This window comes from Sinohyriopsis cumingii, chromosome 10 (genome assembly GCF_028554795.1).
Source record: "Sinohyriopsis cumingii isolate HCF-2022 chromosome 10, ASM2855479v2, whole genome shotgun sequence".
In the NCBI taxonomy this organism is placed as follows: domain Eukaryota; kingdom Metazoa; phylum Mollusca; class Bivalvia; order Unionida; family Unionidae; genus Sinohyriopsis; species Sinohyriopsis cumingii.
This window is the reverse complement of record NC_142970.1, coordinates 123,552,593-123,696,771: the sequence shown is the minus strand read 5'-3', so window position 1 is coordinate 123,696,771 and position 144,179 is coordinate 123,552,593. Positions and strand designations below refer to the sequence as shown.

The 144,179-nt window shown below is 39.0% G+C and overlaps 2 protein-coding genes and 1 pseudogene across 2 annotated transcripts; 1 reads left to right on the top strand and 2 right to left on the bottom strand.

The window, feature by feature from the left end:
• Positions 1-6,221: 6,221 nt before the first annotated feature.
• Positions 6,222-9,135, bottom strand: LOC149791139 (uncharacterized). Its single transcript, XM_089973058.1, has one exon. It carries the CDS (start codon positions 8,998-9,000, stop codon positions 6,895-6,897), a length of 2,106 nt encoding a protein of 701 aa, XP_089829184.1. The 5' UTR covers positions 9,001-9,135; the 3' UTR covers positions 6,222-6,894.
• A 29,102-nt stretch (positions 9,136-38,237) lies between these two features.
• LOC149791137 (alpha-tocopherol transfer protein-like) lies at positions 38,238-110,089 on the bottom strand. The gene is made up of 8 exons (XM_089973057.1): positions 110,020-110,089; positions 106,822-106,989; positions 99,407-99,640; positions 89,463-89,539; positions 83,031-83,147; positions 62,815-62,925; positions 58,142-58,243; positions 38,238-49,209 (listed from the first exon to the last, which is right to left on the bottom strand). The coding sequence occupies exons 2-8, from the start codon at positions 106,976-106,978 to the stop codon at positions 49,063-49,065; spliced, it is 945 nt and encodes a 314-aa protein (XP_089829183.1). The 5' UTR covers positions 106,979-106,989; positions 110,020-110,089; the 3' UTR covers positions 38,238-49,062.
• LOC149791138 (uncharacterized) lies at positions 63,436-75,871 on the top strand (annotated as a pseudogene).
• Positions 110,090-144,179: the final 34,090 nt, after the last annotated feature.

Genomic DNA, 144,179 nt, shown 5'->3' with positions numbered 1-144,179 from the left:
GTGCCCTACAGGAAAGCGACAATATTTGCACACGTAGGGATACAGCGAACACACGTCCAAGTATTTGATTTCTTCTCCTTTCTCTTCGTCGGCTTGGTACAGCAAACAGGTGGCATTGGTCCTTCCTCCGTACAAACTATCCCTCGGGTTCAGCGGGTCCATGAACTGGTAACTTTCCACGAGGCGTTTAAACTCGGGATCGGTTTTCAAACGGTGATCGTACTCGTGTTCCCACATTTCCACCACTTGGTATCCTTGCTGTTCTAACTTTAGGCGTCGCTGACAAGTGTCCTGGTACAGGTCTTCCATGGTCCGTTGTAAAAACTGATTTTTAGTGTCACGGTCAGGGTAGCAGACGGGACATCCGTGAAATAAGCAACCGTTAAACTCGTACACGATCTTGGGGTTTTCTAAGTCCCAGCCATCGACCGAATACGTTCCGATGGTCTTTTCGCCTCCTCCGTTGCGGGCATGCTGAATCCACTTGTCTTCCTTGTCGCACAAGTAATGTAACCAACGTAGGGCTTTGACCGAGTATTGACGTTTGACATAGTGGGTTGTTTGAGGACTGATGACAGCCACGGTGTTTTCAGGCATGAATCCTTGGCGGTACACTAAGGAACACGCTTTGGCAATGGTGCAAGCTTCTTTCAAAGGATCGACCCCTCCGTGTTCCATGAACAGTTCTCGAAATTTTCCACAGCAACGTCGTAAAATGTCCACGTCGGAACGACAATACTTTAACATTTCTTCCTGAAAGTCGAAAGGGTCAGAGGCGTGAGCCTGGTACCAAGCGTAGAAAGCTTCTCGTTGTTCGGTACGCATGTTGTCGGGATCGTAACAGTGAGCCTCAGGCAAATGGGGTAGAACGGCGTGTTGATTGGCTTCCGTATTGAAAAAGTGTGGAAAGTACCCTTTAGCCATTTCTGTCATTCCAAACGTTTTAGGCATTCGGCTCAAAGGCATGGCCAAATAGCTCATCGAATCTTTAAACTGTACTTGTCCCACTTGCATGAAAATGATTTTGGCTCCATTCAAAATCACTTTAGGACGTTCGGTGCCTTGTTCCGTATAGTATCTGAGAAGAAACTGTCCATCGTATCCGGAGAAATTGTGAGCCATCACCGTGCCATGACGATGACAATCTCCGTAACGTTCGATGTCCTCTTGGTTCCACGTCTTGTCGATGGGGTCTAAGACCCATTGGGCAAAATCGGGTAACGTGTTTGGTCCCCGAAAGATTTTTTCACGTCCTCCAGGAATCTTGCTGCAGTGAGGGCAATGACTAAAGATAGGTTCTTGAATGCACTTCTCGCACGCTCGATGAGCCACGCAGAAATTAGGGATGTGAATGCCAGTCTCTTGCATGCATTCGAAATCGAAAAAGATGAAATTGCCTTTCTTCTTGTGACCGTCCTCTTTCTCTGGTGGAGGTTGGTACTTTTGCACGTAACATTCGTGTTCCAAGTCCACGATGTGGTGACAAATGTGACATTTTTTCTTTCCTCGACATACGTGTGCCTTGGCATTGTTGGTAAGTATGCCTTGTCCACACGTAGGGCACAATCTCAGGAGTTGACAAGCACATTTCTTCTGTGAACCTTGTGTTTTCAAATGTTGTTGGTAACAGGTAGGACTGACAAACGTGCGCAAACAAGTCGAACAAGGCACTGGTTCTTCGCTCAGACAGGGTGGAGAGGCCAAACATCCTGGGCATTTCATTCCACAATGCTTGTGTTGCTCTCGATTGTTATAACCATAGTCACATTTCTCACAATAATAACCGTATCCAAGGAATCCAGTGATACTGCTAATGGTATCGAAATGATCATCGTGATGATAGACATGAATGTATTTTCCGTCCTTAAAATCTTGGCCTCGAAACAACAGAGTTCCACGCATTTCTTGAGGGTGCACTTTCAAGGTGTAGCGTGGAGCTAGGGCATCTTGCAATTTTTGCATCTCAGGAATGCCACAGGGTGTGTCTTTGGACAGTCCGGCTTGTTGCAACAGGAGTTCTGCTTCATTTCGTTGTTTGGCTCGGTCGGATTGTTGAATAGTTTTCCAGGTTCTTTTCCATTCTACCGTGTCGTTCTTGTTGGCATAGGTTCGTCCCACCACGATGGCACGGGCTAAACACATTTGGTCTTGAGGGTTGTTAATTCGGACGAGACTCTTTTTGGTGTTGCGAAGGTCGTCCACCAATAACATCTTTTTGCGTCCTGTCCCTTGAGGAAGAGAGACGTGGGCCATTTTCAGTGTGGCTTTACCATCGGTGATGTCAAACTGGTCATTAGATTGTTGTACGTGTTGAATCTTGTCCATGATTTTGGAAGGGGTTAGTTCTGCAGGTCTGCTAAACTCGATCCAAACAGGGGATTTCAAACCGTCGTGATCTATGGATAGTGTCAAGCGATCGTCTTCTTTGGGTTGACATTGTCGCTTGAGTGCGGTGAGCAAAGAATCCCACATCTCAGTGATAAACCCTTCTGCTTTCTCCAAGGGTACGTCGGCCTTGAAATCTTTAAACTTCACCGTGTAGGTGTAAGCCGTGGTTCTAAATTTTCTAGAGGAGCGTTTTTCCGCCTCTCGAATGGAATAGTATTTTTCAGGGTTGACTAAGGGTGGTGAACTTGGTTTAGAGGTTTCAAATTCTGGTTCACTCATGTCCTCTTCAAAATCACTGGCATGAATTTGTGCCAAGATTTCAGCCCTGGTACGAGGCGATAGATCACGTTTCTGCCTCTTACTTTCTTCTTCTTCTTCTTTCTTCTCGAATGAATGGGATCGTTTCATCTTGAGTGCAAAACGTCAAATGACTCAAGTTTAAACACCACAGACTAATTTATAGTCTTGGCAAACCAGCGTATATAAAAAGGGTGTGTGTCTTGTCCTTTCACTATTCATTTCACTCTCAAGCCGAGCACAACGATGGAAGAGACTACCCAGATGGAACGTTTCGTCAGAGCTTTGCGAGGGGTCATTAGAAAATTCTCTTCAGACCAGCCTACGGACTACTCTCCTTCCTTTCGAGATAAAAGTCAAGATACTTGTTATATCTGTCAGAAGAAATGCATTGGTCTTCAGAGTGTCCAGACCGTCAAAAAAGAACAAAAACAGGGGCTAAAAAAGACAAAAGTCAAGATACCTGTTATTATTGTAAAGAAAAAGGACATTGGTCTCCAGATTACCCAAAAAAGAAACAAGAGGAGTCAGAAGAAAAGAAGGATTCTTCAGAAGAAGAGAGGGATTCTTCGGAAGAAGAGAGGGATTCTTCAGAGGAAGAAGAGGAAGAAAGAAGACAATTCCATTTAAAAGAGGCAAAGAAACAGGAGAAGAAAAGAAGAAGGGAAGAAAATGAGGTAAAAACGGTGAAGAAATTCAAAAAACAGAGAGACTAAACAAGGAGAAAGAAGAAGTCAATGAACTTTTAATTAAAGTGTTCTGTGGTGAATTGTGAATTGGATTGTAAAAAATGGATAAAAGAATACATGAATGATATAAGGTAAGTGTCTTTGAGTTTTGATTTTAAAATAAGAAGCTAAACTCAAGCACTCATACACAGACACGTACTATAAGGGTAAAATGGGTGGGGTTTATTTTTGAGTTATTGGCAAATTGAAATTGTATTTCTTTTCGAGAAATGTGGGTGGCCCTGAAAAGGGCCTTTTTATTTTGGTGTAGGGGTGAGTTTAACCAATCAACTTTAACTGCCTTAAGCCTTTGCCACGGCCAAGGCCTACTTCTGATAATTGGGTTGAAATCACTAAGGGTGGTACGACAGGCTTAGTCACAGGGTTGGCGTGTTTAGCTCGGGAAGGTCGTATTCTCTTCGGTCGTGATAAAGAAGTTTGATACATTTGTTTCAGACTTCTTAACTCCGCTAAAATGTCCAACAGTACCGTGACCGTTTGATTTTCACCCTCTTGTTTCTTTGCTGCTACTTCTTCTTGCTGTTGTTGCTGTTGTTTTTTTCTTACCTCTTCTTGTTGCTGTTGCTGTTGCTGTAGGAGAAAAGCTTGTTCCGCTTCCTTTTGTCGTTGCATAAATTTCTCCAATTCTTCTTTCTGTCTCTGTCTAAAATTCTCCACTTGCGGTAATGAAGAAGGTAACGAAGGTTCCGGAACAAATTCTTGCGAGGTAAGAAAATCCACAAAATCCCAATGTACCTCTTCTGAAAGTAAGTCCGGGTTCCCTTGGGCAGTCTCCCCTGCTGGTGCACCCCAATGGATCGTTTTCTGAGTTTCCGTCATGTTGAATCACTGTCGCATAGATTGACTGCACACAAGCGCTAGCGAATCTATATAGACCAACTGACGTCACAGACTACTCTTTTCGGATTGGATGCGGGCTGACTGAATTTTGTAACGCGTGTTTGGATTGGTGAATGAACTCAATCCGTTTCAATCCTGCCTCTACCTATAAATAAGCGCAGTTCAGTGCATTGATTCACTTGTTCTCGTTGCTTCAAGATGTGGACCGATGTGCAATCTTCTACGCTTGTGTCTTCCATGATGTTCCGGACGGACATACCCATGTATGTCCGATCCAAGTGGACCGTTGTCCACAGGACAAACACCAGTCTGTGGATACGTAGGATCTACGTAGAAAGACAAGGATGCCTGAAAAGAGTGCTGATTTACGGACCAACAGTGAGACGTAGTCTAAGGACAAGAAGAAGACCAATGCGGTGCCCTTTATGTTAATGAATACATTAACATAAACCCAAAGGCCCTTTTCAGGGCCAGCCATATTTCTCGAAAAGAGATAGCCTTTCCATTGCCTACCCCCTTTTTTAAAAAAAAAAAATTTAAAAAAAAAAATCCCATGTTCAATTTCCCTTGACGCTATAAAGTCCCACCCTGTTTAAATTCCTTTGACGCTAAACCGTCCCACGATTTTTCTCCATGTTAATTTCCCTTGACGCTAATCTGACCCACGATTTTTCTCCATGTTAAATTTCCCTTGACGCTAATCTGTCCCAGGGGTCTCTGTAATGCTAATTCCAATTGACGCTAATGTATCCCACTTAACTACTCATGGGGTCAGTAACTTATATTATGAGAGAGGGTCTATAAGTTATATTATTACATGGGGTCAGTAACTTATTATGAGAGAGGGTCAATAATTATAGTATTACATGGGGTTAGTAACTTATATTATGAGAGAGGGTCTATAAGTTATATTATTACATGGGGTTAGTGACTTATATTATGAGAGAGGGTCAATAAGTTATATTATTACATGGGGTTAATAAGTTAAATAATAGACGGGGTCAACAAGTTATGTCAAGGACAGATTCTTTACTATGACAAACTGCATCGTTGGAAAGAAAGTCAGATTCATTGAAACGCATTCAATGCCTTTGTGAAATGCATTTATGAAATTGCTGCTTGTAGGCTGTTTCGTTACAATAAATATGACTTGCTTTTGCTATTAAAAAAGAACATCCGGTTAAAACAAACGAAATCCATAGTAGACGGAGATCGCGTGTTCAGCAACAACAAGAGTCTGTAGTAAACTGCGATCACGTGTCCCAATCAATATTTTTAAATATATTTTAAAATGTGCTTCTTTTAAAATAAATAGCTCGAGATAGCAGCCTAGGGTGCATCACGAAGGACCCCACTCCTCTGTGAGGCCATCTACAGAGGAATTTGTGTTAGATGGTGAATCAGGGAGTATTTATATTGTCAAATGCATTTAAACAATTTTAATAGCTTTAACTTGTATATTTTATTTTCTTATGCATCATGTTTGGCATAGTTTATATTCCTAAAGTGTGTATAGATTTTCATTTTTCAAGAAATATTTTCATTGGAACCATATAGACCGGGGCAGTCCAAAATGGAGCAATCAAGAAAAAAACCAGTGTGTCGTCACGAGAAGAAAAAGAAAAAACAGTCTGTCAGAATGGTGTCGTCAAGAAAAACCCTACAGAATCTGCCAAAATGGTGTCGTCACGAAAAAAAAACCCTACAGAATCTGTCAAAATGGTGTCGTCAAGAAAAAAACACAGAATCTGTCAAAATGGTGTCGTCACGAATAAAACACAAACGGCACATAATGGTCAATGAAAATGTTCTTGCTGAATAACATCAGAATATTGAGATTGGTTCTTTAGCTATGCCTTTGTGCGCAACATTCCAAGTTCTCATGTCTGACAGAATTGAAGCCGCATGGGATTGAATCTAGTGAAAATACTAAACACAACTACGTGAATGAGATGCATATTTATATTGGATAAAAATAATGAATGACTCTGACTCCGCAACATAATATCCAACAGCGGATATGACGAAATAATAAATCCAACAGCGGATATGACGAAATAGGATATGACGAAATAATAACTCCAGCAGCGGATATGACGAAATAATAAATCCAACAGCGGATATGACGAAATAATACATCCAAAGAATAACAATAGATACAAGAAACCGATGTCGTTCCTAAAAGGAATCGATTAAAATATGGAATTTCAACAAATAAACACGATTCCGTGTAGGAACAGACAAAATCAACGTATGTAAGATATATCACAAGATATTATTAATATAGGGAATTATAAACAGGAGGGGATTCATGTGAATTTATCAACATACTAAACATTATTTCCACACTACTGAGTTAAATGTTAAAAGATATAGTGATATCGAATTAGGCTAAGGTAATATTAAATGTGTGCAGGTAAGCTATGCGGTAGTATTAACTATGTGTAGTCAATGACATATAATTATATAATTATAATACGTTAGTATAGGCTACAATTGCATCATAAAGCTGTCTTTTGAGACACAACTGAAGCCCATTTATCTAAATGAATATGTACTTTCTTTGAAAGAATACGAGTTGTTGTTTGTTATGAAATCATTGCAAAATGATTCAATCTGGTCAATGTAAATGGTACACCTCTACGACAGCACTGTCCTTGTATGTCAGGAAAAGTCTGTCCCGGTTCCTGCAGCATCGGTGTCTAAGAAAATTTGGTTTTCCTGTCAACAGCATCTTAATCAACTTCCCATCAGGCGTGATTTGCTGTAAGTTATCTGACTGATATCCACACAGGTAAATGTTTCCCTCGCGGTCAGTGTCCACTCCGCCTGGACCTTTCATATTTTGATCAGTGTATGTGAAAAGAATGTTCCAGTCTAGACTGTAGGCGACAAGTCTGTGATCTCCTTGATACGTAACGTATATGGCTGTCTTAGACCGATTAGTTGTTATGCAGGATGGCTGACAAGGCCGGCCTCTCTGGTAGTTGTCGGATCCTATGTACCTCATTTCTGTTCCATTCAAATTCAACACCAGGATACAATTCCCATCGGTTCCAGTTGTCACCACGAGTTGGTCTTTCAAATAAGCAATACCCCAACACATGAACCTTGTCGCAATATCTCTCAGCTTGTTGACCCCCTTACCAGTTTGGACGATTTGAATGGTCCTCTGGTGTGGTACTGTGACGGCAACCATGGTATTTGAAATAACGCATGCATTCCATGGAAATTCTGGGAGACGTAGGCTATTTTGACACACATAATCTTGTCCAAACATTTTCACCTTACAGTTACGCATATCAACAAGGAAGAGTCTAGAATCCTGGAGCTCTATTATATCTGATATGTGACACACATTTTTATCGCGTCCTGTCCGTGCAGAGAATTCTTTCACTTTTGCAACATTTCTTTGCCATAGCGGCTTTTTTTCTGAGTCATACCTTCTCTTTGACAGGTTTAACATTGCTTTTGCCGTCTCATTTTGTGACGTTGGTCCTTTGGCTGTTTCTGCTTTGAATGGTGACTGAGTTGGTATTAGTATTTGCATTCGTGTTTGTGGAAGGTCGATTGCATTGCGAGTCAACCTTATCTCTCCTAATTTGTTCAAAGAATCTAATAATTTCTGGAAATGTTTGTCAACGTCTAAATTTAGTATGACAACATGCACCCTTTCTTGGAAATCAGATGTGGTTTGGTGGTACATGAGATACCTCTGTTCTAGGTTGTGAAGGGCGATGACCTTCTGGACTTCTGACCCCTGCTTCATCACGAGGTCAAGCTGGATCCTATCACTGTCGACAGACGTTATCAAGCTATTGCCTTCTGTTTTCTGGGACTGCAGAATCGTTTGTTCCGATCTTTGAGTTTCCTCGATAGAGACTGCGAGACCACATTCGAATTTCATGACCTTGGTACTAAGCTGTTCAATTAAAGACTTGACATTTTGCAAAATCGTAACCTTCTCAATTTGCATGGAGTCCAATTTTTTACTAAGGCGGCTAGTTATCAGATTTAAGTGGTAGTTACATTTTTTCAGATCAGTTTCCACTTCTTGTGATTTTATCTTAATATCTGTAGTTTTCAGCATGTCTTCAAGCGTTAGAATATTGTCACACTTACGGTGTTGTAGAAAACCGCACGTATTACAGCACAAGACACGATGATCCTTGCAGATAAGCTTGACCCGTTCTTCAGGATGTTTGGGACACATTTCAATGAAAGATAGACTCGGCCTGATCATGTCATTATCTGGTTCATTTATCTCACTGTAACGAAAAATGTTCTCCTGCTTACACACAGAAAAATCATCATGGTAATGTTTACAGGTATCACACATGGATTTATTACAGTACTGACAATAGAACGTCGCTGAGGTTTGCTTACATTTTTTCAGGCAAAGATCACAACCTTTCATTCCTTTAATACCAGTGCAAATATTCAACAGGGAAACCACCACAGTGTTCAAGGGGAACGATTCTGCCCATTGGTCAGCCCCCACAGTGGGGTCAGAAGGCACCGTATTAGCCCTACATATTGCACAGGGGAAATTGACATGTAATGTTCCCATGTTTGTCAGGTTGATGTTGAGATGCGACTGTAGACATAAAGTACAGTACGTATGTCCACAAGGTAACACCCTCGGTGTTTTCAAAGTCTCTAGGCACATTGGACATTGTAAGATCCGTAATAATCTTTCTGACTGAAATAAAGAAGCCCGCGCCATTTTTTTTATGGACACGTCAACTTAACTGCATGTATAATCCCTCTGCACGCCTGCTATTGATATAGACTCCCGTATGTAAACAGCTGTGATATAAAATAGTTACATGTATATTACTTGATCCTTGCTCGGTTGTACGCGATCACAACCATACATGACATTGGACTGGTTCACGGTTTTGACTATTTACTCTAAAATGTAAGAAGGAAAATTATTAGTTGAGTGGATGTTATCATATCTTAAAACTAGGAAGGAAAGTAAGAGGTAATGGGGCTATATCACGTGGCGCTACGCGAAGTGGAAAGGACCTTAAAAGAGCCAAAGAAAAACACCTCATATGGAAAACTAGTACATGCAAAACACAAAAACAAGCACAACACCTCTACTTATTTCCAACTCTCGCTCTCTCTTAACTACACAGCTCCCGTACTGTATAGTTGACTAATATAAATTGGAATTTTGGCCACAAAAAAATAACAGAGGGGGCCAAAACTCGAGTAGGGTGAAATACGACAAATAAATAAAGTATGGACCCTCACTCGAGCACAGTCCGCCTCATTTCTAAATTATGCGATGAGCGACACATATAACCACGCACATAAAACACTAGGCTTTTGCTTGTATTGAAAATAGTAAACCGCTCAGTTGCCCTTTCAAAAATGATTAATAAAGTATAATAAAAATAAAAATAAAAACTAGTACTAAGGCAAGCTGGGGAAATTAGACGGATATGCTGTCTCAACACGGAAACTAATATAGCATTCACACACATAACAATATACATATAGCAAACACGAGACTAAGGAGACCTCTAGCAAAGGTCACAAACACGAACTAGGAGAGCGAATTCAAGCTAGGTGAAAGAAACTTGGCTCGGATGAATATAGATAACACTAGGAAATATAAATACCCCATAAAAAATTTAAAAAAAATAAATTTTTGACTGAAAATTCTTTTATAAAAATAAAACAAGCAACATACCTGGGGGATACACTTACACATAAAACACTTTTCACTTTTTGGGGGAAATGGGGGTGGGGGCATCTGTCTGGTGCCACAAAAAAGCAAGAACGTACACTATTTATGTATTAGATAACTTATTTCCTTTACAAAATCATCATGGTAATGTTTACAACTTTCACACAGAAATTTATTACAGTCCTGACAATATAACGTCTCTGAGGTTTGCCTACATTTTTTTCAGGCAAAGATCACAACCTTTCATTCCTTTAATACCAGTGCAAATATTCAGCAGGGAAACCACCAAGGGGAACTATTCTGCCCATTGGTCAGCCACCACAGTGGGGTCAGAAGGGACCGTATTGGCCCTACATATTGCACAACACCCTCGGTGTTTTCAAAGTCTCTAGGCACATTGGACATTGTAAGATCCGTAATAATCTTTCTGACTGAAATAAAGAAGCCCGCGCCATTTTTTTATGGACACGTCAAATTAACTGTATGTATAATCCCTCTGCATGCCTGCTATTGATATAGACTCCCGTATGTAAACAGCTGTGATATAAAATAGTTACATGTATATTACCCGAACCTTGCTTAGTTGCACGTGATCACAACCGTACATGCCATTAGAGTGGTTTACGGTTTTCAGTATTTACTCTAAAATATAAGGAGGAAAATTATTAGTTGAGCGGAAGTTATATATTAAAGAACGTACACTATTTATGTATTAGACAACATTTTATTTTCTTTACAAAAAGCTGTCAGCAGACACATCATAGAGGTAACAAGCATGCAACAATCACTTTCCAAAATTAAGAAAGCAAAGAAATACCACAATATACATCACTTTCTCACATTACGTATGATTTAAATATTCTTAACAATGAAATTATACTATATCTGATTATCACCTTAATTTTACAGCTTTTTTTATAAAAAAATACGAATAATTTCTATAAGGATTAACAATGCTGATAAATATTGTAAGTAGTGAAGTGGGGCGATAGGGGGACTATGGGAATTAGCATTAAAACACCCCTTGGGCCTGTATAGGGACTATGGAAAATTAACATGGAGAAAAATCGTGGGCCTGTATAAGGACAATGGGAATTAACATGGGAATAAATCGTGGGCCTGTATAGGGACAAGGGGAAATTAACAAGGGAAATGGAATAGGGTCGGGACCCTATTTTAATACGGTCCCGACATGATGGGTCTATGGAAATGGAACAGGCGAGAGGGATATAAAACACACACACACACACACACACACACATAAAATAAAAAATGGGGTAGGCAATTGAAAGTATATCTCTTTTCGACAGATTGGAGTGGCCCTGAAAAGGGCCTTTGGGTTTATGTTAATGTATCCATTAACATAAAGGGCACCGCATTGGTCTTCTTCTTGTCCTTAGGATGCGTCTCACTGCAGGACCATAAATTAAAATTCTTTTGAGGCATCCTTGACGTTCTACATAGATCCTACGTATCCACAGACTCGTGTCTGTCCTATGGACAATTGTCCAGTTGGATCGGACATACATTGGTATGTCCGTCCGGAACATCATCGAAGACACACGCGTGGAAGATTGTACGTCGGTCCACATCTTGAGGCGGCAAGTAACAGGTGAGTGATTGCACTGAACTGCACTTATTTATAGGGAGAGAAAGGATTGAAACGGATTGAGTCCGTTGACCAATCCAAACACGCGTTACAAAATTCAGTCAGCCCGCATCCAATCCGAAGAAAGCAGTCTGTGACGTCACGTAGTCTATATAGATTCGCTTTCGCCTGTGCAAGTCAATCCATGCGACAGTTTTTCAACATGACGGAAACTCAGAAAACGATCAATTGGGGTGCACCAGCCGTTGAGTCTTCACAAGGGAACCCGGACTTACTTTCAGAAGAGGTGAACTGGGATTATGTGGATTTTCTTACCTCGCAAGAATTTGTTCCAGAACCTTCGTCACCTTCTCCTTCATTACCACACGTCGAGAATTTTAGACAGAGACAGAAAGAAGAATTGGAGAAATTTATGCATCAGCAAAAGGAAGCAGAACAAGCTTTTCTCCTACAGCAACAGCAGCAAGAAGAAGAGGTAAGAAAAAAAAAAAACAAGAAGAAGAAGCAGCAAAGAAACAAGAGGGTGAAACTCAAACCGTCACGGTACTGTTGGACATTTTAGCGGAGTTAAGAAGTCTGAAACAAATGTATCAGACTTCTTTATCACGACCGAAGAGAATACGACCTTCTCGAGCTAAACACTCCAGCCCTGTGACTAAGCCTACCGTACCACCCTTAGTGATTTCAACCAAATCATTATCATCAGAAGTAGGCATCGGCCGTGGCAAAGGCTTAAGGCAGTTAAAGTTGATTGCTTAAACTCACCCCTACACCAAAAACCAAAGGCCCTTTTCAGGGCCACCCACTTCTCTCGAAAAGAGATACACTTTCAATTGCGAATAACTCAAAAAAGCCCCACTTTACCCCTATAGTACGTGTCTGTGTATGAGTGCGTGTGTAATGGTTCTTATTTTAAAATCAAAAACTCAAAGACATTTACCTTTTATAATTAATTTATTCTTTTATTAATATTTACAATACAATTCACAATTCACAACAAATCACTTTAAAAAGTTTATAAACTTCTTCTGTCTCATTATTTACTCTCTCTGTTTTTTAAATTTCTTTACAGTCACAGTCTTTTTCTCTTCTTCCTCCTCACTTTCATCCCTTCTTCTTTTCTGCTCCTGTTTCTTTTTCTTTACCTGTCTGCTTTCTTCCTCCTCTTCTTCCTCTTCGTCTTCTTTCTCTGAAGAATTCCTCTCTTCTTCCGACTCCTCTTGTTTCTTTTTTGGGCAATCTGGAGACCAGTGTCCTTTTTCTTGACAATGATAACAGGTGTCTTGACTTTTGTCTTTTCTAAACCCTTTTTTTCTTTTTTGACGGTCTGGACACTCTGAAGACCAATGCCCTTTCTTTTGACAGATATAGCAAGTATCTTCACTTTTATCTCGAAAAGAAGGAGAGTAGTCCGAAGGCTGGTCTGAAGAACATTTTCTAATGACCCATCGCAAAGCTCTGATGAAACGTTCGATTTTGTAGTCTCTTCCATCGTTGTGCTCGGTTAGAGAGTGAAATGAATAGTGAAAGGACAAGACACATACCCTTTATATACGCTGGTCTGCCATAACTATAAAGTAACCTATGGTGTTTAAACTTTAGTCATTTGACTTTTTGCTATCAAGATGAAACGATCCAATTCATATGAGAAGAAAGAAGAAAGTAAGAGGCAGAAACGTGATCTATCGCCTCGTACCAGGGCTGAAGTCTTGGCACAAATTCATGCCAGTGATTTTGAAGAGGACATGAGTGAACCAGAATCCAAACCCTCTAAACAAAGTTCACCACCCTTAGTCAACCCTGAAAAGTACTATTCCATTCAAGAGACGGAAAAGCGTTCCTCTAGAAAATTTAGAACCACGGCTTACAAATACACGGTGAAGTTTAAAGATTTCAAGGCCGACGTACCCTTAGAGAAAGCAGAAGGGTTCATCACCAGGGTGTGGAATTCTTCGCTTACCACTTTCAAGCGACAATGTCAACCCAAAGAAGACGATCGCTTGAGACTTTCCATACAACACGACGGTTTGAAATCCCCTGTTTGGATCGAGTTTAGCAGCCCTGCAGAATTGACCGCATCCAAAGTCATGGACACGATTCAACGCGTACAACAATCCAATAACCAGTTTGACATCACCGATGGAAATGCCACACTGGACATGACCCACGTTTCACCTCCTCAAGGGATCGGACAACGCATTAAGGTGTATTGGTGAACGACCTTCGCAGCATTAAGCATAGACTCGTCCAAATTCACAACCCTCAAGAGCAGATGCGTTTAGCCAGGGCTATCGTGGTGGGACCAACCTATGCCAACAAGAACGACACGGCAGTATGGAAAAGAGACTGGGAGAACATTTGAAAATCGGACCGAGCCAAACAACAAAACGAAGCAGAACTCCTGTTGCAACAAGCTGGTCTGTCCACAGATACACCCTGTGGCATTCATGAGCTGCAAAACATGCAAGATATCCTAGCTCCACTCTACACCTTTAAAGTGTACCCTCAAGAAGTGCGCGGGTCTCTGTTGTTTCGAGGGAAAGACTTTAAGGATGGGAAATACATTGACCTTTATCATCATGATGAACATTTCGATACCATTACCAGTATCACTGCATTCCTGGGATACAGTTATTACTGTGAGAAATGTGACTATGGCTATAACAATCGAGAGCAACACAAGCATGGTGGATCGAAATGCTCAGGATGTTTGGCCTCTCCACCCTGTCTGAGCGAAGGACAAGAACCAGTGCATTGTTCAACTTGACTGCGCACGTTTGTCAGCCCTGCCTGTTACCAACAACATTTGAAGACGCAAGGTTCACAGAAGAAATGTGCTTGTCAACTGCTCAGATTGTGCCCTACGTGTGGACAAGGCATACTTACCAATAATGCCAAGGCACACGTATGTCGAGGAAAGAAAAAATGTCACATTTGTCACCACATCCTGGACTTGGAACACCAATACTACGTGCAAAAATACCAACCCCAACCAGAGAAAGAGGACGGTCACAAGAACAAAAAAGGCAATTTCATCTTTTTCGATTTCGAATGCATGCAATAGACCGGCATTCACATTCCTAATTTCTGCGTGGCTCATCGAGCGTGCGAGAAGTGCATTCAAGAATCTATTTTCAGTCATTGCCCTCACTGCAGTAAGATTCCTGGAGGTCGTGAAAAAATCTTTCGAGGACCGAACACGCTAGCCGATTTCGCTCGATGGGTCTTAGACCCCATCGACAAGACGTGGAGCCAAGAGGACATCGAACGTTACGGAGATTGTCATCTTCATGCCACGGTGATGGCTCACAATTTCTCCGGATACGATGGACAGTTTCTTCTCAGATACTACACAGAACATGGCACCGAACGTCCTAAAGTCACTTTGAACGGAAATAAAATAATTTTCACGCAAGTGGGACAAGTACAGTTTAAAGATTCGATGAGTTACTTGGCCATGCCTTTGAGTCGAATACCTAAAACGTTTGGAATGACAGAAATGGCTAAAGGGTACTTTCCACACTTTTTCAATACGGAAGCAATCAACACGCCGTTCTACCCCATTTGCCTGTGGCTCATTATTACGACCATGACAACATGCGTACCGAACAATGATAAGCTTTCTACGCTTGGTACCAAGCTCACGCCTCAGGCCCTTTCGACTTTCAGGAAGAAATGCTAAAGTATTCTCGTTCCGACGTGGACATTTTACGTCGTTGCTGTGGAAAATTTCGAGAATTGTTCATGGTACACGGGGGTTAGATCCTTTGAAAGAAGCTTGCACCATTGCCAAAACGTGTTCCTTAGTGTACCGGCAACGATTCATGCCAGAAAACACCGTGGCTGTCATCAGTCCTCAAACGACTAACTATGTCAAACGTCAATACTCGGTCAAAGCCCTACGTTGGTTACATTACTTGTGCGACAAGGAGAGACAAATGGATTCAGCATGCCCGCAACGGAGGAGGCGAAAAGACCATCGGAACGCATTCGGTTGATGGCTGAGACTTAGAAAACCCCAAGATCGAGTACGAGTTTAACGGTTGCTTATTTCACGGATGTCCCGTCTGTTACCCTGACCTTGGCACTAAAAATTAGTTTTTACAACGAACCATGGAAGACTTGTACCAGGCCACTTGTCAGCGACACCTAACGTTAGAACAGGATGGATACCAAGTGGTGGAAATGTGGGAACACGAATACCATCACCGTTTGAAAACCGATCCCGAGTTTAAACGTCTCGTGGAAAGTTATCAGTTCATGGACCCGCTGAACCCGAGGGATAGTTTGTACGGAGGAAGGACCAATGCCACCATTTTGCTGTACCAAGCCGACGAAGAGAAAGGAGAAGAAATCAACTACTTGGACGTGTGTTCGCTGTATCCCTACGTGTGCAAATATTGTCACTTTCCTGCAGGACACCCGCAATTGCTAACGGAACACATCGATCTGAAAAACATTCGACAATACAAAGGCTTGATCAAGTACAAAGTTTTGCCTCCCACGGACTTGTACCATCCCGTGTTAGCTCACCATTGCCAAGGCAAACTGATGTTTCCTTTGTGCCGTACTTGTGCCGAAACATGCAAACAAGATCAACCTTGCCAGCATACCCAGGAAGAACGGGCCTTGACGGGGACGTGGGTCAGCGTAGAATTGTTCAAAGCTCTGGACATGGGATACCAACCATTAGAAGTGTACGAAATTTGTCACTTTCCCAAGACACATCAATACCACAAGGGTGACCGCAGTCAGAAAGGCATTTTCGCCGACTAGGTGGATGCCGTTTTGAAACTGAAACAAGAAGATAGCGGCTATCCGTCCTGGTGTCATACTCCCGAAGACCAAAAGACATTCAAAGAGAAATACAGGGCACAAGAAGGCATCACTTTAGATCACATCGAGAAAAACGAAGGCAGGCGCTCGTTTGCCAAAGTGATGTTAAATTGCTTGTGGGGCAAAATGGCACAACGACCGTGTTTACCCAAGACGGAATATTTGACCGAACCTTCCCGCTACTTTCAGATGATTCACGACAAAACCAAATTTATGAAACACGTGGACGTCGTTCGCGAGAATTTGATCTTGGTCAATTACGAAGAAGATCTGGACTTTGTACAAGACGACCCCTTTGGAAATGTCATCATTGCGGCTTACGTGACAGTTCATGCTCGCTTAAAATTGTACGAAGCTTTAGAGCTGTTAGTGGAACGTGTCCTGTACTTTGACACGGACAGTTGGATTTACATCGATCACCCAAGTCAACAGCACCCTGACATCGAAGAAGACCGTTTAGGAGCCTGGACAGACGAGCACCCCGACGACAAGATTTTAAGTTTCGCCAGTGGCGGTACTAAAAATTACGGCTACAAATACCGGGACAAACAAGGAGAAGTGCACATGAAGTGTAAAGTGAAAGGATTGACTCTGAATTATCGTACCAGTCGAGTGGTGAACTTTGGCGTATTGAAAGAAGCCTTACACTCTGAAAAAGACGACCACTTTAAAGTGACCACCTATCAACCCAACAAGATTGTACGTTTACCCACTCACCACATCGTCAGTCGACCCTTGGAAAAAGTCTATCAAATCGTGTACCAGAAGCGAGCGTGACTTTCCAATCATTTCACCTTACCGTATGGACACGTCGGTATTGGTCTGTATATAAAAAGGAATCCTAGGCAAGATCGATAGTTCATTGTGACTACCAAGACCAAGCGAACAAGATGAATACTTTCAGAGAAACACAACAAGTTCAGACAGGTACAATTCAAGTTTGGGGACTCAAAAGTAGAACGCGATTGTGAGCCTTGCGATGGGAACGATGTTGTGCGCTGTGACCTTAGTGATGCCGTAAAGCATTATGGGGACTTTGTTCTCATTACCCCTATCATGGAAAGTGATGATGTGCGTGCCAAACCTGAGGAATATGAAAGCGATGCTGCTCGTTCTCTTGGACACTTTACTGGGTTTCATTTTAAAGGTGGGTGTTCACCTTCACGTTTACCTCCCTACGGATGTCATCCAGCCCTGAGCAAACTCCGTCCATGTCACCCAACCCTCATCGAAACGAACATGTGAAAGACGAATATTCGTTTCCTGTGCGTTTGTCGGAATACTGCGACTTTGAAAATCGTCTTCAATCGTTCAAAGGAAAATGGCCTAAGTATCTGGGAGGACCAACCCCTGAAGAATTAGCCAGAGCCGGATTTTTCTACTTGGGTGAAGGAGATAAAGTCAAGTGCTTCAGTTGCGATGTGTCACTTCACCATTGGGAACCACAAGATTCGGCCTACCTGGAACATGCTCGATGGTCACCGAATTATCATTACTTACCCTTAGTGGGACCGAGACATTGAAGTAACTTACCATAACCTGTTTATGGATACTTTACAAGAGAACATCGGTGCTTTGCCTGTGGAGTTGAGCGAAACGATTTACCGAGAGCTGGTCAAAATACAAGTCAAACGTAAAAAACAATTGCATCCGTTACGTCACCAATTTTTAGATCACTGGTACCTGAATGCTATAAAAGGACTGATTCAGTTGAAAGTGTTCAATTGGACAGACATTGATCAACAACCCCCTGGCTTTAAAAAGGATTGGTTTGTTATGGACGATTCTATCTACTACATTGTAAACTTACTGCATCGATTTCCAGAGGAAGAGTTAACGAATTACCAACATCTTTTACACAATGTCAACTTAGTGAAAGAGGAAACTTCTGAACGAATTGTAATGTGTAAATTAGTGACTAAACGATTTAAATTTGACACTGAAGTAAAACCATGTCTGTGCAAACGGTACATTTCTTCTGTCAGACGAAAGAGGATTTAGTATGACCTATTCATGGATACTTTACAAGAGAACATTCGTGCTTTACCTGTGGAGTTGAGAGAACGCATTTACCGAGAGCTGGTGGAAATACAGGTCAAACGTTAAGAACAGTTGCATCCGTTACGTCACCAGATCTTTAACCACTGGTACCTGAATGGTATAAAAGAACTGATTCGTCAGAAATTGTTTCAGTGGTCAGACCTTGTTCAATACTTCCAGGCCCCCGATGATTCACGTGTTCATAATTTTGGTTACTTCGAGATTCACCTAGTGCAACGCATTGAGGAAGACAAGTTAAAGGATTACCAACATATTTTACGTGGAATCTACTTAGAGGAAGAGGAAACTTCTAAACGAACTCTGACGTTTCGGTTACAGTATGCAACATTTAGATTCCCCACTGGAGAACGAAGATCTCTGAGCAGAAAGTACGTGTATTGTTTCCGAAACAAAGAGACTATAAAAACAGGCTGCCATACCACGACTTTTATCACATGTGATTGAACAGATTCCGTGGAAGGAACTCTGTGACCATATTCAAACCGTGGATCATTGCTATCAATTAATGCAAGAACTGTATCCTTTCAATTTAGGTCTTCAAGTGGTGTGTGTCTTAGTGACTTGTTTTCTGGGATTTCGTTTACCAGCCGATTCCTTGTGGACTCTTTACGATCAGTAGTTACCACCCCAATGACCTTAAATGGTCACGAAACACTCCTTTTGCTCAAAGCCTTGCGTTTTCATCTGTGTACTTCTTGACCTCTACGGGAAAAAAAGATTCGTCAACTTTTAGCTAGCTACCTAAGACGTGTATGACGATGTGTGTGTAGCTTTTGACTTACACCCCCATTGGAGAGATGTCCGTGCCTGGAAAGACTGGAATTTTGAGGCTTGGACCCAAGAAGTGGCCCAGTATGCACGAGAGTTGTTCAAGGAAAAAAGTCACTTTTCAACCTGTGTTAGTGACAGTGCCAGAAGAAGAACTCGTCACCCAGGACAGGACTGTCGTGGACATGCCTGAAAGACCCTTTCGGGAGGACACTTGTGTAACCTTACCCCCTCTAGAACTGGTCCGAACCTTACCCAAAACATGTGGTAATGACACTTGTGTCTATTCCACGTTGATAATTATTTCGATGTGCCTCTTATCGTTGTACTTAAGCCTTTGGCTTTTATGTATTTTTGTCTTTCGTATTCAAGTTTAAATCATTCAATTAACGTGTCCTGAAAAAAGTATATAAACTCTTGTCTTGTTTGTTTTCGTGTCACAAGTGACATTCTTAACAGTATGGCTACTTCTACTGTCTCTGCTCCCTCTTCCTCTACTGTCAAAGTCATCGACGAACACTTAGATCGTGCCAGTTGGGAGGCTTCGTATCTTCGTCATCCCTTTAACATGCTCATTGCTGGACCTAGCGATTCAGTCAAAACAGAATTTGTCAAACGTTTGATCGAACATAAACATCATTTGATCGATCCTCCACCCCAACGCATCGTGTGGTGTTACAAAGAGTGGCAATCGGCGTAGAGTCTCTTGCGAGAAAGTCAAGGCGATTCCATCGTGTTTGTGGAAGGCATTCCTAACGAAGACGATGGCATCGTCTCTGTCTCCCGTCAAACCAATTTGGTCATTTTCGACGACATGTTAGGAGAAGACGAAGAAGAAATTAAACTGTGGTTCACGCGCAAAGGGCATCATCGTAATGCCAGTGTCGTTTACATCACCCAAAATTTGTTTCAACAAAGTAAAGCCCATCGCACCATCAGTCTCAATGCGCATTACGTGGTCTTGTTTAAAAGCCCTCGAGATAAATCGCAAGTGCAAGTCTTAGCCAAACAGTTAGGAACGCCTTGGCTGACTCAGGCGTACGACGATGCCACTCACACTCCACACGCCTATTTACTCGTCGATTTGAAACCTACCACCCCCGAGGATTTGCGATTTCGTACTCAATTGTTTCACCACTGGTGTCAAGACGGAGGGCCTGTCCTGTACACGTCTCCGTCCTCGACTTAACTTCACTCCGAAAAATTTATAAAAACCTCAGACACTTTTCGTCTGTCTCACTCAGATTGAACATGACGTCCCTTCAATCACATCTTCCAGTCAAATTGATTCGTGCCTTGTATGGCATCAGTCTAGAAAAAAATCCACAAATACGAGCTCGTGTCTTAGAAGCTAGTCTCAAAGAAGTCTTCCGATGGTTCACGGTGACAGCACGTCAATTACTGCAAGGGATCATTCAGATTCCTCATCAAACCAAACGCTTTTTCGATCGAAACAAAGTCGCTTTGATCCAACTAGCCGATCTCCGCATCGACACTCAAACCAAAAAACAAATCATTTTGAAACCTGGAGGGAGCGGTACTCTAGGAGGGGTCATCATTCGCTCTCTCTTAAGATGGGATTCTAATGTTCCCAAAGTTCTCCCCAAGAAAAAAGAAGTCAAACGAAACTCCAAGAAGAAAAAGAAAAAGACCCGGTCCCCAAAGAGACCAGTGTCTTCAAGAACTTCTCCAGTGGCGGGACCCTCCTCTTACCAGACACCACCCCGGAAAAAGAAAAGCCCCCAGAAAAAGAAACAGAGAAAAAGTCCCCCGAAAAAGAAAAGCCCACAGAAGAAAACTAGTCGCAAGAGAGGCACTTCAGCCAGGACGCAATCTTACACTCGCAAACCACGACGTGGCACGGCGGTGACCGCGTCTCCGGTAGCCTCAGGTTCAGTCACTTCTCCGTTGATGACACCATGAACTGAACAGTACTTGGAGACGTTGATCACACCAAGACCTTCTCCGTTGATGACCCCAAAAACTTCACCAGTGGCAGGACCTTCCGATTTAACGGTAGTGGCCGCGGCTCACAAAGTACCTGCTCCCAAAATCAAAGTCCAAGAGAGATCGGGCATGTTACAAAGTTTACGGGATTTGTCCAAGCAAGAACTGGCTCGATTTAGTCCGTTACGTACCCCTGCACGACGTGACATGCCTGTCCTCAAATTGATACGTCGTAAAGACAATCAGTGGCGACGCGTTCCAGTATAAAAAGGGCCTGCGACCAAGTAGGGGCATCAGTGAACTTCCTAAAGATGTCACCTCCAAGAAGTCATAAACGAAAGAGACAAAGGCAGACTCGTCATCCGAGAAAGCGCTTAGCCAAGCATCGACGTTACCCTAAGAAAAGACACAGTCGTTCCAAGAAAAAGAGGCGTAAACAAATGGGAGGATTCCTTGGCGATTTTGGAAAAAACGTTGTCACCTTTATGACCAAGCGATAGTCCCCCCCCCAAAAAAAAAAAGATAAAAGGGCGTGTGTTAAGTCATCGACGTTAGCGTCTGTTTGGTGAATGTCCCGGAACACACAAGCAAAGATGTCCCCCACCAGAAAACATTCCTCTTCTAAACCCCAAGGAACGAAAAGGAAAGGACTGCCTCCACGTTTAGTCAAACATGGGGACATGTTATCTGTCCTGTCCAAAGCTTCTCCACCCCTGCGAAAAAAACTCATTCAAACGGCCTCCAAAGAGGTCATCGATACCGTGTGCGAATGTTGTTTGAACGTGTTGAAAGGCACGATCCCTTTGTCCAAACACCAGAAACAATGCTTAGGCAAACATCGTCACGTTCTGCGTCAAATGGTTCAAAAGAAAATCCCCCTCGGACAAAAGAAGAAGGTGTTGGTCCAACGTGGAGGAATTTTACCTCTCTTGTTAGGACTCTTACTGAAAGGAGTCTTGGGAACCATGTTGGGAGGCCTGATGGGAGCAAGATAAAAAGGCCCTCTGGAGTCCCAAGATCTCAGAATCGACCCTTGATATCCCATGGAAGGACGAAAACTAGCTTTAGTGCCTTACAAACGATGGATGGAATAATATCGTTGGCAAGAACAACGCACCCCACATTTACCTCCCAATCCCCATTTGAGCGAAATGTCCCAGTTACAACACGAATTGCAGTCCTTAATGGATCGCTAAGATTTGTCCGAAACAGAAAAATTGCAAAAGTACGGTCAACTCTTGCAACGACTGCAACTCTTTCACCAAAAAGCTTTAGACGAAACAGCTCTTCCCACTCTGAAAGGTTTTAAGACCTTGATGAAAGGTCCAGCACCATCACCGCCACAACCACCACTACTACTACCAGTGACCAAGACAGAAAAAGGAGAAGAAGAAGAGGAAGGGTTTCAAACTCCACCAGAAAAAGTACGCAAGTTAACAACACCAACTACCTCCAGAATTGGATGGATTAAAAAGATGATGACCACCCCTTCTTCATCAGAAGAGAAAAAGAAGGTGAAGACAGAAGTGAAACAAGAAAAAATATGCCCTGTTCAGACATTCTCCTCGTCGACACCTATTGCCGGTCGCACACACAAAGCATTACAATCCAAAAAAATACCCCAAGAGAAAAAGAGTAGCATCTTCCAAGAGTGGGTGCCTTATTAACACACAAACCAGCAAATGGAAAAAATCTTAGCCAGCATTTACTACGATCCCTCCCATCCTGCAGGTTACGCAGGAGTTCAAAAGTTGTATCGTGCTGCCAAAACGCGATAAAAAGTCTCCGTTTACCTCAAGTGCAACGATGGTTACAAAAACAACCTACTTACACTTTACACAAACCCATTCGACGCAAGTTTTCCAGAAGTCGCACCCGAGTGGAAGGCATCGATTATCAATGGCAAGCCGATTTAGCCGATGTCTCTCATTTGGCCAGCTACAATCGCGGCTACAAATATTTGTTTTGTGTCAACGAAGTCTTTTCCAAATTTGCCTGGGTCGTACCCTTGACTTCCAAATCGAGCAGTGAGTTAGTGCGAGCCCTGAAACGAGTGTTGAAACAAAGCGGTCGTGACCCTCTTCGATGGCAAACGGACAAAGGTACCGAATTTCTGAATCAAGCTTTCCAAAAAGAATTAAAGAAACGTGACATTCATTTTTTTTTACCACCGAGAATCCCGAAACCAAAGCCAGCATCGCTGAACGTTTTCAACGCACTTTGAAAGAACGCATGTGGAAATATTTTACGCATCACCACACTCTGAAGTACATCGACATCTTACCGCACCTGGTGCAAGCGTACAACCAATCTTACCATTGAAGCATTGGACGTGCCCCGCAAGAGGTGACTCCCGAGAACGAAGTGCTGGTGTCTGGTCGCCTGTTTGGTACGTCCCCGACGAGAGCTGTCCCCAAGAAAAGTCGAGTGTTGGTTGTAGGAGATTGGGTACGCACTGGCAAAACCAAACGCACTTTCGACAAAGGTTACTTACCTAACTGGACTACCGAATTGTTTCGTGTCACTGCACGAGTGCATGGTCGTGATCCTGCCGTCTAGAAATTGGAAGACATGAACGGAGAAGTGCTCAAAGGAACATTTTATTTGCCCGAGTTACAACGTGTCACCAAAAAGAAGACGACGTGTACGACATCGAAAGCATTCTCGAACGCAGAACCCGTAAAGTAGGCAAACGACGTGTCAAAGAAGTCAAAGTACGTTGGAAAGTATACCCGCCCAGTTTTGATTCTTGGATCGACGCTTCGCAAGTCATCGACTATAAAAAGAAGTGAGCATCATGCCCTTTCACACAGACGCAGCTACGGCGACCACTCCTTCACCCAGTTCTTCTCTGCAAGATTTACAAAAACAACCCTTGTGGGTGTGGTGCGGAGAACGTGTGCCTAAAATGCAAATCGTCTTTTTCTGCCAAATCTTCGTGGTGTATTGTGTCATCGGGGCAGCCATTGCCAATTTGAGTTTGCAACAAGGAGATAAACAATTGTGGACCATTTTATTGAGCAGTTGTATCGGTTACCTGCTTCCCAATCCCTCCCTCAAATTCACCTCGATCGGGAACAACGGGAACCTTGTGTCCAGTGCCAGTGTCAGTCACCACTCCAACAACAACAATCCCATTTTGGGCGGAGACACGCATCTGTCGTCCAGTAACCCCTCGGACAGCCACAGAACTCTGGAATTATGAGTCACCAAAACCAATTTTATTTAACCTTACCTAGTGACAGTTCTATGGAGGTGTTTCTCCATAACACGTTGTGCTGTTACACGACCAAATTACCTCAAGCCATCCATTTAGATCACGAAGCCCATTGGGAAGTAGCTTTAGTAGAAATCATTCACCCGACCCGAGTTTTCAATGTCCTTCTCAATCAAAATTTGTTTACGGTGGAAGTTCATGACGAGCAAACGCAACAGTACTTGGATACCGACGACATATATGATAAGAAAACCCCTGGCACAAAAAATCAAAAGTCGACTGCCTGTCACTTGTTCGTTCCCCCAGGCTGTTATTTTTGTGGTCAACATTTGGTCAGCACCATAGCCTCTAAGTTTAATGTCGTGTTTCTGAAAGCTTTGGAGAGTGTCAAAAAGAGTGTCACTCTGGAGTATCACAAAGTAGCTCGTCGCTTCCTGATGAAATTTCCTGAGGGGGGTAAAATCCTGTATATTTTATTTTGTCCTGAATTGTTTGACATGTTGGACGGGGACATGGAACTGAGGAAGAAAGTAGAACAACAAAAAGTCGAATTAGCAGTCATTTCAGACAGCGATACTTTTGCTAAGTTTTTTCGTGCCCAGGTAGAACTGAACCAAGGACTGAATTTGATCTTTGTGTACTCGGATGTGGTGGAGTATAACGTGGTGGGACACACCTCCGTACCGTTACTGCGTGTCATTCCTTTCAAAGTGGATTCTGCCACGGCCGCTGACGAGGAAGGTGGAAACACTTATCACGTTCATCGCGAATTTGTACATCCTCACTATTTGCCGGTCAGCAAGTCTTATTTGGACACGGTCAACATTGCTATAAAAGGAGATCTGGGACAAAATATTCCATTCACCAAACGAAAAGTCACGGTGTAACTCCATTTTCGAAAACGGTTCTCTCACGAGTTGTAAGTCATGTATCCAGTGTACCGAGGGGTTGGTCGACAGTGAGGACACGGTTTAGGAGATATATTAAAATCAGCCTTTCGTTCGGTATCCCCCCGTGTTGAAACCGACGGTGACACTCGGATTGCACGCTTTGAAAGATGCGGCATTGACACACGGCAAAGAATTTCTCCAAAATGTCATCATTGACAAACAAAACCCTAAAGAAGCCTTCTTGAGGGCAGGCAAAACTGTCTTGTTGCAAACAGGCAAAGACCTTTTGGGTCGACGAGAAACGCCTATAAATGCCCTGCACGCTACCGAGTCAAGCATTCCACAGCAAGGACAAGGCAGAAAGAGACGACGAAGAAAATACCCTTTTACCAGACTTCACACGTCTAAAGCTAGAAAGACAAAGAAAAGAAAAACCTTTCGAAACTTAGAGTTTTCGATTATTAAAGTATTGAGAAACAGAAAAAATGATGCACCGAGAGTCTTGCGCCTGTTCCAAGTCGGAATTGGATCTGTTTGCCATGCCACCCACCATGATGACCATGCAAGAATCCCAATGGGTGGAATTTCATCCTGTCTCCTCTTTGACGGATTCCGCTCCCATCGAGTTCGAAATCAAAGGACAGCCCGAAGATTACATCGATCTGAATAGCAGTTACTTGTACCTGAAAGTCAAAGTTCTAGATAAGACTGGAGGTGTTATAGATGACGAGCAAGTAGCTCCCGTCAACAACTTCATGCATTCCTGGTTTAGTGGAGTGGACTTCTACTTGAATAACAAACTAGTCAGTAGCAGCATGGATACTTACCCTTATCGTGCCTACCTGGAAAATCTCTTGACGTACGGAATAGACGCCAAGAACACTCATCTCAATGCTTGTGTATTATGGGAAGCTGACGATGCGGGTAAGCTTGACATAACTGAAACGGATACAACCAAAGCACACAATGCGGGATTTGTAGAACGAAGTGACAAAATCAAAAATGGACAGAGTTTAGAACTGATGGATCCTTGCATTTGGACATGTGGTTACAAGAAAAGTATTTGCTGAACGGGGTGAATGTCCGCTTGAGACTGAATCGCAGCAGTACCGCTTTCCATTTAGTGGCTGATAGTGCCAATTACAAAACCAAAATCGAAGAAGCCAAACTCTACGTACGACGTGTGGAAGTGTTACCTAAAGTGGGAAACGACATTAGTCAGACGTTGAGCAGAACGACCGCCAAGTATCCCATACGACGCGTGGAAGTGAACACCTTCACCATTCCTGCTGGACAGCGATCCATGATCGAAGATCATCTGTTCCAAGGGCAATTACCCAAACGTTTAATCCTTGGTATGGTCGAGAATAGAGCCTTCAAAGGAGTCCACGATGAAAATCCTTTTGAGTTTAAACATTACAAAGTGTCCAAGATTGAAGTCAGTCGCTATGGCAAGACCTTGTGCACCCGACCTTTTGAACCTGACGTTGACAAGAAGAATTACTTGAGGTCATACTTGTCCCTGTACGAAGCCACTGGACAGTTAGGGACCAACACCATTCATGGCATTACGTACGAAGATTATGCAGGAGGCTATGCTTTGTGGGCATTTGATTTCATTCCAGACCAAGGCGACGACGAGGGACATTTCCACCCTATAAAATCAGGCCAAATTCGTGTGGAACTTCAGTTTGCAGAAGCTCTAACTGAGACGGTGAACGTCCTCTTGTATGCCGAATTCGATAATACCATATAAATCAACAGTTTGAGAGAAGTCATTCTAGATTATTAGAAGCCATGGAAGACTGTTATCCTCTTTACCTAGTGAAGAAACTTTGGACATGAAATTTGAGGAGACCGTGGAAGAATCCAAAGACAAAGACGACGAAGTTGTCATAATGACGTCGAGATGGCCAGAACAAGAAGTCCATTTAGTTTCCTGTTTTGCCAAACACTTGGTCGAAAAAATTACGGAATTGATCAAGAATAATTGCTATGGATGTCAAAACGATCATCCCAGTCAAATTCAACAAGACAAATGTATGATGCTGAGTCAAGAAGAAAAATTGGATGAGTATCTGGACGAAGCTTGGAGTCTCATCTCGGACGAAGTCGTGTTGCACCAGTGGTATAAAGACTTGCGTGAACATTCTTGTCCACCATTGACCACTCAAGAGATCCATCGTATCGAAGCTCTCCTGAATCAGAATGGGGAGACGAAGCTAAGAAACGGTTATTTGTCAGATATTTTCAAGCAAATTGTCAGGATCGAATTGATGACTTATTATTACCTGTGAAGAAGAAGAAGAAAAAACCACACAAATAAATGGATACCTGGGAACTTTATTACCTTTTGAACCACAGTTCGTACACTGCTTCTTAGAATCCTGTCATCTGTGCTAAAGATGAACTCCCTCAACGCAAACCTCAAGACCATCAAGCTTATGTGATCAACACGGACGACAGTCATCTCCCAGGAACCCACTGGGTAGCCGTCTACTTTCCTCAAGAAGGATGTGTGGAATATTTCGATTCGTATGGATTGCCTCCTTTGGAAGACGATATCATGAGAAGAAATGCTCAGACCACCCGATTCAATAATGTGAAATTACAAGGCACAGATTCCTTGGTGTGTGGACAATATTATGTGTATTTTCTGCATCATCGCAGTCAGGGCTATTCCTTTGAACATTCTGTGAATCAGTTTGATCCTCGTTCTTCTTTTAGTAACGATGTGCAAGAAGATCGATGGTTTTGTGACCATTATACTGGTCTTTTGTCTCAAGCAAGAAAACGTAGTGTCCATCAATGGCCTAATGACTTCCAACAGTGGAAATCACAATTTCATTCACAACGCTGTCAGCCCTGTCCAAAATAATGTGTGAGTTGAAAAAAGGTTTGGTATTTGAAAATTTTTTTGATGTTATATTGTTGGATTATTGTTAAAAATGTTATAGTTGTTTGTTAGTGTTATGTAATTTTGAATAAAAAATGTTGTGTTTTCAAAAAAATGCCTTTGTCTCTTGTTTGACTATAGGAATCTTGATTCATGCTCTATCTCTCTCATGACACTCACTGAATGTTCTGGCTCGAAAACCGTAAGGGATGTTTTCCTTCACGTCCGCGCTTTGACTTCAAGAACCGGGGTAGTTTTCAGTCTAACCATAGTCTGCAGCGAACAGAGCAACAAGCAACATAAGAAATGGAGCTAGCGACGGAAACACTTATTCCCGCCCAGGCGTTAAGCGCAATTAAAGGCTTAGGCCTGAACATTGCCTCCGGCTGGAGTATAAGAGCGCAACAAAAGCGAACTACGCTCTTTTTAATATGGGAAAACAAAGAAGAAGAAAGATACAGGCCCAGATTTCGACGTGGAGGAAATAATATGCAGCGTCAGCGGGGGCAGATTATGCAGACCCAGACAGTTAGCAGCCCCACTACAGCGAGTGTACAACAACAAACAAGCAGCCAACAGCACTCAACTCCAAGGAAAAAACCCACCCCAGCGGAAGTGGTGAAAGAACAAAGCGCCCAGGAAATTGAGCAAGCTGTGCTGCAAAACCAAATAACATCTAAGAACCAAGAGAACTTGGTCACTTTTCAACATCTAACGGATATACTGGAAACAAAAACAAGCGAGATTGCTGAATCAGTATTCAACCGTATAAGGGAACTTCTTGATGAGGACGACTCCATAGAGCAACCCACTACCGAGCTTGCTGCCGATTTAGAGGTCTCATCTTCTAGCGAAGAAGAAGCACAGGCAGCCCCACCGACTATTATCAAAAGTCCACCAAAGGTAGCAGAGGCAAAACACACCAGCACAAAAAAAGCTACTGAGTCCAGACCAAAAAGAGAAACTGAAACGAGAAATAATCCAACCACCGAATGCCGAAACATGGGATTGAGCCCAGCACTAGACGATTTAAAAAAGGCGGGACACAACATAAATGCAGTCACGTACGTCAACTGGCGCTCCCTACGTACAAACCAACCAATGACCTACCAATGGCACTACGGACATCGAATTTTGAGCCAATTCTAACCAACATCTCACAAGGATTTCTCTCTTCACCAGTTATCTACAGCGGCTCAGCACATTGCCTCAGTCCACGGTTATGCCTTCCCGAAAATACGCCAAGAGGAAAGAAGGACGGCGCAGCAATGCTGGGAAGCGGAAATCAAACGGGGGATGTTCTCCTAAAAAACAGCCCTTATCAGGGCTTCAAAGTTGCCTTTAATACAATAGGGAAACCTACATTGGCTTGGATTCCCTCTTAGAAATTACCAAAATACCTACAAATCTGAACCATTGGATCACCGCTCAAAATTCAAAACTATTCAACAAACCTAACAGTGACTAAACTTTAAAATGTCGCTTAGACATATTACACTTAAATAAGGAATGGTAGGGAGTTCGTTTATGTACACTTTTGTACTAGATTAGATAGGATCTATAGGGATAGGAAATTCAACAGACTCGACGGGATTTGGACTAATTGCATAGGTGGCTTACACACTATTGGTATTATCATTGTCCATTAGTACAACTGGACTTAATTTGAAATAAGTACGGGCTGGCGTTCGGGAAGTACAACAACATCCAGGGCTGGCTTGCTGTGTACCTTTTCTCCTTTACCACGCTCGGATTTCGTACTAAAGTGGCAAGATGTGGGACGATTTCCACTTGCCACACGCCCAGGTGTTCTACATGTGACGTAATAGCTGGCCGTATGGCTGCTGACGTCACATACTGCTTGGTTGACACCTGGGGCAGCCAAAATAAACAAATGCAACTGAACACATGAGTACGGGTTTGTACTATTCCTTCTCATGACTTGAGGCCATACATTTAGTGACGTCTGGGCATGCAATTACTGTCTACGAACTAACGGCCCAATCAATTAGTACTCTGTGAGTACACAAACGCCTGAGGGGTGTGGCACCATTCCTCTTCCTCAGGAGCAATCAAATAGTGCACCGTGTGCACATAAACCAGTGGTACATGCACAATATGTTGCGAAAACCACTATAATTCAACTAACCAACCAACCAGTCTAACCATATATTGTAGGCTCATCCTCCTACGAAGATGTGCTCCAAACTAGCTAAGCTAAACAAAGCCTACGTGAATTTGCATAGGGTCTGACACAGCCTGATACCGAAGCCTGAAGAGATAGAGAATGTGAGAATGTTAAAAGTCACTGAAGACCTGATAGAAGAGCTTATCAGAGAAGAAATGAACAGGGAGAAAGAAGAATGGACAGAGAAGTACAGACTACAGAGACAGCAGAGAGAGCAGCAACAGCAACAACAACAACAACAACAACAGCATCAGCAGCAACAACCTGAACCTGACCGAGGCTTTGTCGATTGTCTATCGATACCAAAGAGTTCTTCTTCTCTTTCCGAAGAAGCAGACCTATCGACAGAAAGTCTATCATCAGAGGACGTCGCATTCTAGGAAACTAAAAGATGGCCCTAGCTTCAACTTCACGCAAGCAAAATCAGCCTTTTTCAGGGCTACCCCAATCTCTAGAAAAGAAATAACAATCGATTTGCCAATGTGTGTATGTAGAGTAGTGTGAATATAAACACTGACTCTTTTCTGGTGTGATTGTATATGTTTGTGTGTGTGTGTGTGTGTGTGTGTGTGTGTGTGTGTGTGTGTGTAATTGTGTGTGTGTGTGATTGTAATAGCTGAAGTACGTTTGTGTGGATAGTAGATTATGATCATGTTTTTTTTCTGTTTGAGGTGCGTAAATAGTAGATGTGGGGTTTGATTTGACTGCTTTGAGTTTGTGGATAGTATATTATTGGTTTAATGAAATTTTTTAGAATAGTGATAGGTAGTATAAAAAAGTCAGTGAGTGTTTCTTTTAAGTCCGCGCGTTGTTTGTTCCCATGTTAATTTCCCCTTGTCCCTATACAGGCACACGATTTTTCTCCATGTTAATTCCCATTGTCCCTATACAGGCCCACGATTTATTCCCATGTTAATTTTGCATAGTCCCTATACAGGCCCAAGGGGTGTTTTAATGCTAATTCTCATAGTCCGCCTAACGCCCCACTTCACTACTATTGTATATCAGTACAAATATCGATTGGAAAACAAGGACATCTTCATTAAAACGCCTCCAATACCATGATATATTCTCTCCCAGTATGGTGTGGCTATGAAATGTCCGTCTGCTTGTGCTAAAAATATTTTCATCTCTCTCTCTCTCTCTCTCTCTCTCTGTCTGTCTGTCTGTCTGTCTGTCTCTCTCTCTCTCTCTCGCTTTCTCAGCAACAATTTTAGTTGGTGGTGGAAGAACATCTTTACAAATATGACATACCTTTAGGGAGGGATTCTCTGTCTTCCTTACGTTTGTCAAGAAATACTTAATACTTGTTGTTTTATTCCTATATTAGGCAGTTAGATGCGGCATTCAATTTGTGCATAAAAACTGTCCCTAGCACCCTTAGTATTTCAGTGAGTACATCCCATACAGCCAGATGCGGGGAATAAGCATGAACAATCTGCTGGTAACCGTAAAACTTTGATTCAGTAAATCCCATACAGCCTGTCACTGGTAATAAGCATATACTTTTAGGTGGTCACCAACACCTTAGATTCAGTATTGCCGATACAGCCAGGTACTGGGATTATGCAAGATTTACGATCACGCCCACCCACCCCCGTTAACTTTATATTGTCAGAATCGTGTAGTATTACCCGATACCGAACCCGAGCGCGCCAATACAGATATAGCATCCACGTGCATAAATGAACTGCTTTCTACTGTAAACAAACAATGGATGCAGACGCCAGCACTTTTGATTTGTAAACAAATCATTTACACTCGCGTAAGAGGCGCTTTACGTTGTGGTTGTTTAAATTTGTTTCTGAATGAAGTAAAACAGATATTTTGTGGACGGCCACATACCAGCTGGTTTGGCACATTCCGCGTTGATACAATGTTTCGGATTTAGGCTAGCTACAGTATACAACAGACGCAAGAAAAGGTCCTTACAAATGACATACAAGTGACAAGTCATATACTGTCTTCTTTAGCTGATGATAAGAATGGCACAAAAAAAAAAATATACTTACAGTTTTACATTCTGAATTTCCTCAAAATGTACTTTCTTAGTTCTGCAAGTCCGAATTACATAAGCCATGTCATAGGTTCTCAATCTTGATTACACGTTTCGAAATTGTACTGGAATTAAGATGATAAGTGCAATTACATCCTCCTTACTGCACTCAAAATGAAATAAGCATTGAATTCCATAGGGTCTTTTGATAATTGCAATTGAAAGACTTCATATTTTCCCCACATTATGATTTCAAACATTCAATGACAGAAACAGAAACACATTTGCAGATGTCAAAACGCTTCTCCCTAGCTTCTTCAATCGCATGTATTTCATGCGGAATTGTCACATACAAATCTAGTCCACAATCATGAAATGTCGTAGAATTGAAGAAAAAAACCCAAAATCTATTCATTCCAGATCAAATGGAAAAGTTGTTGTAATGCACATTCATTCACAATATGATTTCAAATTTCAATTTTAACTAGACACGCCATTTTCTTTCGAAAGTTATGTCGAGCGCGCGACTAAGTTCAAATTTATCTGGGCGGAGTTATGTGCACATTAATAATGTTGTTGTGTAATGATGAATATGCGCTTGTGTATTTAGTTTGGAATACGGCATACATTCAGTTACTTTGTTTCTTGTAGTGTATTGTGTTTATTTAATTAAGCCTTAGGTAGAATAAAAAATGAGCATATAATAAAAAGGTTACTTCATTTTGTATGGGAAAATATGAACTCGTTATGTCAGATGGATATACTTCACTCCCAAAGACGTTCAGTATTCCATCCAGAAAACTCGTTCATATTTTCCCTTACAAATGCAGTAACCTATAAATATTGAACAAGATATGATACCGAAGTAATGCTTACTGCTGAGCAAGAAATATATGCATGAGTTAAACAAGAAAGCCATGTTTAGGGCTGAACATGAAAGTCGCACTGGCCACATTCAATTCAGCAAAAGAGTAAATGTTGAATAAGTTACTTTTTCCCCAAATAACATTGTAATTAAATATGGGTCTACAGGAGGTAAATCAACAGAATCCATTTTGAAATGATAACACGTACACTTGATTCATTCAAGTGTGCACAACAATCGCTTACAATCAATTGTTAAACTACCAACTGAGGGTAGTGTACAAATTGTTATAATAATTGTTATGACTCCATGGTGTTAAACTAAATAACAGAAAAAGCAAAACTAAGTTCCGTAAAATTCAACAAATAATTCAATCCTCTAAGTTAAAAAGTGAAAATTGAAGATGAATTTACAATATTGTGAATTAAATCCCAAAATGGACGTAAATGTTCTATCACAAGTCCAAAAGTACTGGGTGTTACGAATTAATTCCATGTCTTGAATGTACTGACATACTAAATCATTGACTGAGCTGATGCACCAACAGTATTGATATATTACAATGGTATTATCCAGAATGTTTTTGAATCGGTCTTTAATAATTACAAAACAATGAGCACTTTGTAATTTCAGTGAATAATTTAAATAATTAATTCCTCTCAAATTATATCTCAAAACAACTAAACTTGATTCTTTCTGACTAATGTTAAATTAGGAATGAATAATTTTAGTTATGAAAACCATATATAAAAACCAAAACAATAAGATGACCAGCTTCAAGAATGCATATTAAAATGTTTCCAACATCAGATAGACAATACAATTTCTGAAGGAAAATTCAAGTTCCTGAATACAAATCCAAGTAAATATGTTATTTACAAATCATTATCTTTAAGTATAATCTTCAAACATGGAGATAAATATTAGCTGTGTTAACATATGACCCATACAATGTAAAATATGGATATACATAATATGGATATACATAAAATAATATTTAATGTTTTTGAAAGAAGCATTTGAAATGACGAATCTAGAACAGAAATTAAACCTTTTGTAATTAGTTCAATCACACAATATTTTTTTGCCCACACCTAAATAACAGAACAAAAGAAGAAAAAAACGTTAGCAGCAGCCGGGAAAGAAGGGAGTAGGGGGCGAACCGAATTTTTCCCAAGCTTGCAACGAAAGGGGCAAACAACTTACCTAAAGTGTTGTATGTAGCGTCACTTTTGGCTACGGGAACCTTGATGTTAAGAGTTCTTAACCGAGCTTTTGTTAAAGACCAGTAGCGACAGAAAAAAATAATACATTTATGTACAAAGTTTGTCGCGAACACTGTCCATAGCACTTAAATATGAACAAAGCACAATGTGGACGGCAATGTGTAAATGGATTTGTCTCAGTATCGGACTAAATCCTTCTAGAAAATACAAGGTTTGTATAAAGGCAATTTATTCTTTGTGGGTAAAACGCGACGGCGATAGTATCCGATGGAAGCACCGGAACGACACTAACAAAACTCATCATGAACTTCTTAATTAGAAATACCTAACAGCTATGTATGTATGTATGTATGCATGTATGTATGTATGTATGTATGTATGTATGTATGTATGTATGTATGTATGTATATATATATATATATATATATATATATATATATATATATATATATATATATATATATATATATATATATATATATATATATATATATATATATATGTATGTGTGTGTGTGTGTGTGTGTGTGTGTGTGTAATAAATTTGGAATATATAGCTCTCATTTTAAGGATTTCTTAGATTTTTGTGATTACTTCTTTTTCATTATGGAATGTCTGTGCTGGGCAAATTGTCCTCAGCCCGAATAATTAGCCAGTAAGTAAAAGTGAATGTCACGGAGTGAAGTGTTGGTTTGATTTCGTGATGGCATGGTTTAGTTTTAGAGAGTTCAGTCGCATATGTGTCTCTGTGTAGTCCTTATTGAAACCTAATTGTGTATATTGATTGTGTTACTCCATGTGTAGTATTTATGACAGGGGACTGGTAAATATATTGTAGTTTTACTTGGTGCACATCATTGTAGCTTGCATATGAGCTATAAATAAGTATTAAACAGTTTTAAAATCCATCGTAATGATAAACCTGTTTGGGGTAATTTTCCACTGGATGAGTCAGGTGGGTTCTGGTTTCTTGAAGTGAGATATCGTGAGATATGTAGGATGTATTGCATCGATGTGAGTTATCGTGAGATATGTGGGAGGTATTGCAACATAGATTGAGCAGGACAATATTGCAATGCAGAGCCATAAGGTTGTATATAAGGTCAAAGAGGTGGATGCTTAATTGATTCCAATTTTCTATTTTCTTGTTTTTAAAAATGGTCTGCATTTGTATTTATTGTTGCACTTAGATATGATGTGAGAGGAATCATTTATTGGATTAATTGGAATTACAATATTCTCATTGAAATCAGCCTAAAATATTATTTAGGGATTACTGTGAATTTATTAAAAGGAGTCTTGGGCAATGCCATTGTGATACATCAGTACTGATAGCTTTTTAAACACGTTCAATAATATTGGTACATTAACACATTTGAGGACCTAGATTTCAGAATACTATTATTATGTATATTTAATTTGTACTGTTGCTTTTCTCCATGATATTTGTATTTTGTAATTGACCTTTGTATAAAATCATAATAGTCTGACTAGGGACAACATAATACATAGCTAATATTTCTCAGATCATTATCATTGGAGGAAAACATTTTTATTTGAATCTGAGACTAGAACATAATTTTTTTTTACTAGGAAGTTCTTACGCTTCTTGTCTTAGAAAGGAAACCGACCTACATCCTGGCTCTATCATTGTGTCTTAGCTTTTTATGCTAATGTTGGTCACTTGGAAATTGTTCATTCGTACTTTAACATCCTAAGTGGAAGCAGTCTTATTGTCATGTTCAGTTTTTAGTTTGGGTGGATTTATTTATTTAAATTATTCACTGGAATTACAAACTACTTAATATTACCTTTTGGACTTAAACATTAGTTTGATATTATAGTGAATTCATTCAAAGTTCTTTTGAATTATATCATTATTTTACAACAAAAGACCCATAACACACTGCCACATTCCATGCTATTGGCACAATACTACAGGCACATAAATACATTTACTATTGGATTTGTTTCTCGGATACCATTGGAATTTGATTGGAACTCTATACATTTGGACTTATGAAAGAATTTGTAAGACTGCATGGGAGCTCTGGGTGGTAAAGTGGTCTAAAGTGCTTGCTTTACTGATTAATGATATCTCACCTCTGTCCATGTGGGTTCAAGACTTGGCTTGGTCAGTGCATGTGAGAAAGTTGACAGTAGTTTCCCGTGGGTCAATAGTTCTTCTTTACAAATTCTTCCTCCACAAGTTATAACCTATCTTGCACTGTCATTCAACCCCCAAACAACAACACAATTTAGGATATAATTCAGACAACTGTCAATTCATTTTAAATTTTCACTTTGTATTCAATGGAAATAAATTATTTGTTCAAATTTATAAAACTTGGTTCTTTTCTGTTATTTAGTTCTGCTACTTAGACCATAGAATCATGACAAGGTTGAATTTTATTCACTAGCATGACAGTTACTGAGATCTGATGATTCCGGTCACTAACATGACAATTACTGTAATCTGAGGATTCAGGTCACTAGCATGACCGTTATTGTAATCTCATGAGTCCGGTCAGTAGCATGACCATTACTGTGATCTAAAATACAAGTCACTAGCATGACCATTACTGTGATCTAAAATTCAGGTCACTAGCATGACCATTACTGTGATCTAAAATACAAGTCACTAGCATGACCATTACTGTGATCTAAAATACAAGTCACTAGCATGACCATTACTGTGATCTAAAATACAAGTCACTAGCATGACCATTACTGTGACCTGAGGATTCTCGTCACTAACATGACAATTACTGAGATCTGAGGATTCGGGTCACTAGCATGACAATGAGATCTGAGGATTCGGGTCACTAGCATGACCGTTACTGTAATCTAAGGATTCTCTTCACTAGCATGACAATTACTGAGATCTGAGGATTCGGGTCACTAGCATGACCGTTACTGTGATCTAAACATTCAGGTCACTAGCATGACCATTACTGTGATCTGACGATTCAGGTCACTAGCATGACAATTACTATGTTCTAAAAACTCAGGTCACTAGCATGACCATTACTGTAATCTGAGGATTCAGGTCACTAGCATGACAATTACTGTAATCTGAGGATTCCAGTCACTAGTATGACCGTTACTGTTATCTGAGGATTCAGGTCACTAGCATGACAATTACTGAGATTTGAGGATTCCAGTCACTAGCATGATGTTACTGTGATCTAACGATTCAAGTCACTAGCATGACTGTTGCTGTGATTTAAGCAATCAGATCACTAGCATGACAATTACTGAGATCTGAGGATTCAGGTCACTAGCACGACCGTTACTGTAATCTGAGGATTCTCGTCACTAACATGACTATTACTGACATCTGAGGATTCTTGTCACTAGCATGACAATTACTGAGATCTGAGGATTCAAGTCACTAGCATGACAATCATTGCGATCTCAATTCCAGTCACTAGCATGACTGTTACTGTGATCTAAGCACTCAGGTCACTAGCATGACTTACTGTTACCTAAGTATTCAGTCATAGCATGAACATTTTTGTAATCTGAGGATTCAGGTCACTAATAGGACTTATTGTTGACATTTGGATTCAAATCACTAAACAGGACTTTTTGTTGACATATGGACTCAAATCACTAACAGGACTTTTTGTTGACATACGGACCCAAGTCACTATCAGGACTTTTGTTGCCATGAGCACTTAGGTTACTAACAAGGCTGTTATTACCTTCATAGGGTGGGGGGGGGGTGTGAAATACAGATTAGTTAAAATAGAAAACATTCCTTTTTGTATACTATTTTATTTTTATCAGAGCACATGCATATTTACATAAATGTGCATTGAATGAAAATACAAAACTAGGTATAAAAATAGTTTTTATCAATATGTACCTCTCCAATATACCTTTTATTTACATAACAGATTAATTATTGTCTCTATATCAATATGTACCTGTCCAATATACCCTTTAGATGCACAATAGGTTACAGCCTGCATGTATAAAAACATACTAAAATACCTATATTCCTGTTTGAACATGCAAACCTATTCAGAAATTGTATACAGGGTTCCATATAATGAAAGTTTTATCAGTGTTAGCCCAACTGTAATGAAACAAAATTAGCTGGCCACACAGAACTGGGGGTTGGTTTAGTTAATTTGCTTGTGTTAGCCCAACAGTAATGAAACAAAATTAGCTGGCCACACAGAACTGGGGATTGGTTTAGTTAATTCGCTTGTGTTAGCTCAACAGTAATGAAACAAAGTTAGCTGGCCACACAGCACTGGGGGTTGGTTTAGTTAATTCGCTTGTGTTAGCTCAACAGTAATGAAACAAAATTAGCTGGCCACACAGAACTGGGGGTTGGTTTAGTTAATCTGCTTTTGCTTTTTTCCCTCTCTCTCATGCATATATATATAATGTACAATACACATATAATATACTGTCTTTTCTTAGTGTAAAATGTACCTTAATAGGGTTAGGGTTATTTGTAAAGATGTCATGTACAGCTCACATGTCAGTGCTTATCAAGAAATTCAACATACTTCTACATTTAACTAATTACTTCTACAGTCAATTAATTAAATGAAAATAGTACAAAAATAAATAAACTATAGCTAATCATACTAATGAAGAAAATGCTCATCTGGAACAATCATTTACCCTAACAAATCAAAATGTAGATAGAATATACTCAAGGTAACATGAAACACCTATTAATTTTATCAGTTGCATGAAAGATGTTGTGTAAATACAATTATACAGAAATAAATAAAGATATTAAAAACAAAATAAAATGACTTTAACTTGTAAACTGATAAAGATATAATTCAATACATGCATGCATAACCTTGTACAAACAACTTTAAAAAGTCTGAAAGACAATTTTACCATTGTACAACTGTACCATGACTAAGTATTATTACCTTTGTACAAGGTCACAACAACTGTACCATGACTAAGTATTACTACCTTTGTACAAGGTCACAACAACTGTACCAGGAATAAGTATTAATACCTTTGTACAAGGTCACAACAACTGTACCAGGACTAAGTATTACTACCTTTGTACAAGGTCACAACAACTGTACCAGGACTAAGTATTACTACCTTTGTACAAGGTCACAACAACTGTACCATGCCTGTTAAGTATTATGACCTTTGTACAAGGTCACAACAACTGTACCAGAACTAAATATTACTACCTTTGTACAAGGTCACAACAACTGTACCAGGACTAAGTATTACTACCTTTGTACAAGGTCACAACAACTGTACCAGGACTAAGTATTATGACCTTTGTACAAGGTCACAACAACTGTACCATGCCTGTAAGTATTATGATTATTTGTACAAGGTCACAACAACTGTACCAGAACTAAGTATTACTACCTTTGTACAAGGTCACAACAACTGTACCAGGACTAAGTATTATGACCTTTGTACAAGGTCACAACAACTGTACCATGCCTGTTAAGTATTATGACCTTTGTACAAGGTCACAACAACTGTACCAGAACTAAATATTACTACCTTTGTACAAGGTCACAACAACTGTACCAGGACTAAGTATTACTACCTTTGTACAAGGTCACAACAACTGTACCAGGACTAAGTATTACTACCTTTGTACAAGGTCACAACAACTGTACCAGGACTAAGTATTATGACCTTTGTACAAGGTCACAACAACTGTACCATGCCTGTAAGTATTATGACCTTTGTACAAGGTCACAACAACTGTACCAGAACTAAGTATTACTACCTTTGTACAAGGTCACAACAACTGTACCAGGACTAAGTATTACTACCTTTGTACAAGGTCACAACAACTGTACCATGACTGTAAGTATTATTATCTTTGTACAAGGTCACAACAACTGTACCAGGACTAAGTATTACTACCTTTGTACAAGGTCACAACAACTGTACCAGGATTAAGTATTACTACCTTTGTACAAGGTCACAACAACTGTACCAGGACTAAGTATTAATACCTTTGTGCAAGGTCACAACAACTGTACCAGAAATAAGTATTACTACCTTTGTACAAGGTCACAACAACTGTACCAGGAATAAGTATTAATACCTTTGTACAAGGTCACAACAACTGTACCAGGAATAAGTATTACTACCTTTGTACAAGGTCACAACAACTGTACCAGGAATAAGTATTACTACCTTTGTACAAGGTCACAACAACTGTACCATTTCATGACTCTATAAGAACCAAATGATATAAAGATTGACTGTAATTTAGAATGAGGTCTGGTACTAAATTAAATAAAGACTGACTGTAATTTAGAGTGAGGTCTGGTACTAAATTATTTAAAGACTGACTGACTGTAATTTAGAATGATGTCTGGCACTAAATTATATAAAGATTGACTGACTGTAATTTAAAATGAGGTCTGGCACTAAATTATATAAAGATTGACTGACTGTAATTTAGAATGATGTCTGGCACTAAATTATATAAAGATTGACTGACTGTAATTTAGAATGATGTCTGGCACTAAATTATATAAAGATTGACTGACTGTAATTTAAAATGAGGTCTGGTACTAAATTATATAAAGATTGACTGACTGTAATTTAGAATGATGTCTGGCACTAAATTATATAAAGATTGACTGACTGTAATTTAAAATGAGGTCTGGCACTAAATTATATAAAGATTGACTGACTGTAATTTAGAATGATGTCTGGCACTAAATTATATAAAGATTGACTGACTGTAATTTAAAATGAGGTCTGGTACTAAATTATATAAAGATTGACTGACTGTAATTTAGAATGATGTCTGGCACTAAATTATATAAAGATTGACTGACTAATTTAAAATGAGGTCTGGCACTAAATTATATAAAGATTGACTGTCTGTAATTTAAAATGAGGTCTGGCACTAAATTATATAAAGATTGACTGACTGTAATTTAAAATGAGGTCTGGTACTAAATTATATAAAGACTGACTGACTGTAATTTAGAATGATGTCTGGCACTAAATTATATAAAGATTGACTGACTGTAATTTAAAATGAGGTCTGGCACTAAATTATATAAAGATTGACTGACTGTAATTTAGAATGATGTCTGGCACTAAATTATATAAAGATTGACTGACTGTAATTTAAAATGAGGTCTGGTACTAAATTATATAAAGATTGACTGACTGTAATTTAGAATGATGTGTGGCACTAAATTATATAAAGATTGACTGACTAATTTAAAATGAGGTCTGGCACTAAATTATATAAAGATTGACTGTCTGTAATTTAAAATGAGGTCTGGCACTAAATTATATAAAGATTGACTGACTAATTTAAAATGAGGTCTGGCACTAAATTATATAAAGATTGACTGACTAATTTAAAATGAGGTCTGGCACTAAATTATATAAAGATTGACTGACTGTAATTTAGAATGAGGTCTGGCACTAAATTATATAAAGAGATACAAGCTGACTGTAACAGAGAGTAAGGAATGGTGTCAACTGATACAAAGACAGAGTAAGCTCAGTTGTAGATTTTTGTTTATAACTAATGTCAACTTATTGCAGAATGCACTTCATATCATATTCTCACAGCAAATCTGATTTCCAACAATCAAAGCTGTATGGTTAGAAAAGGTACCAGTCAATATTTAACAAAGCTGTATGGTTAGAAAAGGTACCAGTCAATATTTAACAAAGCTGTATGGTTAGAAAAGGTACCATTCAATATTTAACAAAGCTGTATGGTTAGAAAAGGTATCAGTCAATATTTAACAATATAAGCAATGAGAGTCAATTTAACTGCTCTTCATATTAACCTGAAAGTTGTTAACAAAAAGCATTTTAAATGACAAAAACAACCATTTAAAAAGATGTAATGAAATTCTATCAAAAATATATTAATAAAATCAATCAATAACAACAAAATATTAGTTACAATGATGTTTTAGGCAAAAATATGAAAAAGAAAAGAATCTGAATGGCCACTTATGCTTTTCTGAAACATATAACAAGAATGGCCAACGTAATGGTATACCATCTACACTTGCTTAACGCAATGGTATACCATCTACACTTGCTTAAGTTAGAGTTAGGCATGCCAGTCAGTCTTGGGCAATGACATTAGGGTTAGACTAACCAGTCAGTCTGGGTCAATGCAATTTTTGATGGAGTAATCAGTAGAGCAAACAACACAGACTTTGATCTACAGCTTTCTTAAGTTGTACTTGACTTACAAGCAAGTACTAATGGCAACTGATTAACATAAAAGTCAAAAGACCACTGAAAGTCCTTTCAAAACAATTATATGGAAAACAAATGTCAAAATGTCATCATCGATTTGTATGGCACAACACAGACTTGTATGAAACATGTCATCATCGACTTGTATGGCGCAACACAGACTTGTATGAAACATGTCATCATCAATTTGTATGGCACAACACAGACTTGTATGAAACATGTCATCATCGATTTGTATGTCACAACACAGACTTGAATGAAACATGTCATCATTGATTTGTATGTCACAACACAGACTTGTATGAAACATGTCATCATCGATTTGTATGTCACAACACAGACTTGTATGAAACATGTCATCATCGATTTGTATGTCACAACACAGACTTGTATGAAACATGTCATCATCTATTTGTATAGCACAACAGACTTGTTTGAAACATGTCATCATCGATTTGTATGTCACAACACAGACTTGTATGAAACATGTCATCATCTATTTGTATAGCACAACAGACTTGTATGAAACATGTCATCATCGATTTGTATGGCACAACACAGACTTGTATGAAACATATTCTTTTTAACTTGTAAACAATACAGTACTATTTGTCCATTAAATTGCCTTGTATGGATATAAGAAATGCAATTATTTTCTATTTTGTGCAACTAAAATCAAATGGAGACAATAAAATAGCAAGATAAAACTTTGAAATTGATTTGAAAAATATTGAGAAGAATCTCATTAAAATGTATCGTTCTTAGCAAGGTACAAATATAAGAGCTGATTAAATGTAGGTTTACATTTTAAACAAGATATGAAAAATATCTAGGTCATGGAATAACAATGATCTGCTTCAAACAACAGATGCTTTGGATAACCAGGTCACAGCTGCCTCAACAAGTCCAAGTACAATGGATACGATGCCATTAGTCCAGATGTCAATCAATACTTGGGCCACAGAAGCATCAACAAGTCAATCAATACTCAGGCTACAGAAGGTCAACAAGTCAATCAATACTAGGCTACAGAAGGTCAACAAGTCAATCAATAATCAGGCTACAGAAGCATCAACAAGTCAATCAATACTCAGGCTACAGAAGGTCAACAAGTCAATCAATACTCAGGCCAAAGAAGCATCAACAAGCCAATTAATACTCAGGCTACAGAAGGTCAATCAATACTCAGGCCACAGAAGCATCAACAAGCCAATCAATACTCAGGCTACAGAAGGTCAGCAAGTCAATCAATACTCAGGCTACCGAAGGTCAACAAGTCAATCAATACTCAGGCCACAGAAGCATCAACAAGTCAATCAATACTCAGGCCACAGAAGGTCAACAAGTCAATCAATACTCAGGCTACAGAAGCGTCAACAAGTCAATCAATACTCAGGCTACAGAAGGTCAACAAGTCAATCAATACTCAGACCACAGAAGTATCAACAAGTCAATCAATACTCAGGCTACAGAAGGTCAACAAGTCAATCAATACTCAGGCTACAGAAGGTCAACAAGTCAATCAATACTCAGGCCACAGAAGCATCAACAAGTCAATCAATACTCAGGCCACAGAAGCATCAACAAGTCAATCAATACTCAGGCCACAGAAGGTCAACAAGTCAATCAATACTCAGGCTACAGAAGGTCAACAAGTCAATCAATACTCAGGCCAAAGAAGCATCAACAAGTCAATCAATACTCAGGCTACAGAAGGTCAACAAGTCAATCAATACTCAGGCTACAGAAGGTCAACAAGTCAATCAATACTCAGGCCACAGAAGCATCAACAAGTCAATCAATACTCAGGCTACAGAAGCATCAACAAGTCAATCAATACTCAGGCCACAGAAGCATCAACAAGTCAATCAATACTCAGGCCACAGAAGCATCAACAAGTCAATCAATACTCAGGCCACAGAAGTGTCAACAAGTCAATCAATACTCAGGCCACAGAAGCATCAACAAGTCAATCAATACTCAGGCCACAGAAGGTCAACAAGTCAATCAATACTCAGGCTACAGAAGGTCAACAAGTCAATCAATACTCAGGCCAAAGAAGCATCAACAAGTCAATCAATACTCAGGCTACAGAAGGTCAACAAGTCAATCAATACTCAGGCTACAGAAGGTCAACAAGTCAATCAATACTCAGGCCACAGAAGCATCAACAAGTCAATCAATACTCAGGCTACAGAAGCATCAACAAGTCAATCAATACTCAGGCCACAGAAGCATCAACAAGTCAATCAATACTCAGGCCACAGAAGCATCAACAAGTCAATCAATACTCAGGCCACAGAAGTGTCAACAAGTCAATCAATACTCAGGCTACAGAAGCGTCAACAAGTCAATCAATACTCAGGCCACAGAAGGTCAACAAGTCAATCAATACTCAGGCCACAGAAGCATCAACAAGTCAATCAATACTCAGGCTACAGAAGGTCAACAAGTCAATCAATACTCAGGCTACAGAAGGTCAACAAGTCAATCAATACTCAGGCTACCGAAGGTCAACAAGTCAATCAATAATCTGGCCACAGAAGCATCAACAATTCAATCAATACTTAGGCTACAGAAGCATCAACAAGTCAATCAATACTTAGGCCACAGAAGTGTCAGCAAGCCCAAAATTGATGTATATGAAATGAATCCAGTTTACACTGTTACTGATGCCTCAATAAGCCTGAAGACAAAACATGTGATGCCATCAATCCAGTCAACAGTGTAGACACTAAAGTCACAGTTGTATCAGTGAGTCCATGTATATGATGGTATCAATCCAGATAATTGTGTAGACAAGGGTTTGTGTAGGGAGCTCTGATCTGTTTTTGGGGATATAGCTCTGGTCTGAAAGAACAAGTCTCCTATCTTTGGATAGGAATAAAAGTTTGTAATGGATACTACCACATGCAAGGAGATATACGCAAGGGTCAGTTCTAGTAATAAAAGTTTGTCTGAAAGACTTGATGTTTACTTTGTGAGTGATTAGGTAAATTTACACATCGATAAATACCCAACCATGATCATTTAATCCTTATAATTCCAATTTACTTCCTTTCTAACATCATATCAGCAGAATTCATTGATAAAGCATTAACATTTAGGTAGCTTGAAGTTTTCTTTCATTGGCCTCTTCACTGCGATAGAATACATCATCGTTAGCTAAGAGCGGTAGATTTATAATTAGTAACATAGAATTGAGTGTAAAACTTCACATGAAATGACCTGTAAACAGGAAACCAAAAGTACACCGCAGAATTTAACGATGTGTAAAAAATATGAGATCAGTAACATGTGACTGTTTACATCCAATCAAATAATAGAAAATGCAGTCAATTCATAAAAATTGGAATTACTGGATAATATCACAAGCAAAGAGATATAAGCAATAATCAAACTTCAAACTATCTTTACAGTTAGAAAATCATCCCACATACTATGCCACTAACAAGACTTCAGATTTAAGTTTGCAGGGTTCGTAGGGAGTCTAAAAAAGCCTAAGATTTTTATTTTATTTTTAAAAAAGCCAAAACTTTTTATTAAAGAAATGTACAAGTTATAGGAAAACCTTAAAAAGTCTTCAAACTGAATCAGCAGTAGAAAGATAAATCAAAGTCTTTATACGAAAAATCAAAACAACAAAAGACATGGTTACATTTCAAGTGACTGACCCATTAAATCAGACACAAGGTTGCTGTTTGCTTTGTAGCAGAGTCTGTGATTAATGAACTAAAAATGGCAACAAAAAGTGAGTGAGCTACAAATCTTAGAAATTAAGGATGCATGCAAAAGTATTCTTGTTTGTTTTGCTGACAAATTCCTCAAATCTCCATTTCACTATGGTTTGTTGAAAGACGTCATACCTTGACCCTGCAGCCATTTTAGAAAGTAAAGCACAAGCAGATTTGATTTATGATTTAACCTTTCAATGCTTTGTTCATTAAGTTCATTTAGATCTTACACTGCTAAGCATGTGGAAAAGAAGTTCAAGTCATATTATAAAAATAATGTAAAATTGATGAATATGCTATTGTTTGTGTGCATGAAAGTCTGAACACTGGGCAATTCTCTAAACCTAAAAAAACTTCACAAAGGCTAAAAAAAAAACCTTCAAAAAGCCTAGAATGTTTAGATCAGAAATTGCTACTAACCCTGAGTTTGACCCCATAAAATGGTAAATTATTTAAAGGGGAGTCCTGGAATGATGCATGTAAAATCATATATGTAGAACCACTAGCAGCAAGGAAGAAAAATGGTTGTAATTCAGAACACAACATGTAGAGATGTATATGTATGTATGAGACTGAACTGAATCGAGTGGTGAATGGCATGAGTGATCACTTTCATACATTTCCTGTCAAGTGGTAAATGGCATGAGAGATCACTTTTATACACTTCCTGTCAAGTGGTGAATGCCATCAGTGATCGCTTTCATATGCTTTCTGTCAAGTGCTGAATGCCATCAGTGATCACTTTCATACACTTCCTGTCAAGTGGTGAATGCCATCAGTGATCATTTCATACACTTCCTGTCTAGCGGTGAATGCCATCAGTGATCACTTTCATACACTTCCTGTCAAGTGGTGAATGCCATCAGTGATCATTTCATACATTCTCTGTCAAGTGGTGAATGCCATCAGTGATCACTTTCATACACTTCCTGTCAAGTGGTGAATGCCATCAGCGATAACTTTCATACACTTCCTGTCAAGTATTGTATGGATATGATATCCATGATCAATTGCATGATTTTGAAGGTTGCATTTGCTTGGTAGAAATCTCTTGAAAACTTTTAAATATGCCCAAGATTTTTTGTAATCCAAAACAGTGAGATGGATTTCATTCAATTCTTAGCAAAACAAAGGAATATTGAAAGAAACACTTCATTAGAGTTTCAGTACTGTGGTTCTTGTCATGTTTGACTGTTAGCCTGCAATTAGCATAAACCTTTGATAGGTACCTGTTTACAAGGCATAAACCATTTATAGGTATCTGTTAATTTAGCATAAACCCATAAACCTTTGCTAGGTACTTTGTTTATTTGACATAAACCCTTGCTACACACTTGGTAGGTGTTTGTTTATTTAACATACACACTTGGTAGGTGCTTGTTTATTTAACATACACACTTGGTAGGTGTTTGTTTATTTAACATACACACTTGGTAGCTGTTTGTTTATTTAACATACACACTTGGTAGGTGTTCGTTTATTTAACATACACACTTGGTAGGTGCTTGTTTATTTAACATACACTCTTGGTAGGTGTTTGTTTATTTAACATACACACTTAGTAGGTGTTCGTTTATTTAACATACACACTTGGTAGGTGCTTGTTTATTTAACATACACACTTGGTAGCTGTTTTTTTATTAAACATACACACTTGGTAGCTGTTTGTTTATTTAACATACACACTTGGTAGGTGTTTGTTTATTTAACATACACACTTGGTAGATGCTTGTTTATTTAACATACACACTTGGTAGCTGTTTGTTTATTAAACATACACACTTGGTAGCTGTTTGTTTATTAAACATACACACTTGGTAGCTGTTTGTTTATTTAACATACACACTTGGTAGGTGCTTGTTTATTTAACATACACACTTGGTAGCTGTTTGTTTATTAAACATACACACTTGGTAGCTGTTTGTTTATTAAACATACACACTTGGTAGGTGCTTGTTTATTTAACATACACACTTGGTAGCTGTTTGTTTATTAAACATACACACTTGGTAGCTGTTTGTTTATTTAACATACACACTTGGTAGATTTTTGTTTTCTTAGCTTGCTGATGATTTAAACTAATCCATTTACAGAGTATGGATGTCAGAAAATCCATCCTGCTGAAAGACTTGTAATGAAAGGACCATACCTAAAGATGTGTAATCAAAGGACCATACCTAAAAATGTGTAATCAAAGGACCATACCTAAAGACGTGTAATCAAAGGACCATACCTAAAGATGTGTAATCAAAGGACCATACCTAAAAATGTGTAATCAAACGACCATACCTAAAGACATTTAATCAAAGGACCATACCTGAAGACTTTTAATCAAAGGACCATACCTGAAGACTTTTAATCAAAAGACAATACCTAAAGAGAATTTCCGGTCTGCTAAACTTTGTCCTTCCTAAAAGATACATAATGTCAAAATTAGTGAGATCAAAGTCTTATCACATTAAACTAACAAAAATAAAAAGCAAACACTTTTATACAAAATACAAACTAATAAAATATGAAACTTATACTATAACCCAGTACAAAAAGTAAAAACATACGAAATGATGCTTCAGGCCTTTCTAACAAGTAAATCTGCAGGCTACATTGAAGCATAATTGGTTTTGGAGTGGCTTCATATTTATGTTTCCAATTTGCGGAAAGATCCAACTACTCCCTCTACTGCATCTTCTTTCGGCTTTGTCTGTAGCGGGGTGTTTATGACCAGTCCATATTTTGCCTCGGTATCAAACTGAGTGTCACATGACAGAAGGAAGTCAGCCCATTCCTGTTCAAGAAAAAAATAATGAGATCAGTTTAAAACAGCAAAATAATATTAATAATAACAATAATTAGGACTTTGTATAGCGCCTAATCTTTAGAAGATCTAAGCGCTTTACAACATTAGACACCTATAAGATAAAAAACATACATAATGATATGATTACAAACACAAACACCATGAAATTAGAAAACAGTAAAAAACATGCTGAGAATATTTAAGGTAGGAAACATTATTAGGTCTTTAAGTTTGTTCTTGCAGTCGAAATATGTGAGTTTTGAGAGCACTCTTGAATGGGATAACTGTCTTTTTGTCTAAGTTCAGTGGGCAATTCATTCCATGTTTCTGGGCCCTGGTATGCAAAAGAACGTTGTCCATATGACTTTGTTTTCATAGTGGGAATAATGAGTATACGATTGTCAGAAGAGGAGTGTACGTGTCTTGCTGGTGTGTACACATGGGTGAGGTCAGATAGGTATGTTGGACTAGAGTCTGTCAGTGAAATGTAGCACAGAGAACAAATTTTGTGTTTGATTCTGGATCAAATGGTTAGCCAGTGTAGGACACAGAGCAGCAGGGAGGTGTGCTCTGATTGTGGTACTCTAAGTATGATCTGAGCAGCTGTGTTTTGAACTTTTTGAAATTTTTGGAGTAGCTATTGAGATGAACCAGACATAACTGAGTTACAACAGTCCAGTCTTGAAAGTACTAATGAACACACAAGTGTTTTAGTGGCATCAACTGAAAGATATTTGCAAATGGAGCTGACGTGTCTCAGTTCAAGATATGCAGCCTTGCATATGTTCATGACATGCTGGTGCAATGTGAGAGTACTGTCCAGAGTAACACCTAGGTTTCGTACTGATTGCATGAATTTAATGTTGGCATTGCTGATATTTATTGTTTGAGGTAAAGGATGTGAATGAGAAAGTCTTTGTGTTGTAATCAGAATGGCCTCAGTTTTATCATCATTCATCTGCAGCTTGTTACATGTATCCATGATTTCACATCAGAAATGCACCTCTCTACACCTTGGATGGTAGCATCAACTTCAGTTGGATGGCTAGATTTGTATATTTGGGTGTCATTAGCGTACAATTAGTGAGACACTGGATGATGATCTATGACACTTGAGAGCGGCTGAGTGTACAGAATGAAGAGAACAGGTCCAAGAACAGACCCCTGTGGAACACCACAACATAGATCAACTGGGCTGGAGTGTATTCCATTTGCAGATACAATTTGTGTCCTGTTGACCCAGTAGGACTTGAACCACAGTAAGGCTGTATCATGAATGTCAAATACATGCTGGAGACAGTGAAGTAATATAGCTTGTTCTATTGTGTCAAATGCTGCAGACAAATCAAGGAGGGTGAGGACTGTAATCTTTTCGCTATCCAAAGCAGAGAGAATGTCATTAACTACTTTTAGAAGAGTAGCTTCAGTACTGTGGCATGGGCAATATGCAGATTGTACACTGCTACATAGACTGTTTGAATTAAGATGAGATACAAGCTGGGATAGAACAACCTTTTCTAAGATTTTTTATATGAATGGGAGATAAGAAACTGGGCGGTAGTTCTTTAAATCGTTATGGTCTAGTGTTGGTTTCTGCAGCAGAGGCTTTACAATGGCAGTTTTGAAAAATGATGGGAATTCCCCGGATAAGAGAGGGGTATTTATAACATCCGTTAGTGAAGGCAATACTGGATCTAAGCACTCAAGCGCAGTGATGTTGGATTTGGATCAAGTTCACATGACTTTGGTGCACTCCATCAGGATTGTACGTACGAAAGCCATAGAGACAGGTTTAAATGCTGCTAATGGTTGCCGCTCAAATTCTGTATCCGAACTGTATGGTGATGACGAGTCAATTAAAATTGTGGTGTCAAGCTTATCTCTAATGGTTTGTACATTGTCACGGAAGAAATTTGCAAACATGTCCGGAAGGTCGACTAGAGAGGAGGTAGTTGGAAGTGGTGTAGATTTGTTCCTTGACATTAGCTTGTTAGTAATCTCAAAGAGCTCTGTGCAGCTGGAACTGTCCATGATCTTAGTAGTGTAGTGGACTGATTTCGCTGCATGGACTATATTTGTGACATTCGTCTTAATGGCTTCATAGATTTGCTCATGAATAGTGAGTCTGGTGGAAAGCCAAAGCCTTTTAGCTTTACTGCGGTCTCTTTTAGCAGTGTGAAGCTGGTCCTTAACACTGCTATACCATGGAGAGCACTTCTGAATTGATACTCTGCTCTTGGTAGCTGGGGCATGTTTGTCGAGCAAGTTGTTAGATTTTCTTGGATGTCATGCATTAGTTTGGTTCTATTTATCATACAGAGGTTTCACTTAGTAGCAGACAAAGGTGGAGGGTCAGGGACTGATAAGTCAAGATGGCATATAATGCAGAGGTGATCTGATGCAAGTTCATGGGATACCAGGGAGGACCATAGAATGTTAACATCAGGTCTATGAAGAATACAGTCTAAAATGTGACCATGTTTATGAGTGGGTTGGTTAACTGACTGTTTGAGGTTGAAAACATTAATGGAATCTATGAGTTTTGATGTGTTTGGGTTTCTGGGACAGTCAAAGTGAAAGCTGAATTCTCCAAGAATAATCAGGTTGCCACCTATCGAATTTCCACACTCCAGGAGAGACTCAGTCAGCATGTTTTTTCTACTAGGAGGAGGGCGGTATAGGCAGAAAAAATGGACTGACCTTTGCTCCAGTGTGAGTGTGGTTTGGACTAGTTCAAACGATGTGAAATGGAATATTGTGGTGTGGTTAAGATGTTTGATCATGGAATTCTTTGTGATGACAGAAATCTCACCTCCGTGAGAGTTACGGGGGAACAACTTGATGGAGTAACCAGTGGGTGTTAGATTCACACACTTGGGCTCATTGCCTGATGTTTCTAGCCATGTTTCTGTCAGGAAAAAGATATCAATATTCTGGTGATTCATAAAATTAACTATTTCTGCGTGCTTTTCCGGTGGTCCTACTGACTGGGCATTGAATAATGCAATATGCAGAGGTTCTCTTTTGGATATTTGACACAAAGGTTGATGAATTAATAGGGATTTGAATTAGGTTATCTAAATTAATGGTTGAAATTTCAAACTGTCAAGTCAGAAAGGGCATAAGGGAGATAACTGGAATATTTCTTCCTGTTCTATGCCGGCCAGCTTTGAAACGACGTTTCTTTTTTTTGCTTCTGTTTACATTTAGGTAATGATGAATGTAGTCCCAGTTCATTTAGTCTAGAGCACAATGTAGTGTTGAGAGCCAAGGGAGTGGTCATTTAAAGCAATTAATGAGGGTCCATCATAGCATAAACGGGTTGACTGGCAAGTATCACATGATGGCGACTTGTTCAAATGGAAGTTGTAGCAGTGGAGCAAGACAGCTGAGAAAAAGTCTAATTGTTCTCGTTTCCAAAACAAGGAGATGACGAAACACATATAAACTGAACAGCCAATACATAATGAAAACAAAAATGTAGATGAAGACAGGCAACAAGCAGAAATATCATGAAAATGCCCAAAAAAACCAGAACAGCTGCATCAAGCTGGTTAAGCGATAGTGACCATCTTGTAACAAAACCACAAAGAGAGTTCTTAAGCAATTTTACATGTGTGCAATTTAGATTTTTAATGTAGCTTTAAACATTTTTCAGTCATAAAGCAGTTTATAAATATGTATAGAACTGGGGCATCATGTCACAGATGAGTAGCATCATGTCCCACCCAGGCACATTAACCTGCCACTAAACCAACCTGACCTAACAGTATAACCTCTTAATGATAAGTACCAAGCGAGGAAGCTGCCAGTACCATTTTAATAAAACTTTGGTATGACTTGGCTAGGGCTCAAACCTGCGACCTCCCACATCCAAGGCAGATGCTCTAACCATTTAGGTCACTGGAGCGGTTAAGTGATTTTGTGACCAAGATTGATCACACAAACAAAACAGGCTGCAAACCAATTGATATGGAAGCAGTAAGTTGGTTGGAGATGTCATGGGTACAATTGTGAAAGAGTTTGTGCTATGGATCATTCCTCTCAAACTTGATCAAATTTGTCCATGGGCATATAAAGCAGCCAGAGCTGCAATCCAGTTGCCTGTGCTATATAGATGGCAACGTTATATGGAAGGAAAAATCCACAAATAAGCACAGACTAATCTGAATATCAGACACACATACTCAACAAGCTCAGAATATCTGACCCATGTGAGAACATCAGACCCATGTCAGAATCAGACACAGTCACTTAACTTATGCATACCATATCTCCTGATGTACGCCATCCATATTTGGTCACAGAAATTGAAATACCGTGCAGAAACCATTTGTCTTTTTAAGAGTCATGGTGACCTTAACCTCTGACCTTGTGACCCCTAATTCAATATATTTCTGTATCTCCAGTGCAAGCCAAAGTGCAGGGTCATGGGTATCTGGTATACATATTCTTCTTACTGTACCTTTCACCTGGATCTTTTGATCAGCATGGATAGGTTTTATTCCTTGCCTGAAATAGGCTATTTATAACATTTGGCAATGGTAGACAGTAGAAGACTCAAGTGAATCGGCAAATTAAAACAAGGAATAAAGACAGATGGGCATATGCATAGATGGACAACACAACATGATACTCTGTTTTATAATGGGCAAATTCCAAAAATACAAGATGAACATTTTATTTCAGATTTTCCCTGGTGATACATTATTGAAAAGCTGAATTCACAATGTACTTCAGTCTCTGTGGAATGAAGCTGATAATTAACCAATGGACAATGAGAGGATATTCAGTTTTTACAGTCTTCTGGCATTAAGCATGGGTTAGGTATGCCAGTCTTACACAGGAGGTACATGTATGCCAGTCTTACACAGGAGATACACATGGGTAAGGTATGCACGTCTTACACAGAAGGTAAGCATGGATACGGTATGCATGTCTTACAAAGGAGGTACACATAGGTAAGGTATGTCCTACACAGGAGATACACATGGGTAGGGTATGCATGTCTTACATAGAAGGTACATATAAGTAAGGTATGCATGTCTTACACAGGTGGTACATGTATGCCTGTCTTACACAGGAGATACACATGGGTAAGTTATGCATGTCTTACACAGAAGGTACACATGGATAGGGTATGCATGTCTTACACAGGAGGTGCTTGTCTTACACAGGAGATCCACATGGGTAAGGTATGCATGGGTAAGGTATGCATGTCTTACACAGGAGGTACAGGTATACCTGTCTTACACAGGAGATACATACTGGTAAGGTATGCATGTCTAACACAGAAGGTACACATGGATAGGGTATGCATGTCTTACACAGAAGGTACACATGGATAGGGTACGCATGTCTTACACAGGAGGTACAGGTATGCATGTCTTACACAGGAGATACACATGGGTAAGGTATGCGTGTTTTACACTTGAGATACACATGGGTTAAGTATGCCTGTCTTACACAGTAGATACACATGGGTAAGGTATGTATGTCTTACACAGGAGGTACATATAGGTAAGGTATGCATGTCTTACACAGGTGGTAGGTACAGGTATGCATGTCTTACACAGGAGATACACATGGATAGGGTATGCATGTCTTATACAGGAGGTACAGGTATGCCTGTCTTACACAGGAGATACACATGGGTAAGGTATGCATGTCTTACACTGGAGGTACAGGTATGCATGTCTTACACAGATGGTACAGCTATGCATGTCTTACACAGGAGGGATTCATTATCACCTATCTCTACAAGTTATTATTAAGTATGCCACTCCACAATAATGGATTTTATGTCCCAACATATTTTTATACAACATACAGATTTCTATAAAATATTTAGCATACAATATAGAATCTTGACTACAGTGATGTTTTGGCTGCTTTATCCACTAGCTCACAACCCTTAAAAACAATTTGACCAGGCAAACAAGTACAGAATAGTTTTTCCACCTTTTATGAGACAATCACCCTCCCTAAGTTCTAAAAGGAAATTTAAATTGTTTGGCAGGCTTTCAGTGTGGAAGGGAATACAAAAAACTGAATTTATCTGCCTGGCTTTTAGTGTGTGGAAAGGAATCCACAACACTAAATTTGTTTGCCTGGATTTAGTGTGTGGAAGGGAATCCACAACACTAAATTTGTTTGCCTGGCTTTTAGTGTGTGGAAGGGAATCCACAACTACTAACTTTGTTTGCCTGGCTTTTAGTGTGTGGAAGGGAATCCACAACACTAACTTTGTTTGCCAGGCTTATAGTGAGTGGAAGGGAATCCACAACATTAAATTTGTTTGCCTGGCTTTAAGTGTGTGGAAGGGAATCCACAACACTAAATTTGTTTGCCTGGCTTTTAGTGTGTGGAAGGGAATCCACAACACTAAATTTGTTTGCCTGGCTTTTAGTGTGTGGAAGGGAATCCACAACACTAAATTTGTTTGCCTGGCTTTTAGTGTGTGGAAGGGAATCCACAACACTAACTTTGTTTGCCTGGCTTTAAGTGTGTGGAAGGGAATCCACAACACTAAATTTGTTTGCCTGGCTTTTAGTGTGTGGAAGGGAATCCACAACACTAAATTTGTTTGCCTGGCTTTCAGTGTGGAAGGGAATACAAAAAGCTAAATGCGACGTTTTGTGGTTTCAATAAAGTTCAAAAGATTGTAGTAACTTTGGCAGTACAAAATGGAGGTGTGACCCAGTAACTGACCTGAGATGGTCCCAGGAGATATGTAACACGGTGTGACCCAGTAACTGACCTGAGATGGTCCCAGGAGATATGCAACACGGTGTGACCCAGTAACTGATCTGAGATGGTCCCAGGAGATATGCAACATGGTGTGACCCAATAACTGACCTGAGATGGTCCCAGGAGATATGCAATACGGTGTGACCCAGTAACTGACCTGAGATGGTCCCAGGAGATATGCAACACGGTGTGACCCAGTAACTGACCTGAGATGGAACCAGGAGATATGCAACACAGTGTGACCAGTAACTGATTTGAGATGGTCCCAGGAGATATGCAACACGGTGTGACCCAGTAACTGATTTGAGATGGTCCCAGGAGATATGCAATACGGTGTGACCCAGTAACTGACCTGAGATGGTCCCAGGAGATATGCAACACGGTGTGACCCAGTAACTGACCTGAGATGGTCCAAGGAGATATGCAACACGGTGTGACCCAGTAACTGATTTGAGATGGTCCCAGGAGATATGCAACACGGTGTGACCCAGTAACTGACCTGAGATGGTCCCAGGAGATATGTAACATGGTAAGTACATACATGACTGTAGTAAGTACATACAGGACTGTAGTAAGTACATACAGGACTGAAGTACATACACGACTAGTAAGTACATACAGGACTGTAGTAAGTACATACAGGACTGAAGTAAGTACATACAGGACTGAAGTACATACAGGACTGTAGTAAGTACATACAGGACTGTAGTAAGTACATACGGGACTGAAGTAAGTACATATAGGACTCAAAGATCTGTTGACACATCAGAACAATGCTGACCACAGCATATGTCATCACCTTCCATTTTGGATTTCATTGAGATTCAAACTCAGTTTCATTAGAAATTTTTGTTACTAGGACTTCTACTTTTTAATTCTCGGATTATTCTTGGATTTGATTCATAGAACCGTAAATTCTTTTTCTCACTTTTACCTTGTTTTTCTGGGGAAATAAATTGTTTGTTAAATTTTACAAGCTTTACTCTTTTCTTGTTATGTTTTGTAAGAGCCTAAACATAATACCGCACAACAATTTCAAAATCATCAAAACATGCAAGACAAGTTTATTAACTACTACTCTCATTTATTAACTTGAAAACTGTTCATTTATATACAAGAATATAGCTACTGTATCAATACACAAGAATATAGCTACTGTATCAATATACAAGAATATAGCTACTGTATCAATATACAAGAATATAGCTACTGTATCAATATACAAGAATATAGCTACTGTATCAATATACAAGAATATAGCTACTGTATACAAGTACTCAACCTGCTGACATAATTTCTTTCAGCTTGTATGAAACTGCTTTTCATTCCAAGGACAATTCTGACTTGTAACCTCTTGTAACCTCTTGCTAGTTCTTGGGCTAGGCATATCAATTTTGAACAACGAACAACGATAAGCAACAGATGAAAGCTTACTGACGAGATTTTGTATCCTGAATTTTACTGTCTGATGGAATATTAGTTGAGGATGACACACTATTGGCACATTAGAAGCCAGTCCATACATGGAAGTAAGGTTCCTCCAAATTCTGAATATATCCCCCCCCCCATCCTTATTGACATCGTTTTGGTCTATACAGTTCCATTTAAAAATGTTTTTACTGATGTCAAATTTAATGATGTCTATACATTTTCCTCTTTCTACAAATTTAAATTCCAAACAAGCAATGACATTAAAGTGTGTGAGACATAACTTGAAACAGCAACAAAATGCAAGGAGAAATTCCTACATACATGGTACACTTCCGATATATAGTGTCTTGGTATTTTCTTTCCTCTCCAATAACATCCCGGAAAAATATTCAGATTCAAATTTTCAAAAATAGGCAAAGTCTGCTGGAAATTTTAACAAAAAAAGGTAAACTGGTCTGTTTTAAAACACCGGAATGCCAACTAAACCTGGTCTGTTTTAAAAACACCAGAATTCCAACTAAAACTGGTCTGTTTTTAAAATACCGGAATTCCAACTAAAACTGGAAAGGTTCCAAACCTGCCTTATTTACATAATGGATTCAATCAAAACATGAAAATCAGAAATAAAACCACTAGAGTATGAACAAGCAACTGTTGAAGGACTGATGACAAGCCATGATGAACAAAAGGCCATATTATAAATTGACTCAGCTAACAAAGGATTAGTAGTTTGTGTTACCTTATTGGAGAAGGGAGGTTGTTTGCCCCCAAACTCCTCAGGAAGGAACTCTGGGTCTACTATGTCTGCTAACTCTTGGACACGGTCACCATGGAAATTTATCTATAAAATCAGATTAGAAAAATCTTCATTTAACCAATCCACAATTTGCCTCTGTATAAATTATGTAATCTTACGTATGACTGGAGACAACCTGTACCTAAACACCTACTGACAGTAATTACTGCTACAGAATTGTCTGCTGAACATATCTGTACTGCCCTGTGGTTTTACAATTAAAATGCTGCCAGTATGAACACAGAGTAAGCAAATATTCAGGTACAAGTAAAGCTACTATTCTGGTATGAGTAAAGTTAGTATTCACCTGTGAATAGAGCTATATAGCATTCCGACACAAAGCTAGTATTACAGTATGAGTAAAGCTAGTATTACAGTATGAGTAAAGCTAGTATTACAGTATGAGAAATGCTAGTATTACAGTATGAGTAAAGCTAGTATTACAGTTTGAGAAAAGCAAGTATTACAGTATGAGAAAAGCTAGTATTACTGTATGAGTAAAGCTAGTATTACAGTATGAGAAATGCTAGTATTACAGTATGAGTAAAGCTAGTATTACAGTTTGAGAAAAGCAAGTATTACAGTATGAGAAAAAATAGTATTACAGTATGAGTAAAGCTAGTATTACAGTATGAGTAAAGCTAGTATTACAGTATGAGAAAAACTAGTATTACAGTATGAATAAAGCTAGTATTACAGTATGAGAAAAGCTAGTATTACAGTATGAGTAAAGCTAGTATTACAGTATGAGTAAAGCTAGTATTACAGTTTGAGAAAAGCAAGTATTACAGTATGAGAAAAACTAGTATTACAGTATGAATAAAGCTAGTATTACAATATGAGTAAAGCTAGTATTACAGTATGAGAAAAGCTAGTATTACAGTATGAGTAAAGGTAGTATTACAGTATGAGAAAAGCTAGTATTACAGTATGAGAAAAGCTAGTATTACAGTATGAGAAAGCTAGTATTACAGTACGAGTAAAGCTAGTATTACAGTATGAGAAAAGCTAGTATTACAGTATGAGAAAAGCTAGTATTACAGTATGAGTAAAGCTAGCATTACAGTAAGCGTAAAGCTCTATTACAGTATGAGTAAAGCTAGTATTACAGTGTGAGTAAAGCTAGTATTACAGTATGAGTAAAGCTAGTATTACAGTATGAGTAAAGCTAGTATTACAGTATGAGTAAAGCTAGTATTACAGTTTGAGAAAAGCTGTTATGAAAAAACTTAGTATTACAGTATGAGTAAAGCTAGTATTACAGTATGAGTAAAGCTAGTATTACAGCAGGAGAAAAGCTAGTATTATAGTAGGAGTAATGATAGCATTACAGTATGTGTATGAGTAAATCTAGAATTACATGATGAGTAACGATAGCACTAAAGTTTGTATGAGTAAAGCTAGCCTTCAGGTATGAGTAATAGAATGTTTAATTAAATTAATAATGAAAAGCAAAATGTTAAACTTCAGGTATAAGTAAAAATCAAGTTTTTAAAAAGACGAACATGTGTTCCATTTATTGTGCTTTTTTTGTCTCAAGTGATAAAAATGTTGCATGATATAGTATGACTATAAAAATAGCTACAGGTGTAGACTCTCACAAAACTTTAAACCCCATGCTGATATGCACATCCATTTAGGATACAACCATTCATCCATCCAAAAGTGGTAACAAAGATGCCCATTGTGGTTGTCAAATTGGACATACAAGATGCCCACTGTGGTGGTCATACTGGACATACAAGATGCCCACTGTGGTGGTCATATTGGACATTTAAGATGCCCACTGTGGTGGTCATACTAGACATACATGATGCCCACTGTGGTGGTCATATTGGACATATAAGATGCCCACTTTGGTGGTCATATTGGACATACAAGATGATGGCTGTGGTGGTCATGCTAGACATACATGATGCCCACTGTGGTCATCATATTGCACATATGATGCCCACTGCGGTGGTCATATTGGACATACATGATGCCCACTGTGGTGGTCATATTGGACATACATGATGCCCACTGTGGTGGTCATATCGGACATACATAATGCCCACCATGGTGGTCAGATTGGACATAAAAGATGCCCACTGTGGTGGTCATATTGGACATACAAGATGCCTACTGTGGTGGTCATATTGGACATACATGATGCCCACTGTGGTGGTCATATTGGACATACATGATGCCCACCATGGTGGTCAGATTGGACATACAAGATGCCTACTGTGGTGGTCATATTGGACATACATGATGATGGATGTGGTGGTCATACTAGACATACATGATGCCCACTGTGGTCGTCATATTGCACATATGATGCCCACTGCGGTGGTCATATTGGACATACATGATGCCCACTGTGGTGGTCATATTGGACATACATGATGCCCACTGTGGTGGTCATATTGGACATACATGATGCCCACCATGGTGGTCAGATTGGACATACAAGATGCCTACTGTGGTGGTCATATTGGACATACAAGATGCCTACTGTGGTGGTCATATTGGACATACATGATGCCCACTTTGGTGGTCATATTGGACATACATGATGCCCACCATGGTGGTCAGATTGGACATACAAGATGCCTACTGTGGTGGTCATATTGGACATACATGATGCATACTGCGGTGGTCATATTGGACATACAAGATGCCTACTGTGGTGGTCATATTGGACATACATGATGCCCACTGTGGTGGTCATATTGGACATACAAGATGCCCACTGTGGTGGTCATATTGGACATACATGATGCCCACCATGGTGGTCAGATTGGACATACAAGATGTCCACTGTGGTGGTCAGATTGGACATACAAGATGCCCACTGTGGTGGTCATATTGGACATACAAGATGCCCACTGTGGTGGTCATATTGGACATACAAGATGCCCACTGTGGTGGTCATATTGGACATACATGATGCCCACTGTGGTGGTCATATTGGACATACATGATGCCCACTGTGGTGGTCAGATTGGACATACAAGATGCCCACTGTGGTGGTCATATTGGACATAAAAAATGTCATGCAACAAAAGACTATTTTCTAAATATGGTACACAATAAAATGCAAGTTTCCAAACATAACGGAAAGTTTTAAAATATGATGGATTAAAAGTGTAATGAGTACGAAAGAAAATGGCGTGTCTATTAAAATTGCAACAACTTTTCCATTTGATCTGGAATGAATATATTTTGGTATTTTGTTTCGATTTGATGAAAGTTTGTGATTTTGGACTGGATTCATCTGTGCAAATTATACATGAAATACATCGGATTGAAGTGGCACAGGAGAAGCGTGTTTACATCTGCAAATGTGTTTCTGTTTCTGTCACTGAATGTTTGAAATCATAATGTGGGAAAAATTTGAAGTCTTTCAATTGCAATTATCAAAAAGACACTATGGAATTTAATGCTTGTTTCATTTTGAGTGCAGTAAGGAGAATGCAATTGCGCTTATCGAAATTACAGCACAATTTTGAAATGTGTAATCCAGATTGAAAACCTATGACATGGCTCATGTAATTCGGATTTGCAGAATTAAGAAAAAACATTTTCAGAAATTCAGGAAGTAAAGCTGTAAGTATATTTTATTTTGCCATTATTATCATCAGGTAAAGAAAACAGTATATGCCTTGTCACTTGTATGTTATTTGTAAGGACATAATTATCCGTCTTTTATATAATGTAGCTAGCCTAAATCTGTAACATTGTATCAACGCGGAATGTGCCAAAACAGCTGGGGGTTTTTTTTGCAACCCATGAAACATGTTTTAGTTCATTCAGAAACAAATTTAAACAACCACAACGTAAAGAGCCTCTTACACAAGTGTACATGATTTGTGTACAAATCAAAAGTGCTGGCGTCTGCGTCCATTGTTTGTTTACAACAGAAAGTAGTTCCTTTATTCACATGAATGCTATATGTGTATTGTCGTGCGAGTTCAGTATCGAGTAATATTGAATGATTCTGACAATGATTCTGACAATGATTCTGTTAACGGGGGAAAAAATGAGCATATAATAAGACAAAATATAACCAGTCAAATTCATTAAAACAAATTAAAAAAATAAACAAGACAAAATTGCAAAAAATATAAAACCCCTTAATCACAGAGGTAACCTTTGTTAGTTACGCCACATTATTTCAAAAATTCCTAAATTACTCCTGATTTTAACCCAATAAATATTTTCTACAATTCTGCTTTGAAAAGATTGTTTTCTTTCAACAAAAATAAATGAAATTGACCTATCTCCAGGCATACTAAAAATGTTACAAATGATCAGGACCAAAAATGCCCATTTTCCAGAAAATCTTGTTACTTACAGGACTCAGCTAGTCAATCATGTTTACTCACCTGACTCAGCCAGTCAATCATGTTTACTCACCTGACTCAGCCAGCCAATCATGTTTACTAACCTGACTCAGCCAGCCAATCGTGTTAAATCACCTGATTCAGTCAGCCAATCATGTTTAATCACATGACTCAGCCAGCCAATCATGTTTATTCACCTGACTCAGCCAGCCAATCATGTCTGCTCAACAAACTCAACCCACCAATCATGTTTACTCACTAAACTCAGCTAGCCAATTCATTACTCACCCGACTCAGTATCTTCTCTTTCATGAAAGGCTTGATGATGGCAAAGATATAGTCAAAGATCTTGGGCTCATGTACGTAATGGACACCCTTAAATCTCATTGGGAAGCAGTCCTGAAATATACAGAATTACTGCTATACAATGGTATATACAGAATTACTGCTATACAATGGTATACTGATATCCAGAAATATACAGAACTACTGCTATATAATGGTATACTGATATCCTAAACTATACAGTATGACTGGTATATAATGGTATACTGGTATACAGAAATATACAGTATGGCTGTCATGAAATATACCAAACTATACAGAAATATACAGTATGGCTGTCATGAAATATACCAAACACAAATGGCTTGTAAAACTTGACTTGTATCATGTCAACAAAATAGGAGTTATAACATGTCAACAAAATAGGAGTTATAACATGTCTACAAAATAGGATCTAGGTGCCCTTTTCCTATGACACACAAAGCCATTTGATTTGGGTTGGCTTGCATCCCTTTGATCATAAGTCTTATGCCCAACCATAGGTATCGAACCTGCAACCCTTGGATCACAAGTCTAATGCCCAACCATAGGTATCAAACCTAAAACCCTTGGATCACAAGTCTAATGCCCAACCATAGGTACCAAACCTGCAGCCCCAACTATAGGTATTACACCTGCAACCCTTGGATCATAAGTCTAATGCCCAAGCCACCACAGCTTATTACAGTTAGAAAGCAAATTACATGCATGTATCTTTACATTAAATTTACATTACTTGAATGTATCTTTACATTAAATTTACATTACTTGCATGTATCTTTACATTATATTTACATTACTTGCATGTATCTTTACATTAAATTTACATTACTTGCATGTATCTTTACATTATATTTACATTACTTGCATGTATCTTTACATTAAATTTACATTACTTGCATGTATCTTTACATTATATTTACATTACTTGCATGTATCTTTACATTAAATTTACATTACTTGCATGTATCTTTACATTATATTTACATTACTTGCATGTATCTTTACATTAAATTTATATTACATGCATATATTTTTACATTAAATTTACATTACTTGCATGTATCTTTACATTATATTTACATTACTTGCATGTATCTTTACATTAAATTTACATTACAGGCATGTATCTTTACATTAAATTTACATTACAGGCATATAACTTTACATTAAATTTACATGACATGCATGTATCTTTACCATATATTTACATTACTTGTAGGTATCTTTAGAATATATTTACATTACTTGCAAATATCTTTACATTATATTTACATTACATGCATGTATCTTTACATTAAATTTACATTACTTGCATGTATTTTTACAAAAAATTTACATGACATGCATATATCTTTACATTAAATTTACATTACCTGCATGTATCTTTACATTAAATTTACATTACTTGCATGTATCTTTACATTAAATTTACATTACTTGCATGTATCTTTACATTATATTTACATGACATGCATGTATATTTACATTAAATTTACATGACATGCATATATCTTTACATTAAATTTACATTACTTGCATGTATCTTTACATAAACTTTACATGACATGCATGTATCTTTACATTAAATTTACAGTACATGCATATATCTTTACATTATATTTACATGACATGCATGTATCTTTAGAATATATTTACATTACTTGCTAATATCTTTACATTAAATTTAAATTACTTGCATGTATCTTTACATTATATTTACATGACATGCATGTATCTTTACATTAAATTTACATTACATGCATGAATCTTTACAATATATTTACATTACTTGCATGTATCTTTAGAAGATATTTACATTACTTGCAAATATCTTTACATTAAATTTACATTACCTGCATGTATCTTTACATTAAATTTACATTACTTGCATGTATCTTTACATTAAATTTACATTACTTGCATGTATATTTACATTACATTTACATTACTTGCATGTATCTTTACGTTAAATTTACATTACATGCATGAATCTTTACAATATATTTACATTACTTGCATGTATCTTTAGAAGATATTTACATTACTTGCAAATATCTTTACATTAAATTTACATTACCTGCATGTATCTTTACATTATATTTACATGACATGCATGTATATTTACATTAAATTTACATGACATGCATATATCTTTACATTAAATTTACATTACTTGCATGTATCTTTACATAAACTTTACATGACATGCATGTATCTTTACATTAAATTTACAGTACATGCATATATCTTTACATTATATTTACATGACATGCATGTATCTTTAGAATATATTTACATTACTTGCTAATATCTTTACATTAAATTTAAATTACTTGCATGTATCTTTACATTATATTTACATGACATGCATGTATCTTTACATTAAATTTACATTACATGCATGAATCTTTACAATATATTTACATTACCTGCATGTATCTTTAGAAGATATTTACATTACTTGCAAATATCTTTACATTAAATTTACATTACCTGCATGTATCTTTACATTAAATTTACATTACTTCCATGTATTTTTACATAAAATTTACATGACATGCATATATCTTTACATTAAATTTACATTACTTGCATGTATCTTTACATTATATTTACATTACTTGCATGTAGCTTTACATTATATTTACATTACTTGCATGTAGCTTTACATTAAATTTACATGACATGCATGTATCTTTACATTAAATTTACATGACATGCATGTATCTTTACATTAAATTTACATTACTTGCATGTAGCTTTACATTATATTTACATTACTTGCATGTAGCTTTACATTAAATTTACATGACATGCATGTATCTTTACATTAAATTTACATGACATGCATGTATCTTTACATTAAATTTACATTACTTGCATGTATCATTACATTAAATTTACATGACATGCATGTATCTTTACATTAAATTTACATGACATGCATGTATCTTTACATTAAATTTACATTACTTGCATGTAGCTTTACATTATATTTACATTACTTGCATGTAGCTTTACATTAAATTTACATGACATGCATGTATCTTTACATTAAATTTACATGACATGCATGTATCTTTACATTAAATTTACATTACTTGCATGTATCATTACATTAAATTTACATTACATTCATGTATTTTTACATTAAATTTACATGACATGCATGTATCTTTAAATAAAATTTACATTACATGCATGTATTTTTACATTAAATTTACATTACATGCATGTATCTTTACAATATATTTACATTGCTTGCATGTATCTTTAGAATATATTTACATTACTTGCATGTATCTTTAGAATATATTTACATTACTTGCATGCATTTTTACATTATATTTACATGACATGCATGTATCTTACAATATATTTACATTACTTGCATGTATCTATAGAATATATTTACATTACTTGCAAATATCTTTACATTAAATTTACATTACTTGCATGTATCTTTACATTATATTTACATGACATGCATGTATTTTTACATAAAATTTACATTACATGCATATATCTTTACAATATATTTACATTGCTTGCATATAACTTTACATTAAATTTACATTATTTGCATGTATCTTTTACATTACATTTATATTACTCGCATGTATCTTTACATTAAATTTACATTACATGCATGTATCTTTACAATCTATTTACATTACTTGCATATAACTTTACATTAAAGGACTATTATGAATAAGGGCCATTTTCTGCCCCCGTTTTTATGGGGAAAAAAAATTCTTGTAAATATCACAACTCTGTGCCTTATTGTATTATTCGATGTATAAATCACCCTATTCTGCATTAAATATACATATAAATTTCTTTTTAATACCAAGACACGACCTTTGAACATGGTCTGGTATGGGAAATTTAAGAGAAAATGCTGCATTTGAGCAACTTGAAACTAGAAATAAGATATAAGCGCAGCCTTGATCAGACAAGGTATTTACACTGATCGATTAATTTTTATTACATTATTTAGATTCTCGTGATAACTCATGTGTTCACGTTTGCGCTAATCACTAAAATTTAAAAAATTCTTGAATTTTGCTGCCTATGTGTCAATGTCATTGTTTTCCCTGTTGCACCGTACCTGCCAAAGTATCGCTACGCGTGAGCAATTAGACCCGCATTTCTAGAGTGCGCTATATTATTTCCTTCATTATTATATTAGAAAAATTCAGGGAATAATAACGATTTAGATATTTTAAAAATAATGTTGTCCATTCTTTTTCTCTTTCTTCATATATCTAAATTGCATTGGGAATTTGAAATAAAATTAGAAAACAGCTCTGTAAAACCAACAAAAAATAATGCACAATTGAAAAATCAATTTCATTTTTATTTCGAGCAAGGTAACATTTTTATCAATATGTTATTCATCTAAAATCGAACATTACAAGGGTGGCCAATCATGTCTGCATCATAAAATAATTGTAGCAGAACCTATGTTGTGAAGCGGTTATTCTTCCATATTTAGATAGTATAACTTTCATACAAGTATATTTATATTCAATTTTTTCATACTGAATTTTTATCATATTTTCTGATACACTCATCCATAACAAGAATAATCGTTTAAAGAATGACATAAATTTTTTTAACTTGCTTACTACACCAATGATGTTTTTAACAATTGCTAAAAAAATTAACAATTGCTAAAATTATAAACTGTCCAAACAGTGGGAACAATGTCCACAGTCCCGATGGAAGCAAATTATGATTTTGTAACTGAAATTAATATTTGCATTACTTCTATGCCAAAATACCTATTAGTTCAATATACTTATCTAATTACTGCATATTTACTGTAATGACATTATGTCTTTATTTCATTAAAAGAGCACCTCAAAACTTTCTAAACTTACTAATCATGTATAATAAAACAAAAAACTAAAACTAAAATGCCATAAAATTTACAGATGAAAATCTTTTATTTAAAGTAGAACTTGCTTGAATAAAAGTAATATCACTAATACTAGTAATAATAAATAATAACAGCAGTAGGAAATTAATAACAAAATGTAGACCACATAACTTTTTTTGTACGGGAAATAAACAATGGGGGTGGGGTACATACTAACCATAAAACATATATATCATAAAATATATTCAGACCAAAGTGATTTAGAAGTACAAAATGTTGACCTCTGTTATACGTCATTACTGATTACACCATAAAACTATCATATAAAACATGAATTATGACAATTAATACATACTAAGCTGAGTTGTTTATTTTTATATACTCTACATACAATCTGTTTCAAGCTACATCACTACAAGAACTGTGTGGGTGGAAGTTGTAGGCTTCGAGTACCAATATATAATAAATATGATTGCCTAAGTCAGGGGTGTCAAACTCAATCGCTCAGTGGGCCAAAACTCAAATAACACATAAGGTTGCGGGCCGAACAGGATAAACATTCAATAAGCGGAAAATTAAACCTTTTTTTAAACATTAATATAAATTAAAACAGAAAAAAGTTTTAACAATAAAAAATCATTGGCATACCCATTTTCGCTCTTATGCCAATTTGTCAGAGCTGGATGTTTGGCAAGGCTGCTAATTAGGGAATTTGATTTGCACTTTATATCGCAGGACCATTAAAAAATATTTTTGCCTAAAATTCTCTCTCGGGCCGGATATAATTGTACGCCGGGCCTGATGTGGCCCGCGGGCCTTGAGTTTGACACATGTGGTCTAAGTGAATGGTTGCCAAATAATTAAAAGTAACCATAAATGAGTGTTATATAAGACTTTATGTCATATGTGACGGTTTATTAAATGGTCTAAAATCAAAATGTTCAATTAATTTCTACAAAAATCTGAAATGCCTAAAGCATATCAATGTTCCTGGTGCTACAAAAGGGTAAAACCATCAGCTAGAACAAAAGTACTTACAGGCATTCTAGAAAAGCATACAGAGGAATTATTTCAAAGGCCTGTAACGCAAGATGATGTTGTTTGCTCTAGTTGCCGATGTAAATATTACAGAAATCTGTCAGTCACCATGATCCAGATTTTCAGCTACCAACTACTTCAAGTGCTGCCTTAAAAAGCCCACAAACAATTCAACTTCAAATTCCATCAACACCAAGATCACACAGACGTTATGTTGTATGTAAAATACCACATGGGCATTGAAATCATCTTGTTAATGTCCCAATCTGTGCCATTACCCAGTCTTTTGTAGAGTGTGGTATATTTATAAATTTATATAGTAGATGTTGCAAATTTAATTTGGAAAACTCATACTTTAGTAATGAAGCCTTACAATCTATCAGTGCAACAAAAGAGTTTGAAGACTTTTCAAGAACAGACATTACCTCACTTTTACAAAATGTGCGCGAGTTAATTAAAACAAGGTCATATTTAAACTTTGATATTCCTTCTTCCCTGTCTGATGATGACTAATTCCATCTTACTGGCTTGAAAAGAGATCAATTCCTGGAAGTGTCTTCTTTCTTGAATACACTGCGTAATACACATGGTAGATGCACGAGTAAAACAGTGGAAGTTTTTTGACAAAGTAGTGCCAAATACACTTGTTCCTCATTTAGGTGATTTCCTTAGAATTATCTATGTGTCACGGAATGGTGTAAATGTTGTTAATTAAATACATGTACTCGGGTTTCGTTTCTTTTCGCTGTACAACGATACCCGAGGGTGATTATATTAGGGTCTATTGTATTTCGAAATCGCGAGTACGATTCGTCCTATGCCACACGTGCAAGGTGCCTTCGATAAGGCAAAACGAAAATTCTAAAGGTATAAATACGTTACTGCATGTAAAGGACCTTTACAATACTAATGGTTTTGTCAGCAAGCGGCCTGCTAAAAGGATTCGCACAACTCCAGCTGTAGGGGTAGGTAATTTTTCGGTCTTAAGTGATAACTAGTGTATTACCATATTTACCTTTGCATGTTTGTTATATAGTTTCCTTTATACAGCATAATGAGTGCATTTCTTTTTATTCTTGTTGCAACGTAGTACAGGATTTATGTTGGTAATGTAAAGCTACATTTTTTTTTTTATAAAAGAATTCTTTACTATTGTCTTATCGGGCAGAGTTAGGTTTACTATTGAACCTCTGTTTTTGTAATTGCCATAATAATATAATCTTTGTAACTTACCATGTATAACGTCCTTACGTTATGTCTGTATCAAGTTTAGTACACTGTATCGGGTATATTTTCAGCTGTTTTTGATGGTAGGAATATCCGGGGTGACCGGTGTTGTCTGAGAGTAGGAATATCCGGGGTGTCCGGTGTTGTCCGAGTGTAGAAACGTCTGTTTGTCTGGAGCGTTTAAGGTGCTGGAGTGTCTAATGTCAAGAGTGACTAAGGTGACCCAGCTGTAGAGCCGTCAAAGGACCAGGGGGTCCGGAGGGTCTAATATTTCAAGTATCCGGAGGGTCTAATGTTCAAGTGATCATAGTATTCCGAGGGTCCGGAGTCTATAGCAGTTGTGAAACTGATTCGGAGGAGCTGTGGAGCAGATATGGTGCACACGTAACGGAGTGCATCTCCACACATGTATTTTATTAGCTGTATGCTAATTTTGGGTTAGTAAGACCCAGTGTATTATTCAGGACTGGAAGGATAGATTGGATATCCGTCCTTGTGTTTAGTGACATAATTTCGCTACCTGAGCGAATACATTTTTTTTACTATGTGTAAAGACTTACATCGTTTACTATTTGAGTGAACACTATATTCATCTTTCCATTATTGAATCATTTGTGAAATCATTTATCCCGTGTTTTAGGGTTATTGAACTAATTTATTTGTATATTTTTTCCATCTTTGAAACTGCGTTTTTATGTATAGATCCAATATTTGGATTATAAATACGCACACATCTTCAAAATCCACTACTCATATAAATCGCCACATTAAACCATACATATCTGTGTCGTCAAAACGTGTTCTGTTGTTAATCCGAAATATCCCACCCGGTTATCTTGTTACAAATGGTGTCAGAAGTGGGATCATTTCGGATATAACAGAGCACTGAAATTGTTTTATTATATTTGTATGCTTTTTGTGTGTTTCAGACGCACTTGGCAAAGCACCGAGGTTAGGTAGATACCTAATATTTATTTTTCGTATTTATTTAATATTTGTGTTGCATTTCGTGAAAGAAAATACGGTTTGTGGTAATTACGTGTTTTGTATAAAACTGCACTTTAAGGTTGGTCACCACCAAACTTTTGAAATGTCTTCTATGAAAGAACTGGTAGAACTGGGGAAACAGTTTGGTTATGAGGGGGAGTCCCTTAGAAATTTCGTTCGTGAAGAACAAGCCCAGGAGAGGGACCAAAGATTAAAGGAGAGGGAAATAGAAATGGAAAAATTTGAAAGGGAACAACAAATAGAAAGGGAAAAATTTGAAAGGGAACAACAAATAGAAAGGGAAAAAAGGGAAACCAAGAAGGAAATGATCGAATTAGAGAAGGGTAAGATTGAACTAGAGAAACAAGCTGAGAGAGAAAGGATAGAATGGGAAATGGAAGCAGAGAGGGAGAAGTTAGAAAGGGAAAAACAGGTAAGGTTAGAAACTTTGGAGATGGAAGATAGAAATCGGCAGAAGGAATATCTAAGAAATTGTGAGCTTTTGCAAGCTAAAAAAAAGGGGGAACATGATGTTAAACTGAGAGGTCCAAAACTGCCCCCATTTGAAGACGATAAAGATAATATGGATAGTTATCTAAATAGGTTTGAGAGGTATGCTACAGTACAAAAATGGAAGAAAGACGATTGGCCGCTCCATCTTAGCGCGTTATTGAAAGGTAAAGCGTTAGACATGTATTCGCGTTTATCCATGGCCGATTCGCTCAATTACCTCGTGTTGAAAGAGGCACTTCTCAAGAAATATGAACTAACCGAGCAAGGGTTTCGCAAGAAGTTTAAGTATAGTAAACCCGAGAGAGGCGAAACATTCACCCAGTTCATCAGTAGGACTTGCAATTATTTGCAGCGATGGGTGGAATGTGGTAAAGTCGTCAGGACATTTGAGGGTCTTATCGATTTTTTGCTTCGTGACCAATTGTTAACAACTTGTGGCAAGGAGTTATATTTATTCTTGAAGGAAACGTCCTTCACAAATGTGCATGAAATGGCCACACAGGCGGATTTGTTCGCCGAAGCTTGGGGAGGTTCACAGAATGTCATCACGCGAGATGTCAAAGGTGGGAACCAGGTCAAAGACAGAAAACCCAGGGAACCTGATAAATCTGGTAGGAGTAACCAGGGGAAGCGGAGTGACATGCAATGTTTCATTTGCAAGGAAGTGGGTCATATCTCCCACTATTGTCCTAAGCGGAAGGGACCAGTCCAGAAAGTAGCGGTAGCCATTAGAGGCAGATGATCAGTAAATGGAAAACTTAATGTTTCCCAGCAAGTTAAGCGGAAAGCGGTGCGTGAACCGGTGGTGCCTTCAGAGACCAGTCGCGATGTGATCCAATCAATCGGCACATGTATTTTTCCAGAGGCACGGGTGCCGACCGCAAACGGCACTGTTAACGGACAAGAAGTCACCGTTCTACGAGACACGGGATGCACTACTGTAGTCGTGAAACAGAGCTTAGTCCGCGATGATCAATTGCTTGGGTTTAAATCACCTTGCATGTTGCTTGACCAGACAATCGACCACATTCCAGTTGCAAGGATAATGATAGATACACCTTTTTTGACACTGGTAGATTACGCTACCAGATATCCAGAAGCTATAGCTTTGCCATCAATTGAAACCGAACGTGTAGCCGAAGCGCTCGTAGACATGTTCAGCAGGGTCGGAGTGCCCGAAGAGGTTCTTACGGATTGTGGAGTGCAATTCACCTCAGATCTCATGGCAGAAATTAGTAGGTTGTTTTCCCTTAAACAGTTACGCACAACACCTTACCATCCTATGTGCAATGGATTGGTCGAGAAATTCAACGGCACATTGAAGCAAATGTTGCGGAGGATGTGTGCGGAAAGACCGAAGGATTGGGATAGATATCTGAACGCCCTTTTGTTCACATATCGTGAGGTTCCTCAGGAAAGCTTGGGTTTCTCCCGGTTTGAACTATTGTACGGTAGGAAAGTTCGTGGTCCTATGCACATACTTCGTGAACTGTGGACAGTCGAGGTCGCGGACGAAGAAGTTAAGACCACATACCATTACGTAGTTGATTTGCGCAAAAGATTAGAAAGTACTTCCAGTCTGGAATGTTTGGGACATCTGGTAAGTGGACTAGGCCGGTTGCAACCTCATCCAGATAAAATAGGAGCAATCAGGGATGCCCCTAGACCAGAAACAAAAAAACATTTAAAATTTTTTCTAGGTCTAATCGGGTTCTACAGGAAATTCGTCCCCAACTTTTCGGCTATTGCCAGCCCATTAATGGATTTGACTAGGAAGGGGCAACCGAATAAAGTTTCATTGGGTGTATGCCAGGAAAAAGCGTTTAACGCTCTAAAACACAAACTGGTAAGTGCACCAATTTTAAAGTTGCCGGAAATAGATAAACCTTTTGTACTGAGGACTGATGCGTCCGATACGGGTCTTGGGGCTGTTTTGCTACAGGAGCAAGGGGGGATGAATTTGCCCATTGCTTATGCAAGTAGGAAATTGCTCCCTAGAGAGAAAAAGTACTCCGTGATTGAAAAGGAGTGCCTAGGTTTAGTATGGGGAATAGGAAAATTCCATACGTATCTTTTTGGGAGGGAGTTCACCTTGCAAACAGATCATCAGCCGCTTTTATACTTGAATAAAGCAAAGGTCACCAATGCAAGATTGATGCATTGGGCGTTGTCTTTGCAACCATACAGTTTCCGAATCGAGGCAATTCGAGGGTCAGAAAATGTGGGAGCTGATTTTTTAAGTAGGGTGTAATTAGCAGATCATTTCGTTCGGTCTGAAAATTGGTAGTTTTAATAATGATTCATTGTTCACATTCCGTGATTGTTCTAAAAGTGATACCACTTTTTTTTAGGGGGAGGTATTGTCACGGAATGGTATAAATGTTGTTAATTAAATACATGTACTCGGGTTTCGTTTCTTTTCGCTGTACAACGATACCCGAGGGTGATTATATTAGGGTCTATTGTATTTCGAAATCGTGAGTACGATTCGTCCTATGCCACATGTGCAAGGTGCCTTCGATAAGGCAAAACGAAAATTCTAAAGGTATAAATACATTACTGCATGTAAAGGACCTTTACAATACTAATGGTTTTGTCAGCAAGCGGCCTGCTAAAAGGATTCGCACAACTCCAGCTGTAGGGGTAGGTAATTTTTCGGTCTTAAGTGATAACTAGTGTATTACCATATTTACCTTTGCATGTTTGTTATATAGTTTCCTTTATACAGCATAATGCGTGCATTTCTTTTTATTCTTGTTGCAACGTAGTACAGGATTTATGTTGGTAATGTAAAGCTACATTTTTTTTTTTATAAAAGAATTCTTTACTATTGTCTTATCGAGCAGGGTGAGGTTTACTATTGAACCTCTGTTTTTGCAATTGCCATAATAATATAATCTTTATAACTTACCATGTATAACGTCCTTACGTTATGTCTGTATCAAGTTTAGTACACTGTATCGGGTATATTTTCAGCTGTTTTTGATGGTAGGAATATCCGGGGTGACCGATGTTGTCTGAGAGTAGGAATATCCGGGGTGTCCGGTGTTGTCTGAGTGTAGAAACGTCTGTTTGTCCGGAGCGTTTAAGGTGCTGGAGTGTCTAATGTCAAGAGTGACTAAGGTGACCCAGCTGTAGAGCCGTCAAAGGACCAGGGGGTCTGGAGGGTCTAATATTTCAAGTAATCGGAGGGTCTAATGTTCAAGTGATCATAGTATTCCGAGGGTCCGGAGTCTATAGCAGTTGTGAAATTGATTCGGAGGAGCTGTGGAGCGGATATGGTGCACGGTTAATGGAGTGCATCTCCACACATGTATTTTATTAGCTGTATGCTAATTTTGGGTTAGTAAGACCCAGTGTATTATTCAGGACTGGAAGGATAGATTGTATATCCGTCCTTGTGTTTAGTGACATAATTTCGCTACCTGAGCGAATACATTTTTTTTACTATGTGTAAAGACTTACATCGTTTACTATTTGAGTGAACACTATATTCATCTTTCCATTATTGAATCATTTGTGAAATCATTTATCCTGTGTTTTAGGGTTATTGAACTATTTGTATATTTTTTCCATCTTTGAAACTGTGCGTTTTTATGTTAAATAGATCCAATATTTGGATTATAAATACGCACACATCTTCAAAATCCACTACTCATATAAATCGCCACATTAAACCATATATATCTGTGTCATCAAAACGTGTTCTGTTGTTAATCCGAAATATCCCACCCGGTTATCTTGTTACACTATGCATTAATGAATAAATTTCGACCACCCCTGGCCAACATGGACCCATCAACTGTTGAGACCGCAAGAAGGATGGCTGAAAAAGCAAAGGAACCGAACAGTGTTCAAATTCTGGTTCAAGAGAACAACTTGCTGAATAAGCGCAATATCTTTAAGATGGATGCATCCACTGATAAACTGACTGATTTCCCCAGGCTCTCAGTTGATTACCTGCGTTACATCACTATGGGCATTTATCAAGTCAAACAGGCTCCAAGCTATACAAATGAACATCTCACAGATGAGGGGCTTTATGATGTTATGGTATGCATGGATTTTCCAGGCCTGTTACATGCAAAAATCCAGTCTCGCCATTCCAGAAAGAAAACACATTCACTGTGGATCCAATACAAGCCCAACGATTACACGGATTTCATCAAAGGATGGTACTGACCCTGCAAGGTTGGTGCTCGGGTTGTAGGGTGTTGTGCACATATGTCAAGTGTCATATGGTTTCTGGGCTGCAAAAGATGGGAAAATGATGAGTTGACAAAGAGAAAATCACTAACTTGTCATCTTAAGGATGCATCATTTATACCAGAATGTGAAAATAACAATGGTAAATCAATTCAGGAGTGATTGCTACACCGTGACCAATACCCTCATCAATAATAATCTGGTACCGTATATATATATATATATATATATATATATATATGTATGTGTGTGTGTGTGTGTGTAAAAATATATTTTTATAACACTGGTCAACAGTGAAATCATTACTGACTTGAAAAGGCCCTAATCTGTAGTATTTTGGTGTGCCGAACACGAATATAACCGTGAAAAATTTGTATTGGCTCTCGTTTTGAAGATATTCATATACCTCATTTTCTATGTTTCACTGTGTAAATTTCTCCAGTAGGACTGCAGCAACATCCGGAATAATGATGTAACATTGCATAATACCATCATGCTCACATCATCCACAGTTGATTGCATCATTTTCTGATGCAATGCAATACTAATGCCATGCGGCTGCTGAAGTAAGTTGACGTCAGCAGTGTACTATACATGTGTAGGCCTATTATACTAATGCCAGGCGGCTGCTGAAGCTGACGTAAGCAGTGTACTATATAAAGCCCAATCAGATAGGTTCAGCATTTTAAATATTTTAGACGTTGTGCAAGACAGTTCAAGCTACTGTTACATAAAACTTATTATTTTATCCATTTACGTACAATAAAGAACAGTAATGCCTCGAAAGTGTGTTAATACCGCGGACAATTTTTGCTATATTTGTGGGGAAGTGACATTTGCCAACCAGAAGAAAAGTATCAATTCTCAAGTGAAGAAGGCATATCATCTTTACTTCGGATGCAAGGTTGGTGACCAAGACAAGCCTTGGGCTCCGCATATATGCTGTGCTACATGTACAACACAGCTTTCACAGTGGTTGAATTGCAAAAGGTCATCAATGCCGTTTGCAGTCCCAATGGTGTGGAGAGAGCCAAGCAACCACCTAAATGACTGTTCCTTCTGCTTGGTTCCTCCTCTTTCCGGCGGAATAACGAAGCGAAAGAAGTCGAGAATAGTCTACCCAAACATTCCGTCTGCATTGAGACCAGTTCCACATGGTGAGGGACTTCCTATTCCAGAACCTCCAGCAGAATATTCTCTTGATTCATCTGACGAAGACAAAGGTGAGTCGACCTGTTCTTCTCCTGGTCCATCAGCATGCAGTGATCCAGATTTTCACTGTGGTGCATCATCAACCCCACACAGAATAACACAGGAAGAACTAAATGACCTGATTCGTGATTTGGACTTATCAAAGAACAAGGCAGAATTGCTAGGATCAAGACTCCAACAATGGAATCTTCTAGAAGAAGATGTCACAATTACTGCATATCGAAAGCGCCACCAGCAATTGGAGCCTTTCTTCAGAAAGGAAAGTAATCTGATATTCTGTTCCGATATTGAGGGCCTCATGAATGCTTTAAAAATCACTCATGACCCACAAGAATGGAGACTATTTGTGGACTCTTCGAAACTGAGTCTCAAGGCTGTGCTTTTGCACAATGGAAACATTCTTCCATCTATTCCAGTAGCGTATGCTGTCCACATGAAAGAGACATACGATAACTTAAGGCAGCTACTGAATTCCATTGAGTATAACAAGTACAGCTGGCACCTCTGTGGTGATTTGAAGGTAGTTGCCCTTTTAATGGGACTGCAGCAAGGATATACAAAATACATGTGTTTCTTATGCGAGTGGGATAGCCGAGCAAGGGAAATGCACTACATGAGGAAGGAATGGACTCACAGGCAGAATGTAGCCATTGGAGAGAAGAATATCCAACACCCAGCTCTGGTTGAGGCTCAGAAAATCTTGCTACCACCCCTTCACATCAAACTAGGTTTGATGAAGAACTTCGTGAAAGCCATTGACCGGACTTTGCCAGCATTCCGATACCTGCATGAAAAATTCCCTCGACTCAGCGAAGCAAAGATTAAAGAGGGAGTTTTTGTGGGTCCTCAGATTCGAGAGCTTTTCAAAGATGACCGGTTCAACAACTTGCTGGAAGGTGACGCGAAACAAGCATGGAATGCTTTTCGCCTAGTTTCTACAAACTTCCTCGGAAATGTTAGGGCAGAAAACTATAAGGAACTAGTAGAAGACATGTTGATGAAGTATAAGAAACTTGGCTGCAGTATGTCTCTAAAGATTCACTTCCTTCATTCCCATTTGGATTTCTTTCCTAGCAACTGTGGTATTGTTAGTGATGAACACGGCGAACGTTTTCATCAAGATATCGCAACAATGGAACAAAGATACCAGGGAAAATGGTCCACTACAATGCTGGCTGACTACTGCTGGACACTCCTCAGAGATGCTCCCGAACAGCTGTACAAGAGACAGGCGAAGAAATCTAAGATGTAGTCAATGACTTGATTTTTTATAGGTAGGCTATTACAGTTGACCTTTTACTATTGGAATGCATTTCGTTATGTAAACATTAATTTCTTGCAGATTACAAAAAAACTAGAGCCAATTTTGCAATTTGACTGTCATATTCGTGTTCAGCACATAAAAATTGATAAGAATTGACTAATTTTATTTCAGTAACATGACTTTTGTAAAAATTTGTTGTCCAGTGTAATCTGAGTTGTCATCCATATCAAGATATTTATATTATTATGGCATGTCATTTAGGTGATAATAAGAAAGCGAGAATGATAATACATTCCACATTTAAATGAATGTAAGATATATTTTTAAGACATGCTCTTCAATTATTTTGACTTTTCATGTCTATGTTTTACTGACTAGTTTGTTTTTCAATACTTTTTACCTTTGATGACTGTGCAGTCATGGCACTGGTTCAGTCTATAGAAAATGGCAAAGGTTTAGCTGACTACATCCAAGTTTCTTGTGATGTGTTGCCTGTATAATAAGCGTTGGAAATAGTGTTACTGTATAATTTTTGGCCACCTCCCTTGGTGTCTCTATGAGGGGTCACAGGTTAAATGGCATGTACAAAAACAGTTACCAATCTCACCCTTATGATAACAGGTGTATATCACTCTTATTATGTAATGTTGTGGTTGAATTGATATGGATATTACAAGCATCAGGATTTGCGAATAATTGTGTTTAACTACAAACGTTAGGTACAAATTATTTATTCAGTGCATTTCATTTGAAATCTACTATTGTGCTTCACTGACATATTAATAAAGTGTGTTCTCGCCAATATAGATGTCACAGCTAAAATATAACAATAAGATGCATTTTTGGGGTGGGGGTGGCCCATTTACCCATTACCATTCATGTTTTACAAAAGTATGCAAAAATTACAAAAGTGTTAGTGTAAGGGATATTACATATTGCTTGGCATTCACATTAAAATGTGAACATATTGGTCCCTGTTAATGCCTAATTATATTAACAGCATTCAATAATATTAAACAATAATTCAAATAAATCAATAACATGAAACATTGTTACATAATGTTAATCAATATTTCATGTTGGAACATTTTTTATTATTTTATGGCTAAGTACCTTTTTTGTCAATGTAGTTTAGGTGTAGTATATAGTGGATGTATACGTTATATAGATATAGATATAGATATATATATATATATATATATATGTATGATTTTGTCTAAGATAAATCCATATGGAATAGTTTTAGAAATAAAATTTTATTTGCAGAGCTTTATAACCCTAAAATAATAAAAATGCATATTGCAAAATTTAAAACTGAGTGAACAGTTCTTGACAAAGCAGTATCTATGAGAAGTAAATGGAAAAGATGACTACTTTTCATGTCTTTTTTTAAAGTGTTTTGACAACCTGTAACCATGGCAATGGATTTGCTATTAGTTTTGTTTAACTGCTACCGTTAGGTAATGTGTGTTTAGTGAGTGCATTTCTTTTATCAGATGTTTCGTCGTCTCTTGCTTGCATAGATTTCTTCTTAACACGTCCCTGAACCTCCAGTTATATAGAAAGCTTTACGGCGAGATATTCGCAATATTTTTGCGTAGGAATATGGAGAACACGTCGGCCTACATGTATTTAGTACTTACAATATTTAGGCACAAAACTTGCCTTTGAAACCATTGTAAACTTATAAAAGTCAATGAGATAATGTGACTAGCTTTCCTTTAATGGTATATATGAACACATATTCATATAACGTTATTTTATTTGTTAAAATGTTTCTATACGTTTTTGAATTTCTTCATTGCCCCCACCAAGGGCCCCAGTTTTGAGTCTACAAAGAACTGAATATAGGCATACATGTGCGGAGGAGGAGGAGGAGGAGAGAGAGAGAGATTATAGTCATATATAGTTATTTTAAACGATGAAAAGGTAGAAAAATACTTACTTTGACTCGTTTTTCATCGAAGTTTATGTGCAAACTTGTCCCTAAAAATTCTTTAAAGCTGCATTCATTCTATGAATCCCCGAATCTTGCACGATGTAAATCACCATCTTTGCCGACTCTTAAGTGCTGGTAAATAGCATTTGCAAAACGAATAATAAAATGATTGTGTTTCCATTAGTTCGTTATAGGTATATGTTCTTTATAAATGTGTACATCCTCTCATTTCACAGACAACAGCATGCAGTGTAATGCAGTATTCCCGCGCTGGTTTAAAAATAGATGCAAAAGGTCTAGAGAGTACACAACCTATAGTCTGTTTCTTTCTTGTGCTCTCCAATACCATTACTTCTAAAACATATTTCACAGTTTTCAGAAGTTCATTAAAAGTGCTGAACCAATAGGTTTTTTTTGTCTTATTAATGTCCATATATCTTTACGGATGAATATATAGTTTATAACTAGATTACAGTTTGACTATAGACTACCTCAAGGGGTGTGGGAGACAATTTATTGATTTTTTCTTCTAAAAATAGAAACACAGTAGTGTATGTGTTCTTTAACATGCATATATAATGATAAAAGTATATAAAGACATAAAGAACACTCGTCATTTCCATTTAAGGTAAGAAACCCATGCATTCGGTGAAGAAGTGAACATATAGGCCCCTGTTAACGCCTCCTTTACCATCATATTCAATAATATTAAACATCATTGAATAATATTAAACAATATTTTATTGAGGAACAGTTTACAGAGGAACAGTTTTTGTATTGTATGATTAAGTACCTTTTTGTCAACATATTTTAGAAAGTTTTCAGTTGATGTATAAGTTCGATATTCTATTTTTGTCTACGATGGTCCATTTTGGAATAGTTTTAGAAACTAAACTTCATATACAGCTTTATAACCTCTACAATAATAAAAATGCATATTGCAAATTTGAAACGGAGTGAATAGCTCATGGAAAAGCAGTATCAATGAGACGTAAATGGAAAAGATGACTGCTTTTCATGTATTTTCTGATAGTGTTTTGACACCCTGTAACCATGGCAACGGACACATGAACACAAAACTGATGTCAGAAATAACTGTTAACCACCTCATATGTACATTATACATAATATAAGGACATTTGGAGAGGGGGCAGAAAATGGCCCTTATTCAATGTAGTCCTTTACATTACATGCATATATCTTTACATTAAATTTACATTACTTGCATGTATCTTTACATAAAATTTACATGACATGCATGTATCTTTACACTATATTTACATTACATGCATGTATCTTTAGAATATATTTACATTACCTGCATGTATCTTTACATTAAATTTACATTACCTGCATGTATCTTTACATTAAATTTACATTACTTGCATGTATCTTTACAATATATTTACATTACTTGCATGTATCTTTACAATATATTTACATAACTTGCATGTATCTTTACATTAAATTTACATTACATGCATGTCTTCAACAACAGAAGATCGTTGCACATCCACTGCCATGAACTTAGCAATAACTTTGTACCAATTAATAGCTCTCAATTCGTCAAATGCAAATGGTTGCTTCTGGTCCAGCATGGCGTCAATAGTCAGAGTATGAGGAGTTGCGTCAGCTGCTGAGGTTAATTGCGCAGAATCCTTTTCTTTTTTATCTGACAGAAACAGGCCATGCTCAATGATGTGCTTGCAGCGCAAGTGCTGGACAAGATTTGCTTTGGACTCATTGACTGCATTTACTTTGAAGCGATTCCAGACTAAACTTCAGTGTTTCGAGTTTGACATTATGCATAGACTTGGTAGTATATTTAATAGTGTACAATCGCTAGTCAATATTAATAATCCAATAAATTCACGCTCTTGAAATCATATTTTAAATCAAGTAAGTTACTACTAAGTTGTCCATGTGGCTGGATGGATGCACACACCATGCTGCAAGTCACGTGCTGAAGCAGCTGGGGGTATCTGTATGTCAGCATTCAGCTGCTTCAGCATGGGAACACTATTCATTAATAAGCAGCATTGCAGGACTGGCTAAAGAACTGATTAACTATAGTGAGTCATAGTTTCGTAGTAGTTGGAAAATTCGCTAGCCATCTAATCTGCCTAGCTATCTGCTAATGTGTATGCTAGAAGTTCACCAGCCAAACGAGACCTCATCGGCTGCTGTGATTGGGATGAGTGCATGAATGGTACTGATGATTTCTTGTGTGCAGACAATCAGTGGTAGTTTACAGCAAGCATGTTAAAAAGTATTTACTTTTAAGAATATACTGTCTTTCAATTACCCCCCCCATATCAAATGTTTATTCCTTAATTTCCATTATTTAATTCTGATTTAAAATTCAAGCCATGTCAAGATGAATATTATGTCTGAATTTATATTTTGGAAATTTATTTACATCGGCACAGATTATTTCTGTCGATACTGATTATACGAATTGTTCTAATAATCAGCCAGATTATGAGTATGGCCAATTAATCGATACAGCTTTATTCCCATTTAAACATTTCTTTATTCCAACATCAATTAAACTAAATGAATGAAAAGTAGGTAATCTTAATGGGTCTAACTGACTACAATTGATTATATTATATTCAATACCCAGAAGTAATCTTGAGCAGGTCTATTTAACAGTTTCAAATTGAAAGATTTTTTGTGTTTGTAGAAGACATGCAATTTTCTTGGTTCCACTCCACAAGACTCTTATAATTGCAATTTGTAAGGTTTCTATTTGCCTGCAGGAGACTGGCAATTCTCTTTGTAGTTCTTAACAGGGTTCAAGTTACAATCTGTAAGGTACCTTATACTGATGACTAGCAATTCTCTCATTAGCTTTTAAAAAGGATTCAACGTTAATGGTTACTGTTTGAAACATTTCAATTTACCTGCAGGAGACTGGCAATCCTCTTTGCATAGAATGGAGACATGTTCTTGGCATGATTCCATCCCATCCCCTTTAGGTCAGCGATCATCACAACTCCATTAATTTGGGTCTCCTCATCCTGAGACAGAAAACAGATCAATGTTATTCAAAATATGTCCTGAATTCTTGTGTGCTCTGATTTTATGAATGGATTCCGCTGAGAACAAAGCTGCATATGTAGAAAGTTTGATTCTGATAATTGTAGAAAAGAAATTTCAAAAAAATTTAATATTGTGGCACCAAACTTACAAAAGCAAAAGCAAGCGTGTCTGATCAGCACCATTTTCATTTCAGTTTAACTAAACCATAGAGGGAATGAGGGTGCAAAGTTTCTTGGCAATCCCCCAGGTATGTTGGAGGAACAGTGATATCAAACTTATGCTAACAAGTGATGGACAATGGACACAACACATTAGCTCTCTAAAGGGACCAACGAAATGACAGACCAGGCCTGTTGCTATCAGTCAATAAGCTGTCCAATGAAATGACTGACCAGGTCTATTGCTATCAGTCAATAAGCTGTCCAATGAAATGACTGACCAGGCCTGTTGCTATCAGTCAATAAGCTGTCCAATGAAATGACAAACCAGTTATGTTGCTATCAGTCAATAAGCTGTCCAATGAAATGACAGACCAGGCCTGTTGCTATCAGTCAATAAGCTGTCCAATGAAATGACAGACCAAGCCTGTTGCTATCAGTCAATAAGCTGTCCAATGAAATGACAAACCAGGCCTGTTGCTATCAGTCAATAAGCTGTCCAATGAAATGACAAACCAAGCATGGTGCTATCAGTCAATAAGCTGTCCAATTAAATGACAAACCAAGTCTGTTGCTATCAGTCATTAAGCCATCCAATGAAATGACAAACCAAGCATGGTGCTATCAGTCAATAAGCTGTCCAATGAAATGACAAACCAGGCCTGTTGCTATCAGTCAATAAGCTGTCCAATTAAATGACAAACCAGATCTGTTGCTATCAGTCAATAAGCTGTCCAATGAAATGACAGACCAAGCATGGTGCTATGAGTCATTAAGCTGTCCAATGAAATGACAAACCAGGCCTGTTGCTATCAGTCAATAAGCTGTCTAATGAAATGATAGACCAAGCCTGTTGCTATCAGTCATTAAGCTGTCCAATGAAATGACAAACCAGGCCTGTTGCTATCAGTCAATAAGTTGTCCAATGAAATGACAGACCAGGCCTGTTGCTATCAGTCAATAAGCTGTCCAATGAAATGACAGACCAGGCCTGTTGCTATCAGTCATTAAGCTGTCCAATGAAATGACAAACCAGGCCTGTTGCTATCAGTCAATAAGCTGTCCAATGAAATGACAAACCAGGCCTGTTGCTATCAGTCAATAAGCTGTCCAATGAAATGACAAACCAGGCCTGTTGCTATCAGTCAATAAGTTGTCCAATGAAATGACAAACCAAGCATGGTGCTATCAGTCATTAAGCTGTCACAGTCATTAAGCTGTCCAATGAAATGACAGACCAGGCCTGATACTATTTTAGAAAAAATGAGAAGTACAGTGCTTACTGAACTAGTAGTTGAGTGGGTCAAAGGTGTTCACTATATAGATCAATGATATCTCACAGCTGTCTGTGTGGCTGCATGCAAGTCTTGGACTCCGTGAACATGAGTCTGTGAGAAAGCCTGCCCGTAATTTTACAAAGGTCAGTGGTTCTTCCAGGTTTTTTTCTAGATTCTTTGTACACCAGATATAATGGCCACAATGTATAGCCTATCACAGGCTGAAAATGGCATTAAACATACAAACACATCCAAACCAAACATTAAACAGTACCACTAACTATGGAGTTTGGACTTTATACTGTCATGGAGAAAAGTACAAGTATGTTTCTTCTGTGCTTTAAATTTTTTGTAAAAGTGCCCAGATCAAGCTGCCTGGAAAGGCAAATTATTTTATCAACTTATGTTTCTCTACAAATATTTATCTGATAACATTAACATTAGGGAATATAAGCCTGCCACCTCCAGAATCCAACCCGACTAAACCATAACAAACTGTATTTTCTGTTAATATCATATAGACAATGGGAAATAATTCATGCTTATTACCTCCCATTTACTGCATCTAGGTGTCACAAGATTTTAATTTGAGTAAAATACCAATCAGACACTCACAAAGTGGTGTGGCTGGGAGGGTTTTTAAGTAATGTGATTGGGTAAGTATTCCGAGAGAAACATAATTTACAAAAATATTAGCTTTCTTCTTTGAATATGTTCCTGATTCATGTTAACCTCAGGAGGAAGGAATACTGAGCATCCAATCCATGCTTTAGGTACCCTACTAGAGAAGTAAGACTGGATTCCCTGCTGAATGACAACCCAGTACCCTTCTAGAGAAGAAAGACTGGATTCCCTGCTGAATGACAACCCAGTACCATTCTAGAGAAGAAAGACTGGATTCCCTGTGTGAATGACAACCCAGTACCCTTCTCGAGAAGAAAGACTGGATTCCCTGTTGAATGACAGCCCAGTACCCTTCTACAGAAAAAAGACTGGATTACCTATGTGAATGACAACCCAGTACCCTTCTAGAGAAGAAAGACTGGATTCCCTGTGTGAATTACAACCCAGTACCCTTCTAGAGAAGAAAGACTGGATTCCCTGTTGAATGACAACCCAGTACCATTCTAGAGAAGAAAGACTGGATTCTCTGTGTGAATTACAAGCCAGTACCCTTCTAGAGAAGAAAGACTAGATTACCTATGTGAATGACAATCCAGTACCCTTCTAGAGAAGAAAGACGGGATTCCCTGTGTGAATGACAACCCAGTACCCTTCTAGAGAAGAAAGACTGGATTACCTATGTGAATGACAACCCAGTACCCTTCTAGAGAAGAAAGACTGGATTCCCTGTGTGAATGACAACCCAATACCCTTCTAGAGAAGAAAGACTGGATTCCCTGTTGAATGACAACCCAGTACCCTTCTAGAGAAGAAATACTGGATTCCCTGTTGAATGACAACCCACTCTCTAACTTAAAGCAACACAATCCATGGTTACACAATCCATGACCACTGTTTTAGATTAAGAAGATGATAATAAAAATCTTCCGTCAAAATTCACTTGCAAATCCTGAAAAGCGGCTATTGTGGTTTTGATCAAGTCTGGTGGTCACCTGAACTGCAGAACTGCAGCAACAGGACCCACCAAATTCAGGTTCTGTCTCTGCCAAACTAAATTCCTGAGATATAGAACCCACCAGATTCAGGTTCTGTCTCTGCCAAACTAAATCCCTGAGTTACAGGACCCACCAGATTCAGGTTCTGTCTCTGCCAAGCTAAATCTCAGAGTTACAGGACCCACCAGATTCATTATTGTTAATTAAACCCCAAACAGTCCTAAAAATTCTAGCACAGCTCCAAATGTATGAAGTTCCAATTGAATTCCAGTGGTAAATCAAATCAGTTCCAATATTGAATGTGCTGATGTTCCTGAAGTCTTGAATGTGATGTGTCAATGGCCTGGAATATGGCTAGTGTTAACAGTCTTTTGATGTATCACAACAACATAATCCAAAATGTCCTTATCTGAATTCATTACATTTCCAGATGAATGTTTTAGTCCAAGAATATTAATTCCAGTGAATAATAATTAGAATAAATAATTCCACCCCGATTTAAATTTGAACACCACAATAAGACTGATTCTTCTTTGGATGTTAAAGCAAGGATGAATAATTCTTAGCTAAACAAGATTATATACCCCTCTACTTGATCTAGGTCACAACTGCCATTTTTTGAAATAACTCTGTTAACTTAATGGGAGATTTCCATTAAGGTGGTTGCAAAGGTCAGAGTCAAGACTCTATCTCTAACTCAAATTCAAATAAACATGTTTACCATTAATAATGATCTGAATATTTAATCCACATACAGAAACTTTTAGCTTTGAATTCTGCTGTTGACTAAATAAATGTCACTGGTCAGGTACACCATGAATTTGATTCTGGTCAAATCCAGTACTAAATAGAGATATACATAAAAATAATCATTATGAAAAGCCAACAAATAAAACAAATTAAATATACATGTTAACTCACCACTCATATAAAGCTAAAGCTATCAGGAAAAAGGTTTTGTAGCATCAGCAAAATCCATTTTAATGGCCCAGATTTATCTGAACAGAGCCATATTAACATCATGCTACATTCCACTTTGGAATCCAGGTGAGGAATTACTCAAATCAAAATTGGCTAGTAGGTCTGACAGGTTTTATCATGACCACTATCCCTTCTGTCATGGTGCCTGAATGTGTCAGATATCATGGAAAGGTACTATCCCTTCTGTCATGGTGCTTGGATGTGCCAGATATCATGTAAAGGTACTATTCCTTCTGTCATGGTGCTTGGATGTGCCAGATATCATGGAAAGGTACCATCCCTTCTGTCATGGTGCTCGGATGTGCCAGATATCACGGAAAGGTAGCCTCTGATTGTAACTGGGGTTAACGTTTTCTTCTTGTACAGCAAGAGAAAATAAAAATGGGAAGTTGAGAGATCGATGCACTCAGATGGAGGATGTTACTGATTCAGCACCAGTTCCTGACATGCCGTTCTCCCTCATTTTAGATTTGAGGGCCTATTTACTTGCAAGATTCTCTCTGTGACAGAAGGTCTAAATTCTTTCTTTTGCTAGCTGTCCAGGCATGAAAGAGATGGTTGGGGCTGGGGGTGGAACACCTGTGATCTTGGTTATTTGAACAGATCTGAATTGGTCAGAATCTTTCTGCATAGGTCTGTCGCAAGACTGAGTGGATTGTTATTCTGACCCCTTACACTCTCTATAATTATCAGGAGAAGGATGGAGAGGCCAAAGCCCTACCCCAAATGGGTGACAATGGGTCCACAGTCAAACTTCTGGATGGGAAATTTGTGGCTCCACACTGTCACAAAAAAGGCTGATCTCTAGTTGCCCTCAAAGTGCACAAATCCAATTAAAATCTGATGAATGATGAGATCATTCCATAGGTTTTCTCAAGACAGAGTTGGCCAGGGCATTGAGTCTGTCAGGACACTGAGTCTGCCAGGGCAGTGAGTCTGCCAGAACACTGAGTCTGCCAGGGCATTGAGTCTGTTAGGACAATGAGTCTCCCAAGAATGTGATAGACTGATATGTTGACCTGAAGATGGCAACACCAATGTAGAAAATGCCACAAGCAGGTCAGGTGATTTTATGCCCCCATTCATGGAGGCAATTCACCACTATGGAGTTGTCCAACATAATCAGGACTGAATTCCTGACAAGTTGGTCTTTCCATAAATGTGTTAATGATAACCTTGATTTTAAGGAGGTAGATGTGAAGAGGCAGTCCTCTGGACCCCACTTGCCGCAGAATATTTCCCACCATACGTCCTGCATAATGTCACATCCAGTTAGGGCATTTCCTGGATTTCTGTTGTGAGCCAACTGTGGTTCTGCCAATGAAACATGAATAATCATATCTCATTCGTGATAATGACCTTTTGGTTTCCTACCTCCATCATAAGCCCTAATAGAATGGCACTAGTGTCACTGAAACTGTACTATTATCCAGGGACACATTTCTATCAGTTTGGACATGATGGCTAGAGTCACAGAAACTGTACTACCATCCAATGACACATTTCTATCAGTTTGGACATGATAGCTAGAGTCACAGAAACTGTACTACCATCCAATGACACATTTCTATCAGTTTGGACATGTTGGCTAGAGTCATTGAAACTGTACTACCATCCAATGACACATTTCTATCAGTTTGGATATGATGGCTAGAATCAGAGAAACTGTACTACCATCCAATGACACATTTCTATCAGTTTGGACATGATTGCTAGAGTCACAGAAACTGTACTACCATCCAATGACACATTTCTATCAGTTTGGACATGATGGCTAGAGTCACAGAAACTGTACTACCATCCAATGACACATTTCTATCAGTTTGGATATGATGGCTAGAATCAGAGAAACTGTACTACCATCCAATGACACATTTCTATCAGTTTGGACATGATGGCTAGAGTCACAGAAACTGTACTACCATCCAATGACACATTTCTATCAGTTTGGATATGATGGCTAGAATCAGAGAAACTGTACTACCATCCAATGACACATTTCTATCAGTTTGGACATGTTGGCTAGAGTCACAGAAACTGTACTACCATCCAATGACACATTTCTATCAGTTTGGACATGATTGCTAGAGTCACAGAAACTGTACTACCATCCAATGACACATTCTATTAGTTTGGACATGTTGGCAAGATATATGAAATACATTATTAAACATTACAAAACACACCACTATTAGCTTGGAGAGAGTTACGGTGTACAACATCCATGACATTTAACTGTACTGTAGTAAATAACATACCTCTATCAGCTTGGAAAGAGTTATGAAGTTGGTTCTGAAGATGTCTCCCAGTCCAAATTTCTCAGGATCCCACAAACCTGTTCAGAAATAACAGACAAATTATATTTAGGATCTTAAGTTTTCATTGCACATCAGTAAACACCTATAGCTGTCTGAAGTCAACAGCATATTTTATTCTTTGACAAGATTCAAGGAGTTTTATTTTACAGCAGAGACATCATGGATTATAGAAAACCCATGTTCACATCCAGCTACAGTAACTGCCATAACAGACTTGAGACAGGAAGCTACAGTAACAGGCATAGCAGACTTGAGACAGGAAGCTACACTAACAGGCATAGCAGACTGGAGACAGGAAGCTACACTAACAGGCATAGCAGACTTGAGACAGGAAGCTACAGTAACAGGCATAGCAGATTTGAGACATGAAGCTACACTAACAGGCATAGCAGACTTGAGACAGGAAGCTACAGTAACAGGCATAGCAGACTGGAGACAGGAAGCTACACTAACAGGCATAGCAGACTTGAGACAGGAAGCTACAGTAACAGGCATAGCAGATTTGAGACATGAAGCTACACTAACAGGCATAGCAGACTTGAGACAGGAAGCTACAGTAACAGGCATAGCAGACTGGAGACAGGAAGCTACACTAACAGGCATAGCAGACTTGAGACAGGAAGCTACAGTAACAGGCATAGCAGATTTGAGACATGAAGCTACACTAACAGGCATAGCAGACTTGAGACAGGAAGCTACAGTAACAGGCATAGCAGACTGGAGACAGGAAGCTACACTAACAGGCATAGCAGACTTGAGACAGGAAGCTACAGTAACAGGCATAGCAGACTTGAGACAGGAAGCTACAGTAACAGGCATAGCAGACTGGAGACAGGAAGCTACACTAACAGGCATAGCAGACTTGAGACAGGAAGCTACAGTAACAGGCATAGCAGACTTGCGATAGGAAGGTACAGTAACATGCACAGTAGACTTGAGACAGGAAACTACAGTAACTGCCATAGCAGACTTGAGACATGAAGCTACACCAACAGGCATAGCAGACTTGAGACAGGAAGCTACAGTAACAGGCATAGCAGATTTGAGACATGAAGCTACACTAACAGGCATAGCAGACTTGAGACAGGAAGCTACAGTAACAGGCATAGCAGACTGGAGACAGGAAGCTACACTAACAGGCATAGCAGACTTGAGACAGGAAGCTACAGTAACAGGCATAGCAGATTTGAGACATGAAGCTACACTAACAGGCATAGCAGACTTGAGACAGGAAGCTACAGTAACAGGCATAGCAGATTTGAGACATGAAGCTACACTAACAGGCATAGCAGACTTGAGACAGGAAGCTACAGTAACAGGCATAGCAGACTGGAGACAGGAAGCTACACTAACAGGCATAGCAGACTTGAGACAGGAAGCTACAGTAACAGGCATAGCAGACTTGCGATAGGAAGGTACAGTAACATGCACAGTAGACTTGAGACAGGAAACTACAGTAACTGCCATAGCAGACTTGAGACATGAAGCTACAGTAACAGGCATAGCAGACTTAAGACAGGAAGCTACAGTAACTGGCATAGCAGACTGGAGACAGGAAGCTACAATAACAGGCATAGAAGCTGACTTCATAGCAAGAATGTCATTACTCTGGTGATGCAAGTAGATTCACACCAAACAAAATACCATGGAAAGAAACTTTTTTCTTCATTGAAAACACTATATTCATGATACAAATGGTCACTGACAGTGTGACAGTCAGTACAGTGAATACATAATACAAATGGTCACTAATAAATTGTGAGACAATACAGTGTACAAAATTTTGGGCATTTAAAATATTGTCCTACTCATATAATGTTATTTTCAAGTTTAAGGATAAATATACAGAAAAGCTAATGCATCTTTCTCATTTGAAAAGAATTATGATACACATCATAATGTTCCACTATTTTTAATCCTACATGTACAACATGGTGTTCCTTTGTATTCACTTATCAAGTTTCGTTTTTGTTACTGCTTTCAATAATTTCTTCACAGTGGTCTTGGGAATAGTATGGAAATAATAGGTAAACTATGACAAATTAAAACCCAGTCCACAAAGTGGTCTTGGGAATAGTATGGAAATAATAGGTAAACTATGACAAATTAAAACCCAATCCACAAAGTGGTCTTGGGAATAGTATGGAAATAATAGATAAACTATGACAAATTAAAACCCAGTCCACAAAGCTCTTTATCACATATCATTTATCAAGAAAGAACATGATGTAGAACAGCATGTACATTTCCACTTTTGTACATGCTAACTGGTACATACGCATGTGATCAATCAACAGGAAGGTACATGCCAACAGGTACATGCACCATTTCTAGGTGCAAGATAGGCTATATATGGCAGTCAGTATAACTGGTGGAGGAAGAACCTGAGAAAACCCTGGAAAGAACTGCTGATCCATGGGAAGCCAGTGGCAAGCTTTCTCAAATACCCACAATGGAAGCTAACAGCAAGCTTTCTCAAATACCCAGACTGGAAGCTACTGGCAAGCATTCTCACATACCCACACTGGAAGCTACTGGCAAGCTTTCTCACATACCCAGACTGAAGCGACTGGCAAGCTTTCTCACATACCCAGACTGAAGCAACTGGCAAGCTTTCTCACATACCCAGACTGAAGCTACTGGCAAGCATTCTCACATACCCACACTGGAAGCTACTGGCAAGCTTTCTCACATGCCCAGACTGAAGCGACTGGCAAGCTTTCTCACATACCCTGACTGAAGCGACTGGCAAGCTTTCTCACATACCCAGACTGAAGCGACTGGCAAACTTTCTCATATACCCAGACTGAAGTGACTGGCAAGCTTTCTCAAATACCCAGACTGAAGCAACTTGCAAGCTTTCTCACATACCCACACTGGATGAGCCCAAGACTCAAACCCTCCAAGAGGTGCAGTTACAGTGATCAGTAAAGGCAATTGCTTTAGACCCTAGGCCACCTGGAGTTACCTCCCCCCAACCTTGATAATGTTGCTGCTAAGCAATGATATCATGCTGGAAACAGTAAGACAATGGTGGTAGGGCAGAAACAGTGGTAGCTGACATCACGGCGGGAAGTATTACATTGCAGATATGGTTGTAACAGTGACAATGATATGATGGTGGGAAGCAATAACAACTGATATGGCATATGGCAAACACCCCACATTGTAAAAACAACCAACTGATCCACCCATCCCATGGAAAATAACTTAATACTTCTAAGAACCCACCTGGTTTGACTTATCCAAAGGGAAATGAGATTAACCGAATGAACAAGTTTATTATTAATATTATTATAAATTGATCGTAAACACATATGTAAACACCTATTTATATATACTAAGTAACTGACAGGTACTATTAACATCTTAATGTAGAATTTATACCTTTGTACTAAAAATATATCTATGTAAAACAACTTAGCGCAGAATTTATACCCTTGTACTAAAAATATATCTATGTAAAACATCTTAACGCAGAATTTATACCCTTGTACTAAAAATATATCTATGTAATATCTTCTATATAGATAATCATTACAATTTATAGTCATGAAACTGATGAACAAAAATGACAAAATATAGATATACATAACACAGGGGTCACAGTTTAAACAAAAACGACAAAATATAGATATAAATAACACAGGGGTCACAGTTTATACAAAAATGACAAAATATAGATATACATAACACAGGGGTCACAGTTTATACAAAAATGACAAAATATAGATATACATAACACAGGGGTCACAGTTTAAACAAAAATGACAAAATATAGATATACATAACACAGGGGTCACAGTTTATACAAAAATGACAAAATATAGATATACATAACACTGGGGTCAGAGTTTATACAAAAATGACAAAATATAGATATACATAACACAGGGGTCACAGTTTATACAAAAATGACAAAATATCGATATACATAACACAGGGGTCACAGTTTATAAAAAAATGACAAAATATAGATATACATAACACAGGGGTCACAGTTTATAAAAAAATGACAAAATATAGATATACATAACACAGGTATACAAAACACAGTATACAGACCTTAAGCATGTCTCAATGAAAGCATACAGACTGTAAGCATGTCTCAATGGAAGCATACAGACTGTAAGCATGTCTCAATGGAAGTATACAGACAGTAAGCATGTCCTTGAGGAATTATATAAAGATTGTAAGCGTGTTTCTTGAAGGAATAATGCAAAGGCAGTAAGCATGTTTCTTGAAGGAATAATGCAAAGACAGAAAGGGAGTAAGCGTGTTTCTTGAAGTAATTGTATAAAGATGGCAAACATGTTTCACAAAGGAATGATATGATGATGGTAAGTTTCTTGAAGGAATTTGACATGGAGAGACTCTGATATGGCCGAGAAGTAAAACATAAACTGGCAGAATGGAACTGATGAGTTCTAGACCAGATGTTGCAAAAAGTAAGTCACGCTAGTTTCCAGTGGACTTTCAATTCTCTCTCTCTCTCTCAAGTATACAAGAGTTCATACCTCCATGAACCCTGTCAATCAAAAGTGCATAGGTCTAACTCAACCCTTTAATCTGGCATTTACTGAGGGCATTTATTGAGGACGGTTATTGAGGGCATTTTGGTTTGAAACAACATAAACAACAACTGCTTCACTTCGGTTAAAGAAATGATAGTAAGCACATACATATCCCACCCTTAATTGAAAAAAAAGATTTGTTATCAGTTTTCTTCAGCCCAAATTGACTTGAGTGTTTTGATCACTTAGTGATTTGAGAATGCCCATAAAGAATGGAAACTCTCTCTCTCTCTCTGTGAAAAAATCTTGTTAAATAGATTTATTATTTCCAGTAAACTACATACAAATTTGATGTTTCCAGTAAACTATAGACATATTTGATGTTTCTAGCAAACAATAGACATATTTGATGTTTCCAGTAAATGACAGACATATCTGATATTTCCAGTAAACTACATACAGATTTGAAGTTTCCAGTAAACTAAATAAAATTATCATGTTTCCAGTAAACTACATACAGATTTGATGTATCTAGTAAACTACCTACATATTTGACATTGCCAGTATCATGGAATTGTATAAATCCCTTTGTTATTTATCAAATACATGTACTACAGGTTTCATTTTTGATACAATGATACCCAAGGATGATTTATGTATATTGTACAATATTTCAAAGCAGTGATTTTGGTTCACCCTATGCCACATGTGCAGAGTGCTTCAATGGGAAACACCAATATTCATCAAGAATGCAGATGATGTAGGGCTATGTCATTTGTGTATAAATACCTCACCATTGGACAAATTCATTACACTACGGAAACATCTTGTCAGTGAGCAGACTACTTAAGGACTTGCAGATCTTCAGCTGTAGAGGTATGTGAGCTATTGATTAATTTCTTATGTATATTATAAATTATAACTACTGAAAAACCACGTTTATTTTTTGTACATTTTCTATGTAGCTCCAGCTTGCATAGTATAGTACAAATATTTCCTATTCTTGTATGTGACTTAACAGGAGATCTATATTAGCAATAAAGTTGCATTTTATTAAAAAAACATTTGGTACCATAGGATTCTTATCAAACACAAGTAGGTTCACTTCTGAACCTGTTTATTGCTTTGTAATGTTGTGCTGATAATGTAATTTGTATAGCTTACTGTATATAATGTCATTACGTGTTATCATGTGTACCTATGTCATTCTTAGTACACAGTGTTAGATTTATTTTCAGCTGATCAGGGTGGACGGGTTACCAGCTGTAGAGCTGACCACAGAAGCTGACCATAGCAGCCATATGGCTGATGATACAGCTGGCAACAGGGATGATCGAATAGCAGCTGTAGAGCTGATTGAACGGTGTTTTGCTGTTTGAGTAGTGGGTGATCGGACATTGCTGACAGATTGGTGGGCACTGATTGCTTGATTGACCCAGTGATTGAATGGTGGTTGGTGACTACCTGTAATGCTTACTGCTTGATTGACCAGTGTAACTGGTAGCCAAGTATTCTAGTAATGGAGTGTTTTTGCATAACTCCATATATGTATTCTTTTAGCCATGGGCTAATATTGGGGTTTGTTACACACAGTATTTTGGGACTGTAAAGGCATATTGTATGATATCTGTTCAATGTTTTTCATCATTTTACTATCTGAGTAAAGTACCTCATTTTTCACTATTTGAGTAAACACATTTACATATATCATTCTTTTTGACACGTGAAATTACCATGAATCAATTTTACTACTTGAGGAAAACACATCGTTTCATTATGTGAAATTACTGTGAATCATTAACCTTCAACTTTGTACTGTATAAGGTCATTTATTTGTATTCACATGTATGTTACATTATTAGGTTCGTACAGATTGTATTAATTTGTCCAATATTTGGATCTTATACATGTATGTATTAATCACACATCTTTTTTTATTGAGGCATTCATCAATAAACATTGTATTTTTGTCACCATCAAAAAGTGTTCTGTTATAAATCTGAACCCAACCCAGTTATCTTGTTACATCCAGACAATAGTGCATAAGCTAAGAAATAAAACCCTTTCCTTGAATAGTGAACATTGTACACTAGTGGACAGGTTGGTGCCACTCCCAAATTTTCAGAGCAGGAAACAAAAGTAAGTAAACAAAATGAAATTAATGTTGCAGTCTACTCATACGCACATTTCTCCATCCATGAATTTTACTTTGGGCACATGGTTGTTGTTGTGGCAGCCAGTGGAGGAAGAACCAATGACCCACAGGAAGCTACTGTCAAGATTTCTCACATACCCACACTGTCAAGCTTTCTCACATACCCACACTGTCAAGCTTTCTTACATACCCACACTGTCAAGCTTTCTTACATACCCACCCTGTCAAGCTTTCTCACATACTCACACTGTCAAGCTTTCTCACATACCCACACTGTCAAGCTTTCTTACACACCCACACTGGCCAAGCTTTCTTACATACCCACACTGTCAAACTTTCTCACATACCCACACTGTCAAGCTTTCTTACACACCCACACTGGCCAAGCTTTCTTACATACCCACACTGTCAAACTTTCTCACATACCCACACTGTCAAGCTTTCTCACATACCCACACTGTCAAGCTTTCTCACATACCCACACTGTCAAGCTTTCTTACATACCCACACTATCAAGCTTTCTCACATACCCACACTGGCCAAGCTTTCTTACATAACCACACTGTCAAGCTTTCTTACATACTCACACTGTCAAGCTTTCTTACATACCCACACTGTCAAGCTTTCTTACATACCCACACTGTCAAGCTTTCTCACATACCCACACTGGCCAAGCTTTCTTACATACCCACACTGTCAAGCTTTCTTACATACCCACACTGTCAAGCTTTCTCACATACTCACACTGTCAAGCTTTCTCACATACCCCCACTGTCAAGCTTTCTTACATACCCACACTGTCAAGCTTTCTTACATACCCACACTGTCAAGCTTTCTCACATACCAACACTGTCAAGCTTTCTCACATACTCACACTGTCAAGCTTTCTCACATACCCACACTGTCAAGCTTTCTTACATACCCACACTGTCAAGCTTTCTCACATACCCACACTGGCCAAGCTTTCTTACATACCCACACTGTCAAGCTTTCTTACATACTCACACTGTCAAGCTTTCTTACATACCCACACTGTCAAGCTTTCTCACATACCCACACTGTCAAGCTTTCTTACATACCCACACTGTCAAGCTTTCTCACATACCCACACTGGCCAAGCTTAAGACTGTGGAAAGAGGTGAGATGGCATTGGTTGGTAAAGTCGTGTTCCTTAGACAACATGGCCCCTTGGATTCTTGGACTAGGCCCCTTGGATAGTTGGACTAGGCCCCTTGGATACTTGGACCATGACCCTTGGATACTTGGACTAGGCCCCTTGGATACTTGGACCATGTAGTTCAATAAAGACTGCTCATATGATGGTTTAATGTCTATGGGTCAGTTTCAATCATGTTGTTATGGAAACAGTTCAATCGATATACTGAAATAAACGATCAATCTTTAAATGATTTTATTATAAATGAAGTTTATATGCACTAATGAAATCAGTGCAGAACAGTTAAGTAGGAATTGCTTCCCTTGTAGAACTAAGCAAGTATATTCATCAATCAATACAAAAACCACACTTTAAGCCATAGTTTGATTTACACCCATAAGATGAAAAATATGAACTTATCTGCATGTTTGCACAGAATTATTCCTCAAGTCTGTTATTAGACATGACAGTACAAACAGCATAATCTAGGTAGTGATTAGACATGACAGTACAAACAGCATAATCTAGGTAATGATTAGACATGACAGCATAATCTAGGTAGTGATTAGACATGACAGTACAAACATAATCAAGTCAGTGATTAGACATGACAGTACAAACAGCTTAATCTAGTTAGTGATCAGACATGACAGTACAAACAGCATAGCTGGTGATTAGACATAACAATACAAACAGCATAATCTAGTTAATGATTAGACATGACAGTACAAACAGCATAATCAAGTTAGTGATTAGACATGACAGTACAAACAGCATAATCTAGGTAGTGATTAGACATGACAGTACAAACAGCATAATCTAGTTAGTGATTAGACATAACAGTACAAACAGCATAATCTAGTTAATGATTAGACATGACAGTACAAACAGCATAATCAAGTTAGTGATTAGATATGACAGTACAAACAGCATAATCTAGGTAGTGATTAGACATGACAGTACAAACAGCATAATCTAGGTAGGGATTAGATATGACAATACAAACAGCATAATCTAGGTAGAGATTAGATATGACAGTACAATCAGCATAATCAAGTTCGTGATTAGACATGACAGTACAAACAACATAATCCAGGTTGTGATTAGACATGACAATACAAACAGCATAATCTAGGTAGAGATTAGATATGACAGTACACCAGCATAATCTAGGTAGAGATTAGATATGACAGTACAAACAGCATAATCTAGGTAGGGATTAGATATGACAGTACAAACAGCATAATCTAGGTAGGGATTAGACATGACAATACAAACAGCATGATCTAGGTAGAGATTAAATATGACAATACAAACAGCATAATCTAGGTAGAGATTAGATATGACAGTACAATCAGCATAATCTAGGTAGAGATTAGATATGACAGTACAAACAGCATAATCTACGTAGAGATTAGATATGACAGTACAAACAGCATAATCTAGGTAGAGATTAGACATGACAGTACAAACAGCATAATCTAGGTAGAGATTAGACATTACAGTACAAACAGCATAATCTAGGTAGAGATTAGACATTACAGTACAAACAGCATAATCAAGTCAGTGATTAGACATGACCTATGACAGTACAACTTTATAGCCAATTGAATGATTAGACACAACAGTATAAACAGCACTGTCAATGTTTTACGTTGAATGATAACTGAATTCTACTCCTTGTTGGTTCTACTAACAAAGTCAGCACATGTCAAGCATTAAACCCTGATAATAAATAAAAGACAACAGTACCCGGAAGTCAGCACATGTCGAGCACTACACGCTGATAATAAATAAAAGACAACGGTACCTGGAAGTCAGCACATGTCGAGCACTATACGCTGACAATAAATAAAAGAAAACGGTACCTGGAAGTCAGCACATGTCAAGTACCTCACCTTGATAATAAATAAAAGACAATGGGACCTGGAAGTTGGCACATATCAAGTACCTCACCTTGATAATAAATAAAAGACAATGGTACCTGAAAGTCGGCACATGTTAAATATTACACCCAGATAATGAAAAAAAAGTCAGTGCATCAAAAAATAGAGGGTACCTGGCCTGAAGATGATGACCTTTCTGCCTTCACGATCTCGGTGACGTAGCACACCTGTTACACCTGCCTCAAGCACATGCTTGACAGCTGATGGTCGGAGGTTGCTCATTAATTCTGGGTTCTCAGCTTTCATCTGGTAGTGCTTTACAATCAGAGTAAAAGCTCTTTCAAGGTCAAATTTCTTGGCACGTAGAAATCTCAGAAGAAATCCATCATCTGTTCGTATCCGCAAATCTGTCAAATAAAATTTTGTTTATTCTGCTTTTAATATATAACAATAAAGTAATGAATATGCTAAAACCATTTTGTCCTGGAAACAAGTACTAGACAAAAGAAATGAATATGCTAAAAACCATTTTTCCTGGAAACAAGTACTAGACAAAATATATGAATATGCTAAAAACCATTTTGTCCTGGAAACAAGAACTAAACAAAAAAAAATGAATATGCTAAAAACCATTTTGTCCTGGAAACAAGTACTAGACGAAAGACATGAATATGCTAAATACCATTTTTTTCTGGAAACAAGTACTGGACAAAAGAAATAATGCAAAAAAAACTACTTCAAATCATAAAACAAATTTTGATACCAAATTTCAACTTGATGCAAAAAACACCTGTATAAAAACCAGACTAAGTTCAAACTTTGAAATATACTTTACCTGCTAAATTCCTGACATATGTTGGAACAGATCAATTATGGTTAGAGAGTATTGTAGTAGCCATATCTGTTAGACAAAGACCGACCAAATGTCACAAGATCATGCAAAGAGAAAACAATATTTGACATGCACACCGGCTACCAAAAGACTAATCTGAAATCTTCACATCATAAAAAGTGCCAACTTTTAAGACTTGTTGTTGTTGTTGTTGTACTAGGGTTTAACGCCATTTCTCAGCACAGGATAGGCTATACATGGTGGCCAGTATAACTGGAGGAAGAACCCTGGAAAACCCAGGGAAGAACCATTGACCCACGAGAAGCTACTGGCAGGCTTTCCCACGTACCCATACTAGCCAAGTCTTGGACTCGAACCCACGCAGACAGAGGTGAGATGGGAGTGATCCGGAATGGTGAGTGCTTTAGACCACTCGGCCCTCCCCCCAAAACTTTTAAGGCAAATTATTAAAATGAAAATGATTATAGAAACACCAATTCAGAAAGATTATATGTATGTGTTAAATATCTAATTGTGATTGATGCTACTACATGTAATTTGTATACATGATCACATAACATTTATTGTTTTCTTAATAAAAATCAGAGCTTTATTAATAAGGATTGTAGCCTCACTTTTTACACTTTGCCGAATGAGACGGTAAAATCAGTGTTCAGATCATTTAAACATTATGGAGTATCATTTCTGCTTGTAATGGACTTGTTGCATCCTTCCTATCTGTAATGGACTTGTAGCATCATTACTAATTGTAATGGACTTTAGCATCATTCCTAACTGTAACGGACTTGTAGCATCATTCCTAACTGTAACGGATGTGTAGCATCATTCCTAACTATATCAAACATGTAGCATCATTCCTAATTGTAAGGGACTTGTAGCATCATTACAAATTTTAATGAATTAGCATCATTACTAATTGTAACGTACTTGTAGCATCAGTCCTAACTGTAATGGATGTGTAGCATCCATATTAATTGTAATGGACTTGTAGCATCATTACTAATTGTAATGGACTTGTAGCATCATTCCTAACTGTAACAGATGTGTAGCATTATTCCTAACTGTAACGAACTTGTGGCATCATTACTAACTGTAATGGACTGATAGTATCATTACTAATTGTAATGGACATGTAGCATCATTCCTAACTGTACTGGATTTGTCATTCCTAACTGTAACAGACTTGTAGCATCCTTCCTAACTGTAATGAACTTGTAGCATCATTACTAATTGTAACAAACTTGTAGCATCATTCCTAATTGTAATGGACATGCTGCTGTTGTTGTTGGGTTTAACCCCATTTTTCAGCACATGATAGGCTATACATGGCGGCCAGTATTAATGGTGGAGGAAGAACCTGGAAAAACCCCGGAAAGAACCACCGACCCATGAGAAGCTACTGGCAAGCTTTCTCACATACCCACATTGGCCGAATCCAAGACTCGAACCCACACAGACAGAGGTGAGATGGAACTGATCCTTAACAGGGAGCGCTTTAGACCACTCGGCCACTCGGGGCCTCTGTAATGGACTTGCAGCATCATTCCTAATTGTAATGGATATATATTGTATCTTTTATGTGCAATGACTATATTCATGTTGTTGTTGTTGTTGTAGGGTTTAATGCCATTTTTCAGCACAAGATAGGCCATATATGGCGGCCAGTATAACTGGTGGAGGAAGAGCCTGGGAAAACCCCGAAAAGAACCACCGACCCACAAGAAACTACTGGCATGCCTTCTGACGTACCCACACTGACCGAATCTGAGACTCAATCCCACAGACAGAAACAGAAAATGGCAGTGATCCATAAAGGTGAGCACTTTAGACGACTTGGGGCCCCACTACCTTCAAGTGACAGGATTTATTCTCTGAAGGAATGTATATTGTTCAGTCAATTGTTCAGGAAATACATTTATTAAAGAAAACAAAACAGATACAGCTTTCTTAATTTTGTGCTTTCTCATAATTATATTTCTTCTCTCTTCCTCTTGTCACATAAGCGCTTTGAAAATATAATTTTTTTAAATGTGTGAAAATCCTAGTAAACCAAAATATTCCTAATCCAAAATTTAGTTTTGTTCCCAATGATGTTTGGTTTCAAGGGATTTCACTGCATAGCAAAACAAGGTTTATCCTCATCTGGTGTCAGTCATAGAAAAACAAGTTTAATACTTCCCATCTTGTGGCAGTCAAAACAAGTGCAATACTCTCCATTTTGTGGCAGTCAGTCAAAAGTTAATCTTGCACACCTTGTGTCAGTCAAAAGTTAATCTTGCACACCTTGTGTCAGTCAAAACATGGTTAATCCTACCCATCTTGTGTCAGTCAAAACATGGTTAATCCTGCCCATGTTTGGCAGTAAAAACAAGACAATCCCCCTCCCTATAAGCATTCAGGATTAATGGTCCAATTTACGGTATACATGTATATGTAGCTCATCTTTATCCAATCATTGATGTTGATCTCTTCCAGTCATTCAACAATGTAAGAGGAAATATATATACCTTGCATCTCCTCCACAGTCACTCTGCAATACCTATTGAGTATCTCCACCTATTGTGTACCTCTACTACTGCAGTACCTCCTCCATGGTACCTATTGTGTACCTCTACTACTGCAGTACCTCCTCCATGGTACCTATTGTGTACCTCTACTACTGCAGTACCTCCTCCATGGTACCTAATGTGTACCTCTACTACTGCAGTACCTCCTCCATGGTACCTATTGTGTACCTCTACTACTGCAGTACATCCTCCATGGTACCTATTGTGTACCTCTACTACTGCAGTACCTCCTCCATGGTACCTAGTGTGTACCTCTACTACTGCAGTACGTCCACCATGGTACCTATTGTGTACATCTACTATTGCAGTACCTCCTCCATGGTGGAGTTGGGAGATGTATCAGTAATTCACATTTGAAAAGAGAACGCACGAAGACCACTCAAAGAAAAACATTAGTGATCGTACTTGGGTACCAAATGAAGTGTCCTTATGTTGACAATAGATTTAGCAAATAAAAAAGTCATTTTGTAGAAATATCAATATTCCCTGAGTAATTCTGAATAATTGTCAATATTCCCTGAATAAATATAAATATTCCTTGAGATAGATTAATAGTTCAATTGTCCATTCCATGTTTTCTGGATTTTCATGTAAATAATTTTACTGTCTGTCTGACTTACAATTTCCACTTCATTTGTTGTTGTTGTTGTGGGGTTTAACGCCATTTTTTAGCATACAATAGGCTATATATGGCGGTCAGTATTAATGGTGGAGGAAGAACCCGGGAAAACCCGGAAAGAACTGTTGGCCCACGAGAAGATACTGGCAAGCTTTCTCACATGCCAACATTGGCTGAATCTTAGACTCGCACCGCTGCAGACAGAGGTGAGATGGCAGTGATCCGTAACGAAGAGCGCTTTAGACCACTCAGGGCCCCCCACTTCATTTGTACATCAGTGGTTCTGTTATAATTCCCAGATTATCTACACCTCATTGCTGATGTCTTAATTTCCATATCAATTGTATAACACTGCTACAAGTAGAATTCACACATCATTTGTATAACACTGCTACCATTAGAATTCACACATCATTTGTAAAACACTGCAACCATTAGAATTCACACATCATTTGTATAACACTGCTACCATTAGAATTCACACATCATTTATATAACACTGCTACAAGTAGAATTCACACATCATTTGTGTAACACTGCTACAAGTAGAATTCACACATCATTTGTGTAACACTGCTACAAGTAGAATTCACACATCATTTGTGTAACACTGCTACAAGTAGAATTCACACATCATTTGTATAACACTGCTACAAGTAGAATTCACACATCATTTGTATAACACTGCTAAAAACAGGTCACCATTCTGTAGCATCCTTCTCAGGTAACAATACACAGTCTAACATTCTGTAGCATTCATTTAAAATAACAATAAATAGGCTAACATTCTGTAGCATCCAATTAAAGTAACAATAAACAGGCTAACATTCTGTACCATCCTTTAAAAGTAACAATAAACAAACTACCATTTTGTAGCATCCTTTAAAAATAACAATAAACATGCTACCATGTTGTAGCATCCTTTTAAAGTAACAATAGACATGTTACCATTTTGTAGCATCCTTTAAAAGTAACAATAAACATGCTACCATTTTGTAGCATCCTTTAAAAGTAACAATAAACATGCTACCATTTTGTAGCATCCTTTAAAAGTAACAATAAACAAGCTACCATTTTGTAGCATCCTTTAAAAATAACAATAAACATGCTACCATTTTGTAGCATCCTTTAAAAGTAACAATAAACATGCTACCATTTTGTAGCATCCTTTAAAAGTAACAATAAACATGTTACCATTTTGTAGCATCCTTTTAAAGTAACAATAAACATGCTACCATTTTGTAGCATCCTTTAAAAATAACAATAAACATGCTAACATTTTGTAGCATCCTTTTAAAGTAACAATAAACATGCTACCATTTTGTAGCATCCTTTAAAAATAACAATAAACATGCTACCATTTTGTAGCATCCTTTTAAAGTAACAATAAACAGGCAACCATTCTGTAGCATACTTCTCAAGTAACAATAAACAGGCAACCATTCTGTAGCATCCTTCTTTAGCGACAATAAAAAAACCCATCCTTTTGAACTGTGGCTGTGAATAAGAGCTGGGGGAAAGAGAGAGATTAAAGCACACTGGATGAAATCAGTTGTAAACGCATGAACATACACAAATTATAAAGTCAGGTGATTCAACAGGCTGTTGGAAGTTTATATCAGCCTGCCAAACAACACCCAATCAAAACACATTCAAATTAAGTGCTGTAGGAAACCTGCAAGAAATTGAACTGTTTTCACTGATGACATCAAATGAAGTCTTGTTGTGAAAATTGTAGGATGACATGAAAATCCACTCTGGAGGAGTACCAATAAGATTTTAAATACCAATGTGTGGCAACTATATTGGATGCTGCATTAGTACCAATTAAAACATGCTGGGCATTGTAAAAGGTCATTTGGTCAAAACCCCATATCAGTGGGATGCTCTGTTCAGATCAGAATCCCTTTTATTTTGGACAAACTATACAGCATACGAAGTCATTCAATGAAAACATCATGTTGATAGACCACTGATGTAGGAGGAGTACCTATAACAAGATTTTCAATATGGCTACTGTGGGGTCCATATTGGAAATCAGATTTTCAATATGGCTACTGTGGGGGCCATATTGGAAATCAGATTTTCAATATGTCTACTGTGGGGGCCATATTGGACATCAGATTTTTAATATGGCTACTGTGGGGGCCATATTGAAAATCAGATTTCCAATATGGCTACTGTGGGGGCCATATTGGAAATCAGATTTTCAATATGACTACTGTGGGGGCCATACTGGACATCAGATTTTCAATATGGCTACTGTGGGGGCCTTATTGGAAATCAGATTTTCAATATGGCTACTGTGGGGGCCATGCTGGACATCAGATTTTCAATATGGCTACTGTGGGGGCCATATTGGACATCATATTTTTAATATGACTACTGTGGGGGCCATACTGGATATCAGATTTTCAATATGGCTACTGTGGGGGCCATACTGGACATCAGATTTTCAATATGGCTACTGTGGGGGCCATACTGGACATCAGATTTTCAATATAGCTACTGTGGGGGCCATACTGGACATCAGATTTTCAATATGGCTACTGTGGGGGCCATACTGGACATCAGATTTTCAATATAGCTACTGTGGGGGCCATATTGGAAATCAGATTTTCAATATGACTATTGTGGGGGCCATATTGTACATCAAATTGGCACCATTTTCAAAGAGACAACCAGACATCATGTACTTCAGTAAAAAAACCCATGTTAATGTGATCATCTATTCAGGAGGCATAGTGATAAGATTTTCAAGTTGTTCCTTAAGATTTTCAAGTTGTTCCTTGTGATGGCTATGTTGGATGCTCATGCAGCACCCATTTCATTTAGGACCAGTTAGACCATGGAATGCATGTGTCTGCATGGGTGGGGTGAATTTTAATAGCAATCTTTCAATTAGTTTAGCTGAATTTAAATAACAAATCTGTGTGAACCACCAGAAGAATAGTGGACAAAAGGCATCCAAGTGTAGGTGTTTGATGTAGACATTTATGTATGTGTGTGTTTGATGTATAAATGTGTATATGTTTATGTATACATCAGTGTATGTATGTGTTTGATCCACAGAAATTACAATATTAAAGTCAGTAGTTACTGATATATACATTTCTGTGTGTTTGAAAAAAAAGAATCTAAAATAACACACTGCATAGTTATTTTTTTGTATATATCTACATGTATGTGTTAGAGAGAGAGAGAGAGAGAGAGAGGGAGAAAGAAAGAAACCAATGACAAACTGCATAGTTATTTACGTATATATCTATGTACATGGGTTTGTGAGAGAGAAAAAGCAATTACAAAGGTGTCGTGCATCTGGAAAGCCAAGTTCACTAGTTATTCTACTACAGGTGACTGAAAATGAAGATCAGTTTGTCGTCACTAAAAACATGAAATATTCACTGTTCATGTTACATTATCTTAAAGCTAGAAGGATTAAGGATTATCTTATAGCCAGAAAGATTAAGGATTATCTTAAAAGATGATGCAGCATGACTGAAAGCATTCTGATGAAAAGAAATAATGAAAGAAAAGAATTTTTAAAACCTTTTCTTTTCTCCACCATGTTTCTGAGTTTCTGAATGTCTTGTATTCTTTGGGTAGGTTTCTCATTGAGTTCTCTATCTGCCTTGACCAGCAGTTCCTCATTCAGGGTACAGACATAACCTCCATAGATTGCAGGGTCAACACTCGAGTCTGCCATTCTTCTTGGAACTGAAACAGACAGTGCATGATCAATTAGGATACTTGTATATACTGTCTTCTATGATCCGCCTCGGAATCAGAACCTGAAAGATACTGGACAAGATAAACTAGTATGTTGATGTCTGCCTCAGAACCAGAACCTGAAATATACTGGACAAGATAACCTAGTGTGTTGATGTCCGCCTTGGAACCAGAACCTGAAATATACTGGACCTAATAACCTAGTGTGTTGATGTCCACCTCAGAACCAGAACCTGAAATATACTGGACAAGATAACCTAGTGTGTTGATGTCTGCCTTGGAACCAGAACCTGAAATATCCTGGACAAGATAACCTAGTGTGTTGATGTCCGCCTCGGAACCAGAACCTGAAATATACTGGACCTAATAACCTAGTGTGTTGATGTTCGCCTCAGAACCAGAACCTGAAATATACTGGACAAGATAAACTAGTGTGTTGATGTCTGCCTTGGAACCAGAACCTGAAATATACTGGACAAGATAAACTAGTGTGTTGATGTCCGCCTCTGAACCAGAACCTGAAATATACCAGGCATGATGAACTAGTGTGCTGATATATTGTTTTCTACCATACTCAACATTAAACAAATTATACACTGCACAATAAACTATGATACTGAAAAACACATGCTGAACTGTACCTACACTGTTGTTCCCCCATGGAAACCAAAATGATCCAACAACTGACAGTCATGCCAATATTAAGATGACTACTGTATAGTGTAGTGTTGTATAGTGTAGTGTTGACAGTGGAGTGTTGTATAGTGCAGTGTTGTATAGTGTAGTGTTGTATGGTGTAGTGTTGTCTAGTGCAGTGTTGTAAAGTGTGTTGATAGTGCAGTGTTATTGCTGTTTCAACACAAAGTCAAGCACAAGATAGTGGTGAGGACAGTGCTGTGTCTGCAATGAATATCAACCAAAGAACTTAAAAAATTGCATTTCTTCATTTTGCACAAAGTGGGCACAATGTTATTTTCATAACTACAAACACTGGTCAACACTGTGCACATATTTCTATCATGACATTTATTCCTTTATGACATTTATCTCTATGTGTGTTCAACACATTAATGAAGACAGACATAGAAAAGTTTATTTAAAGTCAGAACAGCATTACATAATAAGAAACGTTTGCTCATTAGAGCTATTTTACCACTGGAGTTTTAGTTTATATAACAGTCGGTATTATACAGTGGTCCTCCTCATCTATCCTATCTATACTGGGAAAGAGGTCATATAAGATGGGTGGTCTTTCCAGAGCAGGACTTTATTTGTAAGAAGTATATGCATGTGCATCTAGTAAGAAAGTTACATGTATTCAAAGTATGTAATATCTTCATTTACAGGTAACAGTATTTATTAAAAAGTTCTTGTCTTACAAACAGACTTATTTCAAGTGAGCATACATTAATAGTTTTTGCTTCTTAAGCATGCATTGAAAGTGTGGTATTGCTTTCACATACATTAGAAAACCATTCAAAAACTTCATTTAAATCTTCCTACCAACATTACTCGGAATTTAGAATCATTCTTTTCCATTGCTACAGAATATACTCTTTATCTGTTCTGGTGTTATTTATTCAAATGTTTCCACACAAAAAAAATTTGTCTGCAAGAACAAATGAACTCTCCCCATTGTCACCAAGTCAAATGACTTTTAATTTTTCTTCTTAAGTAATAATTCTCTGTTTATGTGATGACATGTTAAAGTTTTGTGACAATTTAATCATATGTTGCTAATTGCACAGTACTGCAATTTAATTATGCCAACAAAATTTGTGCAGAGTAGACAAAATACCTTCTTTATAAAGAAAGTGATACATGTACTCTAATGTTATTTTTCATTTTTTCCTGGTACCCTGTTTTGTTCAAGAATAACTTTGTTCAGCGTTAATCTTTAAAATCCATATTTAGCCTATGTTGCCCATGTTATGATCTTGACAATTACGTTCAGTTGTAATCATTAAAGAGAATAACTCAACAGCTTTGTGAAGCCTCAGACTCTATTATAACATTGTTGATCCCATTCTCTGAAAACATTAGCGCTTATAGATAATGATATAATATTAACTGAAGTGGTACATGTTATAATGTACTTCAAACAACACTTCTTTCAGTAACAAACTGACATTGACAGAGAGATTACTTACTTAATCACATGAATTAAATATTAGTTCTGGAAGTAAAATGTGGTTGCTTGTGAGAGGTAAAGTTGACATTTTTGGTCTAAAATGCTGGCCACATGGTAGTGTATAGAAGGTTGCCGGTTTTAGGGGGCATGTAAGTGGGAAAACACTTTGATCTTTTATCAAGTTGCAATATCCTTTAATTTTACCACGATGCTTAAAGTCCCTGAAATTTCGTAGACCATGCTAAATGGTCAGTTACTTACAGTATGATATCAGCACCTGTAGCTAAAATAACGAATTCCTTCAGCACAAAGTATTTCAACAACATTCAGATCTATATAAAGCATAACACACCTCATGAAATACATGCTATAAAAGCATTAAATACATCATAAAACTGGGTGGTCTGTAGACATCAATTTTTCTATGCTGCCGTAACCGATGGAAAAGTCAGTTTGTTTACTATAGAGTTATCAGCGTTCCTAATCGGCCGTATTGTAGTTCCCCCCATCCACCCCCCCACCCCCACCCCACCCCATTTCATTGCAGTATCAAAAATGGACTCTTCTATAACTCTGGACGAACATGGCGGAATATATGTACACGTCTTTTTCAATATGTATCGAATGAATTGTATTGCGCTGATTGTCAATATGAATTGTGTTTAAAAATTCGTGCTCAAAACGAAATCGTCAATTTGTGTTACACTTCGAGATGCTTACGTGAAAATTCAGTGAAAAACGCGAGCTAACGCATGCGACTGAAAATATGGAATGGTCAGCATTTAAGCACGACTCAAGGTAAATATTTTTAGACTTTTTAAAATTAGTTTCATTGATTTTTGTTTTAATAGGTCTGTGTTGGTTGATGAACACCTCTCTCTAATTACCTGTTTGATGAAGAAAAAATAGTCTCTCTCCAAGTTTTTAGTTTGGATCATCCGGCCCTCTTCTGTATTTATCGCTATAATTCTATTGTATTGTTAAAAACGTCTATAAATCTCTCCCGTACTTCATCAGAGCACCCTTTTTCTGGATCATGTTTCCACTAATAATACTAATAATAATGAGGACTTTGTATAGAGCCTAATCTTTAGAAGCTCTAAGCGCTTTACAACATTAGACAACACCTATAACATAAAAACATATTTAATTATATGATTACAAAAAACAAACACCACGAAATTAGAAAACACAAAAAACATGCTGAAAATATTTAAGGTAGGAAACATTATTAGGTCTTTAAGTTTGTTCTTGCAGTCGAAATAAGTGAGTTTTAAGAGCACTCTTCAATGGGACCACTGTGACTTTGTGTCTTAGTTTATTGGGCAATTCATTCCACGCTGCTTGCCCCTGGCATGCAAAACAACGTTGTCCATATGACTTCGTTTTCATAGTGGGAATAATGTGCATACGATTGTCAGAAGAGGAGCTTAATTATCTTGCTGGTGTATACACATGGGTGAGGTCGGATAGGTATGTTGGACTGGAGTTCGTCATTGAAACGTAGCACAGAGAACAAATTTTGTGTTTGATTCTGGATCGAATGGATAGCCAGTGTAGGGTACAGAGCAGCGGGGAGGTGTGCTCTGATCGTGGTACTCTGAGTATGATCCGAGCAGCTGTGTTTTGAACTTTTTGAAGTTTCTGGAGTAGATATTGGGATGAACCAGACATAATTGAGTTACAATAGTCCAGTCTTGAAAGTACCAATGAACACACAAGTGTTTTAGTGGCATCAACTGAAAGATATTTGCGAATGGAGCTGATAGGGACGATAGGCCGACAATGGGAATTAGCATTAAAAACACCCCTGGGACCATATAGCGACAATGGGAAATTTCACATTACGAAAACCCCAGGGACTATATAGCGACAAGGGAAATTAACATGGGAAATATATTTTGGGACTGTTGAGCGACAATGGGAAATTAACATGAGGAATATATTTTGGGACTGTTGAGCGACAAGGGGAAATTAACATGGGGAATATATTTTGGGACTGTTGAGCGACAAGGGGAAATTAACATGGGAAATAAATCGTGGGACTGTTAAGCGACAAGGGGAAATGGAATAGGGTCGGGACAATATTTTAATACGGTCCCGACCCTATTTTAATACGGTCCCGACTTGTTGGGTCTATGGAAATGGAATAGGAGTAGTGAATGTTGGGTCTATGGAAATGGAATAGGAGTAGTGAATGGGGACACCCTAGGGACAATGGGAATTACCATTAAAAACACCCCTGGGCCACTCTAGGGACAATGGAAATTTAACATGGAGAAAAACGCTGGGCCACTCTAGGGACAATGGGAATTTAACATGGGGAATAGAGTTTGGGCTTGTCTAGGGACAAGGGGAATTGAACATGGGGAATAGAGTTTGGGCTTGTCTAGGGACAAGGGGAATTGAACATGGGGAATAGAGTTTGGGTCTGTCTAGGGACAAGGGGAATTGAACAGGGGAATAGATCGTGGGACTGTCTAGGGACAAGGGGAAATTGAACATGGGAATAAATAGTGGGACTGTCTAGCGTCAAGGGGAATTTAACATATAGAAATTGAACATGGTGGGTCTGTATAGCGTCAAGGGGAATTGAACATGGTGGGATTGTCTAGAGACAATGATGGTAGAGGGTCAAACACAACAGAGACAGAGGCATACATACACTAGCACAAGCGTGAGATTTATATATAAGGCATTACCAAGACCTGAAATCTTGCTGGGATGTTCAAAAATTTGCATAATTGTAATGATGCTATAAATAGCTATAATCAAGGAAATGCTCAACGACAAAATGGATGTGATTAAAAGTAACGCTAAAATGACGAAATTGTCCCAGAATTTAAAGGAAAATAAACATATCCCCGAAAATTAAGTTACAATGGTTTAGACTAAAATGGATAAAATTAGTAACTACTTAATATCAACTTGTCTGACGATCGTGGATAAACACCCATGTATCTATTTATAGCTATAATCAGCTAAAATTCCTATGAAATCCCACTATCTATTTATACAACTTGTGGGTTATTCCTTTGGAAAATCCCACTATCTTTTTATAGCCTCAGCTTGAGCGACGTTCCTGTTTATGAACTCTAGTACATATGTATAGCTACAACCTATGGAAATCCCCAAGTCCATATTTATAGTCTCGAAATTTCCAGCGTCAGTGACGTCACTGTACTGAACACTAGGGGATAAATGTCAACAGTGTTGGAAGTGGCTGACCTGAATACACGCTACTGTAGGTAGGTAGGTAGAGTGTATCTGATAGGGATAAAGTGAGTTTTTATAGGGACAAACAGAGACCAATACACACACACACACACACACACACACACACACACACAACGTACGCGCGCAGACATACGCACACACACACACACACACACACACACACACACAGAGGGAAGAGGAAAAAACAAACCCCAAATATACTATCAATACAGAAGGCAGATAACACAAACCCCAAATAAACTATCAACACAAACGTACGCGAACGCATACAAACCCCAAATATACTATTCACACAACGTCGCTAACGCATACAAACACCAAATATGCTATCCACACTCGGGAGGAAGAAGAAAAAAAACAACCAAATATACGATCTACACAACGTACGCGAACACACACACACACACACACACACACGCACACACAGAGGGAAGAGGAAAAAACAAACCCCAAATCTACTATCTACACAGAAGGGAGATAATACAAACCCCAAATAAACTATCCACACAAACGTACGCGAACGCATACAAACCCCAAATATGCTATTCACACTCGGGAGGAAGAAGAAAAAAACAACCAAATATACGATCTACACAACGTACGCGAACACACACACACACACATATACACACAGAGGGAAGAGGAAAAAACAAACCCTAAATATACTATCAACACAGAAGGGAGATAAAACAAACCCCAAATAAACTATCCACACAAACGTACGCGAACGCATACAAACCCCAAATATACTATTCACACAACGTCGCTAACGCATACAAACCCCAAATATGCTATCCACACTCGGGAGGAAGAAGAAAAAACAACCAAATATGCGATCTACACAACGTACGCGAACACACACACACACACACACACACACACACACACGCACACACAGAGGGAAGAGAAAAAAACAAACCCCAAATATACTATCAACACAGAAGGGAGATAATACAAACCCCAAATAAACTATCCACACAAACGTACGCGAACGCATACAAACCCCAAATATGCTATCCACACTCGGGAGGAAGAAGAAAAAAACAACCAAATATACGATCTACACAACGTACGCGAACACACACACACACACACACACATATACACACAGAGGGAAGAGGAAAAAACAAACCCCAAATATACTATCAACACAGAAGGGAGATAAAACAAACCCCAAATAAACTATCCACACAAACGTACGCGAACGCATACAAACCCCAAATATACTATTCACACAACGTCGCTAACGCATACAAACCCCAAATATGCTATCCACACTCGGGAGGAAGAAGAAAAAACAACCAAATATGCGATCTACACAACGTACGCGAACACACACACACACACACACACACACACACACACACACACGCACACACAGAGGGAAGAGGAAAAAACAAACCCTAAATATACTATCAACACAGAAGGGAGATAATACAAACCCCAAATAAACTATCCACGCAAACGTACGCGAACGCATACAAACCCCAAATATACTATCAACACAGAAGGGAGATAATACAAACCCCAAATAAACTATCCACACAAACGTACGCGAACGCATACAAACCCCAAATATGCTATCCACACTCGGGAGGAAGAAGAAAAAAACAACCAAATATACGATCTACATAACGTACGCGAACACACACACACACACACACACACACACACACACACACACACAGAGGGAAGAGGAAAAAACAAACCCCAAATATACTATCAACACAGAAGGGAGATAATACAAACCCCAAATAAACTATCCACGCAAACAGGTAGCTATGGCGATCGCTTCAAGTTCCCAAAAAAAAATTTCAAGGCTACCCCATACTCTCGAAAAGAAATAACATTTCATTGCCTATGATATGTTAGTCAGTTAGAAGAAAAAATACAGAAGTGAGTCTATCAGCGCATGATTTCTTTATCTTGGTTAGAAAGTGTGACTCTAAGTTGTTCGTTTCCGTCGCTTATTAAAATTTTAAAAATAGTAATGTTCTGTAAAAAGTGAGTGAGTGTTTCTTTTAGGTCTGTGCGTTTTTTTTTTGTTTTTTTTTGTTGGTGATAATATGGATAATGTAAGTTCGGGTACAACGAAATTTAAAGAATTAGGCCCAGAACTCGGTGTGGAAGGAAGAAATATACGCAACAGCAGCGGGAGCAAGAAATGCAGACCTAGCCAGTTAGCACTGAGGCATTCTGCGTTTGACAATGCCTTTGATGTCGTACACGTCGTCTTTTTTGGTGACACGACTTGATTTGAAATAAGTACGGGCTAGCGTTTTGGTGAGTACTTAACATCCATGGCTGTCTTGCTGAGCACCTTTTTCCTCCTTTACCACGCTCGGACAGAAAAATGAGTGTATGGTGAGACAATTCCCACTCATGTTTAAAGCCTTTCAGTCAGGTTGTTAAGGACTAGTTAGTCCTACACTTGAGTGGCTAAATTTAAAAGTAGTCTGTGAGTACATAAAAGCCTGGGGGGATGAGGCTCTCTTTCCTTCCCCAGGAGTAATTAAAAATCACGCGGTGCGTTATTAAACCAGTGATACATGCTCCATTAGAGCGAAAATCACTTTAATTCAAGTAAGCAAGCAAGCAAGTTCGGGTACCGTCTCTAGCACTCTTGATGACACCAACTGTCTGGGTTATTTTCTTTCTTGCAAGCCCCTATGTTCCACTTCTGTTTGTGATAATAACTTGTGATACTTCACATTTTCTAAAGTGGAAATCTTTACAAGCCGTACAAAATACAAAACTTATATGACTTTGGCTTTTGACACTTCACAGACTCTTCACTTTATAAGTGTCACGAGAAAATTGTATATCCAATTTTTACCATTTTCAAAAACACGCACACACTTGCAGCTTGACCAGAAATATGTACATCTTCTTTTGTGGATAAGTCACAGACAAGTCCAAGCATATATAGGTGGTTATGAACGTTAGGAATATCCCCTCATTTTTTCAGAAATATCAAAGCTTGTATGTGCATTTTCCCTTTTCCACTCTATATTAGTGCTTAGATTTGTTCCAAAAAAAAAAAAGAAAAAAGAAACGAAACAATTTTGAAGAAAAAGAAACAACTGAATTTTGAATTCAGGTTTCTCTCTGTTTATAATTTTTTTCAAGTTGATGGTGCATGACAGAGTACATTCGCCTACCTTTCCAAAGTGAGAGGCATTTCTTCACATGTCATTGCCTTTGTTAAATTCGGTTTCATTGGTTAGTTATCGTTAATCTTTAATTTTTTTCATGCATTTCTTTTTGATAGAAGATTTAAGGCTTTCTATTGTTGTAACGGTATTTATGTTGTTTAGTCTGTTGATGAAATTATCTATAGCAAAATGCTTAAGATTTTTCAGTTTCTTTTATTATTTCAAGCCCTACAAAAGGAGACCAAGTTTGTCTTCAAAGACGATTGAAACTCTAAATTACACGGGCGTGAAGGAAAACATAGTTGTGTTTGATCTAATCATGCTTGTCGTATCTCTTTGTGTTTTAGAGGTCATATTTCTTCTTAAGTAAATACACGCATCAATAGACAGACAGATTGGGTCATCATCCTTGAGTTTCACTGTACTTTCGGTTCCTTACTTCATACAAACCCCAAATTTATTAGTTTGAAAACGAAAAGATAACATGCCCCTCAATACTGTAACACGTCTGTTCTGACTCTACCGATGTGAGTGTGAGTGTTTATGTCGAAATGTTTAAGTGAGATATAAAAAAAATGGTCAGTTTGAAAACGCGAACCAATACTGTGACGCTCAGTATTTTGATGTGGTAAGAGGAAATGGTACAACACACACACACAAAGATGGCTTGTAAGTTCACATTTCAGTCTGTCTGCACTGTAATGGTAACAACGCAAGAACATAGGGATTATTATGCCACACAGTCCTAGAACAAAACAATGCATCACCCGTTGTAAGCCATTTCATTGGCTATACTTATTTTCTTACCGCGTTCGCTTCGAATTGACTTGAGTAGCTATTCACACAGTGACGAGAATGGCCATGCTTTACTGGGTCTATCCTATAGGCGATTTATATAAAAAAAATATTTTTAAAAATTAAACTAATGCACGAACATTCGTACCATGGGGGATCCCATGGAAATTGTGTCCGTCTTATTGCAAAATACATCAACATTTAATTTAACCGTGCAGATCGCTAGAACAAACCTCTGATAATATACATTTTGAAAAGTGTTGTGTGACACGGATCGCCATTGTCGCTTGGTGTCTGCTTTCTTGTTTGAAAAGAGATCGTTTCGTCTTGACTATAAAAATTTAATTTGACTAAGTTTTACGCACTACTTGAACTCATACATTTACGTTGTAGGTGTAAGCCATCTTTCTCAGTTTTCTGGAAGTTCCTTTTTGCGTTTCTCAGATATGATACTATTTTTTATGGTCCGAACGAAATTTCTTTTGGCGTGAATCAGGACTCGTGGTTTTGTGGCATAATTGGAGAGCATTGATTAAAGCTCAGTAATGTCGTCTTCGAAATCGCTGACACGGATTTGAACTAACACTTCAGGTTTTGTGTGAGGCGATACGGTACATCATTGCTTTTTACTTCCTCAATGAAATCGTTTCATCTTATTGCAAAATTACATTTGACTAGGTTTCATACGCAGCAGGTCCCTGTATATAAGGAGAGTGTCTTAGCGTCAGAGTATTCATTCCGCTCTCAAACGATCAAGAAGATGGAAGAGTCAGCACAGATCGACCTGCTGGTCAAATATTTGCTAAAAGTCATACGAAAGCATAATTCACATGCGAAAGTGGCAACATAACTTACTCTTTTGATCGTTGATTTGATGAGAGTCATACGAAAGTGTGTAAGTGCTAATGAAGTTTGCTATATCTGCAAAGGTAAATGGGTATTTGTGTCCAGAATACCTGCTTCGTCTAAGAAAGAGAGACAAAAGTCGAGATACCTAATATCGTTGTCAGGAGAAAGGACACTGGAATTCGGAGTGCCCTACGAGAAAAGAGAAGAAACAAAAACAAGACGAAACAGAGAAGAGGGATTCAGAAGAAGAAGACATTGAAGATGATGAAGAACTTGTGTCAGTAAAGACATGGAAATGGAAAAATTGACAATGTGAGCCGATGCGTTGGCCCTGATGTGAAATTTCATACTACCTTCTAAAAGAGATTAGACCAGAAAGAAAACGTAGGTGTCTCTTGGTCTTGACATTGTATAATAAGGATGGCGTGTTTTGTTTTTACTCACACTTTATGAAATTGTGCTCTTTCACCTCTCTCTATCCCTCTGGATCATGTTTTAGTTAGAATTGAAATGGAAGGATGTTTTCCTTCACGCACGCTCTTTAGGCATGCAAGTTGGTAAACAATAGTCAGTCTATTCATCCATCATTTTGTGTCTTGATGTTTCCTAAATCACACACTGATGCCATAAAATAACGGGTTAAATGGGTTTTGTAGTGTTGGGAGTGGGGGGTGGGGTGTAGGTGTTTGGCAGAGTTGGTCATTGCAGGTGAGGGCTTAGGTGCTTTCAAAAAACTTTTTCTTCTTCACTCTGTGTTGATAGTATATTTCGGGTTTGTATGCGTTCGCGTACGTTTGTGTGGATAGTTTATTTGGGGTTTGTATTATCTCCCTTCTGTGTTGATAGTATATTTGGGGTTTGTTTTTTCCTCTTCCCTCTGTGTGTGTGCATGTGTGTGTATGTGTTTGTTCGCGTACGTTGTGTAGATCGTATATTTGGTTGTTTTTTCTTCTTCCTCCCGAGTGTGGATAGCATATTTTGGGGTTTGTATGCGTTAGCGACGTTGTGTGAATAGTATATTTGGGGTTTGTATGCGTTCGCGTACGTTTGTGTGGATAGTTTATTTGGGGTTTGTATTATCTCCCTTCTGTGTTGATAGTATATTTGGGGTTTGTTTTTTCCTCTTCCCTCTGTGTGTGTGTATGTGTGTGTGTGTGTTTTGTTCGCGTACGTTGTTTAGATCGTATATTTGGTTGTTTTTTTCTTCCTCCTCCCGAGTGTGGATAGCATATTTGGGGTTTGTATGCGTTCGCGTACGTTTGTGTGGATAGTTTATTTGGGGTTTGTATTATCTCCCTTCTGTGTTGATAGTATATTTGGGGTTTGTATGCGTTCGCGTACGTTTGCGTGGATAGTTTATTTGGGGTTTGTATTATCTCCCTTCTGTGTTGATAGTATATTTGTGGTTTGTTTTTTCCTCTTCCCTCTGTGTGTGCGTGTGTGTGTGTGTGTGTGTGTTCGGTTGTTTTTTTCTTCTTCCTCCCGAGTGTGGATAGCATATTTGGGGTTTGTATGCGTTAGCGACGTTGTGTGAATAGTATATTTGGGGTTTGTATGCGTTCGCGTACGTTTGTGTGGATAGTTTATTTGGGGTTTGTTTTATCTCCCTTCTGTGTTGATGGTATATTTGGGGTTTGTTTTTTCCTCTTCCCTCTGTGTGTATATGTGTGTGTGTGTGTGTGTGTTCGCGTACGTTGTGTAGATCGTATATTTGGTTGTTTTTTTCTTCTTCCTCCCGAGTTTGAATAGCATATTTGGGGTTTGTATGCGTTCGCGTACGTTTGTGTGGATAGTTTATTTGGGGTTTGTATTATCTCCCTTCTGTGTTGATAGTATATTTGGGGTTTGTATGCGTTCGCGTACGTTTGTGTGGATAGTTTATTTGGGGTTTTTATTATCTCCCTTCTGTGTTGATAGTATATTTGGGGTTTGTATGCGTTCGCGTACGTTTGTGTGGATAGTTTATTTGGGGTTTGTATTATCTCCCTTCTGTGTAGATAGTAGATTTGGGGTTTGTTTTTTCCTCTTCCCTCTGTGTGTGCGTGTGTGTGTGTATGTGTGTGTGTGTGTGTGTGTGTGTGTGTGTTCGCGTACGTTGTGTAGATCGTATATTTGGTTGTTTTTTCTTGTTCCTCCCGAGTGTGGATAGCATATTTGGGGTTTGTATGCGTTAGCGACGTTGTGTGAATAGTATATTTGGGGTTTGTATGCGTTCGCGTACGTTTGTGTTGATAGTTTATTTGGGGTTTGTGTTATCTGCCTTCTGTATTGATAGTATATTTGGGGTTTGTTTTTTCCTCTTCCCTCTGTGTGTGTGTGTGTGTGTGCGTATGTCTGCGCGCGTACGTTGTGTGTGTGTGTGTGTGTGTGTGTGTGTGTGTATTGGTCTCTGTTTGTCCCTATAAAAACTCACTTTATCCCTATCAAATACACTCTACCTACCTACCTGCAGTAGCGTGTATTCAGGTCAGCCACTTGCAACACTGTTGACATTTATACCTTAGTGTTCAGTACAGTGACGTCACTGACGCTGGAAATTTCGAGACTATAAATATGGACTTGGGGATTTCCATAGGTTGTAGCTATACATATGTACTAGAGTTCACAAACAGGAACGTCACTCAAGCTGAGGCTATAAAAAGATAGTGGGATTTTCCAAAGGAATAACCCACAAGTTGTATAAATAGATAGTGGGATTTCATAAGAATTTTAGCTGATTATAGCTATAAATAGATACATGGGTGTTTATCCACGATCGTCAGACAAGTTGATATTGTAAGTAGTTACTAATTTTATCCATTTTAGTCTAAACCATTGTAACTTAATTTTCGGGGATATGTTTATTTTCCTTTAAATTCTGGGACAATTTCGTCATTTTAGCGTTACTTTTAGTCACATCCATTTTGTCGTTGAGCATTTCCTTGATTATAGCTATTTATAGCATCATTACAGTTATGCAAATTTTTGAACACCCCAGCAAGATTTCAGGTCTTGGTAATGCCTTATATATAAATCTCACGCTTGTGCTAGTGTATGTATGTCTCTGTCTCTGTTGTGTTTGACCCTCTACCATCATTTTCCCTAGACAATCCCACCATGTTCAATTCCCCTTGACGCTATACAGACCCACCATGTTCAATTTCTATATGTTAAATTCCCCTTGACGCTAGACAGTCCCACTATTTATTCCCATGTTCAATTTCCCCTTGTCCCTAGACAGTCCCACGATCTATTCCCCTGTTCAATTCCCCTTGTCCCTAGACAGACCCAAACTCTATTCCCCATGTTCAATTCCCCTTGTCCCTAGACAAGCCCAAACTCTATTCCCCATGTTCAATTCCCCTTGTCCCTAGACAAGCCCAAACTCTATTCCCCATGTTAAATTCCCATTGTCCCTAGAGTGGCCCAGCGTTTTTCTCCATGTTAAATTTCCATTGTCCCTAGAGTGGCCCAGGGGTGTTTTTAATGGTAATTCCCATTGTCCCTAGGGTGGCCCCATTCACTACTAATAGGCGAAAATTGAAACAGGGAGGGGTCTCTCCTTTTTTTAAAAATAAAAAAATAAAAAATGGGGCTAGGCAATGAAAGTCAAGGTCTTTTCGATATATTGGAGTGACCCTGAAAAGGGCCTTTGGTTTGATCATCATCAACTTCTTTTACTTCCTCCACTTCTTCCACCAAGTTCTCACTTTTTTCATCATTCCTTTCTTCTGCTTCTTCTCCTTCTCTGGCATCCAGTCTTGATGACCTATCGCTCTGAATTTCTCTTGCATCATTATCCAATTGTTGCTGAGTTTTTCAAAGGCCTCTTTTTTCTTTTAGTTTTCCTTTCGTTTTTTATTCCACTTGTCTTTGATCTTCATCACCTTATCCTCTATCACTTTTCTCATAAGTTCTTCCGATTTCTTAATCTGGTCCAGGCCTTTTTTGACAAAGGACCACTCTGTCAATTCCATTACGTCTTCCAAAAAACACCTTAGTTCTAGCACATTATCCATGGCTTCTTTCAAGTGACCAATCTTTACATACTCTGGATCTATAAAGCCTCTTAGTCTTTTTACTTCTTCTTCTATCATCTCTTTCACCAGATCCATAAGTAGTAAGGTGGGGCACCCTACGTACAATGGGAATTAGCATTACAGACCCCCCTGGGCAAATCTACGTACAATGGAAATTTAACATGGCGAAAAATCGTGGGCAAATCTACGTACAAGGGGAAATTAACATGCGGAATAGAGTTTGGGCTTGTTTATGGACAAGGGGAATTGAATTTGAGATTTTTTTTTTTTTTTTTTAAATTTTTTTTAAAAAAGGGGTACGCAATTGAAAAGTCATTCTCTTTTCGAGAAATATGGCTGGTCCTGAAAAGGGCCTTTGGGTTTATGTTAATGTATCCATTAACATAAAGGGCACCGCATTGGTCTTCTTGTCCTTAGGCTGCGTCTCACTGTAGGACCGTAAATCAGGACTCTTTTGAGGCATCCTTGTCTTTCTACGTAGATCCTACGTATCCACAGACTGGTGTCTGTCCTGTGGACAACGGTGCACTTGGATCGGACATACATGGGTATGTCCGTCCGGAACATCATGGAAGACACAAGCGTAGAAGATTGCACATCGGTCCACATCTTGAAGCGACGAGAACAGGTGAATCAATGCAGTGAACTGCGCTTATTTATAGGTAGAGGAAGGATTGAAACGGATTGAGTTCATTCACCAATCCGAACACGCGTTACAAAATTCAGTCAGTCCGCATCCAATCCGAAGAGAGCAGTCTGTGACGTCATGTAGTCTATATAGATTCGCTAGCGCTTATGTGCAGTCAATCTATGCGACAGTGATTCAACATGACGGAAACTCAGAAAACGATCCATTGGGGTGCACCAGCAGGGGAGACTGCCCAAGGGAACCCGGACTTACTTTCAGAAGAGGTGAATTGGGATTTTGTGGATTTTCTCTCCTCGCAAGAATTTGTTCAGGAACCTTCGTTACCTTCTTCATTACCGCAAGTGGAGAATTTTAGACAGAGACAGAAAGAAGAATTGGAGAAATTTATACAACGACAAAAGGAAGCGGAACAAGCTTTTCTCCTACAGCAACAGCAGCAAGAAGAAGAGGTAAGAAAAAAACAACAGCAAGAAGAATTAGCAGCAAAGAAACAAGAGGGTGAAAATCAAACGGTCACGGTACTGTTGGACATTTTAGCGGAGTTAAGAAGTCTGAAACAAATGTATCAGACTTCTTTATTACGACCGAAGAGAATACGACCTTCCCGAGCTAAACACGTCAACCCTGTGACTAAGCCTACCGTACCACCCTTAGTGATTTCAACCAAATCATCATCATCAACATTACGCAGTCCAGAAGTAGGCCTTGGCCGTGGCAAAGGCTTAAGGCAGTTAAAGTTGATTGCTTAAACTCACCCCTACACCATAAAGAAAAAGGCCCTTTTCAGGGCCACCCACATTTCTCGAAAAGAAATACAATTTCAATTTGCCAATAACTCAAAAAAAAATAGTAAACAGCACATTTTACCCTTATAGTACGTGTCTTTGTATGAGTGCGTGAGTGTACGTTCTTATTTTAAAATCAAAACTCAAAGACACTTACCTTATATCATTAATTTATTCTTTTATCCATTTTTACAATCCAATTCACAATTCACAACACATAACATTAATAAAAAGTTCATTGACTTCTTCTTCCTTCTTGTTTAGTCTCTCTGTTTTTTAAATTTCTTCACCGTCTTTTCCTCATTTTCTTCCCTTCTTCTTTTCTTCTCCTGTTTCTTTGCCTCTTGTAAATAGAATTGTCTTCTTTCTTCCTCTTCTTCCTCTGAAGAATCCCTCTCTTCTTCCGAAGAATCCCTCTCTTCTTCTGAAGAATCCTTCCTTTCTTCTGACTCCTCTTGTTTCTTTTTTGGGCAATCTGGAGACCAATGTCCTTTTTCTTTACAATAATAACAGGTATCTTGACTTTTGTCTTTTCTAGTCCCTGTTTTTTTTTTTCTTTTTTGACGGTCTGGACACTCTGAAGACCAATGCCCTTTCTTCTGACAGATATAGCAAGTATCTTGACTAATATCTCGAAAGGAAGGAGAGTAGTCCGTCGGCTGGTCTGAAGAGAATTTTCTAATGACCCCTCGCAAAGCTCTGATGAAACGTTCGATTTGGTTAGTCTCTTCCATCCTTGTGCTCAGCTTGAGAGTGAAATGAATAGTGAAAGGACAAGACACACACCCTTTTATATACGCAGGTCTGCCATGACTATAAATTAGTCTATGGTGTTTAAACTTGAGTCATTTGACGTTTCTCACTCAAGATGAAACGATCCTATTCATTTGAGAAGAAAGAAGAAGAAGAAAGTAAGAGGCAGAAACGTGATCTATCGCCTCGTACCAGGGCTGAGATCTTGGCACAAATTCATGCCAGTGATTTTGAAGAGGACATGAGTGAACCAGAATTTGAAACCTCTAAACCAAGTTCACCACCCTTAGTCAACCCTGAAAAATACTATTCGATTCGAGAGACGGAAAAGCGCTCCTCTAGAAAATTTAGAACCACGGCTTACACCTACACAGTGAAGTTTAAAGATTTCAAGGCTGACGTACCATTGGAGAAAGCAGAAGGGTTTATCACCGAGATGTGGGATTCTTTGCTCACCGCACTCAAGCGACAATGTCAACCCAAAGAAGACGATCGCTTGACACTATCCATAGATCACGACAGCTTGAAATCCCCTGTTTGGATCGAGTTTAGCAGACCCGCAGAAATAACCCCTTCCAAAGTCATGGACAAGATTCAACACGTACAACAATCTAATGATCAGTTTGACATCACTGATGGTAAAGCCACACTGAAAATGGCCCACGTCTCTCCTCCTCAAGGGACTGGACGCAAAAAGATGTTATTGGTGGACGATCTTCGCAACACCAAAACAAGTCTCGTCCGAATTAACAACCCTCATGACCAGATGTGTTTAGCCTGTGACATCGTAGTGGGACGAACCTATGCCAACAAGAACGACACGGTAGAATGGAAAAGAACCTGGAACACTATTCAACGTTCCTATCGAGCCAAACAACGAAACGAAGCAGAACTCCTGTTGCAACAAGCCGGCCTGTCCAAAGACACACCCTGTGGCATTCCTGAGATGCAAAAATTGCAAGATGTCCTAGCTCCACGCTACACCTTGAAAGTGCACCCTCAACAAATGCGCGGGCCTTTGTTGTTTCGAGGCCAAGATTTTAAGGACGGAAAATACATTCATGTTTATTATCACGATGACCATTTCGATACCATTACCAGTATCACCGGATTCCTGGGATACAGTTATTATTGTCAGAAATGTGATTATGGTTATAACAATCGAGAGCAACACAAGCATTGTGGAATGAAATGCCCAGGATGTTTGGCCTCTCCACCCTGTCTGAGCGAAGAACCAGTGCCTTGTTCAACTTGTCTGCGCACGTTTGTCAGCCCTACCTGTTACCAACAACATTTGAAAACACAAGGTTCACAGAAGAAATGTGCTTGTCAACTCCTGAGATTGTGCCCTACCTGTGGACAAGGCATATGTACCAATAATGCCAAGGCACACGTATGTTCAGGAAAGAAACAATGTCACATTTGTCATCACATCGTGGACTTGGAACATCAATGCTACGTGCAAAAATACCAACCCCCACCAGAGATAGAGGACGGTCACAAGAAGAAAGGCAATTTCATCTTTTTCGATTTCGAATGCATGCAAGAGACCGGCATTCACATCCCTAATTTCTGTGTGGGTCATCGAGCGTGCGAGAAGTGCATTGAAGAACCTATCTTCAGTCATTTCCCTCACTGCAGCAAGATTCCTGGAGGGCGTGAAAAAATCTTTCGGGGACCGAACACGTTAGCCGATTTTGCCCAATGGGTCTTAGACCCCATCGACAAGACGTGGAGCCAAGAGGACATCGAACGTTACGGAGATTGTCATCGTCATGCCACGGTGATGGCTCACAATTTCTCCGGATACGATGGACAGTTTCTTCTCAGATACTATACGGAACAAGGCACCGAGCGTCCTAAAGTGACTTTGAACGGAGCCAAAATCATTTTCATGCAAGTGGGACAAGTGCAGTTTAAAGATTCGATGAGTTACTTGGCTATGCCTTTGAGTCGAATGCCTAAAACGTTTGGAATGGCAGAAATGGCTAAAGGTTATTTTCCTTACTTTTTCAATACGGAAGCCAATCAACATGCCGTTCAACCCCATTTACCTGAGGATCACTATTACGACCCCGACAACATGCGTACCGAACAACGAGAAGCTTTCTACGCTTGGTACCAGGCTCACGCCTCGGACCCTTTCGACTTTCAGGAAGAAATGCTAAAGTATTGTCGTTCCGACGTGGACATTTTACGGCGTTGCTGTGGAAAATTTCGAGAACTGTTCATGGAACACGGAGGGGTCGATCCTTTGAAAGAAGCTTGCACCATTGCCAAAGCGTGTTCCTTAGTGTATCGACAACGATTCGTGCCTGAAAACACCGTGGCTGTCATCAGTCCTCAAACGACCCACTTTGTCAAACGTCAATACTCGGTCAAAGCTCTACGTTGGTTACATTACTTGTGCGACAAGGAAGACAAGTGGATTCAGTATGCCCGCAACGGAGGGGGTGAAAAGACCATCGGAACGTATTCGGTCGATGGCTGGGACTTAGAAAACCCGAAGATCGTGTACGAGTTTAACGGTTGCTTATTTCACGGATGTCATGTCTGATACCCTGGTCGTAGCACTAAAAATCTGTTTTTGCAACGAACCATGGAAGACTTGTACCAGGACACTTGTCAGCGACGCCTAAAGTTAGAACAGCAAGGATACCAAGTGGTGGAAATGTGGGAACACGAGTACGATCACCGTATGAAAACCGATCCCGAGTTTAAACGCCTCGTGGAAAGTTACCAGTTAATGGACCCGTTGAACCCGAGGGATAGTTTGTACGGAGGAAGGACCAATGCCACCTGTTTGCTGTACCAAGCCGACGAAGAGAAAGGAGAAGAAATCAAATACTTGGACGTGTGTTCGCTGTATCCCTACGTGTGCAAATATTGTCGCTTTCCTGTAGGGCACCCGCAATTGCAGACGGAACACATCGACCTGAAAAACATTCGACAATACGAAGGCTTGATCAAGTGTAAAGTTTTGCCTCCCACGTACTTGTACCATCCCGTCTTACCTCACCATTGTGAATTCAAACTGATGTTTCCCTTGTGCCGTACTTGTGCCGAAACGTGCAACCAGGACCAGCCTTGCCATCACAGCCAGGAAGAACGGGCCTTGACGGGAAACTGGGTCAGCGTAGAATCGTTCAAAGCTCTGGACATGTGATAGCAACTGTTAGAAGTGTACGAAATTTGCCACTTTCCTAAGACACAACAGTACCACAAGGGTGATCCCAGTCAGAAAGGCATTTTCGCTGACTACATGGATGCCTTTTTGAAACTGAAACAAGAAGCCAGCGGCTATCCTTCCTGGTGTCACACTCCCGAAGACCAAATACAATTCGAAGAGAAATACTATGAACAAGAAGGCATCTCTTTAGACCACATCGAGAAAAACGAAGGCAGGCGATCGTTTGCCAAAGTGATGTTAAATTGCTTGTGGGGTAAAATGGCACAACGTCCGTGTTTACCCAAGACGGAATATTTGACAGAACCTTCCCTCTACTTCCAGATGATTCATGACAAAACCAAATACATGAAACACGTAGACGTCGTTCGCGAGGATTTGATTTTGGTCAATTACGAAGAAGATCTGGACTTTGTACAAGACGACTCTTTTGGAAATGTGATTATTGCGGCTTACGTGACAGCTCATGCTCGCTTAAAATTGTACGAAGCCTTAGAACTGTTAGGAGAACGTGTCCTGTACTTTGACACCGACAGTTGCATTTACATCCATCACCCGAGTCAACAGCACCCTGACATCGAAGGAGACCGTTTAGGAGCCTGGACAGACGAGCATCCCGACGACAAGATTCTAAGTTTCGTCAGTGGCGGTCCCAAAAATTACGGCTACGAATACCGGGACGAACAAGGAGAAGTGCACACGACGTGCAAAGTAAAAGGATTGACTCTGAATCATCGTACCAGTCGTGTGGTCAATTTTGGGGTATTGAAAGAAGCCTTGCAATCGGGAGAGGATGGAAACTTTAAAGTGACCAACTACCAACCGAACAAGATTGTACGTTTACCCACTCATCACATCGTCAGTCGGCCCTTGGAAAAAGTCTATCAAATCGTGTACCAGAAGCGAGTGCGACTACCCAACCACTTTACTTTGCCGTATGGACACGTTGGTATAAAACATTGGTTGTAAGAGGATAGTCACCCACCAGAAAGATGACTTCGCCACAGGAAGAATCGAGTCAGAAACCCGATGAGAACTCCAAGTTTAAACCCTACCATTTTCCAGTCTTCTTACCTGACTATTGTGATTGTGCCCGTCGATTGGACACGTTTCAGAAATGGCCTACGGATAGGGAAGGATTACCTTCTTCGCATGTTTTAGCTAGAACAGGATTTGTCTACTTGGGACCTGAGTCAGGATTGGGATACGAGGTACAGTGTTTCGCTTGCGGACTGAAGTTACGAATGGATCTATGTATCTATAAAGATTCAGCTATTCTGGAACATACTCGATGGTCTCCGCACTGCCCTTACCTTTCTATGGCCTTTCCACCCATCACACTACGGTACAATGTTGACGGTACCTTAGAGACGGTACCTTCCAAAACAGGACATAAAAAACGTAAAAAAAGAAAGATGTACAAGCTGGAGACTGCATTGAGACTAATATAAAAAGGGGGCTATGGTTAAGATCGATAGTTCATCGTGACTACCAAGACCGAGCGAACAAGATGAATACTTTCAGAGAAATACAAAACAAGTTGTTTAGAAAGGCACAATTAAAGTGCAAAGCTTCTGAAGTGGAATGCGATTGTGAGCCTTGCGATGGGTACGATGCTGTACGTTGTGACCTTAGCGATGCCGTAAAGCATCATGGGAACTTTACTGTCACTACCCCTATCATGGAAAGTGATGCTGTGCGTGTCAAACCTGAGGGATGCGAACGTGATGCCGCTAGTCCTCTTGGACATTTTACTGGGTTTCGTTTTAAAGGGGAATGTTCACCTTCACGTCTACCCCCCTAGGATGTCATCCAGCCCTGAGCAAACTCCTGCCCATGTCACCCAACCCTCATCGAAACGAACCTGTGAAAGACGAATATTCGTTCCCCGTGCGTTTGTCGGAATACTGCGACTTTGAAAATGGCCTAAGTATCCGGGAGGACCGACCCCCGAAGAATTAGCCAGAGCCGGATTTTTCTACTTGGGCGAAGGAGATAAAGTCAAGTGCTTCAGTTGCGGTGTGTCACTTCACCACTTGTAACCGCAAGATTCGGCCTACGTAGAACATGCTCGATGGTCACCGAATTGTCATTACTTACCCTTAGTGGGACCGAGACATTGAAGTAACTTACCATAATCTGTTCATGGATACTTTACAAGAGAACATTCGTGCTTTGCCTGTGGAGTTGAGAGAACGCATTTACCGAGAGCTGGTGAAAATACAAGTGAAACGTAAAGAACAATTGCATCCGTTACGTCACCGGTGTTTGAACCACTGGTACCTGAAGGCTATACAAGGACTGATTCAATTGAAAGTGTTCCATTGGACAGACATTGATCAACGATCCCCTGGTTTTAAAAAGGATTGGTTTGTTATGGACGATTCTATCTACTCCATCATTGTAAACTTACTGCATCGAATTCCAGAGGAAGAGTTAACGAATTACCAACATCTTGAACACAATGTCAACTTAGTGAAAGAGGAAACTTCTGAACGAATTGTAATGTGTTGATTAGTGACTAAACGATTTAAATTCGACACTGAAGCAAAGAGTACATTTCTTGTGTCAGACCAAAGAGGATTTAGTATGACCTATTCATGGATACTTTGCTAGAGAACATTCGTGCTTTGCCTGTGGAGTTGAGAGAACGCATTTACCGAGAACTGATCAAAATACAAGTGAAACGCAAACGCAAAGTTATTGAACCGTTTTTAAATTATGCTCTGTTCCAAAGTACAAGAAGACTGATTATGAGTGGATATTACATTAGGCACAAAGTTAAACGAGGCTATTGGCCACCACCCAACGATTCCAAAAACAGTGTATATACTTATGGATACTTTACAAGAGAACATTCGTGCTTTGCCTGTGGAGTTGAGAGAAAGGATTTACCGAGAGCTGGTCAAAATACAAGTGAAACGTAAAGAACAATTGCATCCGTTACGTCACCAGATCTTTAACCACTGGTACCTGAATGGTATAAGAGAACTGATTCGTCAGAAATTCTTTCAATGGTCAGACATTGTTCAACACTTTGAGGTCGCTAATGATCGACATGTTCATAATTATGGTTACTTCCAGATTCACCTACAGCAATACATTGAGGAAGACAAGTTAAAGGATTACCAACATTTGTTACGTGGAATCTACTTAGCGGAAGACGAAACTTCTAAACGAACTCTGACGTTTCGGTTACAGTATGCAAGATTTAGATTCCCTACTGGAGAACGAAGATCTCTGGCTAGAAAGTACGTGTATTGCATCCAAAAAAAAGAGAATACAAAAACAGGCTGCCATGCCACGGTTTATGTCACATGTCATCCAACAGATTCCGTGGAAGGAACTCAATGACCATATTCAAACCGTGGATCATTACCATCAATTATTACAAGAATTTTATCCATTCAATTTGGGACGACATGTGGTGTGTGTCTTAGTGACTTGTTTTTTGGGATTTCGTTTACCAGCCGATTCTTTGTGGACTCTTTACGATCAGTACTTACCACCTCAATGGCCTTAAATGGTCACGAAAAACTCCTTTTGCTCAAAGCCTTGCGTTTTCATCTGGATACTTCTCGACCTCAACAGGAAAAAAAGATTCGTCAACTTTTAGCTACCCAAGACGTGTATGACGATGTGTGTGTAGCTTGTGACTTACATCCCCATTGGACAGATGTCCGTGCCTGGAAAGAATGGGGTTTTGAGGCTTGGACCCAAGAAGTGGCCCAGTATGCACAAGAGTTGTTCAAGGAAAAAAGTTACTTTTCAACCCGTGTTCGTGACGGTGCCAGAAGAACCCGTCACCCAGGACAGGACTGTCGTGGACAGACCTGAAAGACCCTTTCGGGAGGACACTTGTGTGACCTTACCCCCTAATATAGAACTGGTTAGAACATTACCCAAAACATGTTGTACAGACACTTGTGTTTATTCCACGTTCATCGTTATCATGTCCCTTTTATCCTTGTACTTAAGCCTTTGGCTTTTATGTATTTTTGTCTTTCGTATTCATGTTTGAAAAAAAGAAACATTCAATAAACGTGTTCTGAAAAAGTATATAAACTCTTGTCTTGTTTGTTTTCGTGTCACAAGTGACATTTCTCACACCATGGCTACCTCTACTGTCTCTGCTCCCTCTTCATCTACTGTCAAAGTCATCGACGAACACTTAGATCGTGCCAGTTGGGAGGCTTTGTATCTTCGCCATCCCTTTAACATGCTCATTGCTGGACCTAGCGGTTCAGGCAAAACCGAATTCGTCAAACGTTTGATCGAACATAAACATCATTTCATCGATCGGCCACCTCAACGGATCGTGTGGTGTTACAAAGAGTGGCAATCGGCGTACAACCTCTTGCGAGAAAGTCAAGGCGATTCCATCGTGTTTGTGGAAGGCATTCCTAAAGAAGACGACGGCATCGTCTCTGACTCCCGTCAAACCCATTTCGTCATTTTCGACGACATGTTAGGAGAAGACGAAGAAGAAATTAAATTGTGGTTCACGCGCAAAGGGCATCACCGTAATGCCAGTGTCGTTTACATCACCCAAAATTTGTTTCAACAAAGTAAAGCCCATCGCACCATCAGTCTCAATGCTCATTACGTGGTCTTGTTTAAAAGCCCTCGAGAACATTTTGGGCTTGCCTGAGGAGTTGAGAGAAAGGATTTACCGAGAGTTGTATTGCTTCCGAAACAAAGAGACTATAAAATCAGGCTGCCATTCCACGGCTTATGTCACAAGTAATTGAACAGATTCCGTGGAAGGAACTCAATGACCATATTCAAACCGTAGATCATTACCATCGATTATTACAAGAACTGTATCCATTCAATTTGGGACGACAAGTGGTGTGTGTCTTGGTGACTTGTTTTCTGGGATTTCGTTTACCAGCCGATTCTTTGTGGACTCTTTACGATCAGTACTTACCACCCCAATGGTCTTAAATGGTCACGAAAAACTCCTTTTGCTCAAAGCCTTGCGTTTTCATCTGGATACTTCTCAACCTCAACAGGAAAAAAAGATTCGTCAACTTTTAGCTACCCAAGACGTGTATCCCTTTGTATCTTCGCCATCCCTTTAACATGCTCATTGCTAGACCTAGCGGTTCAGGCAAAACCGAATTCGTCAAACGTTTGATCGAACATAAACATCATTTGATCGATCGACCACCTCAACGGATCGTGTGGTGTTACAAAGAGTGACAATCGGCCTACAACCTCTTGCGAGAAAGTCAAGGCGATTCCATCGTGTTTGTGGAAGGCATTCCTAAAGAAGACGACGGCATCGTCTCTGACTCCCGTCAAACCCATTTGGTCATTTTTGACGACATGTTAGGAGAAGACGAAGAAGAAATTAAACTGTGGTTTACGCGCAAAGGGCATCACCGTAATGCCAATGTCGTTTACATCACCCAAAATTTGTTTCAACAAAGTAAAGCCCATCGCACCATCAGTCTCAATGCGCATTACGTGGTCTTGTTTAAAAGCCCTCGAGATAAATCGCAAGTGCAAGTCTTAGCCAAACAGTTAGGAACGCCTTGGCTGACTCAGGCGTACGACGATGCCACTCAAACGCCAAACGCCTATTTACTCGTCGAATTGAAACCTACGACCCCCGAGGATTTGCGATTTCGTACCCACTTGTTTCACCACTGGTGCCAAGACGGAGGGCCTGTCCTGTACACGTCTCCGTCCTCGACTTCATTTCACTCCACATAAAAAAAATCTATAAAAACCTCAGACCCTTTTCGTCTGTCTCACACACAGTGTGAACATGACGTCCCTTCAGTCGCATCTTCCCGTCAAATTGATTCGTGCCTTGTATGGCATCAGTCGAGAAAAAAATCCACAAATACGAGCTCGTGTCTTCGAAGCTAGTCTTAAAGAAGTCTTACGATGGTTCACGGTGACGGCACGTCAAATACTTCACGGAATCATTCAGATTCCTCATCAAACCAAACGCTTTTTCGATCGAAACAAAGTCGCTTTGGTCCAACTGGCCGATCCCCGCATCGACACTCAAACCAAAAAACAAATCATTTTGAAACCTGGAGGGAGCGGTACTCTAGGAGGGGTGATCATTCGCTCTCTCTTAAGATGGGATCCTAATGCCCCCAAAGTTATCCCCAAGAAAAAAGTCCAACGAAGCCCCAAGAAGAAAAAGAAAAAGACCAGGTCCCCAAAGAGAAGAAGAACTTCTCCAGTGGCTGGACCCTCCTCTGACCAGACACCACCACCCCGGAAAAAGAAAAGAAGCCCCAAGAAAAAGAAAAGTCCACAGAAGAAAACTAGTCGCAAGAGAGGCACTGCGGCCAGGACGCAACTTTACACTCGCAAACCACGACCTGCCACGGCAGTGACACGGTCACCGGCAGCCTCAGGTTCATCCACTTCTCCATTAATGACACCAAGAACTGAAGAGTATTTGGAGACGTTGATCACACCAAGAACTTCTCCGTTGATGACCCCAAAAAGAACTTCCCCAGTGGCAGGACCCTCCAATTTAGCGGCAGTGGCTGCTGCTCACAAAGTAACTTCTCCCAAAATCAAAGTTCAAGAAAGATCGGGCATGTTACAAAGTTTACTGGATTTGTCCAAGCAAAAACTGGCTCGATTTAGTCCGTTACGTACCCCTGCACGACGTGTCATGCCTGTCCTCAAACTGATACGACGTAAAGACAATCAGTGGCGACGCGTTCCAGTATAAAAAAGGCCTGTGACCAAGAAGGGGTATCAGTGTTTTTTGGTGCTCCTGAAGACTCAAAGATGTCACCCTCCAGAAAACCCCAAGGAAAGAAAAGAAAAGGAGTACCACCACACTTAGTCAAATATGGGGACATGTTATCTGTCCTGTCCAAAGCTTCTTCACATCTACGAAAAAAACTTATTCAATCGGCCTCCAAAGAGGTCATCGATACCGTCTGCGAATGTTGTGTGAACGTTTTGAAAGGCACGATCCCTTCGTCCAAACACCAGAAACAATGCTTAAGCAAACATCGCCACGTTCTTCGCCAAATGGTTCAAAAGAAAATTCCCATTCGTCAAAAAAAGAAGATGTTGGTCCAACGTGGAGGCATTTTACCTCTCTTGTTAGGCCTCAAACTAAAAGGAGTCTTGGGAACCATGTTGGGAGGACTGGTGGGAGCAAGATAAAAAGGCCCTCGGAAGTCCCAAGATCTCAGAATCTACCCCTGACATCCCATGGAAGGACGAAAACTAGCTTTAGTACCTTGCAAACGATGGATGGAATACCATCGGTGGCAAGAACAACGCACCCCGCATTTACCTCCCAATCCCCATTTGAGCGAGATGTCCCAGTTACAACACGAATTGCAGTCATTGATGGATCGTCAAGATTTGTCCGAAACAGAAAAATCGCAAAAGTACGGTCAACTCTTGCAACGACTGCAACTCTTTCACCAGAAAGCTTTAGACGAAACAGCTCTACCCACTCTGAAAGATTTTAAGACCTTGATGAAAAGTCCAGCACCATCACCAGTACCAGTACCAGTACCATCACTACCAGTGACCAAGACAGAAATAGGAGAAGAAGAGGAAGGGTTTCAAACTCCACCAGAAAAAGTACGCAAGTTAACAACACCACCTACCTCCAGAATTGAATGGATTAAAAAGATGATGGCCACCCCTTCTTCATCACAAGAGAAAAAGAAAGTGAAGACTGAAGTGAAGACAGAAGTGAAACAAGAACCGATATCCCCCGCTCAGACATCCTCCTCTTCAACTCCTATTGCCGGTCGCACACGCAAAGCATTGCAATCCAAGAAAATACCCCAAGAGAAAAAGAGTAGCCTCTTCCAAGAGTGGGTGCCTTATTAACACACCAACCAACACCAAAAATGGAAAAAGTCTTAGCCAGCATTTACTACGATCCCTCGCATCCTGCAGGTTATGCAGGAGTTCAAAAATTGTATCGTGCTGCCAAAACGCGACTGAAAAGTCTCCGTTTACCTCAAGTGCAACGATGGTTACAAGAACAAGCTACCTACACCTTACACAAACCCATTCGACGCAAGTTTGCCAGAAGTCGCACCCGAGTGGAAGGCATCGATCATCAATGGCAAGCCGATTTAGCCGATGTCTCTCATTTGGCCAGCTACAATCGTGGCTACAATAATTTGTTTTGTGTCATCGACGTCTTTTCCAAATTTGACTGGGTCGTGCCCTTGACTTCCAAATTCAGCAGCGAGTTGGTGCGAGCCCTGCAACGGGTGTTGGAACAAAGTGGTCGTCACCCTCTTCGATGGCAAACGGACAAAGGCACCGAATTTCTGAACCAAGCTTTCCAAAAAGAATTAAAGAAACGTGACATTCATTTTTCTACCACCGAGAATCCTGAAACCAAGCCAGCATCGTGGAACGTTTTCAACGTACTTTGAAAGAACGCATGTGGAAACATTTTACGCATCACCACACTCTGAAGTACATCGACATCTTATCGCACCTGGTGCAAGCGTACAACCAATCTTACCATCGAAGCATCGGACGTTCCCCGCAAGACGTGACTCCCGACAACGAAGTGCTGGTGTTTGAGCGCCTGTTTGGTACGTCCCCGACGAGGGCTGTCCCCAAGAAAAGTGGAGAGTTGGCCGTAGGAGATTGGGTGCGCATTGGCAAAACCAAACGCACTTTCGACAAAGGTTACTTACCTAACTGGACGACCGAATTGTTTCGTGTCACTGGACGAGTGCATGGCCGTCATCCTACCGTCTATAAATTGGAAGACATGAACGGAGAAGTGCTGAAAGGAACGTTTTATTTGTCCGAGTTACAACGTGTAACCAAAAAAGAAGACGACGTGTACGACATCGAAAGCATTCTCGAACGTAGAACCCGTAAAGTTGGCAAACGACGTGTCAAAGAAGTCAAAGTACGTTGGAAAGGATATCCACCCAGTTTTGATTCTTGGATCGACGCTTCGCAAGTCATCGACTATAAAAAGAAGTGACCATCATGCCCTTTCACACAGACGCAGCTACGTCGACCACTCCTTCACCTAGTTCTTCTGTGCAAGATTTACAAAAACAACCTTTGTGGGTGTGGTGTGGAGAACGTGTGCCTAAAACGCAAATCGTCTTTTTCTGCCAAATCTTCGTGGTGTATTGTGTCATCGGGGCAGCCATCGCCAATTTGAGTTTGCAACAAGGAGACAAACAATTGTGGACCATTTTATTGAGCAGTTGCATCGGTTACCTGCTTCCCAATCCCTCCCTGAAATTCTCCTCGAACGGGAACCTTGTGTCCAGTGCCAGTGCCAGTCACCACTCCAACAACAACCACAATCAGAACCCCATTTTGGGCGGAGACACTCCTCTGACTTCCAGTAACCCCTCGGACAGCCACAGAACTCTGGAATTATGAGTCACCAAAACCAATTTTACTTAACCTTACCCAGTGACAGTTCCATGGAGGTGTTTCCCCACAACACGTTGTGCTGTTACACGGCCAAATTACCTCAAGCCATCCCCTTAGATCACGATGCCCATTGGGAAGTGGCTTTAGTGGAAATCATTCACCCGACCCAAGTCCTCAATGTCCTTCCCAATCAAAATGTTTTTGATGTGGAAGTTTATGACGAGCAAATGCAACAGTACCTGGATACCCATGGCAAATATGACAAGAAAACCCGTTTGCAAAATCAAAAGTACACCACCTATCACTTGTTCATTCCCCCAGGGTATTATTTTAGTGGTCAACATTTGGTGAGCACCATTACCTCCAGGTTTAATGTCGTGTTTCTGAAAGCTTTCGAAAATGTCAAAAAAAGTGTCACCGTGGAATACCACAAAGTAGCTCGTCGCTTCCTGGTGAAATTTGACGGGAGTAAAATCCTGTCCATTTTATTTTGTTCTGAATTGTTTGACATGTTGGGCGGGGACATGGACATGAGAATGGCCATGATGAAGAAAAACGAATTACCAATCGTTTACGACAACGAGTCTTTTAGCAAGTTATTTCGTGCCCCGGTAGAAATGAACCAAGAACTGAATTTGATGTTTGTGTACTCCGATGTGGTGGAGTACAACGTGGTGGGACACACCTCTGTACCGTTACTGCGTCATTCCTTTCAAAGTGGATTCTGCCACGAACGCTGACGAGGAAGGTGGAAACACTTACCACGTTCACCGCGAATTTGTCCATTCTCACTATTTGCCCGTCAGTAAGTCTTATTTGGACACGGTCAACATTGCTATAAAAGGAGATTTGGGACAAAATATTCCATTCACCAAAGGAAAAGTCACGGTGAAACTCCATTTTCGAAAACATTTTTCTCACGACTCGTAAGTCATGTATCCAGTGTACCGAGGGGTTGCACGACAGCGAGGACACGGTTTAGGAGATATGTTAAAATCGGCTTTTCGTTCGGTGGCCCCAGTGTTGAAACCGATGGTGACACGCGGATTGCACGCCTTAAAAAATGCGGCACTGACGCAAGGCAAAGAATTTCTCCAAAATGTCATCATCGACAAACAAAACCCTAAAGAAGCCTTCATGAGGGCAGGCAAAAATGTCTTGCTGCAAACGGGCAAAGACCTTTTGGGCCGACGAGACACACCTATAAATGCCCTGCACGCTACCGAATCAGGCATTCAGCAAGGACAAGGCAGAAAGAAAACACCCTTTCACCAAATTTAATGCTAGAAAGGCCAAGAAAAGAAGAACCGTTCGAGACTTAGACGTTTTCGATTATTGAGAAAGAGGAAAAAAATGATGCACCGAGAGCCTTGCGCCTGTTCCAAGTCGGAACTGGATCTGTTTGCCATGCCCCCCACGATGATGACCATGCAAGAATCCCAATGGGTGGAATTTCACCCCGTCTCCTCACTGACCGATTCCGCTCACATCGAGTTTGAAACCAAGGGACAGCCCGAAGAATACATCGATCTGAATAGCAGTTACTTGTACTTGAAAGTCAAAGTTCTAGATAAGGATCATGGTGCAGTAGAAGACACTGAGAATATAGCTCCCGTCAATAATTTCATGCATTCCTTGTTCAGCTCAGTGGACTTGTACTTGAATAACAAACTGGTCAGCAGCAGCATGGATACTTACCCTTACCGTGCCTACCTGGAAAATCTCTTGACGTACGGAATAGATGCCAAGAACACTCATCTCAATGCTTGTGTGCTATGGGAACCTGACGAAGAGGCCAAGTTTGACCTACTAGATAAAGACAATGACGACTTTGAGGAAAGACGAAAGAAAATCTTAAATAAGAACAGTTTAGAACAGATGGATCGTTTGCATTTGGACATGTGGTTGCAAGAAAAGTATTTGCTGAACGGCGTAAATATCCGCTTGAGACTGAATCGCAGCAGTACCGCTTTCCATTTGTTGGCTGATACTGATGCTACTAAGACTGGCACTCCTAAAAGCAAAATCGAGGAGGCCAAACTCTACGTACGACGCGTGGAAGTGTTACCCAAAGTGGGAAACGACATCAGTCAGACGTTGAGCAGAACGACCGCCAAGTATCCGATACGTCGCGTGGAAGTGAAAACCTTCACCATTCCCAAGGGACAGCGATCCATGATAGAAGATCATCTGTTTCAAGGACAGTTACCCAAACGTTTAATCCTTGGTATGGTCTTGAATACAGCCTTCAACGGAGCCTTCGCTGAAAATCCTTTCCACTTTCAACACTTTGACGTGTCCAAGATCGAAGTCAGTCGCGATGGCAAGACCTTGTGTACCCGACCTTTCGAACACGACTTTGAGAAGAAGAATTACTTGAGATCGTACTTGTCCCTGTACGAAGCCACGGGACAGTTAGGAACCAATACCAGTCACGGCATTACGTACGATGATTATGCAGGAGGTTATGCTTTGTGGACTTTCGATTTCACTCCAGACCAAGGCAGCGACGAGGGACATTTCCACCCTATAAAATCAGGTCAGATTCGTGTGGAACTTCAGTTTAAAAAGGCACTGGACGAGACAGTGAACGTCATCCTTTATGCCGAATTCGATAATACCATAGAAATCAACAGTTTGAGAGAAGTCATTCTAGATTACTAGAAGTCATGGAAGACTGTTATCCCTCTTTACCTAGTGGAGAAACTTTGGACATGAAATGTGAGAAGACTGTGGAAGAAGAAGGAGTGATCATGATGAAGTCGAGATGGCCAGAACAAGAAGCCCATTTAGTCTCCTGTTTTGCCAAACACTTGGTCGAAAAAATGACGGAATTGATCAAGAAAAATTGCTGTGGATGTCAAAACGCTCATCCCAGTCAAATTCAACACGATAAATGCCTGATGTTAAGTCAAGAAGAAAAATTGGACGAATATCTGGACGAAGCTTGGAGTCTCATCTCGGGCGAAGACGTGTTGCATCAGTGGTATAAAGACTTGCGTGAACATTCTTGTCCACCATTAACCACTCAAGAGATCGATCGTATCGAAGCTCTCCTGAATCAGAGTGAGGAGACGAAACGAAGAAACGGTTATTTGTCAGACATTTTCAAGCATAAAGTCAGGATCGAATTGGCGACTTATTATTACCTGTGAAGAAGAAAAAACACAAAACAATGGATATCTGGGAACTTTATTACCTTTTGAACCACAGTTCGTATACGGCTTCTTGGAATCCTGTCGTCTGTGCTAAAGATGAACTCCCTCATCGCAAACCTCAAGACCATCAAGCTTATGTGACAACAGTCATCTCCCAGGAACCCACTGGGTAGCCGTTTACTTTCCTCAAGAAGGATGTGTGGAATATTTTGATTCCTCTGGATTGCCCCCTTTGGAAGACGATATCATTGACTTTATGAGAAGAAATGCTCAAACCACCCGATTCAATAATGTGAAATTACAAGGCACAGATTCCTTGGTGTGTGGACAGTACTGTGTGTATTTTCTGCATCATCGCAGTCTGGGCTATTCCTTAGAACATTTAGTGACTCATTTTGATCCTCGTTCTTCTTCTAGAAATGATGTGAAAGTAGATCGATGGTTTTGTGACCATTATGCTTATCTTTTGTCTCAAGCTAGGAAACGTAGTGTCTATCAATGGCCTAATGACTTCCAACACAATTTCATTCACAACGTTGTCAGCCCTGTTTAAAGTAGATTGTGAATTGAGAAAAAATGTTTGTGATTTGAAACAATTGTTTGATGTTATATTGTTGGATTATTGTTTAAAATATGTTAGAGTTGTTGTTTAGTGTTAAGTGATTATTGAATAAAAAATGTTGTGTTGTGAAAAAAAAAATGCCTTTGTGGTTTGTTTAGCTATAAGAATGTTGGATTCATGCTCTTTCATTTCTTACTATCCTTCTCATGACACTCATTGAACGTTGCGACTCGAAAACCGTGTGGGGGATGTTTTCCTTCACGTCCGAGCTTTGACTTTAAGAACCGGGGAAGTTTCCAGTCTAACCATCCATTGTCAACTCATCCTCCTACGAAGATGTGCTCCAAACTAGCTAAGCTCAACGAAGCCTACGTGAATTTGCATAGGGTCAGACACACACCGAAGCCAGAAGAAATAGAGAATGTGAGAATGCTAAAAGTCACTGAGACTTGATAGAAGAGCTCTTCAGTGAAGAAGTGAACAGGGAGAAAGAAGAATGGACAGAGAAGTACAGACTTCAGAGAGAGCAGCAACAGCAACAACAACAACAACAACAACAGCAGCAGCAGCAGCAACCTGAACCTGACAGAGGCTTTGTCGATTGCCGTATCGATACCAAAGAGTTCTTCTTCTCTTTCCGAAGAAGCAGACCTGTCGCCAGAAAGTCTATCCTCAGAGGACATCGCATTCTTAGAAGCTAAAAAAAGATTGCCATAGCAAACAAAAAAACCCCAGCCCTTTTCAGGGCTACCCCAATACTCTAGAAAAGAAATAACGATTAATTTGCCAATGTGTGTTGGTAGAGTAGTGTGAATATAAACACTAACTCTTTTTCAAAAAATGTGAGGGTATGTGTTTGTGTATAAGATTGTGTGTTAGTAAGTGCTCACGTACGTTGGTGTGGATAGTAGATTAAGATGATTTTTTTTGGTGTTTGAGGTGTATATTTGGGGTTAGATTGGATTGCTTTGCGTATGTGAATAGTCGATTGAAGTGATTAATGAAAAAAATTTTTTTAGAATAGTGATGAACAGTATAAAAAAAGTGAGTGAGTGTTTCTTTTAGGTCCGCGCGTTGGTTTTTGCTCATGATCTAGGTAAGATCAATTTTATGTTTTTAGGGGAATGTTTTCCTTCACGTCCGCACTTTCAGTATAAATTGAAACTCGTTCGGCAGTCCAGCTAACCTTGTTGATTGATCAACACCAAAAATGAACACGAGACTGGCGAAACTGTTGGAACTTCATGTGCATCTGGAATATGCCAGGCGCCTGTTGAACGAACTGACCGCGGAAGCCATTGTGGAAAAAGGAAGGATGAGAGAGGAGGAGGAAAGAAGAAATAAAGAAGAGGAGGAGAGAAAATACAAAGAAGAGGAGGAGGAGAGAAGAAACAAAGAAGAGGAGGAGGAAAAGGAGAGAAGAAGAAGAAATTTCAGAATCCCAGAGAGCGAAAATTGGGATTCTGAAGCCACATATCCTGCCTCTGCTCTCTCCCCCAAAAAGGTAAAAAGTAACTGGGGGACAAGATGTGTATGCGGCGCCAGGCCTGGTAGGTGCCACCATTAACCAGGTGTCTATGAAGTTCCAACAAAAAAAACCCAGCCCTTTTCAGGGCTACCCCAATACTCTAGAAAAGAAATAACGATCAATTTGCCAATGTGTGTAGGTAGAGCAGTGTGAATATAAACACTAACTCTTTTTTAAATAGTGTGTGGGTATGTGTTTGTGTGTTGGTGTTTGTAAGAGCTCAGGTATGTTCGTGTGAATAGTAGATTATGGGTTTTTTAACTGTTTCTTAGCGTATGTGGAGAGTATAGTTTGGGTTTTATTATATGAAATGAGAAAGTAGGGGGATGTTTTCCTTCACGTCCGCGCGTTGTTTGGTCATGATCTAGGTAAGACCAATTTTGTTTTAGGGGGATGTTTTCCTTCACGTCCGCACTTTAAGTATAAGAACCCACAACGTTCGTCGTTCGCACCATTCTAAGGAATAAAGGAAAGAAAATGGTAGCTGTAACAGAATTGTTTAACCAGTTAAAGGACATTTGGTATTGGATGGTGGATGGAGCTTATGCAGTGGAAAGGATTGAACGTGAATGGAAGTATGAAGTAACCAGGGATTTTGTAAGAAAGCAAGTGACAAACCTAAAATCAGCCATGGATCTGGTGGCAGAGATGATAGAAGAAGAAGTAAAAAGACTAAGAGGCTTTATAGATCCAGAGTATGTAAAGACTGGCCACTTGAAAGAAGCCATGGATAATGTGCTAGAAGTAAGGTGTTTTTTGGAAGAAGTAATGGAATGGACAGAGTGGTCCTTTGTCAAAAAAGGCCTGGACCAGATTAAGAAATCGGAACAACTTATGAGAAAAGTGATGGAGGAAGAGGTCATGAAGATCAAAGACAAGTGGAGTAAAGAACAAATGTAGAAAGAAAACTTAAAGAAAAAAGACGCATTTGAAAAACTCAACAGCAATTGGATAAAGATACAAGAGAAGTTCAGGGCTATGGGGCACCCAGACTGGTTACCAGAAAAAGAAAAGAGGAAGAACAAAGGAATTTTGAGCAGCAGGGGGGGCGAATCGGACATTTTGTCCAATCGTTATTTTGCTTAATTATTACTTCTGCACTCAGCGGATCCAGTGTAATCAGCGCTGGTAAAAAAAAAACGACGTCGGTCCATCCTACACGATGGTGACGTCATTTGGTTTAATTAACACCTTCTGCGCGTCGATCCCCAGCGTCGTCAGCGTCCGGTAAGCACATCGACGACCGCGTCGATGTCATCGCCCCCCCTGCTGCTAAGAAGTTATTTACAATGAAAATTATTTACAACTAACCGAATATTTGGTCAAGTCCGATACGATATCGTGTCCGAGGATCATGTAAATTTATCGTTACAAATCCATGTGGGGTCGACTGAGCATGACTAAAAAAGTTTCGAAAACCATTAAAGTCCATGTCACCGCCGCACCATGTCTGCCAAATATTTCGTAGCGTGTGTGTATCAACGCCGTTGAATACAGCAAGAATATTACAGTTATCTCTGATTACTTTTGGGATTCATTAATACAATCGCGTATTTTATTCAACAGGGTTTTATCGTTTATTAACGCTTTTGGTGTGTCCTTGAGGACTCTATCGAGATTGAACTTAATATTTTTCCAGGGTTTAATTACTGCTAATCTCTCAAACTCATCCATATAATTAAAACAAGTATTTAAATAAAAGAATATAGTATAATGAATAAATGCAAATGGTTGATGATTGGGTCGATAACCCCGTGCAATAAATCATGTAGAGGTGAATTCTGCGGGTATCATTTACAAAGCGTTCGTAATGGTTCTCTTGGCCCCCTCCCGTGCTTGGTTTGTCACGTTGGTGTAAGAGGAAAATCGCAGTTGTGTATTAATTGTGGCGGAAAGCGATACAGGGAACTAAAACGCTATTATGACAAACGAATTAAAAACGCCGTCATTGACCCCACCGCTGACTCCGTCATCAAAACCCCCCAAGACTATGTTGAAAGATTTATAATTAAACCAAATAATAAATTAGACAAGTAGTATTATTATATAAATGGACCAAGAATTTCAGCCGCATCCCCTGCAAGTCAATTACGAGGCATCTCGCGACGGTATTGTTAGAAACCGCAGACTGAAGAAGCCGGTTGGATGGAAAAACAATCACGGGTATTTAATGTTTACTGCTGGAGGGAAAAAATATCTCTGTCACAGAATCATCTATGAATGTTTCCACGGATTGATCAAAGATAGTCTCGTTATTGATCACATTGATTCTAATTATCAAAATAACAGACTGTGTAATCTGCAAGCTATCTCTCAGAGTGAAAATATTAAAAAAGGCCAGACTGGTAAGTACTCAAAAGCAGCAAGGGGCGTCAAATCATTTGATACGTCAACGCACGAGGAAAAAATATTTCAGTCAATGAATGAGGCAGGAAAATATTTTGACATTTGTAGCGCCTCAGTACGATTTGTTGCAGAACGAGTATATCAAACAGCTTTCTCAAGTAAAAACGGACATAGAATTCGATTTTCATATCTGAAGGGGGATAACTCGTGAGGGTATGACGAAGACACTATGATAGAGTTATGCTGTCACGTGATTTGCAAATAGTCGTCTGTTTCAATGTAAATAAGTTACCTATGCGCGTTCACCTGGAACGCATTACGTGCTTATATTTTTTAAAAACTCGTTATTTGTTAGGTGCGGTCCGTAGTCCAATGCAAACATGTTTGACTATGAAACTCGAGTCAACAATTTACGGGTTCGCCCCTCGCAGCGGGCAATTGCCTGGCGGGAAACGGTCAGATGTTTTTTTTTTCTATATAATTGGTGGGGAGGGGATAAAGCCCCCTTCGTTGAAGTTCAAAACGAACCAAAACGCAGCCCACACTATCATTCATAGTGTGCGCGGTTGGTTTTTTCCAACTACGCAACCATGATTGATTTTCATGGGTTGCGTTTTGGTTCGGTTGAGTGCAAACCACGCCCCCGTCA

What these genes read in the sequence shown, in the direction of transcription:
- LOC149791139 (XM_089973058.1), bottom strand. Translation starts at nt 9,000, where the DNA reads ATGGCGCGGGCTTCTTTATTTCAGTCAGAAAGATTATTACGGATCTTA.
- LOC149791137 (XM_089973057.1), bottom strand. Translation starts at nt 106,978, where the DNA reads ATGGCAGACTCGAGTGTTGACCCTGCAATCTATGGAGGTTATGTCTGT. An exon ending in GGATTGCCAGTCTCCTGCAG is followed by an intron (nt 62,926 to 83,030) that starts GTAAATTGAAAT and finishes TGTATATTTCAG; the next exon opens with GACTGCTTCCCAATGAGATT. An exon ending in AAGAGAAGATACTGAGTCGG is followed by an intron (nt 58,244 to 62,814) that starts GTGAGTAATGAA and finishes CTGATTTTATAG; the next exon opens with ATAAATTTCCATGGTGACCG.